The 121896-nt window shown below is 44.1% G+C and overlaps 6 protein-coding genes across 6 annotated transcripts; 5 read left to right on the top strand and 1 right to left on the bottom strand.

Moving 5' to 3' along the window:
- Positions 1-11967: 11967 nt before the first annotated feature.
- Positions 11968-14322, top strand: sec22bb (SEC22 homolog B, vesicle trafficking protein b). Its single transcript, XM_080833518.1, has 5 exons — positions 11968-12158; positions 12786-12895; positions 13048-13208; positions 13342-13488; positions 14072-14322. The coding sequence occupies exons 1-5, from the start codon at positions 12084-12086 to the stop codon at positions 14224-14226; spliced, it is 648 nt and encodes a 215-aa protein (XP_080689644.1). The 5' UTR covers positions 11968-12083; the 3' UTR covers positions 14227-14322.
- Positions 14323-22622: 8300 nt separating this feature from the next.
- notch2 (notch receptor 2) lies at positions 22623-69128 on the top strand. Its single transcript, XM_080832359.1, has 34 exons — positions 22623-22933; positions 31897-31978; positions 43647-43912; positions 44381-44734; positions 45301-45423; positions 45568-45801; positions 46983-47138; positions 47460-47645; positions 48518-48631; positions 48921-49034; positions 49293-49526; positions 50335-50445; positions 50617-50809; positions 52130-52275; positions 52987-53100; positions 53466-53585; positions 53988-54140; positions 54493-54721; positions 55065-55266; positions 55518-55671; positions 55790-55974; positions 56114-56246; positions 56611-56853; positions 57177-57289; positions 58032-58573; positions 59408-59758; positions 59887-60029; positions 60220-60424; positions 60856-60946; positions 61057-61219; positions 63621-63937; positions 64431-64578; positions 64699-64796; positions 65231-69128. The coding sequence occupies exons 1-34, from the start codon at positions 22861-22863 to the stop codon at positions 66659-66661; spliced, it is 7521 nt and encodes a 2506-aa protein (XP_080688485.1). The 5' UTR covers positions 22623-22860; the 3' UTR covers positions 66662-69128.
- Positions 69129-71494: 2366 nt separating this feature from the next.
- On the top strand, positions 71495-82525 carry slc35a3a (solute carrier family 35 member A3a). The gene is made up of 8 exons (XM_080860692.1): positions 71495-71915; positions 72714-72925; positions 75482-75636; positions 77972-78094; positions 78411-78585; positions 79663-79781; positions 81305-81438; positions 81569-82525. Exons 2-8 carry the CDS (start codon positions 72736-72738, stop codon positions 81657-81659), a joined length of 987 nt encoding a protein of 328 aa, XP_080716818.1. The 5' UTR covers positions 71495-71915; positions 72714-72735; the 3' UTR covers positions 81660-82525.
- Positions 82526-83762: 1237 nt separating this feature from the next.
- fam78bb (family with sequence similarity 78 member Bb) lies at positions 83763-86226 on the bottom strand (the record flags this gene model as incomplete). The annotated part of the gene is made up of 2 exons (XM_080831876.1): positions 83763-84285; positions 85895-86226. 2 exons carry the CDS (start codon positions 86224-86226, stop codon positions 83763-83765), a joined length of 855 nt encoding a protein of 284 aa, XP_080688002.1.
- Positions 86227-97750: 11524 nt separating this feature from the next.
- Positions 97751-99016, top strand: foxe3 (forkhead box E3; the record flags this gene model as incomplete). The annotated part of the gene is made up of 1 exon (XM_080860675.1): positions 97751-99016. The coding sequence occupies one exon, from the start codon at positions 97751-97753 to the stop codon at positions 99014-99016; it is 1266 nt and encodes a 421-aa protein (XP_080716801.1).
- A 4411-nt stretch (positions 99017-103427) lies between these two features.
- On the top strand, positions 103428-105719 carry foxd2 (forkhead box D2). The gene has a single exon (XM_080831807.1). The coding sequence runs from the start codon at positions 103850-103852 to the stop codon at positions 104957-104959; it is 1110 nt and encodes a 369-aa protein (XP_080687933.1). The 5' UTR covers positions 103428-103849; the 3' UTR covers positions 104960-105719.
- The last annotated feature ends 16177 nt before the right edge of the window (positions 105720-121896 follow it).

The raw sequence follows: 121896 nt of genomic DNA, 5'->3' as shown, positions 1-121896 counted from the left end.
TTTAATATACCGGTAGCCTACATTTTAGGTACCCCACCTAAGACATTTGACATTTTTAATTTAAATCAGTCTTCTCAGCCAAAATGTCTGTGTTGCCAAAGCTGATCTTGCTCTTATTTGTTCACAATGGACCTCATTCTCGACAGCAGTTGAGAAGACTTTAAGAAGGACTTTCTTCTGAACTCCACTTCGGTGGATTTAGGAAAACATTTGCCATTCTCGATAGTTTTCTCATCTGGGATTTCTTCTGACCTTCAGATGACTTTCAGAACGCGAAATAGCAGTCGTAACTCTGCCGGAATCTTCTCAAATGCGATTCCTCAAATAACCACAAGATGGCCGACAGGTGGTTATTTGAGGAATCGCATTTTAAAAAACTGGGTTAATGGCTGAATTTGTGAGAAACCGTTGGTGATTGCGTTCACGTCAACTCTACAGACATCCTCGGATTAAAATAATTATAATAATAACAAATACGAGAATATTTGTATCATTAACAATAATGTTTCACATTTATATTCATGATTCTACGAGGCATCGTGATGTCATTAAATAAATAAAAGGACTACACCATGCTAATCCAGACTTTTCTTATATCCACGTTGGTGGAATGAACTTCCTGGCTAGCACTACCAGAGCAGGCGTGTCCCTCTCTACCTTTAAGACGCTTTTGAAGACCCAACTCTTCAGAGAGCACCTCCCTTCCTAACTGACACTTTGATTAGTGCTTCACTTGCACTTACAGCAGTTGCATTCCTGCACTTCTTTTTTCTTTTCTACCTCTTTTTTTCTATTTCTTATGTAAAGTAGTAGGCTATGTGTTGTACACTAGGGGCCCTATCTTGCACCCAGCGCAATTGACATTGTCACCCACGCATGTATCATTCCTATCTTGCACCCGGCGCACAGCGCGATTTTCCCTCCAGAGGCGCGCTTCGAAATGAACTTGCGTCGACATGGGCGGGGGCGGAACAGAGAAGGCGTTTCTCTGGCGCAAGTGGTATTTTGCAGTTTCAAAACAACGCCGTGCGCCGTGCGCCATTGACCAAAAAAAAGCTGGTCTAATGTGAGGCGCAATGTCTAAAGTCTGTAACGCGTATTCAGAACGCTATTTTAAGGGCGCATGTGCTTGCCCGCACAGTATAGGACCTGTAGGCTACACTTTACTTCTGTCGTCTTCACGAGAGATTTACACCAATTGTTTGGCAAGCCATATACAAACAAGGAAAATAAAGTATTTACCACATGAGGAAATCATTGTGATATCCGTATCCAAGACATTTAAAAACTAGGCATACATCTAGCGTACACAATTGACCCAAATGATTCAGGTTAATTGAAGCTGCGTGACATTTGATTTATTGTATGGCTTTGTTGCATTTATTTAATGCCAGTATTATTATAAATCTTGTAAACTCATCTCTGTGTATGTGGACTTTATGTATGTACCTTGGGTTTGGTCAGCTGGTGCACTGGCTTGGGTGCCGATTTCCATGCCCCCAAATCCCTGCACGCTCTCAGGCGTGAGGGTAGACGTGGCGAGGTCCTCTGCTGCCGTCAGATCCTGGGTCGAGGCAGATCCACCTCCCGTGAAGGCACGAGAACGTGTGTTACCTTCCAGCTTGGATGTCCCACGTCTCCGGACGTCATTATAGCGTTTTCGGCAACGTTTTCGGGTGCCCCGTTGCAGAAACAATCACGGCAATATCTTGACATGCTTGCTTGACTTTGCTTACTTTTGGAGGGTTTCTCGCATCCCCATATATATCTATCTCCCGGCTTTTTACAAAGCCATACAATAAATCAAATGTCACGCAGCTTCAATTAACCTGAATCATTTGGGTCAATGTGTAGGCTACATGTATGCTTATTTTTAAAATATCTTGGATATGGATTTCACAATGATTTCCTCAAGTGGTAAATACTTTATTTTCCTTGTAATTATATATGGCTTGCCAAAAAATTGGTGTAAATCTCACGTCGGTCTCCTCGGCTGTGAACTTCTCCGGTCTTCCACCAGGTAATTCCGCCATCAAAATAACAAGCCGCTATGGGAATGTGAAATGACGCTCCGATTGGTTTATTGCATATTACGCCCAAACCACACCTATGGCTGAGTAACCTCCTTTGGACCAACCCTTTTGTTTGCGCTGGACGCAAGTGTGTTTTTTCCGCCGTTAAAATAGCAATTGCGCCATAGAGCCGCCCACACAGCTACTTGCGCTTGGCGCCGTCCTACTTGCGTTTCTGATCGGCAAGATAGGGCCCTAGGTCTCTATTGCTCGTAGCTTGACTGTTCTCTCCCTTGTACGTCGTTTGGACAAAGTCGTCTGCTAAATGACTGAATGTGAATGTAAATGTAAGTGAATAAATAAATAAACACTAACCCAAATTGCGTTAAAATAGCCATAGTGGAATAGAATGGACATATAACGTCCTGCAGTACCTCCATGTCTGCACCGGTTAAGTTAAATCTGCGTTTTTCGCTCGCTTTCCGCTTATTTTCCGCTTCATTTTTCAGACATGACTCGCCTTACGAGGTGCTTTCGTGTGCATTCGGGAGATTCCGACAGCACAGGTTTCTACGGTTGCGTGCCCTAATAAGGAGCTGGCGGGGTGTGTATGTATGCAAATCCACTTTCACGAGAACGCGCATCAATTTACAGTATTTCTCTGTTCCTAAAACACATTTTTTCAAAACATGCCTCGGATTCTCTGAACACTAAACCCAAGTGCCAACTCCCTAAACCAATTCTGCTAAACTTTAAGCACAATTCTCTGCTTTAAACACAGATTTCAATTGTTAACCGCACTTTCTTCAAACCACAACACACAATTCTCTGCTTTAGACACAGTTTTCAATTGTTAACCACATTTTCTTCAAAACACTAAACACCATCCTCTCTACTTTGCATGCTTCGTCAATGCCAAAACGTCATTGTGTTCAAACAGAAAACACTGCTAATCAAATGACAAAACTTCCATTTCCAAAGCTGTTGTGCAATTTTAAATCAAAACTTTAGCTCCTAGTTTGGAGAACAATTTATGGCAACATTGAAGTGAGTGGTGATCAGAGGGGCAGAGGAGTGAGAGTAAGAGGAGGAGGAGGAGGAAAATGATGAAGAGGAAGAGCAAGACGGAGAGCCATTACTGTATCTCTGATGAGATTCAGGCCAATGTGTTCAACCATGTGGTCAACATGGGTTTGACCATGCAGGAGGCTGGCAAGGCTGGCCAGAGGGTTCAACCAAACATAAGCCGCTTCTCAGTTGCACCGATTCTCCGGACATTCAGAAGAGAGAATGGGTAAGAAACACTACTACAGTATGACAGTAAAACACTAGTTTGAATGCCTTACTGTATCAGGAGCATAGTATTCTTGTATTTTACTGGAGAATATTTTACATTGTACTGTATTTGTAAAATTACAGTATACGTAAACAAATACAAAGTGCAACCATTGATGACCAAGACATATTCCTAAACATCAATACAAAGAGCCTAGCCACAGTGGACCATGTTCTAAGGCAGAACATCTCGAGAATGAAGCAGGTGTACAGGGTGCCTTTTGACAAAAACTCTGATAGAGTCAAACAATTACAGTAAGATATGACTATGTGCAAGTAAGTCATATACGTTTCCACAACTGATTACGTCCTATCAGCACAGAAACATTACTGTACTGTATTGTAATCCAATCAAATGTTCGAATCAAACTGTATTTTCAGATGTTTCACAACACAACAATTGTCGATATTGTCTTGAGCAAGAACAGGATGCAGTCTAGTTTTTTTGTCCTTTTATTATTTTACATTTTTCTTTCATTTTTGAGTTAAAACATTATACAGTTACAATATTTTACAACAGAAGAAAGCGTACAGTAACACTGGAGATGAAAAGGCATAATACTCCTGATAAGGCCTTCATACTAGTGTTTTCCCATTTCATAGTAGTGTTTTCCATTGAGCACATCAGTGTTCAATCAATGCTTAGAATGTCTACTCAAATAATGGTCTGTGTTTGTTGTTTGAAAACAAAATGCCCTTTTGAGGTGATATAATAGTGTTTTGAAACCAAAGTGTCATTTTGCAAGAGATATAAAGGGTTTTGCATTTTGTGTGAGTGGTTTTGGGATTTGTGTTTAGAGCTAAGAGAAACCGAGGCATGCTTTGAAAAAATGTGTTTTAGGAACAGAGAAATACTGTAAGAAACTAATCCGGGGGAACACAGCTGAGAAGACTTTGGCTGCTTATGAACGCATTTTCAAGTGTGCAGGAATGTGGCGGAAGTGTTTCCCTTACGTTGTTTTTACGAAGTCGTGTAAGACACATTTCAGAAGAATTTCAGAAAATGATCGAGAATGAGGCCCAATGTCTTTTGTCTCAAGCTTCTTTGGTTTTTGCTGCAAAATTCAGACCAGAAACTGATGCAGAGACGACCATTCTAAACCATTTTTATAACACATTTCCTGTTGGATTAAGTATACGCCACAACGTATACAAAGTCTGATAGGAGCCATAAACTGACATTTGACTGTATAAGGTTTTAATAATAATAATAATAATAATAATTCAATTTTCTATAGCGCTTTTCTAAATACTCAAAGACGCTTAAAGAAATGCTTCAATTTATATGCTCTAGAACAGTGTGAGTAGGTGAAATCCCTCCCTAAGGGGGAAGAAGGACTGGACTCCCCTCCTAAATGGTCGGCTCCGGGTTCCCCCACCCCTCTGGAGGGGTCCAATTAACTTTTATTGGACCAATTTAGCCCAATGGCGGCCTTACTCAAGGTGCACCTCATGGCGTGGACACGGTACTACACAAAACCTGTAAGCACGGAGTGGTATCTTGTCTGGTATAGGGCTTTAGTTTGTCTGGGTTTAATTGTTTTGGGCTTTGAATTACCCTGTTATGTAAATAGATATAGCTATTTTTAAGGAAGCCACTGTCTCCTGAGCCATGTGTTCCTACCAGCAACCCCATTCCACCAGTCTACATCCCACATCATGAGATGGCTGGCTAGGGCCATTCTCACAAACAGCTAATGAATAATTCGCTAGCCCTTTCAAAACAGCCTCATCTTCAAATTCCTATGCTGTTGCTGAAAACGTGTTGAGACAATACAAATTTAATTAAATGTAGCTGAAATATCAGCTTCATTTTCTGTTACTCCTCCCTGTCATTTATCAACAAGCAAGCTAACTTGTGAATCAATCAGAGAGCAAAGAAGAACACATATTTATCTTAACCTAAAGAACATGAAAATAAGACAAATGCTTTTACGGTATGAAATGTGCTGCCCCATTAAACTAAGACAAAGGTCATTTCTAGAGAGTTCAAAGAATGTGTTGAAAACTAGAAAATGCATTTCCTGAAGGAAATACCAGTACATGAAATGCAAAAGTTAAGAAAGAACGAATAAAAGAAAAGTGAAAGAAGGAAGGAAGAAAGGAAAGAACAGTAAAAGAAGGAAAGAAGAGTTGAAGAAGGAAAGAAGAGTGAAGAAAGTAAGAAGAGTGGAAGAAGGGAAGAAGAAAGGAAAGAAGAGTGAAGAAAGGAAGAAGAGTGGAAGAAGGAAAGAAGAGTGGAAGAAGGAAAGAAGAAAAGAAAAAGGTAAGAAGAGTGGAAGAAGGGAAGAAGAAAGGAAAGAAGAGTGGAAGAAGGAAAGAAGAAAGTAAAGAAGAGTAGAAAGAAGGAAAGAAGAAAGGAAAGAAGAGTGAACAAGAGTGGCTCTGGATAAAGACAGTAAAGAGAGAGTGAAAATATTGAAAGAAGTAGAAAAAAAGAGTGAAGCAGAGAGATGGAGTGTGAGAGAAAGTAGATTGAGAGTGATAGAGAGAAAAAAAGTAGAGTATGGAAGGTGTCTATTAATATTCCTAGTTATACAGTTGAATGGAGAGGTACAGAGAGAAGAGGACCCTTGGAGGCTTGCCGCAGCTGTCAGTGAAGCACAGGTGCAAGCCAGTTTAATTACCCTATTATGATGTCATAATGGCCCAATGTAAGTCAATGGGAAAATTTAGATTCGTTTTTCTTTAATAACTTAAAAAGTATAAAGTTTAGAAAAGTGAAAAAAATACATAGCATAAGTGTCCTTCACAAGACCTACGCGACAAAGTTTGAATGAAGTTTCTACGTTAAGCGGTTCGGGCTGAATTAATTGCAGAAAAAGGTAACAAGAACTAGAAAATGCATTTCCTGAAGGAAATATCAGTGCATGAAATGCAAAAGTTAAGAAAGGAAGAAGAAAAGAAAGAAGAGTGAAGAAAGGGAAGAAGAGTGAAGAAAGGAAAGAAGGAAAGAATAGTTGAAGAAGGAAAGAAGAAAAGAAAGAAGCGTGAAAGAAGGAAAGAAGAAAGGAAAGAATAGTGAAAGAAGGAAAGAAGAAAGGAGAGTGGAAGAAGGAAAGAAGAGTGAACAAGAGTGGCTCTGGATAAAGAGAAAAAGAGAGTGAAAATATTGAAAAAAGGAGATAAAAATGGAGTGAAGAAGAGAGATTGAGTGTGAGAGAAAGTAGACTGAGAGGGATAGAGAGAAAGATGGAGAGATGGAGAGAAAAAAAAGTAGAGAATGGAAGGTGTCTTAATGTTTCTAGTTACAGTTAAATTGAGAGGGACAGAGAAGAGGTTCCTTTGATTTGGCGCAGGTGTCAGTGAAGCACAGGTGCAAGCCAGTTTAAAGACCCTATTATGATGTCATAATGGCCAAATGTAAGTCAATGGGAAAATTTTGATTCGTTTTTATTTAATATCTTAAAAAGTATAAAGTTTAGAAAAGTGAAAAATACATAGCATAAGTGTCCTTTACAAGACCTACGCGACAAAGTTTGAATGAAGTTTCTACGTTAAGCGGTTTGGGCTGAATTAATCGCAGAAAAAGGTAACAAGAACTAGAAAATGCATTTCCTGAAGGAAATACCAGTGCATGAAATGCAAAAGTTAAGAAAGAACGAATAAAAGAAAAGAAAAGTGAAAGAAAAGAAGGGAAAGAAGAGTGGAAGAAGGAAAGAAGAAAGAAAAGAAGAGTGGAAGAAAGAAAGAAGAGTGGAAGAAGGGAAGAAGAAAGGAAAGAAGGGTGAAGAAAGGAAATTAGAGTGGAAGAAGGAAAGAAGAAAGGAAAGAAGAGTGGAAGAAGGAAAGAAGAGTGGAAGAAGGAAAGAAAAGTGGAAGAAGGAAAGAAGAGTGAAGAAAGAGAAGAAGAGTGGAAGAGTGGAAGAAGGGAAGAAGAGCTGAAGAAGGAAAGAAGAAAAGAAAGAAGAGTGAAAGAAGGAAAGAAGAAAAGAAAAAGGTAAGAAGAGTGGAAGAAGAAAGGAAAGAAGAGTGGAAGAAGGAAAGAAGAAAGTAGAGTAGAAAGAAGGACAGAAGAAAGGAAAGAAGAGAGGAAGAAACAAAGTAAGGAAAGTGAACAAGAGTGGCTCTGGATAAAGACAGCAAAGAGAGAGTGAAAATATTGAAAGAAGGAGAAAAAAAGAGTGAAGCAGAGAGATGGAGTGTGAGAGAAAGTAGAGTGAGAGTGATGGAGAGAGAGAAAAAAAGTAGAGTATGGAAGGTGTCTATTAATATTCCTAGTTATACAGTTGAATGGAGAGGTACAGAGAGAAGAGGACCCTTGGTGGCTTGCCGCAGGTGTCAGTGAAGCACAGGTGCAAGCCAGTTTAATTACCCTATTATGATGTCATAATGGCCCAATGTAAGTCAATGGGAACATTTAGATTCGTTTTTCTTTAATAACTTAAAAAATATAAAGTTTTGAAAAGTGAAAAATACATAGCATAAGTGTCCTTTACAAGACCTACGCGACAAAGTTTGAACGAAGTTTCTAAGTTAAGCGGTTCGAGCTGAATTAATCGCAGAAAAAGGTAAGAAGAATAAGAAGAAAATGCCTAGGAATAACAATACAGGGCATTTCAATAACTTTCTTCCTGTTTGTAACAAAAATTATATACTAGAAAATGCATTTCCTGAAGGAAATACCAGTGCATGAAATGCAAAGGTTAAGAAAGGAAGAAGAAAAGAAAGAAGAGTGAAAGAAGGAAAGACAAAAGGAAAGAAGAGTGAAGAAAGGAGAGAAGAGTGGAAGAAGGAAAGAAGAAAGGAGAGAAGAGTGAAAGAAGGAAAGAAGAAAAGAAAGAAGAGTGAAGAAAGGAAAGAAGAGTGTAAGAAGGAAAGAAGAAAAGAAAGAAGAGTGAAATAATGAAAGAAGAAAGGAAAGAAGAGTGTAGAGAAGAGAAATTGAGTGTGAGAGAAAGTAAACTGAAAGAGAAAGATGGAGAGATGGAGAGAAAAAAAATAGAGAATGGATGGTGTCTTAATGTTCCTAGTTACAGTTAAATTGAGAGGGACAGAGAGGAGAGATTCCTTGGATTTGGCGCAGGTGTCAGTGAAGCACAGGTGCAAGCCAGTTTAAAGACCCTATTATGATGTCATAATGGCCCAATGTAAGTCAATGGGAGAAATTTATATTCGTTTTTCTTTAATATCTTAAAAAGTATAAAGTTTAGAAAAGTGAAAAATACATAGCATAAGTGTCCTTTACAAGACCTACGCGACAAAGTTTGAATGAAGTTTCTACGTTAAGCGGTTCGGGCTGAATTAATCGCAGAAAAAGGTAACAAGAAGAAGAAGAAGAAGAAGAAGCCTAGGAATAACAATACAGGGCATTTCATGCACTGTAACTAGAAAATCAATGCATTTCCTGAAGGAAATACCAGTGCATGAAATGCAAAAGTTAAGAAAGGAAGAAGAAAAGAAAGACGAGTGAAAAAAGGGAAGAAGAGCGAAAGAAGGAAAGAATAGTTGAAGAAGGAAAGAAGAAAAGAAAGAAGCGTGAAAGAAGGAAAGAATAGTTGAAGAAGGAAAGAAGAAAAGAAAGAAGCGTGAAAGAAGGAAAGAAGAAAGGAAAGAAGAGTGAAAGAAGGAAAGAAGAAAGGAGAGTGAAGAAAGGAAAGAAAAGTGAAAGAAGGAAAGAAGAGTGGAAGAAGAAAGGAAAGAAGAGTGGAAGAAGGAAAGAAGTGTGAACAAGAGTGGCTCTGGATAAAGAGAAAAAGAGAGTGAAAATATTGAAAAAAGGAGATAAAAATGGAGTGAAGAAGAGAGATTGAGTGTGAGAGAAAGTAGACTGAGAGGGATAGAGAGAAAGATGGAGAGATGGAGAGAGAAAAAAGTAGAGAATGGAAGGTGTCTTAATGTTCCTAGTTACAGTTAAATTGAGAGGGACAGAGAAAAGGTTCCTTGGATTTGGCGCAGGTGTCAGTGGAGCACAGGTGCAAGCCAGTTTAAAGACCCTATTATGATGTCATAATGGCCCAATGGGAACATTTAGATTCGTTTTTATTTAATATCTTAAAAAGTATAAAGTTTAGAAAAGTGAAAAATACATAGCATAAGTGTCCTTTACAAGACCTACGCGACAAAGTTTGAATTAAGTTTCTACGTTAAGCGGTTCGGGCTGAATTAATCGCAGAAAAAGGTAAGAAGAATAACTAGAAAATGCATTTCCTGAAGGAAATACCAGTGCATGAAATGCAAAAGTTAGGAAAGGAAGAAGAAAAGAAAGAAGAGTGAAAGAAGGAAATAAGAAAGGAAAGAAGAGTGGGAGAAGGAAAGAAGAAAGGAAAGAAGAGTGAAGAAAGGAGAGAAGAGAGGATGAAGGAAAGAAGAGTGAAAGAAGGAAAGAAGAAAAGAAAGAAGAGTGAAGAAAGGAAAGAAGAGTGGAAGAAGAAAAGAAACAAGAGTGAAGAAAGGAAAGAAGAGTGAAAGAAGGAAATAATAGTTGAAGAAGGAAAGAAGAAAGGAAAGAAGAGTGAAAGAAGGAAAGAAGAAAGGAAAGAAAAGTGAAAGAAGGAAAGAAGAGTGGAAGAAGGAAAGAAGAAAGGAAAGAAGAGTGGAAGAAGGAAAGAAGAGTGGAAGAGAAAAAGAGAGTGAAAATATTGAAAAAAGGAGATAAAAATGGAGTGAAGAAGAGAGATTGAGTGTGAGAGAAAGTAGACTGAGAGGGATAGAGAGAAATATGGAGAGATGGAGAGAAAAAAAAGTAGAGAATGGAAGGTGTCTTAATGTTCCTAGTTACAGTTAAATTGAGAGGGACAGAGAAGAGGTTCCTTTGATTTGGTGCAGCTGTCAGTGAAGCACAGGTGCAAGCCAGTTTAAAGACCCTATTATGATGTCATAATGGCCCAATGTAAGTCAATGGGAAAATTTAGATTAGTTTTTATTTAATATCTTAAAAAGTATAAAGTTTTGAATGAAGTTTCTACGTTAAGCGGTTCGGGCTGAATTAATCGCAGAAAAAGGTAACAAGAATAAGAAGAAGAAGAAGAAGAAGAATAAGAAGCCTAGGAATAACAATACAGGGCATTTCATGCACTGTAATAAGAAGAAGAAAATGCCTAGGAATAACAATACAGGGCATTTCATGCACTGTAATAATAATAAGAAGAAGAAGCCTAGGAATAACAATACAGGGCATTTCATGCACTGTAATAATAATAAGAAGAAGCCTAGGAATAACAATACAGGGCATTTCATGCACTGTAATTAAAAGACTCCTTCACCACAACTCTTTCAGTTTGGGCATTGGGCTTACACTACACCGATCACAGTGTGTCATGACTTCCTGATGCTAGGGAAGGTGTGTGCTCAGCATATCACATATATATCATGTTAAATGTTTATTACAGTGCATGAAATGCCCTGTATTGTTATTCCTAGGCTTCTTCTTCTTCTTCTTCTTCTTCTTCTTCTTCTTCTTCTTCTTATTCTTATTCTTGTTACCTTTTTCTGCGATTAATTCAGCCCGAACCGCTTAGCGTAGAAACTTCATTCAAACTTTGTTGCGTAGGTCTTGTAAACGACACTTATGCTATGTATTTTTCCCATTGACTTACATTGGGCCATTATGACATCATAATAGGGTCTTTAAACTGGCTTGCACCTGTGCTTCACTGACAGCTGCGCCAAATCAAAGGAGCCTCTTCTCTGTCCCTCTCAATTTAACTGTAACTAGGAACATTAAGACACCTTCCATTCTCTACTTTTTTTCTCTCCATCTTTCTCTCTATCCCTCTCGGTCTACTTTCTCTCACACTCAATCTCTCTTCTTCACTCCATTTTTATCTCCTTTTTTCAATATTTTCACTCTCTTTTTCTCTTTCACTCTTCTTTCCTTCTTCCACTCATCTTTCCTTCTTCCACTCTTCTTTCCTTCTTTCACTTTTCTTTCCTTTCTTCACTCTCCTTTCTTCTTTCCTTCTTTCACTCTTCTTTCCTTTCTTCACTCTTCTTTCTTTCCTTCTTTCACTCTTCTTTCCTTTCTTCACTCTTCTTTCTTTTCTTCTTTCCTTCTTTCACTCTTCTTTCCTTCATCCTCTCTTCTCTCCTTTCTTCACTCTTCTATCCTTTTTTCTTTCCTTCTTCCACTCTTCTTTCCTTCTTTCACTCTTCTTTCTTTTCTTCTTCCTTTCCTAACTTTTGCATTTCATGCACTGGTATTTCCTTCAGGAAATGCATTTTCTAGTTTAAGTTATAGTTAAGGTATAGTTGGTGGAGACCAACCTTACGAAATCTATTCGAGGTATTAGATGACGATTCATAGAAATACCTTATAAGTTACGAATGGTGTGGCGTAAAGAAGGCCTAGGAAACCCACCTTAAAACTTCTGACAAAGTAGATGCCTAACCCTAAAGCATTTCGATGTTTCACAGCAAAAACGCTTAAGCTAATGGATCTTAGGGTGTAACTTAATTTATAAAGTTGCATCTGAGAAAAGGCTGCATATATCCTGCATTTTTAATGTTGAGAGAATATGCCTGCATACCCAAATAGATTTCTTATAACTGAAAAAGCTCTTACTTCATCACTCAGTAACGTTGCTTTATAAGAAGGTGGGAACTAATTGAACAGGTTGCATGAAGATGACTATGCCATCCGGGCAGTTTTCAGCAGTACACCAAATACAGTCCATGTATTTCCGGCCAGCTCAGCGCGCCGAGTGTTGTCAGATAGGTTGTAATCTTCCAGCAGTCACTGCTGTGAATTGTACTACTGACAGCTAGCTAGGTTTAAGTGAGGACATCAGCCTAAAGATGGTGTTGCTTACTATGATTGCTCGTTTGGCAGATGGCCTCCCGCTTGCTGCCTCCATGCAAGAAGACGAACAGGTATTACAGCTGTGTTTCACTTTTCGCAACCCTGCCTCTAATTAGAAAAACGTCAGCTGTCTGTCAGTGCTAGTAGCTAGCCGGCCGAACACGCTAACCCGTAAAGACTCGTCATTCCAATTCTGCGTTTCATGAGTAGTTAAAATGCTATGGAATGTCTTTATAAGCTGTATCGTGTTGAGTGTAGGTGTAATGTTACCCAACGCCAAAAAGACATTCGACACAGTTCGATTAAACTATTAGCCAAGTCATACCTGTGATAGGGTGTCACTGTAAATCTATCTAGAAAGCCAACTGATAGTTTTGCCTCTAAGTGTTGTTATGGTCGATTATACTTACGCCACAAATGTTGTAGGTCGAGTAATTATAGCCTCAGAGTCATATTACCCATTTAATGATTAACAAGCTCAACATCCAAGGATCTAATATGTTTTTGTTTTCTTGCTTCCCTAACCGCTTCCAATTAGGGGAGTGAAAAGGTTGGTGAACGTCTAGCTTTCACTGTTGACCAAGTCCAACTTGCTAAATAGTGACCTCATGTGATTATGCTTTCCGTTAGGTGTCTACTGTCTGTCTAAATTAGTCCACCATAAGCTAACGGGTTTCCCCCTAATTTCTTGTGTGTAGCTTGGAAGAGACCTGCAGCAGTACCAAGCCCAGGCTAAACAGTTGTTTCGGAAACTCAATGAACAGAGTCCAAATCGCTGCACTTTGGAGGCAGGTTCTATGTCCTTCCAGTGAGTCCAAATGCTATTTTTATACTATATTACACAATTCATCATTGTGTCTTTTCTCTTTTGGATAATGCAACACATTTTAACATTATAACACATTTTAAGATTTTTTTCACAATTTAATTTGGCTGTCTCTAATTTCTTATTTCTTGTAGCTATGCTATAGAGCAGGGGGTGATCTATCTGGTGCTCTGTGAGGCAGCATTCCCTAAAAAGCTTGCCTTCGCATATTTGGAGGACCTGCAGGCTGAGTTCCACGAGCAGCATGGGAAGAAAGTCACCACCGTGTCCCGACCGTACTCCTTTATTGAATTTGGTGAGAACTGCCAAGGGGGACAACACACACTGTTCAAATTGCAAAGTGTGACACTCATCAATGGAATAACCACAATCAATGGAATGGTGTTTCTCATGGTCCTATCCTCTCTGTGTTGTGATGCCGTTCTCAGACACCTACATCCAGAAGACCAAGAAGTCGTACATTGACAGCCGAGCCCGCAGGAACCTGGGGAGCATAAACACGGAGCTTCAGGATGTGCAGAGGATCATGGTGGCAAACATAGAGGAGGTGCTCCAGAGAGGAGAGGCCTTATCCGGTAATATTCAAACCTGTGTCAACAGGCATTGGGTATCGCCAATCACCCTACAATTCACTACATGTTATGATAAAGATATCATGTTACACTACATTATAATACGTCACAATATCACAGATATTCTCAATGCTCACAATAGTATTGCTGGAAGTAATTCATCACCTCATATTTAGGAAAAACAAAAGTGTATTAATCTTTTAGGAGAACAATTGGTACCTTTGGCACCTAAGGCACCTTTAGTATAATCACCCTTATAATACAAAAGTGGGTAGTGTGTTAGTATAAGTAAATCTATACGTAAAAAAATAATTCATTGATGATACAAGAAGTCAAAGTTCCAATATAGTATTGTGAAGAATAGTTTCATAATTCAACAATAAATAGTCCGTATTGTGACCGCTCTAGTGCCAAATGGTTTGGTATGTCATCCTCAGTGATTTTTTCACCCTTTGATTTACTGAAAATAACATATAGTTACAATGTTCCAGATTCCCTGACAGTATTATGATATGCCCTTCTCACAACATATATTTGGAGACAACTGATAAACAATTTCCTATTCTTTTTTTTCTGTACTCTGCAGCTTTAGATTCAAAGGCCAGCAATTTGTCCAGCTTGTCAAAGAAGTACCGCAGCGACGCCAAGTACCTGAACACTCGCTCCACGTATGCCAAGCTGGCTGCTGGTGGTGTTTTCTTCATCATGCTCATAGTTTACGTCCGTTTCTGGTGGCTCTGAAGGAAGCCAAGGGAGGACGAAAGATGTTTGGGAGGAGCATGACTCGACTGAAAGAGAAAGCAGTGACCACATCCATCCAGACTGTTTGAAAAGAAAGTTCCCTTTTGTCTCTCAAAAGGAAGAAAAGAGACTGACCTACACACTATCCCTTACTGTGCAACATAGATTTTTTTTGTAATGTAATCAGTACGGTAATAGAGTTTTATTAACAAAGCAGAAATACCCTTTGTTCTGGCCTGAAGTAATGCACATGTGTGTGTGTGTGTGTGTGTGTGTGTGTGTGTGTGTGTGTGTGTGTGTGTGTGTGTGTGTGTGTGTGTGTGTGTGTGTGTGTGTGTGTGTGTGTGTGTGTGTGTGTGTTGGGGAGAGAGTGAGTTTGCTGCAGAGGAAATGTGCTGTGCTTTTCCTGTGCTATGTTTATCAAGTAATTGTCTGACCGCATCTCTTCTCAACCTTATTGTAACGTACTGCAGGACTCTAAAACATTCTTTATCATATTCGCCCTAAGATGACCTGAGGGAAATAGTTGGTTCTTAATTCTGTGATTATTGTCCAATCCTGCCCCAGTTGGCAGCCCAGACAAGAATGGCTTAGATGAACAAATTGACTAATATAGTTCAAAGGTCATTCTGTCACACCATCAGGCTGTGGTTGAGTCGATCAGCTGACTGTACTCCTGATTTCTGCATAGCGTTGTTCCATCAGATTGTTAACACAACTGAAAACTCCATGTACAAAATACAGATTTGGTCCAGGTTTTGCACATCAGCTGGTTAAGGTTTGAGGCTGTGGAAGTCCTTACTTAACAAGTCCAGCTGAAATAAAGTTTTCTGTCGGCCCAAATGTCTGCTGTTTTTCATTGAAGGATACACAATTTTTAGGCTTACTCGCGGAGTTAGAGATATACTCTATCTAATTTGCTTAACCCTGTAATGCACACCAATGTGTGCTCTTCTGTGGACTTTAAACTAAGTGAAAGGTCACAGTAATCCTTATTATGAGAGCAAAAATGCTGTCATTGTAATTCATTATTTGCTGGTGGGCTAAACCTTCAGAGGTCTGAGAGGAATGGTTTGGATTGTACATTTAATTTAAAAAAAAAGAAAACCCACGCGAAGCCGTTTTTACAGCAAAATATCATTCACTGCAAAATGACCGGTTACCCGTTTTCAGCCAGAATAATCGCGTTGAAGATTCCGTAGTTAACACGTACGCCTGTTTATTATGATGAAGGCCTATAACCTGCAGAGGGAGCCCTTTTCCAACATTACCAAGGAATACGTGTTGTGCCATTCCGTTGGTGTGTTAAGTTTAAGATTTCCATCCAAATTACTTAGCTTCACATCAATGGAACGGCCCTATGCTGTTAACATATTTCCGCGTGCATCGCGGCTTGAATGAGCTTTTGTTGAAGAAGGAAAACTTTAAGAAAAAGTGTGGTTCCTTTATTCCACCAGTTTTTGTGTGTGATTTTGCTCAAGAGGTGGGTACAGAAGAAACGAGAAGCAGCCGAGCATAGCGTGCGACGCTTACCACAGGGCACAGAGTAGACTCAACTTTTCACCTCTCGGTTTCGTCTGGCTTCAAAGGAAGTCCGTACACTCAGCCCTGGTGCAGAGAAGACTGGTACTTTTAACCTGGTTTCTATCTGGAGGTACGGATGCTGAGGCATTTAAAGAGCAGCAAAACGAGTACATGTTTTACTGAGAGAAAACAAAAGCACATTTGACTCAGTGAATTATCGTACACATCCGGGGCTCTTTTGCTAGCCCTTGTTCCTTGTTAACATGCTTTCTGGGAAGCTTAGTAGCATGGAAAGTAAGACACACATATCACTTTCACCCACAAATGTGCTCAGCCCTCGGTATGAATAAACAACAAGGCCATTTTACGTTCAGAAAAAATCACCTGAATCAATCCATTGTTCACTGTCCTTTTAAATCTATTGGTGTTGGTTTGGTAGTCCAGTGGACTCCCACATCCCTGAATGTACTCTATATTTTTTGCAAGCCTTATCTTTTTTTTTCTTCTACTTAAAATTCTGAATCCTTTCCTAGCACTAAGAGCTCCTGTCCTTTCTCATCTAGCCACAAAAAAAAAATACATTAACCTGTCAAATGCATGACCAAGGGCAAGAGAATCAGTAAGTTGTGTGTGTATGTCATAGGAGCTGTTTATAGCATGTTTATATGAGCCCTGCAAACATGTCTGCAGCAGAAAAAGAGGAAGAGAAGGTGGTTCTCTTGAAATGAAGTTAGAGGCACAGTCCAAAAGACAAAACGGGAAGGCACTTTGGTTAACAAAAAAAAAGCATGGGCCTACTACAGGACTCATTTTGATACGAGCTGCTTGAAAGACGTGTTGCTTGCTAGCCTTTTCTCTTTCCCTTCTGGGTTTCCATGGCAGCAGGGACTGCGTGACAGTCATGTGAAAAGGAAGCTGATTGGATTAAAATACTTTGTGTGATCAGGGGTCAGGCATACAGCACACACACTAAACACACCATAAACTGATTATACATACACGCAGACACACACACACACAGCACTGTATGCCAGACAGACAGACCTCACGCATCGCAGAGAACACAAGTAATAACTAACAAATATAGCATATAGTGGTCTGTTTATACACACAGTGACACACTGTCACACACGCACTCTTATCTCCAAAGCTTGCTCAAAATAACAGGCACTGTAGTAGCACCTTGAAATGAAACATGTACTTTGCTTTAGAGGAGACTACAGTGACTCAGACAGTGCTGTTGGCCATAGGGTGCAGGGACTGGTACAAACTAGGGATTAGAAGCCGTGTGCTCAGCCTGAATCATAATGAACTGGCACTGCATGTCGACTAGACTCTGCCAACAGACTGGGAGACGGAGACATTTTTATTTTAATCCGCCGTTCCACTATTGTGCTCAGAGCAAATTCTGACTCACTACAAATGATGTGTTGCTAACCAAAACGTTGTGGCCAGAATTATACCCTATGCGTAAGATGTATGTATTTGTATCCTTACATACTTACAGATCTGTAAATGTTTGTGTCTGTGTGGTATGTTAATTTGCCATGTGTTTTACTAGACACAAAATTGTGAAACGCTTCACTGAACTCTGAACTGCAATTGTTTTTCATCATCTTTTAGAATAGGCACATCACCACAAGGAAAGCAGCTTTTCTGCACAGCTTCACAACCTGTTGTCATTATTTACGTTATGCCTGATGTGATCTTAAGCTAAGTTTGGCTCTGAGATGAATGGTCAGTCCTTCAGTCATCTCAGGAGCAATAAGAATTCAGCCCACTCTTCAGAGCATGTAAGTGTCTTTTGCGGGCTGTTATTTAAATATTTATTCAGCCATCCTCATATTTAAACAGCCATCATCTCTTATAACAGTGTCACAGTGTATTAGTGCTTTGCTAAATGGGGGCTTCCCCTTTCCCTTCTGTTCCACTTGGCAATGGGCTGTGCCAAGGCTGATGATCTTTTATCATCTCACAGCTTCCCTGATGCCCCCCGGCACCCCCTTGTTCCTCATCTCTCACGCCTCTCATCTCCCAAACAGAGAGTGGCAGCTGTATGGCAGTGGACAGGGGTCGTAAAAAAAGCAGTGTATTAAAGAGGAAGTTGGGGGGGGGAGTTATTGCCCCCCAGCGCACACATCGGGGCCTGGGAACTGTCCTCTACTCACACAGGGTGCTGGACCAAGTCTGCGAGATGGATGTCGCTGGTCTCATCACCTGAGGGTGTAAAGTGTAGGGTCTCCGCCTCACCTATGCCCAACCGAAAGTAGTGATGACACACCACACAAAGGTCACTCATGTACAGCTGACAACACAACACCCGGAAGATATATCTGCAACCACAACAACATACTGGTGTCCTGTAGTCATCTCCTGCTACATGTTTCACGCATAGTATGCAAAACTACTTGAAAGGGATGAAAGGGTCAGACCATGAAATGTGGTGATTTCACACTTAAGTCGAGTTGAGAAATCAGGGAATTCACCTTTGAGTGGCCCGACTGACTATCAGGTGAGATGGTGCTGCTTCCACAGGTTTATTAACAGTGTCCTATCTGAAGCTGTGTGCTCCTCCGTCTGAGACTGTGTGTGTGGGAGCGGGAGAGCTGTGAGGTGTGAATACCAGTCATGCCTGTCCTCTGGCAGCTCATGAATTTATGACACAATTAACCCCCTGCGCTGGAGAAATGCCATGCACACTCACTTTGCACTTTCCCTCCATCTCAAACTCAACACACAACCCTTGAGGCACACACTTACATACAGAGGTACACAAATAGTCAAAGAACACGTCAACTCAACACGTATAGACAACAAGGATGAAGTTACACATTAACAATAAGCCAGCACTGGGATAAACTCTGAAATCAGTGGCCCATACTGTATGTCAATGTATATGTTTGCAGGCATGCTGTATAGACCTTGAAAAACAAGAGAGGAGTTTCCCTCATTTTTGGCCTTCTTTCCGGGTTTCGTCCTCCCTTCTCCCAGCCCTCTCCCACCCAGTTTGGGACTTGCTGAGGTAGGAGGTCACAGAGCATGGTATATTAGTTTGACCCTTGTGTACTGTTGGGGGCCAAAGGGATGGGACACTGAGATCCAGTTGAAGAGGGGAGGAGGGAAGGTCACAGCGAACTTCAACTCCAAGTGATATACCATACCACGAGACTGATACACACAAATGTTATTGCTGTGTGTTTTTACAGCGTCCAGCCTCTGACCCCCATTGGTCCACACGTTGTTGCTCGTCGCTCGCTCGTCTCAAAAACATTAATTCTGTACTTCACAAACAGACCTTGACCCCCAAGAGTCGGTAATCCAGGCCTGCTGGTCATGTCTGGTTCCATGCTTTACGTCTTCAGGGTGCTCGGTCATAAATATGCCTTAGGAAATAAACCCTGCCGGTTGGTCCCCGGCTCGATCCTGTCGGGGGCTGCTCTTTTCCCACAGAGCAGTATAAATAGCCCCGGTGTGGTGTGGCATTCAGGGCAGATAGGGCAGGATCCCACATACAACAGCACATTCCACCCACCTGTCCCTGCCAACCCCCCAGGTCACCTTTCAGGACATACAACCTCTGCCCCCCCACAACACTGCTCCTCCGCATCTCTCTGGGGTGACCTAGCTCGCCCCTGTGAACATCCCTCTCGTGCCATGCGTCTTCATCTGATTGACCCTCAGCCGTGACCACTGTGGAACTCCATTACACGACACATTTGCCATGGCAAGTCCAGAGAAGCCATGCACACCAACAGTGTGAGTGTTACTCAATGAAAACCAGCTTTAGGCCACAATGCCGTTGTCCCCTGAGGAAGTTGCAGTGTTGCTGAAAATACACTAACCCACAGCCCTCTAACCCAGCCAGCCATGACATGACATAATATGATACTGCAGATAAGATGTTTTTGTGTGTTTGTATGTCTTGTTGAGGTGTATTAGGTCACCAGAGCCATAAGGTCAGTGATTGGCGTGGCAATGCCCTACTGTAGGTCACATGTTGCAGCATGATACTACTTGGTCATCATCTAAGCTTCTCTATTTACAAAACACCCACCAACGTCCACGCCAGTACAAACTGAATAACCACAGTGTGCAACAATCAGTGGGCCTACGGTCTGTATATGCAGTGTAGTAGATAAGAGTAATCTCACCATGCAGAAGATGTAACATAAATCCTTGGTAATCAGACTTGTTTCACTTTGGACTGATGTTTGCGCCTGCTCATGTTTCAGACTATATGATTAATAATGATTAGCTTTTGAGTTTGGCTTCGCATCTCAGTTACTGTATCTGTACCACATGCAGTGGACACACTTGTGGTAGCTTATCTGTACAGTGCAGTCATTTTTTCCCTTTCAATTCATTTTACATATCATGCTCAATTGAAAAGGGTAAAAAATGGCATCTGTTTCAGTGACTGCTTATTTCAGTGTGCATGCCTAAAGTGACTGTTTGTAATTGTGTTGTTATGTTGCTCAGCATTCGGGAAATAATCCGGTCCTGTCAAAATCATGTCAAGTGTCTCCCTTACCACAAGCATACTGTACAGACCCCTTGTGCTTTTTCTGGCATGATATGTGGTCTGCATTTCTAGCAAAAGTGTGAAGAGGTCAAAGAGGTAAAGAGATAATCTGCCCTAAATATACCCTCTTCCTTCCTGTTGCCCCTCTCCCCTTTCAGTTTAAGGAGCAATAGATAGGTGCTACATCCGGCATGGCATGCAAGTGTGTCATTACTTGAGAGGGCAGATGAAGTGGTATCAGTGCTCACATACGTAAAGCCGACTGGCCCGAGTCCACGTCTGATGATATGGAGGAACCCAGTGGTCAAGGCAGCCTCAAGGGCGCTCTTACTAGGCAAATGTGGTCTGGTTCTCTGATGGAAAGAAGAAGAAAAAAGAGAGAGGTTAGGCCTAATCGCACCCTCTTCATGTTGTTCTTTCAATTTTTATCATTAACCATTTACCTTCACATCACCTCCCACACACCCGTCCAACACCAAACTGCTGCTGGCCTATCCAGATCAGCAAACCTTTTTACTTCCTGCTAGGATGACAGGGCAGTGATTTGGTAAGTCAAGTTTCCCACGCTTACAGACGGAAAGGAGGACATGGTGAGTGCTGGTGGGGGTGGGGATGAGGAATGAGGATGAGGGGGGGCAGGTAACCAGTGTTTTAGCAATCACTCTTCTCTTGCCTCCCTGGGACTAGTATATCATCCCTTTATCTGCCTTGTGACATACATGTCCAGTGCTTTAAATCTTTTGCTCGCTGACAGCTGACTCAGTTCTCGTCAATCATGGATTTGGCTCAGATCCTTTCTAATCAAAAGAAACAGATGTACACTCGACTGTTTGTTTGTTTTTGAGTACCCCAAGTCCATAATCAGCGCTTATCGCTTCAACAATTTCATTTCACAAACTTGCATTCCTTTTTTCTTGACTTGTTCCGTGTACCTTACTCTAATAGATTAATGAACTGACAAGATTTACCAGTGAAAACTTTTTTTCAGAAGTTTGTGAATAGGTGTTCAGGTCTGAAAAGTCCTGTAAAGATGCCGGGTCTCTGTGAGGTGGTGCCTGAAACATTAAAAAACGGACGTTGTGGCATTTGCAATAACAGGAGAAAAGCACCAAACAGATGGTGTCTTAACTGCTATGTAGAAATATATATGATTTTAAAAAAAAATGTTTTTACAGTACTTTGGGAAACAAATATCTCAGCTGCTAAAGTAACAGAATATCAAAAGGGGAGACGTTTCTCTCCATGATTTTGTGTATTTATCCACGTTTGCTGGTTAGAGTACCTATAAACATGACACCGATATGGTGTCATACCCTTTCACAGATCCATGCAGTGGATAGATAAAGTGTGAACAAATTGAAATGTCTTTGCGGGACAGCATTAGAGGACAAAGAGATGTCTCTGATGGGTGTAAATTAGCCTTATTCAGTGCAATATGGGTCTCCTGAAAACACAGGGTCCTGAACAATGGAGAGGGGTTGGTTTGTTTACTCTCTCCTCTGTAGGGGGTCCTTGATGTTGAATTCACACTCTCAGACTAACAAATGTCCATGCCACTGGATAGTCTACTTAATGATGCAGAATTCAAGCAGTAATTTATCTAGGAATACACATAAGCCTAATGAAACATGGGCTCCAGTTGTGACAAAAACTAAACAGAAAATAATGGAATGAAACGTTTTGTCCTAGAGCTAATGGTTATCCAAGATAAGATATTTTAAACATTAGCCCTTTTTTAATTCGAATAAATATATTACCATAACAAGAGCTTTAAAACTGGTGACACGATCTTTAAAATTGGCCTGGTCAATATCCTTACGTTATGCACACAGAGTAGCCTAGTATTTGATACAATGTTACAACATTAATTAGCCTGAATTATTATATTAAGTAGCCAAAAATGTACATGTTTAAAAGAGTTTTGAATGAAGTCAATATTGTGCAGCCATTTAGGTTTTAGTCATTGCAAAAAGGGCAAGTGCGTCGGTGTGGTATTTCAAAGAAATGGTACGTTTCGCATCACGTAAAATCCACGAATGGGTTAAATTTGAGTCATCGAACCGAAGCTTTGAGAAGTTGAAAATAAGTGAAAATTCCTCCGCCATGGCAAAAGCACTTTTTTTAAAAAAAAAGAGCGATGTATAAAGACAGCGATACAATGCCAAAACATACTTAAATCAATCATCGTTTTCTTATAACAGTCAGAGGGTAGGTGGGACAACATTGTCCAGATAAATATAGAGCGATCACACGTAGAAGGCCAACTCCTCTCACATTAGATAGACCCTCCTAACTTCAGCGGAAGCATAAGCGTCCGATGACTTCTGCGACTGGGCGAGAGGGTAGAAGTTTGGTAATTTAGCTAAGTTTCACGTTGCTATTAAGAGAAGTAGCGTCACCAAAGAAAGGGATTTAACGCAGTTTCGTGGGCTCAAACCTAATGTTTGAAATACATAGGAGTATTCGTTTTTGGTTTACGACTAAGTTGTAAACTAGAATATCTGTAAAAGTCATTGAAGTTGAATTACTCCAACCTGAGACGGAGCTCAGCCTCGCGCTGGTGACTCTATGTGGATTTTACAGAAAATATGGGTCAATTCCCCGGTATCTCTACGGGCAAAGTTGTTTTCCTTCTAATTTGCTACATCCAGTTGTCATTCGGTAAGTGTCTCGTGGTATTGATTGTTTACTTCTTGTTACTGTTCTGCTTTGTAGTTGCCGAATGAAAACCTGGCATCTGTAATGTTAACGTGAATGTAACGTTACCCTACGAGACCCCAAAGCATCTTTGCACCCGCTCCGGGAGCTGGATTGATTTTGAGTCAAATGTATGGTTTAAAACAAACTTTTTTGTCTCACCAGATACCTGTTAGTTTTAATATGTACAGTCGTAGTTGTTTATTGTTAAACCCAAAACAACCCACCTGCTGTAAATGTTTCTAGCATTTTTCTATTAGAGTATACTGGGGGCTAGCAACCTAGCTTTCTCAACTGCATGGTTGTTAAAAGTCAAAGAAGTTTCCACTGGACGGAGTTGAAGAATTTAAGGTTTTTACGTCTTATTTAAGTGGTGTAGAATAGTGAGGAGCTCTGTGAGTTGTTATAAACTGAAATCAACTGAATACTCGTGTGTTTTTTGGAAGGATGTGTCGAGTGTTGTGTTTTGTTAGCGAGCAAGTTACACAAGCTGCTACTCGAAGTCAGCACCGCTGTCCAGATGTGGACATTAGCTAGCCAGCCAGCGCAGCTCGGCTGTAGTTATTATAGGAGTGAATAGGACTCAAAATGGACTCAAAAATTGTCCAATGTACTTTTGTAAAAAGTATGGAAGGTTTGTGTCGCTGTCCAACTTTGCTATTTATAAAGTTTAATTTGATGTAACCTTCTTCATTCAGTGTCCTACTGTCGACACGGTGAACTAATATGTTAATCTGAACTTCAAATAATACAAAAGAAGTATTTAGAGTTTTTGGTCGTTGACTACTTTTGTGTTGTGGACTCAACACATGACATAATTCACATAACAAAATCAGTAACGTTAATCGGGTCGATCTAAGTGCACTATAGCCATACTCCTTGTATCCATTTACTGATGCTCTTCGCATAATCATGGTGGTGTGTGCAGACACCAAAATACGGCATAGGCATCCCACATCAAGGCACTTCTTTCTTAGCAGAATGGGTATTTTGTGCCGGTCAATGAAGATGCATCTGATTTAAGATTTTTTCACATTTTACTAAAGCCTGGTGATTTTGGAATCACACAAAGGAAAACAAGACAATGTAGAATTGCTGCAGGCAGTGGAAGAAGCGGGTGGAATGTTGCTGTTGGTGTTTCACATTCCTCTCTCTCTGCCCTTCTCAGCGCTTGCTCTCACACACTCATGTTCACACTCTTTCATGCACACACACACACACACACACACACACACACACACACACACACACACACACACACACACACACACACACACACACACATGTACAACACAGTCTCTGAAATGTTTCAGAATAACACCATGCTGCAGTGCACCTATTGTGTGAACCAGATGATGTTGTTTTTTGGTTTTGAGAGTATTACATTTCATCCTGTGGCTCATCTATTTTTCTCCAGCTTCTTTTTTTTCCATGGCACACGACTTTGCATGGCCTCTGTTGCGTGGGTCACCGCCGGCCGCATGTATTTACCCAGTTCAGTGTGTGTGTGTGTGTGTACTTGCTGAAAAAGCTCAGTGATGGAGAGTGTGACTGAGTGATCCTCTTGTTTGTTGCCCGGGCCCAGCGCTGCCGCCTGGTGTGAAATGTGATTTATCGGCAACGCAGCTCCCACCACACTGCAGTTGCACACTGAGCAGCATCTGTCTGCAGACGGGCCCCAGCCTACGGTCCTGCATTACTGCCTGCTGACGCAGCTTCCCACTGACGGCTGAGCGCACGGCTGACACCACCGTCTTCGCTATTGTTCATCTGGGCCAGCAGACGCTCGGCAGACAATGACAAGATTGCCCTGCCCTGCCTCACTGTGCTGCTCCTCTGTATGTGTGAATGTGTGTGTGTGTGTGCGCACATTCTTGACTCTTGGCCACCCTCCTTGTTCGCTGTTTATGAGTGTGTATATACGTGCGTGTGTACTGCGTTGCCTGTGCAGGCCATAAATAATGGCCGCGGTGGAGGAGGGCGGCTGTGGGAGCGCACATGCAGACAGGAACTTTATGGGAACGGAGGATCCAGATGTGGTTTCAATAAGAGCCCCCATCCACTCCACTGATGGGGGGGGGGGGGGGGGGAAGTGTCGCGGCATAGCAGAGGAATCAGGCTGAGGCTGCTGGATGAGCTGGGATAAACACATTCTATCTCTGTGGTGTTTGTGGATAACAATCTGGGAGAAATATTATTTTAGTATTCTAACAATATTTTGCGAAACTTGCCATAACTTAACTTGTTTTGGTTAGAAAATATGCAGTCGTCGTAGTCCTGACATAATTTTGTGCTGTGAAGTTGCCAGGGTAAGCTCATGGAAAAAGTGTTGTGCTGTAAATGAGGAAAGTGAAGGAGAGAGAGGGAGAGAGGGAAATGGGGGAGCTTAACTGTGAGCATTGGCGGGGATTAAGGGAGCGTTGTGTCTGCACTGTAGAACAGGTTAGCAAATTAACAGGGAATTAAGATGTCCAGCATTCCTGCTACGGCACAGCGCAGTAATCCTGGCACCAGACAGGGTAGTGGGGTGGGCTATAGTGCCAGTCTTCAGGAAGATGTCTCCCCTGAACCCAGGGGTGAGCCACTGGAGCTCCGGTCTCCCTTACGTACGCCATGTTAGAACTAAAGTTTTGAGACTGGCATTCGATTGGTGTTATGCTTTTGCGGTTTTGTCTTTAATTTGATATGAACTAGAGATTAAGGAAATAGCCCAACCCTCAGCATGACTTTTCTAGCGATAAGGCATGAGAAGGGTAGCCTGGCCATTACCAGCCTGTGACTCCATTTCATTCCGTCTTTCAGTCTGGGCCAACCCAATGCATTTTGGTTTCCGAGATGGGCGGGTGCTTATCTTGAGGTTTAAAATCATTGGAGTTCCCTTAACCAATCAGCAACGTTTAGTAAGCATTCGGTAGATTAAACTCTTCCCAAAGCCAGTTGGGAGAAGAGCTACGACGTCCTTTCCAATCATAAAACTTACAAGAAAATACTCTTGTTCTCCTTTTAATTTTCTGATGTTCTCGAGAGTTGAGACAACTTTTCCGATAGCTTTTCGTGTCTTTTCCTCCAAGGCGAGTTTTGCGTCACAGCTCTGAACTGTTCGCTGATTGGTCCTGCAAAATTTTGAGTTCTGGAGACGATTGTCAATGGGGTTGGGCCAGACTGAGTATGAGCTTGAAATCAATTCAGGCGGAAATACGTAGGCTGGTGTCACCAGGCTATGAGAAGGGTGCATAGTCATTCTTTTCATTAAGGAGGAAGGTGATACTGAGTTTTCACCACCATTGTCTAATTTGGTCTTTTTGGATTCCACTGTTTCCACGGCAACGTGTTTGCAAGGACATAGAGAGAGAGCGAGCAGCTTGATGCATTTTGAGCGGTGCCAGGAAGCGAGGTTACTTCCCCACTCGGCGTGAACAACTTCCCCTCTCCCATCCTGTGTGGACCGTGGCCAGAGCCCAGGGACTGCGAAAGCGTGTGCGCGCCGTTTGTCTGAGCTCTACCTAATTACTTCCCCATATCATTCACTGACTATTAGCCCTCCTTGAAAAGCCTCGTCTGTCACTCGCATGCCTCTCGTATGCCCCCTCTGCCCTGCCCCAACCCCCCAGCACTCACATTAAGCACAAATGGACTGGAGCAGAAATTTCCCTTGGGTGCCTAGACTCGCATCCTTCACCGCTATGTTTTTACACAAGTAAAGCGCACTAGCTTAACTAATAGCGAACTGTCTGCAATCAAGCTCAAATTAAAGCTGTCTGTGTAGTGTAACTGTCAAACCAGTCCCTTTCCTACCCCCCAGAGGTACCTGCAGACCGTGAGTCACAGCAGCAGCAGCAGAGGAAGGAGGTCAGAGGACAAGAGAAATTACTGATAGTGACTGATGTCTGTGTTCTTTATTCTTTCAGAACTTTACTCAGTATTTTCATGTCAGGAGTATGATTTAGTTTATATAGTATAAACATGACTGTTGTGTTTTATATTATGTAAATATTCAATTCTAATCCTGTTCTGAAATTCTAAATAAATATAATAAAAGCTATTATTTAGTGATGAAAAAGAACCGTTAAGAGTCTTATCGATACAGAACCCAACCGATAAGGAGTATCGATGAGACTAGTAGTGTAGATACAACGCTAACCACACCCATCCCTAATGAAGCCACTGGCAGTGATGAGATTTGTAGTTTCACGTTGGTGGAAGCAACTGCTTAGCACTACCAGAGCAGGGGCGTCCCTCTCTACCTTCAAGAAGCTTTTGAAGACCCAACTCTTCAGAGAGCACCTCCCTTCCTAACTGGCACATTGACTAGTGCTAAGCTTGCACTTGCATGAGTAACATTTCTGCACTTTTTTTCTATTTCTTATGTAAAGTAGTATTTATTTATTTATTTATTTTGTATTGCTCTTAGCTTGACTGTTCTCTCCCTTGTACGGGGCTTTGGACAAAAGCGTCTGCTAAATGACTAAATGTAAATGTAGAGAGGAGTGCCTGCAGCTGAGGAGGAGCTGAAGGCCGACGATGAGAGGAGGCCCATGCCTGTGTGTTTGTTGCCCTTCGCTGCTCTGGTCAGCCGGTTGGGCGGATGGTAGGCTGGAAATCTGCTCAATGTGCAGCCCATTATGAGCTATTATGTGTGTCAATTTACAAATGAGCTAACCACCGAATGGCGCCAATTTCTCAGGCCTGTGTCTGTTCTGATTCGAACCGATGTGTTTACCAGCTTGTCTGAAGGAGGTCTGTAGACAGAAGAGTAGGGATTTTGATTATGGAATTGTATGCAATGTAGCCTATGCAAACTGTGTTTTCCATAGGTTGAATTATGCCAGATATTTTAAATTTCCACCATGGAATTTCACTTTATTGATAAAGGTGACTTGAAGTTTTAACACAAAAAATGCAATGTTTTATGGAAATGCACATTTTACTCCAGGCATGCTAGAAATGGCACATTTTATTGGTTTAAACTCCCTCGGCTGTCGTCTGATTGTTCTTTTTTGTCTGTAAACACAGCCAGCCATTCTTCTACTAGCAATTTAAGCACCGAGCATTAAAATAGTTCAGATATATGCGGCGGCGGACAACTTTTGACCACAGAATGAGTCTCTCTCTTTCTCGCTCTCTCTCTCTCTCTCTCTCTCTCTCTCATGTGGTTACTTATCCTCCTCGAGCTTGTTCCCCCCGGCACAGGCACACACACGTGTCTGCCCTCTTAACATTTGGCCACATCACGGCCGGCTGCCGGGCTCTGCTCTCTCATGCCTGCGCGAGTGGGAGCGGGAACAAAGGCAGAGACACTCGAGTGTGAGGGTAAGGTCAGGCAGAGCCGAACAAGAACTAGAAAGAGGGAAAAGACGCTCAAGACTCTAATTAGGGGAATTGGGACAAAGAAAGAGTGGGAGAGAGTGGTAGAAAGAGAGGGGGAGAGAGGGATAGAAAGAGTGAGAGAGATGGTGGGAGGCACTGAAAGAAAAGGGTGGTGAGGAAGAGCTCAGGCCCTTGGCTCGAGTCGCAGCTCCCCCGCTGCCTCTGCTTCACATTAGTGCCAAACACCTTCACGCTCACATCAGCGGGGATCAGAGGCTGCTTCCACCCCGGCACAGTAAATCTCATCCGTGCAGCCTTTCCTCTCCTTCCCTCATCACTTCATTCTTGCCTTCTCTCTCTCTTACTCTCTTATTTTTCCCCTCAGTCTCGCCGCTCCCTCCGTCTCAAAGGAAGAGTGGACAAGGCCAGGGAAGGCAAGCGAACCTCTTGCAAGCCTGAAGAATCTGTGCTGTGTGTACACTGGGTGTTAGGTTGGTTGAGGTTTTGTCTGTGGTGTGTTAAATGAGCCTTTTGTGATCATGGACCTTTATTTGACTTTCCTCAGCCCCCTTCTCTCGCCTCTCTTGCTCTCTCAACAACAGTCAAATCCCCCATGCTGTTTTCTGCGCAGGAGAGCTGTAAGACCCATTTGCCTTGTAGTGAGATTCAGAAACCCAACCCAACAAAAGGCTTCTCTCTTTCTCTCTCTCTCTTTCTCTCTATCTCCCACTCTCGGTCTCTGCTTCGAGTACGAGAAGATGGGCTTCCTCACCTCCAGACTTTGGTGTTTTGTGTGGGCTAGATGACTTTGTTGTGGTTGTTGTTGTTTACTGGTGACTCAAACCAATGGTAAACAGACGCTGGCTGTCAGCCACATCCCCAGTGAACTGGAGAGTAGCGGAGTGTAGTGCAGAGAAGTGGAGCGGAGAGAAAGCCAGCCCAGCGTCGGTGGCCGCGAGGCTAAGCTGGCGCTGCTTGTGGGCTGCTCTGCAGTGGAAGTACAGTAATTGGTGGCAAACCGTCCCAAATCCTGTGCGATCATCTCATCTGGCACGCTGACAGTGTGGATGTGGAGCTCGTCAGACCAGTCAGGACCAATCCAGCGCTCTCTTTCTCTTTCTCTCTTTCCCTCTTTCTCTCTTATTCAGTTCCTCCTATCCCCCTCCCTTCCTCACTTTCTTTCTACCTCTCTATCTCACTCTTACCCTCTCTCTGCACCCCTCCCATCTCTCGTTCATTCCCTCACACTCTCTTTCTGCCTCCCCCATCTACTCCTTTAATGGCTTTTCAACTCCCTTCTTTTTTTCCCCCTGGCCTCCGTCTGTTTCTTTCTTTTCTCAAACCTCCCTCCATTTCCCTTTCTCACACAGCTCCCCAAGTCTTTTTTTTTTTTTCCTTTGCTCTGGACTTCATGTCTGCACTTCAGTTTTGTAGTCTCTTTTTCTCTCAGAGCAGTATTGTCGCTGGGGTGCAGTTAACAATAATAACAACAAAAAGACTTAAGTGCTTTCAAATAAGGTGCATATAGGCATGTTAGAGACTAACTGCCACTGCATTGTTTTCAATAAGTCACATTTCAATGTGTGTACTGTATTTCTCTTCCTCGTACTCTCAAAGTACCTCTCAAGAGTCAAAGATAGTATTTTGGACCAAATGCTACAACGGCTACACATATCAGCAATATCTGCTGAGAGTTCTATGGTGTGCTTGAGCAGTTGCTCCAGATAAGAAAAAAGTATTTGCATGAAATACCACAAATCCAGCCCAGACAGTCACCCTTTAACCCTAACCCTAACTCAAGCAAGAGCTATGGTCCTATCTGATGAGATGGTGGAGATTATGTAAGGATGTAACACAGTAAATATGACATGGCCTGATGGCTTCAAAAATGCATGCCCACTCAAGGTCAGGAAGAGGTGAGGTTAGCCATAACCACTTCCTTAAATAGCACTTTCTTTTTAAACAACATTATGATTGTAGTCACGTATGAAGTCACGTATCAAAAATTCACAGTGAAATGTTGAAATGATTTGCATGCCTAGTAAGAGATGAGGTAAGCCCTTGTGATTCGAGTGTCATGCCACCGAGGTTTCTAATTCCACAATTGAGCTTTTTATGAACTGGAAATCATTACAGCGTGTCCATTATCTATGCTGAAGCCTGGAATGCCATGGTGCATATTAATGGGCTTTATGGTCAATGGCAAGAGTATTAGATTTGGCAGACTTAGCCAGCATGGTGTGTAAAGGAGGAGGCCTTGTTTGACTCACATAGATGGCTTACATTGGGTCTAAAGCCTTTTGATTTTCACTTCTGTGAAAACCACGCGAATCAAGAAGTACTCATCTGTCCTCAGTCAGAACACAACTCATGCCGCAGGCTTAACTGTTGTCTTTACCAACCCCAAACTCAGCCCCGGTGTGTCTAATCTAGTGCATTCGTCAGGGTATTTCCTGCCTACCTCTCTGGCATATGCGCGTCACGGTCAGCACACAGGAAGAGCACTACTATTAGAGCTGAGTGCACTTCCTGTGAGTGTGTTTGTTGCCGTTGCTGTGAAGTCATCTGACTTGTCCTCAGGCCTCGCAGTGGAAGGCCTGTTCCCCAGCCCTTAGCTCTTTTACCCAATCAAACAATTATCTGTTTTCCAGGAGTAGTGTTAGTTTTTGAAATGTGTGTGGGGGGGTTGGGTTTCAGAACATTCTTTTTTTTCTCTGTAGTCAAAGAGACTCTGGTTAAAGGATGTGGCTGAGAAGAGAACAGCTCTTATCTAACATTTCTGTGTTATGCCATCTGTTATGCCAACTTGCGACCCTCTTGTTAATCCTTATATTCCATCTTTTAACTGATATAATTCATATTTCATTACTGTTTTAAATGTGAGGAATGTGAATGTTAACTTTCTCAGTTACTTTTGCACAATTTTGCATCTGTGCTGTAATTTGTCCATTATTTAATTTGAAGATACTTTCCTGACATCGTCCTTGTGATATGCTTTCCTGTTATGTCAGATCAGTTGATCTTTACCAGGACAATATCTTCACCCCCGTGTTGGGTTATGTGTTAACCAAACAGTAAACGAAAGCAGCTGAAATAGCAATGATATTGCCGTGCTTTGTGGTCTTGTAGCCTGGGCTGTCTCTGGCTGTCTGACATATCTGTCTGGCTTCCTTTGCAATCACTTACCTGTCTGTCTGTCTGTCTGTCTGACTGTCTGTCTGTCTGTCTGTCTGTGTGTGTGTGGCTCAGTGTCTGCATTCTATTGGTTTACATGTCTGTTCTGCTTTTGCTTGAGTTTTGTCTGTGTAGTATGTGGTTTTAAGTTTTTTTTCTCAGACTTTTCTTTTGATTTGGTTCTTTTTTTGTGTGCAATTTTTAAAGAAAGAGAAATGAGAGGCACATCTTTATGTGAGTGTGAGTGTGTGAGTGTCTATATGTGTGAGTGTGTCTATGTGTGTGAGAGTGTCTGTCTGTGTGTGTGTTTGCGTGTGTGAGCGTGTCTGTTGTCTCACCACGTTCCAAGTTTATAAGAAAAACGGTAGCGCGGTTCCAAGTATGTGTTTTGTTAGCGTGGACTTTGTGAGTCTGATTAATGATGTTTGTCTTGTTTTCTGCTGCAGCGCTGCAGTGTGTGGATTCCAGCAAGCCATGTGTGAACAACGCCACATGCCACAGGTTCACCAACGCCACCGGATACTGCAGGTAAGGAAGACCCCAAGCCCTACCTGTCTCCGACAACCATGAAGCGGGGCGTAAATCGCAAGTCCTAACTCTGGTTATGTTGCTTGTGTTGGACGTTTTGTTGCACATAGATAACATTAGGCTTTGACACTGCATGTTAAATGGAGATTGACACACGCTGAGCATAGCGTTTGTTTGAGTACATAAGCATAGTTTTTTTTTTTTTTATTCATGTTGTTCAGAATCAAATCCAGACTAGGGGGTTGACCGGTATCAATCTTTGGCACAGAAAGGCTATCCTCTGCTGTCAGATATGGTGTGTAATCATTCGTCTGTGGGCGGTGCTATTTTGGTTAGCCATGATCTATGCCTGTGCTTTTTTCGGGGTAACATGTCCTGGGTTGTAATTATGCCGTAACTTAAAAGTGCCCCGACAACTCTCCAGAACATATCACCAAAATGAATGGCCTGCCACTGAACCTATCACGTTGCATTTAATGGGTTGTGAAGCAGTCGCTCAGCTCTTTCCCAGCATTGGCATCTCGGAAGCTGATCAGCAGCTCTGCCAGTCAAGCGCATCTCACCAGGGCAGTGGCATCTTTCAGCAACTGGCTTCCTCATTGGGTTGACCTTCGAGTGGACGGATTTCTGAGCATGGTGTCTATGAGGTTTTTTTTTAAGCATCCGTGACATTGAGGATTGAGGATTCGTAGCACTGATTCTTTGAGGCCTAGTAGTTGTTGCCTTGGAAGAGAGAAGTGTTCTAGGTGACCTTTAAGTCTGAGCTGTAGCAGCAGACTGCAATACCCCATACCACATTAGACCCAACTCAGCGCCCCCCCCCCCCCCCCCCCCCTTCCCCCACTCTGCATACCATAGAAAAGAGTCATTGTGAGAAAATCTCATTATGTGTTTTTTAGTTTCATCATATTAAAGGCAAGTGCTGAAACACTAACAGCACGCTTTCCGAGTGTAATTATGGGCACACACACACACACACACACACACACACACACACACACAAAGATAGATACACACTCTTCCCTCACAAAAGCTCAGCTAGTTAATAAAGGCAGCCAGTGTGTTGCTGACACACTGTCTGAGGCTGCTGAAGTCCTGGAGAGTTCAGGACTGAAAATGGCTGCCAGCTTGTGTGTGAGTGTGTGTGTGTGTGGGGGGGGGTCTGTGGGTATGTGTGTGTGTGGTTGTAAACCCATAGTGGAAGTTTCCCCAAACCAGGGCAACTCCGGCAGAATTAGTAAGACTTTCTGAACAGGAGGACATCTTTTTTTGGTTCTTTTTTCCTATTGTCTGCAGGTTTCGTAGACACACAGAAGATGTGTTCACATGCCAGTAGTTGGCTAAGATGGGTGTGTTTTTTAAGCAGATAGACCGGTGGAGCAGCAAGCCTCCAGCCAGGGTGTGAGAAACCGTATGTGTCACCTGGGTGTGTGCTTGTGTGTGTGTGTCGCACATGTGCTGAATGGACACATCACACTCACACACACACACACCCTACAGCATAACTACACTTTAACAGGTTAAATGAGTTCCAGAACAAGAGCAGGAGCCAATTCCATGTTCAAGTCTGCCATGCTGTTCACCTTAAGATGGCCATGTAATATGTGAAGAACCAGTTACAGAAGGCAAAACAACCGCATCTTCTATCAGCATGGTACCATCAGTTGGAATGAAATGTTAATTTTGTTTCACTCCTCTATTCATAGCTGTAGCTCTTCCTGCTGTGGTGCAGAGATGTGGAGGGTTAATACCTGAGCTTAGTGCCTCTCAGGCAGGAACCCATTTTTTCCCCCTCAGATGAACAAGATCTCTTTGTCTTGCACTGAGGCCGCAGCCGTGCAAACTTATTAATTCTGTGTTCTCTTACTCCTGCTCAGCCTCCCTCCTCTCCTCTCCTCACCCCCCCCCCCCCTCTCTCTCTCTCTCTCTCTCTCTCTCTCTCTCTCTCTCTCTCTCTCTCTGTATAAGACAAACTCTCATACACATATTTGATATCTCTCCTTCTCTGTCTCTCTCTCTTGTTCTCTCTCTCCGGAAGAAAAAGACGGTGTGTTGTGTGGTGTGTCTAAGTTTGTGTGAGTGTGTGTGTGTGTGTGTGTGTGTGTGTGTGTGTGTGTGTGTGTGTGTGTGTGTGTGTGTGTGTTTGTTTGATCTGACAGGTAGAATTTGCCCTAGGGTAAGGGGAAGAAGAGAGGGGGTAAAGAAAGGAGGATGTCTTTTAGCAGCGGAGGAGCCGTAACTTGAGAAGGTACACTGCTAAAACAGATAGAGAGAGAGAGGGGGAGAGAGAGAAAGAGAGTGAGACATGGATACAGAGAGAGAGGAAGGGAAAGAGAGACAGAGAGAGGAGGAAAGAGTGGGGAGAGAGTGAGACCGAGAGAGAGAGGAAAAGAGAGACAGAGAGGGAGGGAGGGAGAGAGAGAGACGGAGAGAGAGAGGGAAAGAGACAGACAGACAGAGAGAGAGAAAGAGACAGAGAGATAGAGGAGGAAAGAGTGGGGAGAGAGAGGGAGAGAGAGAGAGGGAGAGGGAGAGAGAGTGGGGAAAGATGTACAGAGAGAGAGTGAGAGAGAGAGGGAGAGAAAGAGTGGGGAAAGAGGGGAGTAGGGGTGGTTTGATTTGATTTGAGAGAGAGTGAGCAAGAGAGAGGGAGGGAGGGAGGGAGGGAGAGAGAGAGGGAGGGAGGGAGGGAAAGAGGAGGCGAAATGGATGAGGAGGGGGCAGGTGAGGAGAAAGGACAGAAATTACTCTGTCACTGCCTCTCCGTCATCACTGCTACTCACACACACTCCCACCAGCCCCTCCTCCCTCCCAGTGCTGTTGTGACTGCCTGTGAGATGCCCCAGGACAGCACTCACCTGGCCTCTTAATCCCCTCCCTTTACATTTTCTCTCTCCCTTTCTCTTGATATCTTTTTATCTATCCATCTTTCTCTCTCTCAGTAGCTTTTCCTCGACATCTCTTGTTGTCTTTTTTCCCTCCCTCATCCTTACATTTCTGCTTGTATGTTCTGTCACACTCCGTCTCTCTGTTTGCCTGGGGGCCTTGGGGCAGGAAGGCCTTGGTTTCACACCCAAAACTCACCCTGATGTTCTGACTGAAAGGTTGCAAACCAGAATGTCTACCAGAAGGGAATGAGGGAGAGAGGGAGGGAGGGACAGAGGGGGAGAGAGAGAGAGAGCGAGTGAGTGAGTAAGTAAGTGAAAGGGAATGAGAAAAGGATTGAGAGTGCAGGTCACACAAGTCATACTTTTTTTCTGAAAACCAGTCGGTCTGCAGATCGTTCGTGGAGCACGCTGTGTGCCACAGCCCAGTCAGCCTGCCTCTCCATCTGCAGCTTAAGTCAACAGCATAGCTGTGTGAAAGTGTGTGTGCGCGTGTGTGTGTTTGTGCGCGTATGTGTTTGTGTATGTGCGCGTGTGTGTGTTTGTGCGCGTATGTGTTTGTGTATGTGTGTGTGGGTGCGTGGGTGCGTGTGTGCGTGCGTGTGCGTGTGTGTGTGCGTGTGTGTGTGTCAGGGGGCATATGCTGTGATTTACCTTAGTGGCAGAGTCCACAAAGTACACAAACTCACACTCACACTCACACTCACACTCACACTCACACTCACACTCACACTCACACTCACACTCACACTCACACTCACACTCACACTCACACTCACAAACTCACACAGACTGTTTCTTTCTCAAACACACACACACACATACTTACACATGCACACACCCACAGAGGCAAGTGAGGTGCGCTGATAATGTGGAAGCAGACTGATAAGGCATGTGGGGCACCTTGAGCGCCAGGATCAGAGAGCCTGCTGTAGAGGCAGGGGGCACACTGAAGCGCTCACAGCAGGTGTGTGGGGGATGAGAGATAGGGCTGCTGGGCCTGGGATTGGAGATGAGAAGGAGAGTTAAGGCTGGCTTTATCCTGTGTGTGTGCCTGTGTGTGTGTGTGTGTCTGTGTCTGTGTCTGTGTCTGTGTCTGTGTCTGTGTCTGTGTCTGTGTCTGTGTGTGTGTGTGTGTGTGTGTGTGTGTGTGTGTTTTCATGTGTGTGTCTTTGCACATGCGGCTGTTGAAGGGAAGAGGAGACGAGCACTATTTATCATTTCCAATGCCACTAGGCAGATAGGGGATTCTCAACATGATCAAGGGGAGCTGTCTCTTTGAAGGGAGATCTGAACAGTGACACAGGCACACACACACACACACACATACACATACACACACACACACACACACACACACACACACACACACACACACCACACAGACCCTTATACGGGGAGGCGTCGCAGAGCGGTGGGGAATGTGGCGACCAGCTTCTAAACCCGCGGGACACCCCGCCGACAAGTGGTGCTCTGTGACAGAGAGCCGTGGTGATAATGAGCTGAGCGATAAGCGGAAACGCGCTCCATAATCGGCCCAGTGTCTTCCTCCACCACGCGCTGCATGCATCACAAGCAAGAATTCCACTAGAGTCTTTCTCTGCAATAAAGGAGCGATCAGACACCACACCACTGTCAGAGTAGGACTGGGAGAGGTCATTGTGGTAACACCCAGGGCAGAGAGAGAGACACACAGACAGACACAGACAGACACAGACAGACACAGACAGACAGACACAGACAGACACAGACAGACACAGACAGACACAGACAGACACAGACAGACACAGACAGACACAGACAGACACAGACAGACAGACAGACACAGACAGACAGACACAGACAGACAGACACAGACAGACACAGACAGACAGACAGACAGACAGACAGACACAGACAGACAGACAGACAGACACAGACAGACAGACAGACAGACAGACAGACACAGACAGACAGACAGACACAGACAGACAGACAGACACAGACAGACAGACAGACACAGACAGACAGACAGACAGACAGACACAGACAGACAGACACAGACAGACAGACACAGACAGACACAGACAGACAGACAGACAGACAGACAGACAGACACAGACAGACAGACAGACACAGACAGACAGACAGACACAGACAGACAGACACAGACAGACAGACAGACACACACAGACAGACACACACAGACACACACCCCTTTTGACAGACTGTCCTGAGACAGCTCTTCTGCGTCTCCTGACTGTAGAGGGACAAGACGGGCAGTGGCACACTCCTCCCTCTTCTCTTCCTCCTAGGGATGCAAATGATTAATCGACTTTAGATTAATTGTCGAATAAGAGGTTGCTCGATCAAAATGTATTAATCACGATTAATCGCTAGAGGGCGCTAGCGCGAGAGACCGGTTGAAAACAAAATGAAGCGAGCGAAAAGAAGTGCGGTGTGGGACCACTTCAACATTGTTAATTCAGGCAAAGAAGTCAAATGTTCTCTGTGTAATGCGGTATTGAAATACAATAGTTCCACTAGCTCACTCAGTTATCATTTGAACACCGTGCATGCTGCTGTCCTGCATGACACCACCAGTTCACCTGGTCAACCTAAAATCACAGCTACACTGTATTATACCTTCTCTCGCTTACTGCCGCGAGTTAAGGCTAGTCTTAAAACTCAGGTTAGCTATTATTTCGTTAGCGGGCTAGCTCACTGAGACTTCATAGAGTTAGCTACCTAGCTCGTTAGCGGGCTAGCTCACCTTGCTATGAATATGAATATCTCTGTCTACTCCCGCGCTAACGTGTGCCCGCGAGTTTGGCTCATGATAGTTAGTAAGTAAGTAAGTAAGAGTTGAGTTGGCTATTTAGCTTGATAGCGGACTAGCTCACTCAGGCTTATGATGATATTATATACCTAGCTCGTTAGCGGGCTAGCTTACCTTTGCCTGATGGCTTGCCATTAAGAATGTAACTACTCTATCCCTCACTACCGTGAGCGCGAGTTAAACTTCAGAGAGTTGTGTTGGCTATTTAGCTTGTAATAGCCTAGATGCAGTTTCTTCATAATCTATAGGCTCAATAATATTCTGTTTGGCTCTCTATTTAATTTCTTCTATTCTTTTTTTTTATGTCTGTTTCAAATGCAAGAACTGAGCCAGTCCATAATTTATTTCTTTGTTTTAAATTAAAGAATGTATTTTGTTATACCATAAAAAAACTTTTCTGCTTTCTTTTCCTAATGCATAATTACTTGAGGAATGTATAATAGAATATAATTATCATAATGTAATGTAATATAATAACTCAACTATTTAGCTGATATTTGTAAAGGCCCTATTGAAGCACTGAAACTCAGGTGAAAAACGCTGCTTATCAATTAATCGAAAGTCGATCGATAAGATTATCAACTAATGATTAATGAATTAATCGATAATTTGCATCCCTACTTCCTCCTCCTCCTTTTTGCTGCTCTCCCACTCCTTCCTTTAGTCAGTGCTTCCAGACATCCCTCTCTCAGTAATTCACCCCTCCTCCTTCCTCTCCTTAGCTATTAATTTCTTTCCTTTTTCTGCACGATCCCCCACCCCCACCCCACTTCACCCTCTCTCTGTCATGTGTGTTGTTTTTGTGGTCTCTTTCTTCTCCGCGGGAACATTTTGCTGAAGCTGGAGTAAGATGGGAGGAATAAGGACAAAAAAAGAAGAGTGAGTGAGGGAGGAAGGGAGGCAGTGACTGCCATCTAAAAATAATGCCTGCCATTTCATGTTCGTTTTGGAACGAAAAACAGACGGTAGTGACAGAGATGGAGACGGAGGGAGTGGTCAAACAGCAGAGAGAGAGCAAGAAAGATAGAAAGGGAGTGAATGAAGGAGAGAGACAGAAAGAGAGAGAGAGACACGTGGCTTCTAATCTTCTCAGTGGTCTCTGTCAGGGCAAGCAGAGAGGAAGAGAGAGCTGCTGTGTGTTTGTGTGAGAAAAAGAGTAAAACTAGAGAGATTTAGGGGTGGGGTGGGTTAGAGCCTGGAGCTGAGAGTCAATAAAACCCAACCCACTAGCGCTCCACTCCTTTCCCCTCTCTCTCCTCTCCCCTCATTCCTCTCTCCTCTCCACTCCTCTCCACTCCTCTCCACTCCTCTCCCCTCCTCTCCTCTCCGCTCTTCCACTCAGACACTCTGAGGGTGAGTCAGCTGGAGAACTGTGCCAAAAGTGAAGGGGAATTTTATGCACTCCCCTCAACAACACACTCCAACCCAGGCCCTCCACACCAGCAGAGTAGAGTTAATACAAATCGCAGCCCTGGCATTTGCATGCATGCTGGTGTGTGTGTGTGTGTGTGTGTGTGTGTGTGTGTGTGTGAGAGAGTGAGTGAGTCAGTCAGTGAGTCAGTGTGTGTGTGTGAGTTGAGGGGGTGTGCAAGTGACTGTGTAATGTAATGTGGGGGAGTGTGTGTGTGTTTGTGTGTCTGTGGGTGGGGGCAGGACCAGGACCTCCTGTGCTTGACGGAGCGTCCAGTAATAATAAAAGTGAAGGAGGGCCCCTGTGGACAGGACAGGGAGAGGTCAGGCAGGGGAGGGGAGGGGAGGGGAGGGGAGAGGGCCTGAGGTAGAGCTGCATTGCGGCGGCCCAGAGAAGGAGGGCAGGGGAGGGGGGAGCTAATGGGAACCAGCTGTAGAAACCTGACACCCAGAGAGAGAGGGAGAGAGGGAATAAGAAAGACAGGGAAGGTGGGAGGGAGGGAGAGCGAGAGAGATGTCAGGATATATAGGAAGATACCGAAAAGAAAGAGAGAGGGGGAATTGAGAGAGATAGGGAGAGAGAAAGAGAGAGAGAGAGAGTGAGGGGTGGTTGGGTATAGAGAGCTACAGGGGAGAGAGAGTAAGAGTGAGAGAGGGAAAGCAAAAGAAAGAAGGAGGAAGGAAAGGGAGGAAAAGCATAGGAAAAGAAGGGGGAAATCCATGTGGTGGATAACAAAGAATTCTATAGATGGGTTTCTGCTTGTGGTTGTGCTGTGGTTAAGAGCCGAGTGGAGTTAACTGTGCCTAACACTGTGTGTACACACACACCCACACACATACACACACACACACACACACACACACACACACACAAACACACACACGTGCACACATATTTTCCTCCTCCCCCACTCTTTCTGTTTGTGAGAACAGCACCTTGGATGTGTGTTTGTCTAGTTTATGCCTATGTAATTTGTGAAAAAGGCACACACACACACACACACACACACACACACACAAGCAGACACACAGACACTGCACTCTAAGCGTGTGACCCATTCAACAAACTGGAACTTGGTGTTATTGCTGAGATTAATAGCAAAACTGAGTTACATAAAGGCCCAAGTCCAGCAGTGGTGGGGGGACAGACTCCAAAACACTCTCTCCATTCCAGTGCTCTCACCTCCATTCAGTTCAGTAGGCAGCAGTTTAATTTCCTTCAGCTTGTTTTGAAGTGTTCTTAGGTGGGCATTCTCTCACACATTCCCGTCATTCAGCAGCAACCGGCTCTCAGCTTTCTTATCATTGTGTAAATGACGCTAATGCAAAAGCCAATATTGAGCGGCCCCACTTGAAAATGAGTGTGAGAGTGAAAATGTGTGTGTGTGTGTGTGTGTGTGTGTGTGTGTGTGTGTGTGTGTGTGTGTGTGTGTGTGTGTGTGTGTGTGTGTGTGTGTGTGTGTGTGTGTGTGTGTGTGTGTGTGTGTGTGTGTGTGTGTGTGCGTGTGTGTAAAGCTGGGGCTTAGATGGATCCGTGAGAGCGGAGCAAGCGCGAGGGTAGCAGGGAGGTGTTTGTTGTTCCTGGGGTGCCCGTGATTCTGTGATCTCACAACCCCAGGGGCTGCGAGATGTGCTGGAGCCAAGGGGGTGTAACCTGACACCTCAGGGTGGGGGTGGGGGTGAGGGTGGGAGTCAGGAGCTGGAACGAGACGAGACGCAAGCGCACTCACGCGTCAACCTTCACACAAATGCAATTGGATGTCATTCACAGGCACACTGACTCAAATGCACAGCACAGCACAGCACAGCACACACACACACACACACACACACATACACACACACACACACAGAGTAAGCACAGAGGTTAGAATCCCTTCATTCTCGTCAGTGACAAGATTCTCTGTCACAACTTTTTGAGCCTCTGTGACGGATGCATTTGTGTAGGCGAGCCCTGACGTGTTGTGGGAATGGTGCGCTTTACATCAGCTTCTGCTTAGGGGCTTTTGCTCAGGGGTGGAGGTGGTGGGGTTGTTATTTTGAGTGAATTCAAATCTGCAAGGAAAGCTCAGGACTAGGAGCTTGCCGATCAGGTCTCTTTTGGCCTAGAGCACACTCTGATTTCACAAGCGCTTTCAACTTCCCATGCTATACTTTTTTCTTTTTTGCTTGACTGTGCTAATGCTTTCAAGCTGCGTTTGGGTGGAGTGGAGGAATAAATCTTGTTTTAATGTGTGAAGCTGCAGCGAGCAGCCGTGGAGTTGCTGTAATCAGTGCAACCTCAGCCCTGGTTGCTCTACATGCACAGCACAGCACAGCACAGCACAGCACAGCACAGCACAGCACAGCACAGCACAGCACAGCACAGCACAGCACAGCACAGCACAGCACAGCACAGCACAGCACAGCACAGCACAGCACAGCACATGTATGCCCGGTGTTCAGCACAGCTGGCCCAGTGTCCATGTTTGGACAGTGTAAGGAGATCCACACAGCTACGAGGCAGATAGAGGCATGATTTTGGGAACTACAGTACTCACACCAACACACCCACAGAAGACCAAAAAGGCACACACAGACACTGAAGCAAACACCAATTGAGCACTGGGAGACACACACACACAAGAACACACACACACACACACACACACACACACACACACACACACACACACACACACACACACACACACACACACAAGCACGTGCACCCCTGCCCTCACAATGGCTGTGGCTCCTTTTGTGCAGTCCTGGCGGGTCACCCGAGCCTCCGCAGGGACAGCGCTGTGCAGAACTGCACCTGCGTGGCAGACGCCAGCAGTGTCACAGCACCTCCCCAGACGGGGGGCTGGCATGCTGCCAGACACACAGACACAGACACACACACACACACACACACGCACACAACCACTCACACACACTCAAACTCACAGAAACACTCACACACACACACTCACACTCACGGAAGCACGCACACTCTCAAATGAACATGCACACTAACATAAATACACACTCGTGCACACATTCACATAAACATGCACACATTCACATAAATACACACACATAATCACACAATGAGTCAAATAAACACATACACACTTACACTCGCACACACTCGCACAAACACAAATGCTCATAGAACGTTAAGAGACTGTTGTCATACATGCACACTGGCTCACTCTATTCACAGAATAACACTTGAGACCACACATACACACACCACTCATAGACAACCCAGTTTACTAACACACAGTTTTAAGATTAGTGAATTTTTCCTCCTTTCCTTTGCCAGCAACAGCACCATTTTCTAACAGCAGCCCCGCAGGAAATGGGTTTATATCATTTCTTCAGCTCTCCAGTCATCTCATTGCCCCAGTGCAGTTATGGGCCAGGGCTCAGAGAAAGAAAGCAGATTTGAGATAACAAGAATTTAGGGAATATTTTATATTTCACATTGTTAAGCAATGCTATAATTTCCTCTTTATTTTGACATTGTCATTGTCATTGGTTTTACTTATTTTTAAAGGAGTTTCTTTATTGTTCGGTGATTTCCTCTGGGTTGCTGAAGGGGGTTGCTGATTAAGACTGCAATGCGGAGTCATACCCAATCAGTCTTGTGACCCAAGAAATACACATGCACCCTTTAAAAAAAACAAGCAATAAATAGGCCTAATTCTTTTCAAGTTAACTGTAGGCCCTATTTGGTTACATTTTGAATAGTTGAACAGTTAATGCAAACTAAAAATATATAAAATACATGATTTTTTCTTTGTACAAACCAGAGGGGGGTAAATCCCCCCCAACAAATCGAACAAACACATGTACACACACACACACACACATACACACATACACACAAATACCATACTGGTGGTTCCGTTCTCTTTTTTCCTCCGGTGAGCATGACTTTGAACTTATTTGTGTTACCCTTTCTGATGCTATCATGGAAAGCAAAAGAGGAATTGGCCACTGCCTCCATCAGTGCGCTTCTGTGGCGGCGAGGGCCACACGTTGAGTGTGTTAGTTTCAACACGAGTTCTGCTTCTTTCCACGATGGCTGGCTTATTGGTGAACTCTTATCCTTTCACTTCACGTCTCCTACAACCATGTCCACCTTTTTCCCTCTTTCTTTTCATGTTTTGGTGTTTTGTGGGACTCGGTTTGCTAGTGTGTGCTTTGGTTGTGTGTGGTATGGTGTGGTTTGGCGTGGTGTGGTTGCTAATGTGTCACACAGCCAGCTGTAGAGGTGGGACAAAAAAAAAATCGATATAGTGTTGTGTGCTTTAATCAGATTGCTTCATCTCCTGCAGTTTTGGAATGAGTTTGTTATGGTATCCTGTTGTCTTTTATGTCGCTCATGTGTAAGGAGGGCTTATGTTTAGGTGTGTGCTTTCAAAATTGTACATCTATTCCTTCTGTGGTGCAGCGTTTTTTTGTTGGAGTTTACGCATGTGTTTTTGTAGTGCGTATTAAGTATGTAAAGTGTAGTATATGGAACTACGGATCTAATGTATGTATGATGGCACCCTGCCATCTCCTCTCTTTGTTTGTGCAGGTGTAACCCTGGCTACTTAGGTGAGTACTGCCAGCACAAGGACCCATGCCACCCTGGCTTCTGCAAGAATGGCGGTAACTGCACCGTTAGCGTGCACGGCGTGCCCGGGAGCCCCACATGCTCGTGCCCGCTGGGCTTTGCCGGCCAGTTCTGCCAGACGCCCCAGAACACCACCTGCTACCCCAAGAACCCTTGCAAGAACCAGGGCACCTGCAGTCTGCTGGCGCTGGACAAGTACAAGTGCCAATGTGCCCACGGCTGGACAGGTCAGACTCACCACGCTGCTTCCCATGAGCTCGCAAGAACTGATCACAGCCCTCGTAGCCTTTATCAGCTGTTTCTTTCTCTTGCAAGGAGATTTATTAGTGCTCACAGTAAAAAGTTGATTTTTTGTATTAAACATATTGATTTACTTTTATGATTATGAAGTTTATGGTTTCATAATTTTCCCCCTAAAAGAATTTCCCCCTTGAAGATGTAGATCACTTAAAATATTTTTCTTCTGAAGTATATATATATCTCAAATAGAAAACTATAGCGTAAGAGCGCTGTTATATAACGCGTGTTGTACCATGAATGCAATTTACTATTAGTGAAGCCAGTCAGCTTTATTAATCGAGCAATTGTTAAACAGTTGTTAAGCAAATGATAAGCATTAGCAGTTATTTGGTAGATTGATGTGATGTTTATGGGCCTGTGATGTTTCTGACCGCTGTGCCCGCTCTGCCCCACAGGCCATGACTGTGAGCAGGTGGACAGCTGTGTCTCCAACCCGTGTGCTAACGGAGGCGCCTGCGCGGTCCAGTCCAGCGGTGCGTACTCGTGCACGTGCCTGCCCGGCTGGGAGGGCTCCCACTGCCAGAACGACACAGACGAGTGCCATGCCGCCGCTGCCTCCTCGACGCCGGTCTGCCTTAACAAGGGCCAGTGCATCAACACGCTGGGCTCCTACCAGTGCAGCTGCCCACAGGGCTTCACCGGCCGCCACTGCGAGACCCCCTACCAGCCATGCTCACCGTCACCCTGCCTCAACGGAGGAACCTGCCGCTCACCTAACGACATCAGTTATCAATGCGTCTGCCTACCAGGTAGGAGAGAGGGAGAGAAACTGAGAATTGGGGCAGAAATCTAGAGGGGAAAAAGAGAGGAATGTACAGTGACATACAGAAACGACTGATATATGGAGAGACAAGAAAAGAGAGAAAGATGTACAAGATTAGATCCATCTGCAGGAAGGATATGTAATAGCCAACCATACAGACAGCTGTAACCACAATAGACAGTGGCAGAAATGAGGGATAGAAATAGAAAAAAATTAGAAAAGAGAGAGCGATTGTAATATACACAGGTGTGGAGCTTCCATTCCTGTTGCCCTCATCCGCCTCCCTGCCTGTCTGTCTGCTGTTTCTAATTAAAATACTCGAGTTGCAACAGTTGGCATTGTTCTGTGTGAGCTGCTTGCTGTGCGGGCGGACATGCCTGCACAAGCACGAACACACACACACCCTCAGGCAAAGCTAATGAGTCACGGGAGGCTTCTCACTGTGTGTGTGAGTGTGTATGTGTGCACAGACGGTCTGTCTAGGTAGTTCAGTATTACATTTTGTTTTGTAAATGTCATAATTTTTTGCCAATTGTCCGGCAATGTCACTAGGATTCAATGGAACAAACTGTGAGATCAACATCGATGACTGCCCCTCCCATGACTGCCAGAACGGCGGAACCTGTATGGATGGAGTCAACACCTACAACTGCCAGTGTCCACCTGAATGGACAGGTAATGAATATACCTCAGTATAACTGTACATTTTCATCTATCTTTCTTTGTCTACCTCTCTTTCTGTGTGACTTGTGCTCTGACATTCTCTTTCGTTCAGTCTTTCTCTCTGTGCTCATCCTCCCGTCCTTCTCCCCGCTCCAGGCCAGTACTGCACAGACGACGTGGACGAATGCCACCTGCAGCCCAATACCTGCCAGAATGGCGGCACGTGCAACAACGTGCCGGGTGGCTACAACTGCGTGTGCGTGAACGGCTGGAGCGGCCTGGACTGCTCGGAGAACATCGACGACTGCGCCACGGCCGCCTGCAGCGAGGGCTCCACCTGCGTGGACCGCGTGGCCTCCTTCATCTGCCAGTGCCCCTACGGGAGGACAGGTAGACTGCTGGCCCTATGAATTCATTTGCTGACGTGTATTTGCCAACATAAGCTTTATGAAGAAATAGAAACAGCGTGTCCGACACCTTTGAAGTTCCAAGTTGGTTGAGGCTTGTTAGGACATACGGACTGAAAACAATAGAATGTATCTGAGTTATTTATTTTGGCTTGCTCGCTTCGGATGCTGTTGGGACACAGTGTACAGTAGAAGCATTGCTAAGAGGCTAGCATTTTGGTGTTTGATAAACAGTGAACTGCCCTTCTACGTAGGGGCTGCATGAACAAACAGAAGCATAAGGTTAAGGCCTGGAGAAAAATGTACAGATGCGATTCTGCATAGAGGAAAGTGGGAGTGGCTGTTGTCATTTTCTATGTGGTGGATTAGCATTTGTTCTAAAAAGAAAATCCCTATGAGAGAATTAATGGGGTTTTGGAAAATCAACAACATAACACCCATGGCAGTTAAATAACTGTTTGAGAGACCCCACATTCGTTTATGTTCATTAACATGCACGTGTAAGCTGTCTCTGTATGGACAGTGGACCCATTATATCTCGATAAGGGATCACAAGTGTTTTCACAATAACCACAAAGTTATCTTAAGTAAACACATCAATTCCTGATGTGACTTGAACTGTCACGTTGAATTTCAAGAGAAACTGCAGGGTGTGAGTTATCTGTAACCATGAGTCCCTCATTTTGCCTGAGGCAAGTGACACGATGCAGTCCATTCTTTTTTTTTATTAACGTATCGGTAGCAGCATCTTTTCTTTACAGGACGAGACAACAGTTCATTTCAAAAGGCCGATTAATAGCTACGTTTAAACTCACCAAATAATTTGCCTAGGTTTTGTAACACCGTTGCTTCGCAGATTTTTCGAAAACCCATTCATTTTTTCTTTGGAACCATGAAGAATTAAAATACAAACACCAAAAACTACAAACGTCCAGTCGTCTTTCATACTCTTGTCTTTGCATTAGACTTTGCTCTCGCTCTCTCTCTCATGCTGTGAACTACCATGTTATTAAGTGCACAACTATGATTAATGTGAACCGATACTCTCCGCCCGTGGCCAGTGCCGTTTGTACACAAGTTCTGATGTGTTCAAAAACGTCTTTTCTCTCTGTGAACCCCATTTGTGTGCCAGCCGCAAACCGTGATGTGATGCTGTTTCCTCAGGCTTGCTGTGCCACATATCCGACGCCTGCATGAGCAATCCCTGCCGGGGGGGCTCGCAGTGTGACACCAACCCCATCAACGGCATGTACAACTGCAACTGCCAGTCGGGATACAGGGGCAGCACCTGCTACGAGGACATCGATGAGTGCAGCATCGGTGAGTGCTGCAACAACAACAACAACAACAACAAAAAGCTGAGAGTGCCAAGGCGCTCTGATTTAGGGCATACTTATCAGGCAGGGCTTTTTGGCATCTTCTTACTGTGTATATACTCTTCTCTGAAGTATTCACATCTATTGGTTGGTCCTTTTGAGAGCTACTGTATGGTTGCAGTTTAAAGAATGAGCTAAATGGCGTATTTATACATCATCTGAATCTTCATTGTGCCTTTGCTGGTTAGGGTGGAACACACCACCATGGTGGTTGTTTGTGCAGTTGAGCCAGATCACTTGAGCAGTGTTGTTTTCCTCGCCCCAGGTGCGAACCCTTGCGAGCACAACGGGCTGTGCATGAACACAGAGGGCTCGTTCACCTGTAACTGCCTCCAGGGATACATGGGGCCGCGCTGTGAGCAGGACGTCAACGAGTGCCTGTCCAATCCCTGCAAGAATGATGCCACCTGCCTAGACCAGATTGGAAAATACACCTGCATCTGCATGCCAGGTACACACACACTCACTCACACACACTCACACACACTCACACACACTCACACACACTCACACACACTCACACACACTCACACACACTCACACACACTCACACACACACACACACGCACACACACATGCGTACACACACACACACACACACTCACACACACTCACACACACTAACACACACACACACACACACACATGCATACACACACACACACACACACACACACGCAGGCACATGCGTACACACACACACACACACACACACACACACACACACACACACACACACACACACACACAAACCGATACATGCACCTCTGAAGTAGCCATGATGGTTAACATGTGATGGTGTGAGAAACGGCATTAAAGGATGGATCCCTATTAGCAATTAGGTTGCCATATGTAATAATAATCTCATAATTGTACATCTTGAACTGCCTTGTCTTGTTCTCAGATCCAAGCATGCCTGCTTAACCTTAACTTGATGACAGATTTTGTAATGATGATATCTTTCTCATTGAACCTATCTTGAAAGCCTTCATTGATTCATTCTGTGCAATGCAGTAAAAATACGTGATGGCTGGATTTCTACCTATTTTCTAATAGAAGTAAATTGAAACCTTCCCCAGCCTACTAGTTTTTAACTAGCAAGAATGCTGCCAGACGGAAACAAAACTACACACTAATTTCCATGTAAACACACATTTACATACTCCCACACATACTCGTATACAAACACATTTTAACAAATCTATAAAAAACAGACACTCAGACTCCCACTCACTAGTTTGAATTTTGCCTTGTGTAACCACCGGATTATCTCCTCTCACTCACTCTCTCTCGGTCTCTCTCTGTCTCTCTCTTCTTTGTCAGGCTTCGAGGGGGAACACTGTGAATATGACATTGACGAGTGCAACAGCTCTCCTTGCCTGAACAGCGGGAAGTGCAAAGACGAAGTCAGCCGCTTTGTCTGTGAATGTCCACAAGGTCTGCACTTTCAACTCCTCATCCCTCTGTCTCTGTCTCCCTGTCCCCTGATGTTCCCAGATGTTACCTGTTTTTTCTCCCTTCTTGTTACCATCACCTCAATCAAATGTCAATAGAACCCTCTTGACCCTTAACCTGTTGCGTTTTACACGACACTCAGACACATCGCTCTGCTGCAGCTCGTTCTCAGGGGTTAAGGAGTTGTAAACTCTTATCTGGGTGTCTGTGCGATTTTGTGAGTTCTGTGGGTGGGTGTAACATGAGAATAATGCCGAACCTTCGCCTGCAGGATTCACTGGTGAGACGTGTCAGGTTGACATTGACGAGTGTGCCAGCACCCCCTGCCTCAATGGTGCCAAGTGTTGGGATCGGCCCAATGGCTACGACTGTGAATGTGCTGAAGGTAAGAGCATTTTTTCAAAGAAATCCCTGTAAACTCCATTTTAGAGACTCACCAAGGGTTTGGGTCCTTAGATATCTCCCCTGAAGGATGGTCTGGTCTTGTTATATTGAGATACAAGTCTGCATAGCAGTGTAACATTAAAATGTGTATTGTCCTATAATATCGGGGTTGGCTGTTCTAAATAGCTGGTCATATGACTGTGACTTAAAGGGACACGATCAGAAACATAATGGCTTTGCCTGCATTAACCTGTGGTAGGATACTCTGGGCCTCTGTGCGCGGAAAACATCGACGACTGCAACCCCAAGCCCTGCCACCATGGAATCTGCAAAGACGGCATAGCCAGCTACAGGTGCGAGTGTGACCCGGGCTACACAGGTGCCATATGCAACGTCCAGATCCAGGAGTGCCACAGCAACCCCTGCCAGAATGGAGGCCGCTGCGTCGACTTGGTCAACCAGTACCAGTGCGTCTGCCCGACAGGAACCTCTGGTGAGACAAACAACTCTGCTCATCCCAGCTGTCCCATGCCATCTGTCTTGTTTTTACTCGCTCTCCGTTTCATTGATACAACAGCCAATAAAATATTCCATTCATAATGGCCAGCAGTGCTAATTGCCTTCACAACTTTGGAATGTTTCATTTGCGACTCTTCCAACATGTGTCACTCTAGGGTTAAGAGTTCTTCGTTCGGAACACTAACTGCATTGATTGCTAAAAATAATCCAGTATGTTTTGCCTAAATCGGTTAGCATTGCTAGATTGGGCGAATTAATCCTCTCAGACATTCATTATACACACGCCCTTGCACAGATGCAGTGAGAGCTGCCCTCTGCCACAGGGATACATGGCTCGGGTGTGCCTTTTGTGGCCCTAAAGATCAGTGTGCCTGTAGGCCAAGCGGATCCCACAGCCGCAGTTCCGCAGTGTGTTTCTTGCCACCCGTGGATTAGTTTGCCAGGCCCTGGTTGAAAAGGACACATGCAAATACGCACCCCTGCACACACAGTCAGTTCAGGGCATCCTCTTTCTAACTATGAGCTACAACTCCCAGCACTACCACGCAGTCTGTGCTCCACTGTTCTCCGCACTCCCTCTTCTGGGCCAAGACTGAACTGCAGCTTCCTGTCCTTATAGTGATACTAGGAAACTATGTGTGAAACTAAAACTAAAAGGAATGATCATCATTAGTGTATTACTTACATTTTCGTTGAGTTTATTACTATCAGATCCTTTTGTTCTTATAGGTGTTCATTCTAGAAGATTTGGTGCTTAACTTGGCCCTTTCACTTTGTTTCAGGTGACAACTGTGAAAACAACTACAACGACTGTGCCAGTAACCCTTGTGTGTATGGAGAGTGTCAAGATGGAATCAATGAATACTCATGTATCTGTGATCCAGGTTACACAGGTACAGTAGTCTCTTAGGTGACACAGAGGTTTACTCCCCTTTGTCTTATTTTTTCACCAAGTGAGAGAAGTTATAGCCCTGACTTGTTTCTATTGCCTCTCTATCTCTCTGTGCATGTACAATTTGATCTGCTATGCATTCCTTGACCTGCCATACGCCTACACGTTACAGGGAAGAAGTGCGATGTGAACATTGACGAGTGCAGCTCCAACCCTTGCCTCAGCGGTGGCACATGTGAGGACAAAGTGAATGGCTTCCAGTGCTTCTGCCCGCTTGGCACCCACGGTCCCCTCTGCCACTCCGGGGCGGACCACTGCGCCCCTCAGCCCTGCGTCCATGGAGACTGTGTGGAGCAACAGGACGGGTAAAGGAGCTGACCCTTGACCTTTTCAGGGGTTTTCCTCTGTTTGCTCTCTACCAATGTTGCCTCTTCTTCACATTCAAGTTTAGAAGTTGCTTTTTAGCATGACTGTTACACAGTATTGACAGAACTAGTAATTACAACTGGGTACTGGCACAGATGCTCAGATTTGATTCAATTACGATTCACAAGCCAATGATCCGCTTTCGATTCAATATCGATGAATTAAATATTTTATAGCCGCTTTCCATATTTGGAGAGATGATTGGAGAGTCCTATATATAAAAAAGAATCACTGAAAAAAAGTTGAGAAAACCACTAAAGAAAAGACCAAGGGCTTTTCTTTTTATTTGTGGCATCGTGGGAGTGGTTGTTTAAAAAAATAAATAAATAATAAATAAATTGTATCTTCTAATGCCCAAAAAATACTACCCAAATATTTCGCTAATAAAGTATTCCTGAAAAGAAAAATTGGTCAAGTCAAAGGAATGTGCCAAACATCAAAACATCAAATTACATCTTAAATGTAACATGGGGTCCATTTACATTGCATGAAAATGGCTGTAACTAAAAACCAGGGAAAAAGCATAGTAGCCTAAAGGTTTTATCCATTTGCACTCCTGTAACATATACGTATATAATACAACACTATAGCAATATACAAAATATAGGTTCTTGTAGATAGTTATTTCTCCATTCAGTCTGTAGTTGTTACACACCCATATAAAAGCTGTCTTGATTATGCCCCTGCATGAATGATATCTTAATGGTCTCAAGCATATCTTAATGATGACATTGTTAAGTGCAGAAACATAAACAGACCCTGTGACAAAAGACCCGTCAGACAGTTGACTAGCCTGGTTGGTAGAGATAGCTGGCTTTCAATTCCTGGAAAATTTAGTGTATTTGGTAACGTTAGAGCTAACCTGTCACTTACGTCTGACAGTTACTGTGAAAATACATAATTTGTATTAATCTGTTTTGAATCTGCAAACTTCTAGAGACCGACCTGGATGACATTTATACTCAGCATACTATGCAGCAATTAGTCTTGTAAGAAATTTGAAAGAAATGCTAATGTCACCTACAGCTCCTGTGGGTTATACATAATATGCATGAAAGGGTAACACACACACACACACACACACACACACACACACACACACACACACACACACACACACACACACACACACACACACACACACACACACACACATGCCTGTGTCCCTAGGATGTCCCTACAGTCATTACTTTATCCTCTTAGCTAATTCCTGTGATTGACAGGCTCTTGACCCCTTGTGACCTCTTGACCCTACACAGGTACAGATGCGAGTGTAAACCTGGCTGGATGGGGCAACACTGCGAACAGGACAAGGACGAGTGCCAGTCTAACCCCTGCCAGAACGGAGCCACCTGCACCGACAGGCCAAACTCCTACACCTGCAGATGCAACCCTGGCTACACAGGTGTGGGTGCCTTTCCCTTAGACAGAGAGAACATGTTTGACCTTAGCCTCCTGGGGGGGGGGGGGGAATTGTGAGCTAGAAACACGTTCAAAATTAACACTAACAATGCTTGCGACTACCACTTCCTCTAAAAAATGCTTTGGAAAAGTCCGAATTTTTTTTATTTTGATGTATGTAGGTCTAATTATGTAATTGTACTCTTCCATGGATAATGTTGTGTTCTGCAGTGAATTGTGTGAATTTCTCCAGTGTGATAAGAGTTTACACTTGCATTTCCATATCCCTATTAGCCTATTAGAAAAGGAGTGGAAAAGTTTGTTTCATTTTTATTCAATACATAGGCCCAACTAGTGGAGTAAATAACCCAATTTTGCGTACTTGTATGTTGTGAAATGTCATGGAAATTCCATTAAGGATCCTTGGAAAGTTTTGAAATGTTGTTAATGGGGGAACCCTGCAGCATGTGTAGTTTTAGAGGATCCATTCCCCTTAGAGCCCTACTTTCAAGAGGTGTAAAGCTCAGTTAAGCTACCATTGATGCTGTAATCCGTACCAGCCCACTGTTAGCCCACGTGTCACCACTGTTGTGTTTCCAGACATGTGCATTCACCTACGTCTGACTCCATTAGACCATAACTCACAGGGCAAAAATGACCATCCTCGATGGGGTCAAAGTGTTAGTGAGTGAGCTGTCATATATCCCTTCATCAGGTATGAACTGCCAGATCAACGTGGACGAGTGCGATTCCAGCCCCTGCCTTAACCAGGGCAACTGCGTGGACTCTGTCAACGGCTACACCTGCGACTGCCCACTGCCCTACACAGGTGAGGGAGGCTGTAGTGACGCATGTTGTATTTTAGCTGGAGTACTCATAACACAGATGACGTGACCCTTACCCTTTCTTTTGTGATTTTAGTGATGAATGTGCAGATTCCTAACTGTTAGTTGTAGAAGTTCAATTTCAAGTGTCTAATTTGTCATATACAACAAATGTAGTCAAATGTGAAAGGGTCTATGCTCCACACTGTGCAAAAATAAATACATTAAATTAAAATTAAATTTAAAATAAATAAATTAAAATAAGGAAGTACTTCATATAAAGGTGTTAATATAGGGTATTACCCTGTTGGTCTTTCCATTGTGTTTTTTTTTGTCCACCTGACTCTGTAACTCTGTCTGTAACCAATAGGTGAACACTGTGAGACAGAGTTGGCCCCCTGTGAGTCTATGCCCTGCCAGAGAGGAGGAGAGTGCCAGCCCTCCCTCGACTACACCTCCTACACCTGCCGATGTCCCAAAGAATGGCAAGGTGTGTGTGTTAGCTAGTTTGCATACATGCATGTGTATGTTTGTGTGTGTGTGTGTATGTGTGTTTGTGTGCTTGTGTGTGTGTGTGTGTGTGTGTGTGTGTGTGTGTGTGTGTGTGTGTGTGTGTGTGTTAGCTAGTTTGCATGCAAGCGTGTGTGTGTGTTTGTGTTAGTTAGCTAGTTTACGTGTGTGTGTGTGTGTGTGTGTGTGTGTGTGTGTGTGTGTGTGTGTGTGTGTGTGCGTGTGCGTGCATGCTCTGGACAAACAGCCAATGTGACTCTCTGTGTGGGTTCATGCATTACACATACATACCCAGACAAAATAACAGCACTAGATGAATCAGTTGTCTACATTGTGTTCTGTGATGATGTGTTTTCTAATGTATTGGGTTTCTGCTTGGCAGGTCCCCAGTGCACAGAGGATGTGGACGAGTGCCGTAAGAATCCATGTCAGAACCGTGGCCGCTGTCAGAACACTCCCGGCAACTATGCATGCAAGTGCCAGCCTGGCTACGGTGGCCTAAACTGCCAGAAAAACATTGACGATTGCAGTCCTAGTGAGTACAGCTACCTTCTGCCACTTCCTTTATGCATTCATCTATTTTATTATATTACCTCTCTTCCTCATTCAGGCCTTCCTTTATCAGCCTGCCTCTCTTTCATTCCCTGTGTGCCTGTGTGCCTGTGTTTCTGGCTTTCGTCTTTGTCTCCTTCACATGTGCTTCAACTGGCCTTACTTAAGATGTGTGACTTTGTTGATGTGATGAGTTTGTTCCGCAGAATTTCTTTTCATGAATACGTATTCTCTCATTCTTTCTGTCTCTCTCACTCTCTCTCTCTCTCTCTCTCTCTCTCTCTCTCTCTCTCTCTCTCTATCTCTCTGTCTCTATTTATTTTGGACTCTCTCAGATCCCTGCCTGAATGGAGGCACCTGCGTTGACAAAGTAGGCCGCTTCTCATGCGATTGCCTGTCCGGTTTTATTGGTGACCGTTGCGAGGAGGAGGTGGACGAGTGCTCCAGCTCCCCGTGCCGTCATGGCGGCAAATGCAAGGACCACGTCGATAGCTACGTGTGTGAGTGCCAGATGGGCTTCCATGGCCAGAACTGTGAGCACAGCATCCCACAGTGCTCTCCGAGGTAAAATATATCTCTCTCGCTCGCTCTTTCTCTCTCTCACTCTCTCTGTTACCCTCTTTGTGTCTGTTATCGTCTCTTCTCCTTTGGTGTCTGTCTCAAGGCTTTCTCAGGGGTGTATTTTCACTTTTTCTGCCCAGTTTTTTTTTTACTCTAAGGTCACAGTATACTTTAATAGGAAACAAACTTAAGAAATATGAGAACTTTAGAAATATGTGCATGGATTTTCTGGCAGTGCACTAGTGTCGCATTGTGATGAGTCAATAAGGCGGTCGACTGCCTGTTGTGTCCCTCTCTGTCTCACCTTACATGTCTCTACCTTTGTCTGCCTTGCTCTCTCTCTCAGCTCCTGCCTGAATAACGGCACCTGTGTGGACAATGTCAACTCCTACTACTGCCACTGCCGGTCGGGCTTCAATGGTCGCTACTGCGAGAAGGAGATCAACGAGTGCGAGAGCCTGCCCTGCAAAAATGGCGGCACCTGCACAGACAGACTGGGCGAATACCGCTGCACCTGCCCCGTGGAGTTCACCGGCACCAACTGCCAGGTATTGACAGCAAGAGAGGCTCAGAGCCCGATGAAGACAGCTGTGCCAAACCATACCACACATGGCTGGCCAAGCATTTCACACAACCTATCGAGTATGCTCAGAATTGGTCTGTACCACTAAGACTTTCTAATTTATATCGATAGTAGCCTCTTTCTTCTTCCTGGTCAGCTTCAGGTTTCTGTGTGAACTAGAAAGCAGCAACACCAAACCAGACCAACCTTGTGTTAACCTTTGTTCTTCTGCGGCAGTTCATGGCCGAGCTGTGCAAGCAGATCGTGTGCCAGCACGGCGGGATGTGCTCCCAGACGGGCACGACATGGCGTTGCAGCTGTTCTGAGGGCTGGTCGGGGGTCTACTGCGACGTGCCCAACATCTCGTGCCAGGCCATTGCTGCCCAGAGAGGTGACGCTGATTTCCCCCTTTGCTGCACAGTCGATGTTTTTTTTTGCTCTGTCAGCATGTTGTTGTAGGCACGCCTTAGAACAGGTGTCAATGGTGTTACTCTTGGTCCTTTTCACAGGAACCTCGGTGGATAAGGTGTGCCAGCACGCCGGGCGCTGCGAGGACACGGGTAAGACGCACCTCTGCCACTGCCAGGAGGGCTACATCGGCAGCTACTGCGAGAAAGAGGTGGACGAGTGCCTGTCCAACCCCTGCCGCAACGGTGCCACCTGCAGCGACTACCAGGGTGCTTACACGTGTGGGGTAAGGACATGCAAAGCATCGGATTCTAAACTCACGATTGGCCGCAGAGATGTTTTATGAAGTACCGAACAGACCGGGCATCTAAAAATTGGGAAGTTGTCATTTTAAAGGTTTAATGCCCGTTCTCCTGATATTTCAGTGCAAAGATGGCTTCCAGGGAGTGCACTGTGAGTACGATGTGAATGAGTGCCAGTCACACCCCTGCCACAATGGGGGCACCTGCCACAACCTGGTCAACCACTTCATATGCTCCTGCCCACCTGGCACACGAGGTGGGTATGCTCGTGGAGGGCTGTGTATTCTTAGTCTCCCTGTTTTGCAGAAAAATGGACTGATGGATCAGTATTGTGGTACCATTTTCATGGTACCTCCAGGCTTAGTGATTTAATAGTCTGTAATAAGTTCATGTTAATGTATTTGGGTAAGGTTAAGGTATTAGGCAGATGCTTTTAAAACAGAATATTAGTCAGAAATAAAGAATTAAACATTATATCATAACATATATCATAACACGCATATTATACAATGTAATAATGTATAACAATATTAAATTGATAGTAATATGTAAAAGTCTCTTCAAATGCCAGTGGTTTTCCTCTCTCACTTCTTTTCCCAACCTTGTTCGGTGTCTCACAGGAACGCGGTGTGAGGAGAACCTGGACGACTGTGCCTCAGACAAAGGCCCGCGCTGCAAGAACAACGGCCAATGTGTGGACGGCATTGGTCGCTACACGTGCTCGTGCCCACCTGGCTTCACCGGGGAGCACTGCGAAGGCGACATCAACGAGTGCCTGTCCCGACCATGCCACGCGCCCGGGAGCCTCGACTGCGTGCAGCTGGCTAATGACTACCAGTGCCGCTGCCGCCTGGGCTACACAGGTATATCAGGATCCTCACGCACCTCTGCCCACAACAGGGCTCACTGGGGCTATTGGTTATTACGCCAACTCTTGCACAGTTTTACAACATGGCCTCATTTAAATCAATTCATAAAAATGGAGGTAGAGGTGAATGTGAAAGTAAGTGTGAATGTGGGAAAAGCTTGTATTAATCAGAATTGGCATATATGGCAGCAGAAAGTCATTTCACTATAGGTCTTGAATACTGTACCTGCCCTGTCCAATAACCAAATCCATTGCTGCTGAGTGATGTCATCTGACCTCATGACCTCACCCGTCTCTCTGGGTTCCTTGCCCTAACAGGTCGGCACTGTGAGTCTGTGGTGGACCTGTGTCAGTCCAAACCGTGCCACAACCACGGCGTGTGCTCTATGAACATGAGCTCAGGCCACGGCTACACCTGTGCCTGTCAACCAGTGAGTTTGCCCTGCTACACACACACACACACACACACACACACACACACACACACACACACACACACACACACTGTCATTCCTCTCTCTCTCAATCACTCACTCACTCACACTCTTTCTCTCTCTCTCTCCCGCTCTCTCTCCCTCTCTCTCAGTCCTTCCCCCCCTCCCTCGCTTCTTTCGTTCCTCATGAGTCTTCTGCACATGCTCAGTCACGACTCCTCTATTTTCTGACTTAACTTGACCTTTTATTTGCTTTGCATAAATGTGTTCCAACATCCAGTGTGCTTTTATGGTTTTAACATCCAGTTTATAGTCTGCTCTATTTCTTAGCCTTGACAAGGGGGTTTCCAATTTGCTGCATGCTCACTAATGTTATTGTATGGATTTAGGGATTACTTATTTCTCTTGTGACTAAGTTTGTGTCCGTTTGTGTATGTGTGCATTCTCTGCTAACATTGTCACAATGTCAGAGGAACTATAACAACATGGTTGTTGAGACTTTTCTTACCGTCTTCTAACTGCTTCTTATTCTCCTCATGCTTGCATCAAAGAGCTTGAAACAACATAACTGAGGTATGCCTGCTTTGGAGGGATTTCTCTGTCCTTACTCTGGATTGAACTTAACCTAGAGACCTAGTGTTGTATTGCATTATGTCCCTCCTTGTGTTTGCATTTGAGTCAGTGAAAAAGGTAGGTTTCACCGCAGATGTTAGAGGAAGTCTTTTTTTTTGCTTCTCAGGGCTTCAGTGGCTTCAACTGTGGTGAATTCGAGGGCTACAGCTGTGCGAACCTGCGTTGCCAGAATGGCGGCACATGCCAGGCGTCCGGCGGCAACCCCCAGTGTCACTGCCTGCCTGGCTTTGGTGGCGGACGCTGCGAGATCGTCATGAATTGCCCCTGCCACAACGGCGGTTTGTGCGTGCCTGACCCACAGAACCGCTTTCAGGTGACCTGCCGCTGCCCCCCGCCCTTCCAGGGCAGGCACTGCGAGAGGCTGGCCAGCTTTCCCACCCCATCAGCCAGGCCCTCCTGCCCCTATGTGCAGTGTGAGCAGACGGCTGGGGACGGCGTGTGCGACCCGCAGTGCAAGAACCAGGAGTGCTCATGGGACGGAGGCGACTGCTCACTGCACTGGCCCAAGCCCTGGGAGAATTGCACGGCGAACGTCCACTGCTGGGACCTCTTTGGCAACGAGCGCTGCGACCCTGAGTGCGACAACGCAGGCTGCCTCTTTGACAACTTTGAGTGCCAGGGCACCTCACCCTCACCAGACCCGTGCAAGTAAGTGTGGTAGTGTGGTCCTCTATATCCTCGGCGTAAAGATGCACAATAAGTATACATACGTTATATTCAGGTTATATACAGTTGCATACAGTATACAAGCAGTAAGTAAGATGATGCACCCAAAATATTCTGGGGGCACAGATAGGGGTGGGAAAAAAAAGGATTCTTTGATTCATCTCGATTCTCGAGAACGATTCTGTCTCGATTCTTTAATAAAAAAAAAACACATAACACATTAATTTTGTGTTAAAATGCAAGCTCCATTGATCATTGCATTGTTCATAGAAAGTCATAATTGTGACAAGGAAAAGCTTTTTCTCTTATAAAAAAATAGAGAAGGTAATTCATCTGTTGATTTTCTTTAATTATCAAACACAAAGTAGGAAGTAATTTGAGACTATGAGTAATCAACTCAAATGTTTTAAAAATCGAGAAAAATAGATAATCGTTTGATCAGTTTAGAATTGATAATCGATAAACGGTTTAGAATCGATAATCGGTTTAGAAATTAATCGTTGACCTCTGAATCGGAATCGAATCGTGAGGTGCAAAGAGATTCCCACCACTAAGCACAGATGTCACTGTCGTAAGCCCTCAGAATTTATCATCATAAACAAGGCACTATACGATTCCTTGAATAAATGAAGCTACTCTAGATTATTCTCTTCTTTTCTCTCTCTCAAAACATGAGATCTAGAAAGGACATCATGGGTCAGCACATAGGATTCATCAATCTTTGCTAATCCTCCTCACCTCTCTATCTGTCCCTTTTCTTCTTCTCTTGTTCTCTCTTTTTCCTGATCACCTCTCTGACGTCCTGATTGCTCCCAGGTACGACAAATACTGCGCGGACCACTACGCCAACGGCCACTGCAACCAGGGCTGCAATACAGAGGCGTGCGGCTGGGACGGGCTGGACTGCTCGGGCGACGTCCCGGCCAAGATGGCGGACGGCTCGCTGGTTATCGTGGTTCTACTGCAGCCCAACGAGCTCAAGCGCGATCTGAAGGGCTTCCTGCGCACGCTCAGCACCCTGCTCCGCACCAACATACGCGTCCGTCTGGACGACCAGGAGAACCCCATGATCTTCCCCTACTACGGCGACGATAAGGACGATGGCGGCGGTGGGGAAGCCACCATGAAGCGGCGGGGCAAGAGGGAGGTGAAGAAGGATGCCATTGGGTAAGAGCGCCCCCCCCCCCCCCCCTCAGCACGTGCTAGCCCAGTAATTACTCAGTGGTGTGCCTGATGCTGCAGTTCTCTCGGTGTCATCGGAAAGCTAACCTGTCTGTCTGGTATTTTTCCTGCAGCTCTAAGGTGTACCTGGAGATCGACAACCGCCAGTGCGCGCTGAACTCCAAGGAGTGCTTCTCCAGCACGGACCTGGCTGCATCCTTCATCGCAGCAGAGTACCTGAAGTCCGGCCTGCCATACCCCATCTACTCCGTCAGCAGTAAGTTCCCTAGTCCTTAAATTGCTTTCAAAAACGTCCTCCAAGCCTCACACACAAGAGGACAGTTCTCCTCTCTTTTCCTTTCCTTTTTTTCTTTTCCCCCCCCACTTGTCATGTTGGCTGGTAAATGTGCTGAGTCTTGTTCCCTGTGTTCTGACTCGACTTGTCTCATCTTGTCTCGTCTCCCCAGGTGATCACACACCGTCGGCCCACCCGCCGCAGTGGCTGTACCTGTGTGCGGTGGCCGCGGCCATCATCCTGGTGATCCTGGTGCTGGGTGTCCTGGCGGCCAAGAGGAAGCGCAAGCACGGCATCCTGTGGCTCCCCGACGGCTTCTTGCCCAAGAACAACAGCAAGCGGCGCGAGCCCGTGGGCCAGGACGACTTCAGCCTCAAGTGAGTCTCTGTCATAAACGTACACCGCTCTATACACACTTACATACAGGTATGCAGGCAGACATGCATGTTCAGACAGGGGCATACACAGTTTAGATTTGGTGGGTGGGCTTTATTTTGTGATTTAGTTGGAGCACAAATGTTTATTTTATATTTATAATTTAGTCAATATACAAAATGTATAACACATAATACATACCATATAGTGGTATATAGTGCTGTAATATATTATATAGTGTTAAACCCCAAACCCAGACCTTTCAGACATTATTATCTGTCATGCTGTGATGGTCCTCCCCAGTCCACAAGGTTACAATAAAACAAACACACACACACACCCAGTAACAAACATGCACACACACAGTACTACCAGACTCACGTCTTTACTTTTGTAACTGCCTCTAACATCTCCTCCAACCTCCCCACCGCAGGAACATGCAGAAACCCCAGGATGGAGTCCTGATGGACGGCAACCAGGGTCAGCGCTGGCCAGAGGAGGAGCATCCACCCAAAAAGCCCAGGGTGTGTCCCTCAGGCCTGTCAACTAGGCCACGTCTACTCTAGCAAGCAGCCATGTGTACCCCAAGGTGGTCGCCTCCATGTCTGACCTCCCTCTCTATCCTCCTCCCTAGATGACTGCTCCTCAGATGGAGGACAAGCCCTTGTTGCCCATGGAGAGCGCTGTGGACAGACGAGAGTGGACGCTGCAGCACCGCAAAGCCGCAGACATCACCCTCACCCCCCCACAGGCCGACCTGGACATGGACTGCCTGGACGTCAACGTTAAAGGACCAGGTACTGTGATGTTCACGTACAGTTGTCAACTGTTGTAAAGGGGTTTTTCTTCACCAGAGAAATAATTCTTCTGTCATCGACAACAGCTGTTTTCCATGGTCCTCCGGGTCTTTTGGTGTTGCTGAGCTCACCAGTGTTCACTTTCTTATTAAGAATGTACAAAACAGTTGATTTGGCCACACCTAATGTTTGTGCTATCTCTCTGATGGGTTTGTTTCGATTTTTCAGCCTAATGATGGCCTGCTTCACTGATAGTGACAGCTCTTTGGACATCATATTGAGAGTTGACAGCAACGGATTCCAAACACAAATACCACACTTTAAATTAACTCTAGACCTTTTATCTGCTCCTTGTACAGCCTGGTAAATGAAAAAAACGAGCGAATAACACACACCTGGCCATGGAGTAGCAGAGCATCCAATTGTCCAATTACTTTTGGTCCCTCAAAAACATATAAAATGTGTTGTAATTCCTACACCGTTCACCTGATTTGGATGTTAATACTAGTGTTGCACCGATGCCATTTTTTGGCTCCGATACCGATACCGATACCTGGCTGTGCAGTATCGGCCGATACCGATACCATACCGATACCACTCTGTTTGAAATTAGATTTTTTTTTTTTTTTTTTATCAATGCTTTGGTCCCATGTATAATACTAGTGTAACAGTAAGAAAGTCAAATTACATTTCTTGACAGTTTCAGCACTTCAGACATAACTGAGGACTACTTAAGCAATAAGGTTCGAGAGGCAGTACGGTATCGTCAATAATGTACTTGTTCGAGGGAGTTGTTAGGCCCGACGCGCAGCGGAGGGCCGGCAAACCCTCGAACAAGTACATTATTGACGATACCGTACTGACTCGAGTACCTTATTGCTTTTATAACACGGTTGCCAGCGACTTTATAAATATTAAGTACAATTAAAGTAAACAGTAAGCTGCCTTTCAGCACAAAAAAAGTTGTAGACACCAAACGTTGTGTATCGCATTTCAGTAGCCAAGAGTAAATAGTCCCCCTTTGTGTGGCTGTTGCTATGCAACAGACAAATAGCATTGGAAACTTCACGTCTGTTAGACCTAGCACAAAAGCTACGTGTGTTTCAATGGGTTTTTGGTCTAGGCGCTAAAAGTCACCTACAAATAATATTCGAGACTTTCAGTAAAGACTTTCAATACTCTGCAACATTTGCGTAGCACAGAAACAACTAACCGAGTCAATTTAGACATATAAAAAGTCGTATAGATAGCTTAATTCACATGAAACATTCCCCACTACATTAGCCACAACACGCCGCCATCTTGGATAGATATTTCCTTTTGAGTGCGCACTGATATGGAACGCTCAGGTAGATGAAAACAGGTCGTACAGTTACTATACCGTTGAATATAGCACACCCCGGAACTAACTCTCAGAATGGTGGATTCCATCTACCCGTGTTATAATTCCATCTACACGTGTTATAATCCTCTATAATTGATGGTTTACCTTACTGAGCAGCACTGTGGCTTTTCTGATTTTTAACACAATAGAGTTAAAGTTTGGTCAGTTTTTTTTTTTTTTCTTTCCCTGTATTGTTTCTTTGTGTGTTTGTTTTGTTTGGGGACCAAACCATTGATAAAAAAAAAAAAAAAAAAGTATCTGCACTATTTGTTGATACCGATACCACCATTTTAGTGCTGTATCGGGGCCCTATCCGATACTGATATCGGTATCGGTGCAACACTAGTTAATACCCTCAAATCAAAGCTGAAAGTCTGCACTTAAAGCACATCTTGATTGTTTCATTTCAAATCCATTGTGGTGGTGTACAGAGCCAAAATTATGAAAATTGTGTCAATGTCCAAATATTTATGGACCGAACTGGATGTGTAAAAAAAACGATTATCAATTCTAACCGATAAAACGATTATCAATCCATTTCGACTTTTAAAACATTCGAGTTTGCTACTCAGAGTCTTTGCTACACTTCCTACTTTGTGTTTGATAATTAAATGAATTAGATGAATTACCTACTAATTTATCTATTTTTTATTAGAGAACAGCTTTTCCTTGTCACAATTTTGACTTTCTATGAACAATCCAATAATCGATGCAGCTTGCATTTCAACATAAAATGGATGTGTAAAAAAATAAATAAAAAGTTTTTATTTTTTTTATTACAAAATCGATTATGAACTTTTCTGAATCGAGAGAGAATCGTTTTAGAGAGAATCTAGAAAAATCGAATAATCGATTTCCCCCCCCAACCCTATTATTATACTATTATTACAATGTTTACTCATGATCAACTTGATCAACTGGATGAGGGATAAGTCTTTTGTACTGGAATAATTCTGCTTATTCAAAAGCAGTTTCACTCATGTGAGCTTCTTCTTTGTTCCTGTGCGTCACCTACAGACGGCTTTACCCCTCTGATGCTGGCATCGTTACGCACCAGCGGTATGGAATGCACCAGCGTCCTGGACGAGGAGGAGGAGAGCGGCGCTGACGACGGCGGCTCCAACGTCATCAACGACCTGATCACTCAGGGCGCCACACTCCTGGCGCAGACAGACCGCACCGGAGAGACGGCACTGCACCTGGCTGCCCGCTATGCCCGGGCCGATGCCGCCAAGAGGCTGCTGGACGCCGGTGCCGACCCCAATGCCCACGACAACATGGGCCGCACACCGCTGCATGCCTCTGTGGCAGCTGATGCACAGGGAGTCTTCCAGGTGCGGGCCACACCCCTCTTCCCTTTAGTGTGACTGTGTGATTACGATTAAGATAAAGATTATCGTCCCACATAGTAGTACATATGGTTTTGACTTCCACCCATGCTGTGTCCATACAAAAGCATACATTGGACAAAAGAACAAAAAAATTAATATTGCGTGCAGTTAGTATGTTACAGTAGTAATTCAATTACAGTATGTGTACCAAGCCCTCACTCAGCTCCCCTCTAGATGTGACCATCAGTACCAGTTATTCTGTCTGTATCTCTGCGTCTCTTTTTGACTGGACTGGATGGGCATGTAACTGAGAAGTGCAGCTTCATAGTGCCAGAAGCGTGTTAGGCTTTTCAGATGTACTCTGTTACTTGGATAGAAATGAACAGAGTTTGGGGAGGGAAAGGGGGGTTCAACCCGATGTTCTTTTGAAGTCCTCATGTTTAAAGTCCCAAATGTTTGAACTAGCTTATATGACTGGTGTATTTCCTTTCTCCAGATCCTGATCCGTAACCGTGCAACTGAGCTTGATGCACGCATGAACGATGGCACCACGCCCCTCATCCTGTCAGCGCGCCTTGCCGTTGAGGGCATGGTAGAGGAACTGGTGCACTGCCATGCCGACGTCAACGCCGTTGACGACCATGGTATGATATACTTTCCCTCTCTGTCTGTCTTTTTGCTTGGCTGTCTGTTTCTTTCTCTGGCTTTTATCAATGTCAGCACTCTGATGTCATATCTTGTCTTGTCCCCTGGTTTCCTTTCAGGCAAGTCTGCTCTGCACTGGGCAGCCGCAGTCAACAACGTCGAGGCTGTTCTGGTGTTGCTGAAGAACGGAGCCAACCGAGACATGCAGGACAACAAGGTGAGCTTCCAGGGTCCCAATAAGGCTTCAGCGTCACCTGCCTGCTGGTTCATTTTCTGATCATATCCCCATAGGCCTGAGATATATTTATGGTTTACAAAAATTGCTCAATGTCTTCCTCTGTAAAGAAAAAAATTCAGATTTTTCAGATTTATTTTTTTTAAACCTAGAGAAATTAAAACAGATGTTTTCCGAAGAGCTTGTTATGGAGTTAGAACCTGTCAGAATTTCTGAGGAGAAGAGTGCATTAATTGAAAAGCCTGTGCCTTCTAGTTGTTCACCCGGAGAAGGAGTCCATGTCCACACCCTTTTTTTAGACCCTTTCACAAACAGTTTGCCTGCAGGTGTTCCTGGGGTGAGCGTGAGCACTCATGTGTTTCTCTTATGTATCTCTCTCTCTCTCTCCTCTCTCTCCTGCTGTGTCCATCTCACAGGAGGAGACTCCTCTGTTCCTGGCGGCACGTGAAGGCAGCTTCGAGGCGGCCCAGGTGCTGCTGGACCACTACTCCAACCGCGACATCACAGACCACCTGGACCGGCTACCACGCGACACCGCCCAGGAGCGCATGCATCACGACATTGTGCGCCTGCTGGACCAGTACAACCTGGTACACAGCCCCCACGCTGGCCCCGCCCACCTGGGCGGCGGTAACGGGGGAGGCCACTCCTCCATGGTGTGCGGGGGTGCCGGCGGCTTCATGGGCATGCGGCCCGGGCCACAGGGCAAGAAGAACCGACGGGGAGCGGGCGCCAAGGTGGCTGGGGCTGGTGGAGGACCAGGTGGCGGACCCAAAGAGCTGAAAGACATGAAGGCCAAGCGCAGGAAGAAGCCGGCAGGAGGGGAGGGGCCCGCTGTAGGAGCAGCTGTGCCCGTAGGAGGAGGAGCCGGCGGGGGTAATGCTGCCGCCGCCAGCAATGCGAAAGGCCCCGGTCAGTCGGAGAGCTCGGTCACCATGTCGCCTGCGGATTCGTTGGAGTCGCCGCACTCATACGCCGGTGATGCCGCCGCGGCGTCAGGAGCTTCCACGTCACCTCCGATGATGAGCAGTCCCACGTCCCGTCAACTGCTGCCCCCCGTCAGCCACATGCTGGCCGGCCAGCAGCAGGGATGGGTGGGCCTGGCCAAGCACGGGGGCTACGGCGGGGGTCCCATGTTCGGCACCATGCCCCACCAGATGGGCGCCTCGCACCATGGCATGTCCCAGCACCACAGCCCGGGCATGCTCACGCCCATGAATATCACCATGAGCCGCGAGCAGCTGCCGCCCATCGTCACCTTCCAGATGATGCCGGGCGGAGGCCAGGCCCTGCTGAAGCAGCCCCAAATGCAAGGGCAGATGCAGGGCCAGGGTCAGAGCCACCCCCAGCAGGGCTCGGCCCGCCTGCACTGCACCCAGATGTACCCGATGTCTGACGTGGGGCTGTCGCATAACATGTCCCACACTCTGTCCCACCCCCACTCGCATAACCACATGGCCATGGGCATGGTGGAGGGCCAGGGCCGGCAGCTTCCCCCATACCAGCCGCTGCAGAGCCCCGTTGATAAGTACCCCACACCACCCTCGCAGCACAGCTATGCCACCAACGGCTCCGAGGGCACCACGCCCGGGCACCCTACGCAGCCCCCCAGCGAGCACCCTTACCTCACCCCGTCGCCAGAGTCCCCCGACCCCTGGTCCTCGTCCTCGCCCCACTCCAACTCGGACTGGTCGGATGTCACCACCAGCCCCACGCCGCTGGGGAACGCGCACGCGCTGGTCCCAGCCCGCCACACACACATTCCAGAGCAGGCGCAACTGCAGCCGCCTGCACAGCCGCCGACACCACAGGCCCAGCAGCCACAACGCAGCAGCATCTACGCTTGAGACTCCCGATTGCTTGCTGGTGGAAACTACAGTGTTTTCGATCGTTTTTATTAAAGAAGATTCCTTGTCTTAATCTTATATCCACTAGTTACTGCCTTTCCCATGTCTATTTTTTCAGTGCTTTTTTTTTTTTTGCTATGCACTTCAGTATTGGTAGTGTGTGTGTATGTGTGTATATATAGTTACTGAGTCTCTTTTAATACTGCCTTAATGTGCCCAAGTAAAAATTATCAAATGCATTTAGTACACCGGGTAGGATTACAATGTGTCGTCAGTTCAGTCAGATCCAATACGTACAGGACAGCAGAAACAATCATGGCAAAAAGGAGTGAAGATTGATAACGGCTAAAAACAACGGCTGGATGAATTAGGCTTGGAAATGTACACACCGTGACCATGATCGAAAGGCGATTGTGTCATCTAAGGACAGTCATATAACTGTGGCTGCCAAAACAAGGGACGCTTTCTAATGCCCTTGGTGGGCTGTATTTTTATTCTTTTTAAACTTGTGCTTTATACATTTTGAAGGATATTTGGTGAACAAAAGCTTTTCTTTCATCGTCGTTTTTGTAACGTCTATGTCAAATGTGCTAGTGTTTATTTGTGTGCCGGGTCTTTGTTAATTTAATGATTTTATGTATTTTTTTGTATGATGGGTCAACCTTCTTTTGGAGAGCTGTTATCTTGAAGCTTAAACTGCCTTTACTGTTTTCAACAGATAGAATCTGTATGGTGATATGTGGTTTTGTCAAGGGTGAAGTGAGATTTAGCTCAAAAGAGCGTCCACGAGGAAGAGGGTACACAAAAACTGCAGCATACAGGCACAGCTGTTGAAGGGGTGGTTCTAAGCTTAACTGTGGTGTAAATAGGTTGAACTTCATGTTTCCTGTATTTTATATGTACACATACACACACACGTATATATATATATATATATATATATATGTGTGTGTGTGTGTGTGTGTGTGTGTGTGTGTGTGTATTATACATCACTCAAAATGTTCTGGCATCTCTGTTACTGTGTATCTGTGTAGGCTGCATGTTCGTAAAGTGGGCATGGTCACCAGGACCTTAATACAAGTCCTGATGGAGAAATGAGTATCTTGTTTTGGCAGTGGTAATGCATCATGGGATTTGTAGTTGTGAATTGCTTTGTTGTTTGAGATTCTGAGTGTTCTAACAAGGTGGTCGGGCAAATAGCTTAAGAGAACCTAAGTTGTGGCAAACATGGTGCAGGTGTGAGTTGAGGTTTTTTTCTGGAGGCAGTGCTAAAATGTAAGTTATGACAACTGGAAGCAATGGCAGCCATCTTAGTATTGTCTCACAAGAGAGTCTATGCCAAAGGCACCGTGCCTTTTTACGAATACCATTATTGTAATTACTGTTACTGTACATGTATACCATCATGTTATTTCTCTCTTTATTTTCTTAATTTCTGAAATCATGGTTGTTCTCCCAAATCATTAAGTCCTTTCTCTGTTCACCCAGTATATTGTGCACCTATTTAACACACTTTCAATTTTTTTTGAAGATATTATTTTAAAAGATTTCGTTGTATTACGGGGAGTTCTACACTATTTGCGGTGTATCCTTTTTGGAGTTTGTCCTTGGGACACTTTACAATCAGTTTTTCTTCTTTGCACAGCACAGCACACCAGCAACCTGTAGACCAAATGGGCATAACAACCAAAATCCTGTCAATTCAACCCCAGAAAAGTGATTGTAGTACAAGTATTTTGTTTTTTCTCTTGTGGGTCAACGTTGATTTGAATGAACTGTGTAATGTTCTTTGTTTATTGTTTTGTTCTTTTGACAAACGAGAGGGTCAGTGTTAATATTTGAGCCCAAAGCTAACACACAAACACATATTTGTCAAGGCAGACTCATCACCATAGAGTAAATACATACATACGTTACACAGGGAACAGTCTTAACTCTGTCTGCCCCGCTTAGGAGAGGACAGCAGAGCAAAACAATGGGTAAAAAAAAGATAGCATTACATTTTTAGTCTTATCGTTTATACATTGCCTATTTCTGCCATTTTGCTTTCAGTAGGTCAAATGGTATGCCTTGAAAGGCATGTGTGTAAACGAATCTCAACTAACGCCTATACATCCTCTCTATGGCACTTATGCTTGGTTGCTTTAATGGTGTCAAAATGTGCTGACTTTTATCTCTGTGTGCCTTTAGGACTCCTGGTCCTCCAATCCCATGATTGAATCAGCAGGGCTCAAAGAGCATGGTGTTTTCACTTAAATATTATGCAAGGCTTTTGTTTTTTTTCATGCTGTAAATACACTTTTTAAAGATGTTCAGTAAACCTTGTACCTGTTAACCAAATATATTCGGTATATATATAAAGCTATATAAATGTGTATGTCTTATATGAAGTAGGTCTCTCTCGTTTGTTCGACAGTCTATGAACCTTGTGAATAATGAACAAGTCCAAAGTAACCAAGCAAGGAAATGATTCGTTTATGTCTGAATCAACCAATAAAGTTGTTAGGATCTACTCAAGAATCTCATCATCTTTTTGTGCATCTCTTTAGAACCCTCTGGGGACCACATCCCTGTGGGACCATATCCCTGTGGAGGGATTATTTGTTCTTGTTGTCATTATTCCTTTAAAGCTCCGTAAGTTTTTTTCCTAGAGTCATAAAAAGAACACCCCCAGAAACTTTTAATCTTCTACATATATGCCACTTGTGCATCAATGTTTTTAGTTAGAGGAAATATACAAAAACATCAAGGCATGTCAGACTACAAAAAAGGTCTAACAGTCCTCAGTCCCTGGTGAGTTGTTAACCTTGCATATACACATTGAGCAAATCAAATTCAAGTAAGTAAGCTAGTGACAGCTTTATGGATCTGGAGTTCATAAAGCGCCTCACGACGGTGCCTAAAATATATTGATAATAAATGTGGCTCTCTCAGAACTGAATGGGTTCTTCATGGCATCTATACAGCCTATTTTTACATATGGCACCCGCTTGCCTTTCAAACAGTGGGCTTTGGTGAATTCCTTAAAGCATCAGCTTCTGGGGTGACCTTATTTTTGCTGGTGAATTCATATATACCAAAATGACAAACTACATTTATAAAAAGTGCGACCAGAGCATGAAGCATGTATGCCGCAAAATCAAGGTTGCTTGACAATGACAGTGGATGGCATAACATCAAGTTTTTGCTCCTGCTGGACATGTATCCCTATACTGGTTGTTTAACTCTCGTGGGCTCACACTATATCTTAAGATAAGAACTAGGATTAATTTAATGTGCATGCCAATTATAGTTTGTATACATGAATGACAAGAAAGCATACATGAGATGACAGGCCTGATCTTTTAAAACCTTTCAGATTTGGTCTAACAGATAGGCCTGTAGCCTAAAAGGAAGACTGCAACTGTTATATATGTACGTAAGAACCTAAATAGACAAATATGGTTGGTAGGTTAAGCACTTTGACTGTGTTCTGGTCAAAAATGACCGCTTTGAAACTTCAGTCTTTAATAACATTTCCTTTCATATTCACTCACAAGGTATCATGACGTCCTTCACGACCTACGACCTACTTGAAGGGGAAAATAAATCATAGTAAGTTTCATACGGATTTGTTCAAATAACTTATATTGTCACATTTGTTGTGTCTCTGGTCTAAAATACCAGACCTTTAACATGAAAGTCCAAGACTTATACTTTGTGAAATGGTAAAGTTGTCAGATGTCAAATTAATGCAGTCGGTTTGGTGTTGAAAATGTGTTGCTATGTGTCATAAATGTGTGTCATTTTTGCATCAGTGGCTTGCTGCAAGAGTGTCTGAGGGAGAACGTTCTTCTCAGTTCCCTGGTGGCAGCCCTGGACAAGGCTGAGTGAGTGTAGTACATACTGCAGTCCCCCACCTCCCTGTCTGAGCAGCTATGGCTCGGCCAGCGAGACCAGGCAAGCTGTTGAGGACCTGTGCCAGTGCAGCTGCGAGGGGCTAGAGATGACCTAGAGAAGCCAGCTGCGTGAGCTCCTGGAGAAGTTCACAGCTTGGAGTGGCATCTTTGTGGCTCGAGACAAAGACTGCACACGCACCAGCCTGGTCCAGTATGACATTAACACTGGAGATGCCAGCCCCGTCCACCATCAACGCCATAATACAGACGTTTCATCCACAACTTTACTGCCGTAGCCAGACCGCTACTCCACCTGACCCTGAAGGGGCAACCGTTCCGGTGGGGTGAAGACTGTACAGCTGCCTCTGACTGGCTCTAGGCAGTGCTCACCAAGACTCTCGTGCTGGCCTTACTCTACCCACTGTGACCATTTATCCTCGACACAGACGCCGTGACGGTGTCCTACGAGGCAGAGCACAGTGAGCAGTAATTGCCTACTTCAGCCACTCACGACCAGAGAGAAACTATTGTGTCATCCATGAAGAGCTGCTGGATGTGATCCTGGGAATTTGCAAGTTCAAAGCTGAACTACATGGAAAACGGATCCTGCTGCTGCAAACTGATCATGCTTCTCTCACCTTCCTCTCTAACAATTGACTTAAAACTAGAAATGATGTGTAATTGTTAAAAAAAGGTGCCATAAGACAATTTAAGATAACGAGTTAAGATAACGTGCATGCACGTTACATTGTATACACAGCAGACAATGTGTAATAGAAAGACGGGCTCTGATACACAGGGCTTACATTTTATGACACATGAGAGTGAGACTCACAGTCGTTTTGCTACTTGTTTGAACGCCCGGACAGCAGTGGGCGGTAGCCGCACATCATTGTACTACTTATTCGTTTTGACTACGGCGCAATCGTTCGTGTACAGTGGGTAACATCAGGAAGTGCCACAGTTGGAGATTTGTGTGAAGTTCTGTATTTAAGGAGGGATGTGTGACATTAACGCATTGCAAAATCATTGAAATGGCTGTTACATGGGCTGAATTAGCGACAGAATTATGGAAGCCCGTTTGAGGGTTACAATAAAGAGGGCGTATTGATTGAATGTGGCTTGTAGTTGCCCTGCCGGCTAACTTGCCTAGCTACCTAGCTGAACATTTTGTGACACTTCAAGTCACTTGCAAAACCTGTTTTCAGTTCCAGACGAAGGTCTAGCTAGACCAACCTATTGCAGAAAAGGGCTTTGTAAGGACTGTGAGAATGAATGGACGGCTGTGTGTATGAACGATAGGTAGCTGACGTTAGCTAACTTTGTATGTTATAGTCATATCTTCCGGATCCCTGCACCAGTTTTCATCGACTTTGGTGAGTATTGTGCCCCTGGTCCAGGTGTACAAGCCAGCCAAATATAATAGTCAACTGTGATTTGATGGTAAAATAGAAGTAGAAGGGGTGTCTGTTAACAAGTATCGCTTGCAAGATACAATTGTTTGCGAGCACCATATGATGGCTAGAGACTTATTCTATAGCAGTTAAGTCTATCTGTCACTTTACTTTTTGGTCTTGCAGGTTGACTTTTTTGATAAAAAAATGTCAATGTTAGTTTGTGTGGAACTGCACCTGTTGACAGTTATGTTGCCAATTATCCAATCAGTTGATCAGCTATTGTCATTGCATTCACCTTAAAAGAGATCATGACGTGGTTAATTACTTACTTTGGGCAAGGTATCTAGGGTGATTTTATAGTCATTCCTGGAAAACCCACTCAAAGTTGCCACATCACCTCGTTGATTACTTTCATTTAGAAAAGTAAAAAAAAAAAAGCACCATTCCTAACACATCCTGCTTCGCCTACCTGACACTTCCTGATTCTCGGAAGTGTCAGGTAGGTGAAGCAGGATGTGTTAGGAATGGTGCTTTTTTTAGTTTTTTTTGCAAAACACACTAAGATTAGTTCTTGTATGTTTATTGATGTTTCTGTGTGATGTCTTATTATCATATTCCCCAATATCATCAGCCTTTCATGTTTACTAGCCTGTTGGCATGAAGATGTCCTTTGTCACTCAGTATTTATAGTCACACAGCCATTTTCCTCTGAGGAAGTGTATGAATTCATTAAAAAAAATGCCCTTTTAACTCTTTGTTCTCTGTCTTCTTCCGTAGTCAACCTACGTAACCAGATACAATGGCTTCCACCCACCTGAAGTACTTATCTCTTGGTGTGCTGGTGTTCCAGACCACATCTCTGGTGCTAACCATGCGCTACTCCCGCACTCTTCAAGGGGATGGGCCACGTTACCTGGCCTCCTCTGCGGTGGTGACTGCTGAACTGCTGAAGATCCTTGCTTGCATCATGTTGGTCCTCAAAGAACACAGTGAGTTTAGTGTTTTCAGTATGCTTATCTGTTACTGTCTGAATGTTGTTATTGTTACAATAGCACAACAAAGTTGCAGTGCTGCAGAATAATTGACATGTTACTTGGAAAATACCAATACACTCAAGGTAGTGTGTAGAGAAATGTGTGTCAGAAGAATCTGTGTACATGTTTGCAGAGATTCAGTTTTCATAGTTTGGGAGGGGACAATCCATGGAGGAATGTGTGAAGAATGTAGTGTTATGCAAATGTGTAGTGGTAGCAAGTCTAAGCTCTTGTTTGACAGGAGTAGGCAGTAATCTCTGACACATAATGGGTAAAGTGCAGATCTAGGCAGGGTATCTTTAGGTGTTCAAAGCAGGTTTTATGCCGTGCTGTCAGGTACCCAAAGTAGGTATGGTGATCTATTAAGGTTTGTTGTGTTATTAGCATAGCCATAGAACAGCAGGCTTTGCTGGCAGATTAAGTTTTATATTGCTGATGTGGAGCGTGTACAGAGGAAACTCAAGACGGAACGTCATACGAGAGTATGGAGCAGTCTGACATATACTATTATGTTCAAATGTATGTCTGTCTGAACTGGGATTGAAGTTGGAATAGTCAAATTGGTAGGTGGTTGTTTGTGATCTCTTGATAAACTCTGACACCATGCTTTCCTTCAGAGGCGAAAAAGTAAATGATAACTGCAATCCATTTAGTGGTGAGTGCATTCAGCAGTGATTTTCAAGTTAGGATGTAGACTTTACCTTTTTGGGGAATATCCATAATTACTACAAATTTTCAGTGCAACAAGTGCACAGACAGTCACTTGGTTTGAACCAATGGGGAATGCTGTCAGAAACTGCTTGAGCGTATTGAGGCAAAGTTTATGGGTTCTACTGCAATAGACAAAGCATCTTGGAGGGCAGAAGCTGTTTAGTAAAACTGGACAGCTGTGTGGTTTAAGATGGCAGGATGAGTGAGTGCCCTTCAGGCTTTTGTGAGAAGAGCCTGAACAGTGCTCAAGGTCCAGTATGTTGCCTCTGGTGTGTGTGGCCAAGAGGTCATAGCACTCCTGCAGGTTCCGTAAATCAACAGCAAAGACCCAGCAGACACAGTCAAGGTGAACGTTAAAGGACCAAACTACAGATGGCTGGGTATTTTATTTCAGATCTTTCTGAGATGGGGAAATTACATTATTACTGCGAGGCCCTCGGGGTATGTCATTGCATATTTAACTGTCATGGAATCTGTAGGAAAATACGGTAATCGACAAGGCCTAGCTTGGTTGGTGTGACATAGTTGTTAGGCTATCTCCAATGCTTAGTCAGGCTATCTCCAATGCTTAGTCAGACAGGATAAGTTTAATATTTGGCTGTGTAATTGTGAAGTTGATGACCTTTACGTTTCCTATCTGTTCATTTGGCAGACATTTATCCAGTGTAGCTCACAAGTGAGGCATAAGAACTCACAAACACAGATACTGGACAAGATATGAGCGCAAGATAGATTTTAAGTGCTGTGAGAATGAACACCATCATGCAATGAGCAGTGATCACATTCAGTCAATTATTAAAGGTGCAATATGCAACAATTATGCTTCAGGATTAGGGTTAGGATAAGCAGTTTAACCTTAAAATGACAGCTTAAAAAAAATTGGGGCACTACAATGACTTTTAATATGAAGAATTGCGTCCGTGCCAATGGCATAGCAGGGTCGATAGGCATATAACTGCGTTCTGTAGTTTTGCCTGCCGCAGCCCGCCGACCTGACTTTGATTACCTTCTGCCGATCTAGTAAGTAGCTTATTTGCCGTCTTGCTTAGTCTTGTGTTGCACTTGATTGATGTTTGACTGTGTAAGGACAGTCGTTGAATAACTAGTTTGTCATAATGTCAAAGTCAGCACATTTCAAGAGATTTCGTTAGTTTTAGCTGCTAGCATACCTTTAGCGAATAGCTATTAATCCTTAATGCACCTTTAACTTTTAGGTCTTTAGGAATAGGAGAGTGCTTAGTGACACCAGACACCCTTCATAGCATACAACATTTTTAAACAAAACAAAATGGCTGTTGCTACGATTTCCATAGCAATAAAATGGGCGCTTTTTGCAACAAATTCCGTAGCGATGAGATTGGCACTATAGCACTGGCACTACAACCCCCTGCTGTCCAAGTGGGTTTTGGTGGCACAGTGGTTAGCATGCCGCTCTTTCATTCAATCTCCCTGTAACCTTTATTGCCCCTATTGCCCCTACCTTGACTTAGTGCTGCACTAGGGTTCACCACGGCACAGGAGGCAACTATTCTTTTGACCCTCTCCACCATGTTCCTTGATGCTACAGAATGGAAATTGGCACAGAAAAAACATTCCAGACTGAAAATATTCAAACTATTGGTGCGGAATCTAGTTCCGTAGCAATAGTGTACTAACTGTATTTCCATTTCTGTATCTTTAGCTGGTGTTAAGAAATCCATAGATTCAGCTCTAGGCTAGTGTTGACATACGCACTAATCATCACATTACACTGCCTTGGCCTTCATATCAATCATAGCAAATGTTATCTCACTCTGTCAGGTTACAGTGTCCGTGCTCTAAACAGCGTGCTAAGGCAGGAGATTGTACACAAACCCGTGGAGACCTTGAAGCTAGCCATTCCCTCTGGAATCTACACGCTACAGAACAACCTGCTGTATGTCGCTCTCTCCAACCTGGATGCAGCCACCTATCAGGTAAGGCCCTCAGAGAAGGGGAGGAGAATCTACAGAACAGGCTGCTCAGCTTGAGAAGCATTGAAAGCTTTAAATGAAGGGGAACTGAAGTTTTTGTATTTAGTATTTAGAGAAACTCCTAGGCTGTTGTGCTCGGGCTGATGCGTGGGTGTGGGCTATTGGCATGAAATGTCTCCGTAATGTAGCACCTGAATTGCACCTGTTTATCCTTGCTGATCTCCACATGTGTAGACCTTGGAATAGTGCCTCCAGTGTAGTCTAAGGCCGCCATGTAACCTATGTAATGTATTTTTCTTTCCTTTTTTTAGTAAAGTTAACTTAAAGGCACAATATGCAACAATTATGCTTCAGGATTAGGGTTAGGATAAGCAGTTTAACCTTAAAATAACAGCTTAAAAAAAATTGGGGCGCTACAATGACTTTTAATATGGAGAATTGCGTCCGTGCCAATGGCATAGCAGGGTCGATAGGCATATAACTGCCTTCTGTAGTTTTGCCTGCCGATGCCCGCCGACCTGACTTTGATTACCTTCTGCCGATCTAGTAAGTAGCTTATTTGCCGTCTTGCTTAGTCTTGTGTTGCACATGATTGATGTTTGACTGTGTAAGGACAGTCGTTGAGTAATTAGTTTGTCATAATGTCAAAGTCAGCACATTTCAAGAGATTTCGTTAGTTTTAGCTGCTAGCATACCTTTAGCGAATAGCTATTAATCCTTAATGCACCTTTAAATGCCACTTACATACCAGGAGCAGTGGAAGTGGACCTCTGCATATGACCCATGCTCTGCATTTTGGCCTATCCAATATTAGGAGTAGGGAGCCCACACACACACTAGGAGCAGGGGCGGCGCGAGACCTTATTTACTGGGGCACGTGCCTTAGTAAAAGTCTCCAGTGCCCCAGTAAAATTATTGCTCTGTTCTCGCTGTCCAACGGCATTCATGAGCGCATCTCCCTGCCTGCTTTCTGTCCTGACCGACTCGAGCCTGACCCTTACCAGCCAATAAAAATACAAAGGCAAAAAGAAAGGGGCCATAATAGCCAATCAGAAAATACCAGATTTAACGCAACAACCAATGAAATCGTTCATGTGATTCTTCCGAGTGTTTCGTTCACACACTGGAAACTGCTGGAGCTCCTCACGTCACTTTGAGCACAGCGAAAGTAAGTCGTCCCCTGTTTTAATGTTACAACAAATTCACAACTTGTTGGACAGAAACAATGACAAGTTGATCGCTGTTAGAGAATGTTCCCCACATAATTAGCACCCGTTTTTCAATGACTAGCGCCTAAATTTAGCATCAGTTTTACCAGCTTGCGCTCTCTCCCTCACACACACACACACACACACTCACACCATGCCTAGGCTGCATGCACACATGCGGACAATTATGTATTTATAATTTATATGTGTAGACAGAGTCCTGTAAAAGTAGCCTATGCATTTTGGATGTTACCATCTTGTTAGAGTTTGTTAGCCTAATGATGCACACCAGCTTCTCCTGAGAAGGGAGCATCCTGCATAATACTGCCATTGCTTTTGTTTGTTAGTTACTTTGCTTTCCTGAACCACTTGTTTTTCTAATCTTAAATGGTTGCAGTAAGAGGATGCTGTTTGTAAATGTGCATATAAATATCATTATATTGTACTCATAAATATCCTTGTATCTTTACCAGTGGTTTAATATAGCCTACAGTATGACAGTGACAATAGTGATGTTGAAGCTTGTAGCAGTAGGCTAGCCATTTATTTCATATTGCGCACACATCTAAAAAAAATGTATTGGGAGTTGGGGGCCTGTGCCCCAGTAAAGCTCTAGGTCTAGAATCGCCCCTGACTAGGAGTATGGAGCCCACACAGTGAGCCCACACACACTAGGAGCCGGGGGGGGGTTTAAGTGCCTTGCTCAGCCTTGGATATTGAGAGAGGAGAAAAGGCACTATACATTCACTGCCTCATCCATATTGTTTCCTGCCAGTCCAGGGGATTTGTTGCCTATTCTCTGATGAGTCTGTGTAAACTTAGGTATATTTGTGTTCACTTCAGATTCTACAGCATTCTACACCTTTGTCTGGATAGAAATACTAGCTTAATTTTGTAAATTCAACAACTGAGTTATGGGAGTGTATTTTTTTGTCTGAGTGAGATACCTTTTGGCAGTGAGATACCTGAAAAATGACACAGAGGGATGAGTATGCCATATGATGTTCACCACTATGATGATTGGTGAATTGATCACAAAATTCATACTCATTCAGACGAATTCATAAGAAGCCCTATCACAACTCTGAGCTGAGTGTCTCTTTTCTTCTCTTCTCCTCTGCCCGGATCAGGTGACGTACCAGCTGAAGATCCTAACCACAGCCCTGTTCTCAGTGTCCATGCTGGGCAGGAAGCTGGGGGTGTACCAGTGGCTGTCTCTGCTCATCCTCATGGGCGGGGTGGCGCTCGTGCAGGTTAGTTCTCCTTTTGTTAGCCATGCGTAAAACCTTTTCCATGTAAAAAGTGAATCGATGCTATTATGCAGAGATTGCAGTAAGGGTGTTGATATGTAGGTACAAAAAAGTTTCTTCTCACAGGTTAAATTGCCATTTTGTGTGTGTGTGTGTGTGTGTGTGTGTGTGTGTGTGTGTGTGTGTGTGTGTGTGTGTGTGTGTGTGTGTGTGTGTGTGTGTGTGTGTGTGTGTGTGTGTGTGTGTGTGTGTGTGTGTGTGTGTGTGTGTGTGTGTGTCTTTTTATCTCCGTGTGTGTTTCTTTTCCATGCGGGCGCAGTGGCCTTCTGACTCCCCGTCCGCCCCAGAGAAGGAGGAGCAGAGCTCTGGCTCTCAGGTGGTGGGGCTGGTGGCCGTGCTGGTAGCCTGCTGCTCCAGCGGCTTCGCCGGGGTCTACTTTGAGAAGATCCTCAAGGAGAGCAAGCAGAGCGTCTGGGTTAGGAACATCCAGCTGGGTCAGTAGAATCTGTGTTAACTATATGAGTGCTCTTTTTGTAAAAGTGACATTATGTTGATGAGAGCACCCCTTTATAAAACAAGTCATAAAGGCTGAGCAAAAATTATGTTTTAAATACAAATAAATGGCAATTACTTATGTCATGCTTTCCCACTCACCCGGTTTCAAACGCCATCCTTTTGTTTTTTGTTCATTCATTTCCAACCATTTTCACTCTATTTAACATTTTGTTTATATTACCTTTTGTCTGGACTGCACTTCCCATACAAACACACCATCTCCTTGATCTTGACGGGCTGCATTCTAGTTTGCCTGGGCTACATGCCCTGTGTTGTCATGACGCAAATTATAGGCATATGATTTACCAACAATACAAAATAGATTAGCATATCCTCCTATTCATGCTCCACTTCTCCCAACCCCTCCACACGCGCTGCACAGTGATTCCATTATTTGAAACAATCTAGTAATGTTCTCTGAATAGCCTGTCAGCTTTCTTTGTGATCATCATTTGTCTAGCCCTGTCGGGGCATTGTCATTTAGGTTCTCGTGAGACTTCTCCAGTATCCAATAACATAGTCATATCGGCCAGCCCATGTAAGCCATTCTGATGGCTTATTTGCGACTGACTCCCATGTTAAATCACACTTCTGTGTTCTGTATGAATGCAGAAAAAAGCAGGAGAGGAGCTCTTTTATTCGGCACATCCTTTGCCAGGATGTATCTACATCTCGCGTTTATTTTTAAACCCCAACGTGTGAACTGCGATAATCCTACCATGATTCATTTCCGTGCTTGAACTAGAGTTGGGACTCTGGATGTGAGATATTCATTGAGAAACCAGCAAGAGCCCCATCTTCGGCCCCTCAATGTTGACTTTACAGCTATTTGAATTTCTTCCTGAGCTCCTGGCTTCTGGAATAATTCCCCTCGTATCATTGACTCAGTCACTGTTCACGTCCATTCACATACAGTTCAAAATCAGTCATACACAGTTCAAAGCTTCTATTGTGCCATTAGTCACTGCCATGCTAATGACACTTTGCCCATTAACGGCTGGTTTTGTCTCCTGTAGGGATGTTTGGCCTGGTGTTCGGTGTGATTGGCATGTTGATGTATGATGGGAATCGGGTGAGGGAGGATGGAATGTTCCAGGGCTACAACAGCCTCACCTGCATTGTGGTCGCTCTTCAGGTAACTGTGACTGTATTCCAGCTGTTCATTTGAATGTCAGGAGGTCATCTTTTCACCTCATTGATATCAGAGAATGGTGGCATAGCGTATTTGTGTTGCTAAACCAGTCAAGCATAATCCCATAGGAATGCCACCCTTTATACCTCCCTCATTTTGTAATCATGTTTTAATAGACTTATGAGCCTGTATTGTATGGTTGATGTTTGCTTCAGCCCAGAGTAGCTGGCTTGAAGGGTAAAAAATTGTTGTAACTTTGGTAACCAAACATAATTTGCAAGCGCCAGAGTTTCGAGTTGCAGTCCTGACCACCGGAGAGTGCTTGAGTGTAAATCTTCCACACTAGTGTAAACAGGTCAAGGGACCCTGCTGCTAAGGTCAAGCACTGGCTTCTGTGGGATCTATCAACAGCTGTGGTCATTAAATGTCAAATTCACTGATTGTTCTATTTGAGCATAAATGTACTCCAGTGTTCTTTACTATGCTTCAGCAGCTATGTGTATTCTCTCTGGTTTCTACATGGAAGATGAATTTTCATATACAAGTATTGTGAGTTTAAGGCTGGTGCTTGACTGTGTTTGTCTACGCAACTCTGATGCCATGACTGAGATTGGGATAGATATTTTAGGGGGGTGAGTGTAACGGTAGCCAGCAGGTACAGTGCTGTGCAGTGAATAAACCTCACTCCACGACAGATGCTAGCACCCATGGGTTTTAGCCTCCTTGCTAGCATGACCGCCTCCCATGTCCAAGGTCACATATTCCAGTCTGGTGCGGGACTGTGCTTGTCTACACAGCGCAGGTTACGTATGGTGCCGTGACCCTACTGATATAAACACATCCCTGTTCTCACCCAAGGGCCAGGTTCAGGTATTTCAAGTTGACACTAATGCAAACTTAAATGATAGTAAATCATCGTAAACGACAGTAAAGCAAACCATAACCACGGACGGGCTCCAGATGGTGACTAAAATGGTTGCTAATGTGCCTACATTTTAAGTTTTATGACTGTTTCTTTCCCCATCCAAGCCAGTGGTGAACGTCCCTGAGGAGAACATATTTCATGACGTGACACGATTCTACATTAGCGCTAGTCTGATTGCCAAGGTTATAACACAACTTGCCTGAAAGACAAGTGCACTTAGGGTACAGTGTTGCAAAACTTCCTGTATTTTTATTGCCATTTGTTTTCAGCTAGCATACTTTACCTTTTTTTATTACTCTGCTACTTGAAAATATATGACCACAAAGTGCCTCAATCGACCAGACAGAATTTTGTATTCCAGAGGTCTGTATAATAATGGAAGAATAGCACACTCAGAGAGAATGTTTGCCCAGTGGAAAATGCCCAATGGTAAACTATATAATTTCTGTTTGCCAGGCAAAGTATTGATCACACTTTCAAAGGATCAACATCATGTTATTGGTCCATTAAACTTTTAGAATGCAAAGTAGAGCATTTTGCTGCCGTTGGCATAGACTTTGTTTCTCTGGTTTTTAAATGTCTAACTCCTTTCTATATTAAGGCTCTTGGTGGACTCGTAATAGCTGCTGTAATCAAATATGCGGACAACATCCTGAAGGGCTTCGCCACATCACTCTCCATAATCCTTTCCACACTTATCTCCTACTTCTGGCTCGAAGATTTTGTGCCCACCAGGTGCTATACCACACACACACACACACACACACACACACACACACACACACACACACACACACACACAACCAAACTTATTCAAACCTTTCAGTGAAACTGGCACTTACATCTTGTTATTGTTCTTTTCTAGTGTCTTCTTCATGGGAGCAATGCTAGTCATAGTAGCCACCTTCCTCTATGGCTATGAGGGCAAGCCCTCCACAAACCCGAGTCGAGCGTGAGGGCGAAACCAAAGGACAAGCTCCAGAGGCGCTGATTTAAAGGAGTGTGAGCGAAAGGAAAAAGGGATTTTGGGAAGCAGGACTATATCAAACGAGGCATATCTGCAGCATATCACCACACACTAGACCGTTTCGTGGCCTTGTGTAGAGACGGTCAACCACACAACTCCCCTTTGCGGAAGTCCAAGTTACTGAAGTTGGTGTCAAACACTATCCAAAGGTCACTGAAGATGGTCAGCCTGGCTCTCATCATTCAAGTCGTGCTCTCAACCCACCCAACACGTTCCAGGGAAGCCATGACCCAATGATGTTTCTCTGAGAGATTCTCCAGATTTACTTAAAACCACCTCTCACACATATCTAAACTGCACAGGGAGAAAACGCCATAATCAGATGCCAAATTTAATGTGGTCAAAATTATTTGTTTGTTTGTTTTTTAGGGCTAGGGGGTGTACAATGTTTTATTGAGAAATGTAATTGAAGATAATCAGTGCTTGGGAGGGGAGCAACGCAAATATTGATTTGAAGGGATTTTCAGATTTTTTGGGGGGCCAGATTATGTCCACTTCAGCCTATTAAGAATCATAGTAGGCTTCTCCACATGCAAAAAAAATAGAAGCGACAGCCAGGATGAGAAAAGAAGTGTGTGGATAAAAAAGATCTACCCTCAAAATACCACGGTCAAACTCAGAAAGACTGTCATCTTTCACACTCAATGCAGAAGGCACCTAGTTGCTAGGCTAGCGTACGGGCAGGTCAGGTTCTGTATGTCGCGGTTACTGTTTTTTTATGTTAATTGGAAATGGAATGTACATACTGTAAATCAAGGCAGACAAATATATTTGTACAGTGTTCACAGAGGCACTTGCAATAATGACAACACTTGTGTCACTTTGTCCTTTTATTACCTCAAAAACACTGCATGCATGCAAAAAAAAGTAGAAGATCTTGATACCATTCTTTCAGATTGATGCCCTAGGATGGGTCTAGTTGAGTTCTCCACACTTTGTTCTGACTTTCTTCACTACCAGTATCTGGACACATGTTTTGCAGCTACCTTAAACAGTGGGGCATCTGTATGGAGTTCCTCTGCATAAACGTGGCACCAACTTTGCAAGAACACCAATTATCAATACATCCATTGTCAAAGGAGATTTGAATGGCCTGAAATTGTTGTCAGATATTCAAGTTAACAGTTAACAGTAGTGTCTGTACACTTAAAATCACTCATTCATTGTGTGTAAATCACCAACGGTACAGGAATGGCTGATCCATACATTTGCCCCTTGTTTTTAATGTGCAGGTTGTTTTTGGGTGTAATTTGGGTGGTTCTATTGATGGCTTTGTCGTGTGTGTGTATGTCTGTGTGTATGTCTGTGTTTCCATGTGTATGTTTGGCTGGTCTGCAGCTCACTAATGAGGAGCAGGGGGACTTTTCACATTCTCTCTAAGCACCTTGCTTCCCCTTCCTCTGCCATGTCACCCTCCCAGCTATAGGGAAGCGTCCTACTAGCTGCCATCCACTGGTAAAACTGTGGACTTCAAATCCTAAAACATTTTTCTCATACATGTACCATTTTGAGAAGATATGTTCAGGGATAAAAATGCCTCTTCTGGGTGCCTTTTGCATACTTCAAGTATGTATTTGACCCAGAGGCAAAGGCAGTCTGATTTAAACCTAGTCCATCCCCTAATGATATAACGATCATCAAAGTTAATAGCAGGAGGCCATAAGGCAGACTTTACTTTGTGTTGCCATCCACAAAGTATTCTTCATCCCAATCAAACTTTGCTTGCCAGTCATTCTCTGTGTGCTGACTGGCTTTTCATGTTGGCCTAGTTGATTGGAATGCTATGCCACATTTGTGCAAGGCAGTTTATTGTGATGTCCACTCACAATCTGTGTGTGCAGTTCAAGAGCACTTGGGCTCCCAGGAACATATTAAGGCAGTGGTCCTATTTTTGAGTGTCACTAGTACCCAGGTGGCCGATAAGGTTTGAAGGCAGTGGTGTGGATTTAAGGCAGTTGCCCTCTCTGTCGCCTTCCAAGTAGAAGAGGTCTCCTTTCACGGCTGTTCCTGGTTTTGCCCCGCATCCCGCGGGTCATTTGGATGGTATCACCACCAGCGGCGCCCCTCTCTTGGGCCTCCACATGAGCACCTGAGCATCATTTGCATTAGGCCGCCCCATGGCGTTGGGCGGGATGGGCTCCATCCGGGTTAAGACCCGTGGTTGGTCCTGATGTGGCCGGCCTATCAGGTGCGCCCGGGAGCCCAGGAATTTGCAGGGCTCAACAGCGATGTCCACTCTCATACGCCACTTGATCGTCTGCAGCAGGATTTTCTCACAGGTACCGGCATTGAGCGCAACCAGCCATGTGGTGAAGCTCTGGTCCCGCTTGATGTGAGTAAGCAGCGGCACGTTGCTGTCGCTCACCGGCACGGCCCAGGTCACGCTGGGGTAGAAGTTGTCATTCATGCTGACGGTGAAGCGCGATGGTTTGGCCGTGGGACCGGCTAGCGTCACCGTCTCTGTGGTATTGCCATACCATGGGTAGCTGACGCCGTCTGAGTCGCTGATGGCTCGCACCAGACCTTCACGCAGCTCAGGAAGCTCCCAGCTTGACCTTTGAGGAGGGGAGACACTGTTTAAAGTTTGCCTATTTCTATTTCCATGTCTCTTGACACAATCATTTAAAGACACCAAAGACAACATATTACATGTAATAAACTACCGGATTCCTACCATGTCTTCAAGAACATTGCAATAAAATCTGGTCACAGTGGGCATAATTTAAGCTATGGTAGGTAACCTGCATATGTGTACCCAAAGCTTCTCTGCTAGACTTACCTGTAGGCTACATCACAGTATAGATAGTTTTTGTGAAGTTTCTCAGCGAACCCAGCCCTTAACAGGTCTGGGAAATACACATAGTCCTTTTAAAACAATGCAGGCTATTCTAATAAGACAATATACCCCAACAACGTCCATGTACAGTATGTTGATATTGAGTTCAGATGTTTGTTTTCATTTGTTTATACCACATATTTTCATCGTGTTTTGTTGATTGATTAATGGATATTTTGACAAGAACTACATATTGCACCTTTAACTAGAGCAGTTTAAAAGTCAGGGATTGCCATTCCAGTCAGTCAGTCAAACACAATGACCAGGTGATGGGCTAAACAGATCTAATCTGACATTCCTTTTCAAATTTCTGACTGTCCATGTTTAGGTAAAGAATTTATTTTAAGAATATATATATATATGTATTTTTATTTATTTTGTAAAGTAGTATTTATTGTTACACCAGGGTTCCAATGCTCGTAGCTTGACTGTTCTGTCCCTTCTACGTCGCTTTGGACGAAAGCGTCTGCTAAATGACTAAATGTAAATGTAAATATTGTGACTTTGATCAGCACAATACAAATGTTATTTCCCTCTAAAGTTGCTATGGCCCAAACATGATCTCAGCAGATCTTTGGGCTTCATCAGTGCTGTAAGAGATCAGTGTGCATCCTCAACTGTGACCCCGGTGGTTGAGAGGACTTTATCTGCACCATCTGTCCCCTGGGCCTCTCGGTCCTCCAGACCGTTCACCCACAACCTAGATTGGATTAAACACCCCCATGCATATGTCTCCACCTCCAGAACAGCCACCCCTGAGGCACCGTCAGAGCAGCTTGCGCTTAACCGCTTTCGTCAGAGTGTGTGATTTTCTTCTATCTATATTCCTCCCCCCTTCCCCAAGCTGCCTGACGTTGGAGCTTAGGAGCACGTCAATGTGTTCCTTGGCTCCCTTTTCTTAATCAATGAGGCAAAGACGGCCAAAAGCACCCAAGTGTTCATCCCTGTCATCAGTCCTTCTTTAAAGTAATGGTCAGGGTGTCATTTTGTGGGTGTTTGGAAGAACAGGACAGCACAGTGAGTGATGAGGGCAAAACCACTTAGGCCCACTTGCTGTCAGTAATGCATACATGCATGTACGCTCGTTAGCAAATACACACACCTCTGCAAACTCATCCTCTGTTCTGCTAAAGTCAATTTCATTGGCTACATATCAGTATCCATGTCCCTTTCCATAATAACCACACAAGTGAGGCTACATGTCTGAGATCAACCATGGTTCTGCTGTTGGGATGCATGCCAGTAACATTTGACAGTTAGAAGCTGAGAAAGTCTGAATTTTAAGTAACTTAAGGGCTACTGAGTGAATGACCGTGATGGACACTTACATGCCAATGTCCCCATAAGTGTTGTAAAATTCCATCTGTGTGCACGCTTGAATCCAACCAACAACCCAGGTCTCGTTCCTGGGGATCGGAGGCATCACAACCCGAGCCGAGGCCTTGAAATAAGGTGTTTTGTAGCGCAGCACTATGGGCGAGTTCTCTTCAATCACTGTCGGAGTGTGGTCTATGGTTGCCAACACATCATAGACAACTATGTTCTCGCGTTTGATACGCGACTTGCAGGCGATGCTTTGGATGCAGCCCATGGCTACAAGCGAGAGAGCCAAGGGAACAGACCAGGACTGAACAGCTTTCGAGTTTGGCAAAATACACATCAATCCTGATCACTTTCCATGCAACTGACAACACAAGTTCATTCATCCAATGGAATTTGCTTATTAACTGCTCAGTTTATGCGCTTATACGATTTCTTTTTTGCATTTGCTCAGTGTTATGAGGTGCGAACAGGGTAGTGAAGAGAAATAGGGTATGTAGACTTGTGCGCTGATTCTTTCATTGAAATGTGAGAGATAGTTGAACAGGTTTTTGTGGTTGACAAAACGCTATTCTCAGATGCCAACCGATGTCTCCACGCCTGTGGTGCACTGCGCTCTCTGATAGCCTCTCGCTGCAGCAGACGGTTCCTCGGACTCGAATTTCCTTGTTCACTTGGTTACCCTTCTCAAAACATTTGCGTGTCCTTTTGCAGATCTCTTCCCGCTCTATCCTCTTCTTTTTGGCGCGTGCTGTCATGTCACTATCTTGGCGGGGAATCAGGCGAGTCAGGTGTGGCGGGTCGCTTCCTTCGACTTGCGACGGCCGTGATGCTTGTTGATTCGGCGCAGGAGGTTAGGCTAGTATTTCCACGGCTCAGAACCGAAAACTGACTATCTTGCTATAGCTTACGAGAGAAACAAAACAGAATGCGGTGCTGGCTATATCTGGACATAAATATGTTGGTAAACGAGCTCCTCTGCTCCTGTTTATCAAATGTTTTCCTGGAGCTCAGCGGCTTCACATAGTCGATACGTCCAGAAACGAATACGATGGAATATCCTCAGCGTGTGCTTCCAAGTTCTGAATCTGAAGACACGTTGCATGTTAACGTACCTTCGAAGGACAGTAGTTATTTGGCGCTTTTGGCCACAAATGTATAGCCTCGGTGCGCTGCCGCTCTCCTCCCTGATGACAATGCTGTCGCTGTTCAGTCTCTCATGGTGCTGATGATGCTCAATGAACTGAAGGGAGGGGGGAATGGAACGTGTGGGAGTGTGGGCTGTCAGTGATTTGTCCTCAGTTACAATTCGTCTAGAACTACTTATGTTATACACAACAGATTTAATTAGCAGTCTGTTTTATTAGAGAGCTTCCTTAATCACTTGGTCATGTTAAGAATGTGAATTTGTTTTACACGGACAAGAAGGCTTCATATTTAAAGGAAAGCGCGGAATCGTTCTTCACTATAGGCTACTGTAGTGTATGGAGAATCGAAATGTCCACAATTTTTCAATGCAGTTACAGAGCAGTGAATTGTTCTAACGGGGGGACTTTGGATCTTGAACAAATCACTTACACACGAAAAACTCGTAATCTGTTTTGTTTCCGGTGTTCATCAGCACGGAGATTTGCATTCAACAAACAGCACAAGGCGCCTTCAGTCGGCGTCTGCAGCTGTCCCTCATCTCGAATGCGTCCCTCTGGAACCTTTTAAACCATTGACACCCCTTCAATCAATCAGCAATGCAGACGCTATAAAAGAGCCATCATTTCCCCCAAGAGTTAATGAGGTTTCCCATCATGGAGGTGATGCAGTGGAAGTTGATTCTTGATGAAATCACAATCTTACGTAGTTATCTGCTAGCTTATTACTTGTCTGTGGCAAATTAGTTCAGTATGACACTCTGTTCCAACATGTGTTGAATGGAGAATTGTCCAGTAAGGGATATTTGAGCTCTGTTCATTAACCAAGATGCAGTACTACATGTGTCACCTTCAACACAGGTGAATGATTTAGCACTGCTGTAGCACTGACACTAATGGGGTCTGATAACAAGCTTCTAACACATAGGCTATATTTACACGGCTACCATTGCTGTGCAGTGGACCATATTTGATATTCGCTGCATGTACCTGCATTTCAACAGACATAAACAACGGGGGCAGTCAAACCACCAGTATCACTTTTAACCATGCTCTTCCCTTAGAACATTGTTAGGCCCTGCCTTTGCTCTTGTGATCACAAAATACTGCCTCCTGCCATCATGTTGGCAGAAACACCTTAGCTTTTTCAGGCGTTAGGCTATCATTTGTCAATGACAAACATGTTTGATTTGCCAAATTCAGGCTCTAAATTTGGCAGACCTACTGATGTCTGGATCACAGATGGAAGAATTGTCACCTCAGCCATATTAGCTTGCTCCCCCATGAACATTTTGGTTTGGCCTTTGATGGGTAGACTGGCCATTTGTCATTCGTCTAATGGCTGTTGGAGAACACATTCCCGCACACACAGATAGCCTTGGATGAATCCACACTCTCTGTGCTGTTGCTAGGCAATGAGACCATGCAGATGGACCAGGAGAAATTTTGCTCCTTAATTGATGGTTTATCATGTAACCAAGACAACCTTTTGGGGATGGACTTGTGTTGGCAGATGTCACATTTGTCCTCCTCCCTGACTGCAGTGCTGATGGAGACGATGATGCGAGCAGTTCACAACATGAGAGCACTGGGATCCCTCAAGCTTAACATTCTTCTGTTCTGCTGACAGATCTCCATGTACTTCAGTGAATGTACTTGATAATTGTACTCAGCAGAGGATTATGAAGGATATTGTGATAACTTCACAGAATGTGGTTATCTAATTTATGATAAGCTTTGTAGATTAATATGGTTTTGAAGACACATTTTCAGATTCATTAGAAATATTAAAAACCTGATCTTGTTCATTTCTCTGTTTTCACAAACATGTTTTACATTAGTCTGTGGATGTGCTGCCAATATCGGTTTGTGTAGAGAGGTAATAAGATCAGTGGCCACACAGCGTTTGATGGGAAACTTTGAGAATAGGTGACCTCTTCATCTATGTCTGTGATTGATCCTTATTCTGTCTACTTGTGAGAGTGAATGATAGCATCACCAGGTTTGTACATTCAAAATGTATTCTCTTGTCCTTTTGGATCTTTGGTGTCTTATAATAATCCAAGGCAACCATCTTTACCAATTTCAGCGCCAACTGTTGGTGCAATTAGATGCCAATTTCATTCAGATTCCCGAACTGCCACTGTAGAATATACGTAGGTCTAAAAGGGGCACCTTGATCGTTATATTAGGTATTTCAGGTCCCAGGAACCTGAAGGGATATTTTTTTAAATTGTAAATTCAATTAAATTACATCATCACACGAAACCAAAAAATCAGTGCATTTCCATTTAATACCAGAACAGGATGATGCATTAGAAATAAAATAATGTTGAAAAAATAATGTCGTTAATGACTTAAGAATATATTATCTCCATCAAATGTGATGTCATGAGGCTGAAATATCACTGGATTCTGAGACTGGGCAGCAACAGTAACATTTTTGACTGCATTTGCCAACTGTGTCCAGTAGGTGGTGGTCAAGTTGTTAAATGTTGTTAAATGTGTCCTGATCCATAGCAGTCACAATCCAAAAGTCAAGCTTTGCCTTGTGAAGACACAGAAAAAAACAGGTTATAAAGACTGACATAAATGGCTTACTCAAATGCAAATATAATCAGCTGTCACTGTCAGATATTAAAATAGCTGTCACAATGGGTCAAATTGAATTTCAATAACAAGTTATGTGAAAGACACATTTTTTTATTAAACATATAAACATATAACTCTAAATAATTTCCTTGTGAAATTGATGCCATAACACTTATCATGGCCAGTGGTACTTAAGCATGGAGCAGTGGGCTGAACCCTCAGAATGGCAATAGACTTTGAGACTGCTCGCTGTTATCCTGGGTAATCAGGAGATCCGGGCCTCTGTGTGCGGTGTGGGCGTCTGCTCTTTCAAAAAGAGGACTTTGGCGTGTGGTCTGCTGTCCATTTGTGTGCCTTGGACTTCAGGGACATAATGCCAGCTGATCCCACCTGTCTGAGCCGGGCTGGGCCTGAACAGGACAATGGAGAGAGAGGCAGAGAGTGGGGGGAAGGAGGCCTAGCTAGAGACCTTCCCTGTGGACTGAGAGAGAGAATAAGGGGGGGGGGTGGGGGTGCAACATGGGCCCCCATTTGTCTTGGGCAGCAGTTAATGGGTTGGTTAAATTACATGTTAATCCCAGTGAGGACAGGACCATTAGTAGCTACAGCCTCCACTCGCCACCTCCTCTGCCTTCCAGCATTCCTGACAGGGCTGCAGGAATGCCACTGGGCTACTGCGGGTTACATGCTTTTCAGAGAAATAATGCTTGAGCCATTTGCTGTGTGTAAAATAATCTAACAAATATATACAGGCATATATTGTACAAATACATATACTGTACGTATAGATGGAAATGCACACAGGTGATGTTAAAAATGTATATATAGTAAACAACAGTTTATAAAGGGTGTACTGGTGTAAGGGGAAATTACACAATTTCAGTCATTAAGGTACACGGTTTAGCTTTAATAAAATTATTAAAATGGAAAATATTTTGTGTCATCCTTTCTTTGGTTCAAGCTTTAGTAATTATTTGAGGAAAAAGTCAGTATGGTGGCAAACATTTGGTTTTTATAAAGTTTGTGTTGACATCTGTTTCCATATGGTGTATGTGTAAAATAAAGCTTATACATTTTAATATATTAATTTCGTTGAGAAGTCTATTGCTCTAAGATGTTTTTATTGGGTCAACCAGAACTATTGTCTGAGGGGTGTAGAGTGTAACACTCATCTAGTTCAAAAACACATTTTCTTTTGACCTTTTCTGCTTTAATGAAACTTCAGAGAGATAAAGGCTGAATGGCTGAGCTTGGCCCTCCACCACATCATAGGAGTGTGCCAGTATTTCTGCGTGTGTGTGTGTGTGTGTGTGCGTGTGCGTGTGCGTGTGCGTGTGCGTGTGCGTGTACGTGTGCGTGTGAGTGTGTGTGTGTGTGTGCGTGTGTGTGTGTATTTGTGTGTGTGTGTGTATTTGTGTGTGTGTGTGTGTGTGTGTGTGTGTATTTGTGTGCGTGTGTCCGTGTGTGTGTGTGTATGCTGTGCAGAAGTTTGTGTGTGCATATGTATGACATGCTGTCAGTTCATGATGTCACATTAATTCCTCTAGGAATGTGTGGTATACATATACCTGTGCACACACCACTATACCCTCTGTATCTATGCGAAGAGGCCGTGTCTTATTGCGGCCCCTCTCTGTGTAATAAAGAATTGGAAGCCGCTGCTTGTCTGGGTGTCTTTCAACGCCATCCAATGCCAGAGGTGATCAGGGAAGCCCTCTGACAAATAATCACCACGCAAGTGATAACCTACCAGCCTGATTAACACATTTTGGCAAGGACTCAGTCTATCGGGTTCCATAATCTCATGAACACAGAAGAAGGTTCTGCAGTGAAATTAGCAGTTCATTAAACAGAAGCACTCTGGGTTTCTATGACGCAGCTGTCAGTCATAGTACCAAAGGTTAAAATTCAACTTTCAGATAGATTTGGAACATCAACCACAAATGTGTCATGTAAAGGACTGGCCTAATGTAACATTGAAACTTTGCATTTAGATTTTGAATTGTATTTATCAATGCATTATAATATCATATTTCCAAAATCACCTTGTGACAATTCTTTTCACCTAAAGTGAGTAACAAAATGCCCAATGCCTATGCCTATGCATGTGTTTCGCGCTTCAGTTAATCACTTCAGTGCCTAATGTCACTTTACAGTGGATGCTTTAATAAAGCGTGTCACTGAAGTTGGATACCGTAATAAGAACATCACAGACCCACAGAGGCCCAGAGTAATGAGTGGAAGACTGAAGAGCAAAGAGGGGAGAGAGACGGGCAGAAGTGCCTGTTGACAGACAGCACTCCAAAGAAAGATGAGGAACAGAGAGTGAAAGAAGCCCCTTGTCTTCTTGCGCTGTTACTTCTGTCGCGCCGCAGTTTTCTGAAACTCTGACGTCCAACGTCGGCCCCCGTCTGCGTCACTCCATCACCCGGTCGGGCAAGTATGATAGGAGAGAGAGCAAACCAGAGTTTAATGTGTGATGAAAGTTGTCCGATTTAGTTTGACCCTCCAACGACACCCCACACACACACACACACCCGCCATAACTCCATCTGCACACCACCACCAGCCCCCCACCCCCTACCTTTCCACCCCAAAATCCCGGACACAAGTTCTTAGTCACTGTGTAGTCTGGGCCACACAACTCTCTAGGAATCTCCCTCTGTACACAAGACCATTTCCCTCCATTACTCACAGCCTTTTCACCAGTGTCCTAAACCAACAGGAATCTGCAGTACAGCACACTAAGTGACCTTGGACAGATAGGCTGAAAACAGCTTGTCTCTTGTGTGCTCGCTTTTACATTTACGAGAGCGTGTTGCCAATAAGTGAGAACAGATTGCCTGGGCTGCTCAATAAGAAGTTAACATGACCAGGGGAATCTGAGAGGCTTGTTTTGGGACCAGAGGGGGCATAGGACAGCCCTAAATTGACTAAAGATTGTGTCATAGTTCCCTGGTTAGTGAACATGATGTTTACTGAACATCCTCTCTCAGTGTTGCAGTTTTAGCAAAGAATGGATTATGCTAATAAATGCAGGCCCAAAACCACAGTTAGTAACAGTTAGGTTTTTAAGAATTTATATTTGTATCCTTTTCTAAAAAAAATTATCTATGTGGAGTTGAATGATGTGTGGTAAACTTTTTTTGCCATCTTTAATTTTCCTGTGGATTTGAACTTTTCACATGTTGGGCTGCCAATGAAGACTCGTAGAGAACAGTAAGGGTTTACATTACAGTATTACTGGGTGAAAGGACTTTTACATTATTTTAAAATCAAATATCAATTGCAATATTTTTACATTGATGAACCAAATTATCCCTTCGCAACACCAGCTGAGTTCTGGTCACCTAGTCGGCCCAAACTGTATTTATGTCTCAGTCAACAACCACACCACTTTCCCAACTCAGATTGGATATCTTATTCTGAGTTGTGAAATAAATGGGAAATGGATTATTACCGTTTCTCTGTGGAAACAAATTGCAACACACACTCACACACACACAGTGTTTGTTCAGGTTACACTGTGGTCTTGAAAGACAATGTTGTCTCACTGATTGAAATGTAAGGGAGTCTCTCAGGGGGTAAAAGCTCTTCTCTCAGCCATCCATGACCTCAGGCCTGGAGGGGTAGAGGTGCTCATACCTGTCACCGGGGGTTTCCTCAAGGACACTAGAAGAGATCTGGGGCTGACACAGCAGACGCCACCATGGGGACTAGATTAAAGGGTCACAGACACACACACGCACACACGCACACACTTTCACACGCACACACACACTCACAAACACACACACACTCACACACACACACACACACACACACGGACATTTACACACACATCAGCACAAGTTCTAGGTGCAACTTTAGTTCATGAACATTGTAACTCAAAACACTATTATCTAGCAAAGCAAGTGGAAGGCCCAAAGAGGAACACTGGAACAAATTAGCTGGGTGCTTGGAAAGTAAAAGTTGGTGCACTTCAGTTTTTCCCTCAACCAAGGCATATAGCTAAAATAAAGATGACACTAGCGCCAACCAATGTTCAGGTTCCGTTTGCATGATCACTTGCACTAGGTAAACAGGACTATGATGACATTGTTTATACAACACAATTGTAACAGTGAGCAGCTTGAGCTGAAACATGAAATATGGAAGCAAAGCATGTTCTTGCAGTTAACTAGTTCTGAGCTTTGGTTGAGGTAGAGAACCTATGTGGCGGTGTGTGTCCATGTGAGTGATAGAGATTGAATGTGTGATTCATTTTATGTGTGTGTGTGTTTGTGTGTGAATGAGAAAGAAAAGATGTTTGTGTGTCTCATTGTATGTATAGGTGTGTATGTGTGTGTGTGTGTGTGTGTGTGTGTGGGGGGGTGTGTGTGTGTGTGTGTGTGTGTGTGTGTATGTGGGTGTGTATGTGAACAAGGGAGAGAGATAGAGAGTGTGTGTGTGTGTGTGTGTGTGTGTGTGTGTGTGTGTGTGTGTGTGTGTGTGTGTGTGTGTGTGTGTGTGTGTGTGTGTGTGTGTGTGAGAACCATGTAGAAGTGCTTTAGCGGGGCAGTGTAGCGTGCGGTACAGGAGAGAGCCGGGCAGAGCCAACCTGAGAGCCCCTGCTCTGGGCTAATCCCTGTGTTTTCAGGAGCCCTGGCCCGTACTTGATGAGCTTGGGCAAGAAAAGGGGCTAGCGCTCTCTCTCGCTCGCTTTGCTCTCTTGCTGTCCCCCTCACTCTTTCATGCTCTCTCATTTTTCTCATGCTCCCCCCCAACTCTGCTCACACACGCACACACACACACACACGCACACACACACACACACACACACACACACACACACACACACACACACACACACACACACACACACACACACACACACACACACACACACACACACACACACACACACACATACACACACACACACAGAGAGAGCCCCCTCAACCTCCCCATAACCCACCCTGGAGCCGCAGTGCGAATGAATGAGTCCCAAGTGTTTGGTCAGCAACTCTCTCTGTTTCTTTCTATACCTACCTCTCTCTATATGAGTTGCCTTCTTTTGTTTTTTTCTCTCTCCCTGTTTGCCATGAGAGAGTAGAAGAAACTGTTTTTGGAGGGGGAAAGATGGATTTTCACTGGACGGGTAAGCTGCTGGCCAGCTCCCTCAGCTTAATTCAGGAGCAGACACCTGTGGCGTGTTGGCTGGGAGTGAAACAGGGCTCCACCGGGGCTTAACCTCCAGTGTGCAGGGTCTGAGGGACTTCAAATAGTACAATAACTAAACAAAATGTTTGTTAATGCCTCTTAATGCCTAATGAGAGCACAGTCCTAAAAGACAAATTGCCCTGTTTGCGGTCCATACCATTTTTCCATACCAATGTGCCTTATATTTTCATAGGTTACTTCTACGTATAGACAAACAGCATTAATCTTTCTGTCCAAATATAATGTCTTTAAAGTTTCAAGTAGTTGTTGAAATAAGTTTAAAACCCTGGACATCACTATTGACAAATGTTTTGCCCTAAAATGAATTCGTCATGGTCATTAGCATTTATCATTGCAATATACCAGACTGGAAAATTGTTATATCTGGGTGGAATAAAAAAAACTGGAACATATCACAATTGAAAATTAAATAATCTACAACCTCTGACACCTCATTTATTAGCAAAAGAAACTGCAGTAGAAGTTTTGTGGAGACATGGCGACTGGCGTTGCATTGACTGCATCTTGAAAGACCTGGTGTGAGATTTATCTGATTTGATCCACATTCCTTTGACACTGTCTGCAGTGCCACCGAAACAAAAGTAAGTTCAGTAATACAAATGTACCAGTGTCTGTGCCTGTACAGAGCAGTCCACCAGTGTGGGGATGCTCCTGTTGATTGAGACAGCATTATTATGAAAGAGGACCATGTGAGGAGGGAGGGAGGGATGTGTATAAGTGGGTGGGTGATGGTGGTGGTGGTGGTGGGGACATGGGGGATTACTATGAGGCCACAGGCCCTGGGGCGGAGGGGCTGTTTCCTGGCCGCAGCCCCTGTTTGTCCTGCCTGACCTGGCAGCACTGGGGGCAGATCCTGCTTGGATACACCCCCGATCCCACGCCTGTCTGAAGCTGTTAGCCAGCGAGTGTGAGCGGCTAGCTGGGCTTAGTGTGTCTGGGCTGGGGGGGGGCAGGGGGGTGATGGGGGGGGGGGGGGGGGGAGCGCAAGGGTGGGGGCTGCTGCACTCTTTGTGTCGGGGTGGCAGAGCAGGGGCAGGAGAGTGGGCGATTGGTGGGCGCACAGTGGTTTACGGTTTATGACTTTAGCTTGATGCATCGCACCATTTCTTTCATATCAGTCTGCGGGAGAGGGGCGCTGAATGAGCCTTGTTTGCTTAACCTCTGCTTTGAACGTGTACAGCATTCACGGCCCTGACTCCACTCTGCCCACTCACTTTCACTCACACACATTGTATCCATATTCAAAGACCATAATGGAAAAGTATTACTCATTATTTGATTATTTGAAGTTGATGCAACCGGTGAGAGTTTTCATACTCACAAATTAATTGTGCTCAAACTTGAATGTGTGAATGGAAATGGATGTCTGCCACTTCATGTTGGTCAAATTTATCAAGAGATGACCTATTGACCACAAAACATCACACAAAAATAAATCTGCAGGTATTTTCATAGTTTTGAAATAATGTTGTGTTTCTGTAGTGTGGTAGTGAGTGACTTAAGAGTGACAAGATTTGGCACCGTCACTGAAATGTATTTTTGCCAATACCCAAAATCCTGACAACCATTTGAAATTGTCTGGGTATATCAACACCTTTCCCAAACTGAGTTTATCACACACTGAAGCTTTGGTTTTACTTCATTCCTTTTCTGCATGGTTGCTATCTGTATTGGACCAACCAACTGCTGGTTTTCTGTTTCCTTTCCAAAAATGAAAATGAAATTTGGCGATATTTACTTTTCTTCCCCTGAAGCTTTCACAGCTCAATTGCTTGTTTTGAAAAGTCTGTTATTATTTTTCAATTGCTGGATTGAGTGTTGGTTTGAGAAGCCCGTAGCTGACTCCCTTGGTGTTATTTCTGGCCTGGATATACACTGAAGTCTGAGCAAACTGAGGGAGGGAGTGATAGAGAGAGAGGGAGAGAGGGAGACAGACAGAATGAGAGAGAGTCATAAAGAGAAGGATGGGGAATTACTTTTCGTTGATTGATTAGCCAGTTTAATCGCCCTGTTGTGATGAAATATATTTATAGGTGACCTTACCTGATCAATCTTGGATTGTAGAGGGATGTGACACTGGGCATTCACTTGTTTACTGCTGTTCAAATGGTACATAGCCCTTCTCAAAGAGGAACAGGAGCCATGGCTGTGGAGGGGTGTGCCATTGGATTGTGTCACCTTGTCGCTTCATAAACTAGATAATCCCTTAACTGCTAAACCCTCTTTTCTGCTCTTAGACCTAAGCCCTAAATTGTTACATGAGATCATTCGGGAAATTGGCCTTATCTTAAGTCTTATCTACAAATGTTTATTCCAGATAACTGGTATCCTGCAGACACATCAAATGTTTGAGATTATGTAAAAAAAAAAATAAAAAAAAAAAGTCTTCTTTTAAATTAAAATGAGCCTCCTACCTGAATGTGACTATATTTAACTATTTCAAAAGCTCCGTTTTGTCTTAAATTCACCGTTCCATTCAAACTCTTTTTTGAGGAAGATAGGTGCACATCTGGTTTCCTCATTGGTGATATTAAAGAAATGAATTTGCTTGACTGAAATGTTGTCGTGTTTTGGCATTTGGGAACCTCTGAACACGCACCCCTTGTCAGTGGGGAGAGACCTAGCCCATTCTGATCGTCAGGGGGCAGTCAGTGTCGTCACTCAGTCACTGGCTTATAAAACTGTCTGCCTCTCACTCGCACACCTGGCAAGAGGACTACCCATAGACAGAGGAGAGAGAGAGAGAGAGAGAGAGAGAGAGAGATACAATCACACCATCAGTACAAGTTCAGTGGACTCAAGGCGCCCGTTTAACCAAACCATCGCCCGCCATATGGTGTCTAATTTTTTCAGGTGGCGTTGGGACTGCGGCTTTACAACCCCATCCAAATCCTCGTTACTTTTATGAATCTTGCTAACTTTTCTTACTTCTCGGGCATGTGCAACATGACGGCGGAGTCGCAGCACTCGCCAGCCGAGGCTGCCAGTCCAGTGGTGGTATCACCCAATGTTAGCCTGGACTCGCCCATACCTCAATCTCTGCTGCATCAGGCTCGAACCAAAGATGGGGTTCTCATCAAGTCGGAACCGCGGGGGAGCAGTCCCAACACTGACAGGGAGGAGGGAGTGTCTTTGGGTCAAACCGAGGAGCATCTGCCGCCAAGTGGGAGTCGACGTAGGAAAAGGCCGGTACAGCGGGGAAAGCCTCCATATAGTTACATTGCCTTAATTGCCATGGCCATAGCCAACTCCCCTGAGAGAAAACTCACGTTGGGTGGTATCTATAAATTCATCATGGAACGCTTTCCCTTTTACCGTGAGAATTCCAAGAAGTGGCAAAACTCAATACGCCATAACTTAACTTTAAATGACTGCTTTGTAAAGATTCCAAGAGAGCCCGGGAGGCCCGGTAAAGGCAACTACTGGACATTAGACCCTGCAGCTGAAGACATGTTTGACAACGGTAGTTTTCTACGGAGGAGAAAGAGGTTCAAGCGAACTGACGTGAGTACGTATCCCGGCTACATGCAGAGCTCCAGCGCCTTTACGCCAGCACCAATGGGTAGACCGACATACCCTAACACGCTGTATCCTGGAATGGCATCCAGCTACGGCTCACAGCTGGCAGGGTCTCCTCACCCAGCCATGCTTCATCATTACCAGGCATCGGCCGGGGTCGCTCAAGGACAGCCGAGGATGTTCAGCATCGACAACATCATTAGTCAGCAATCGGTCATGCAGAGCGGGCCTGGAGGAGAGCTCAACCCTCAAGCGATGGGGTTGGGCAGTGGCGACCTGGGGGCCATGTCGGCCAGCTGTTCAGTCACCGGCACTGACTCCACATGCTTTCAGACGCAATCTATGAACCCCACAGCAAACATGCTCAGTAGGAACAGTGGCGGCCTTACATCAAATCTCACGTCAGGGTACCCTTACAACACATCGGCCTCACCTCCTCACTTACCTGCAGTCTCACAGTCCGGTTTCTCACCGGGTAGCTCACAGGTGTACTGCACTGGCAACCGAATCTCGCTACCTCCTGTGCGCTCTGGATCTTGTGCCGAACACACAGAACAGCTCCTTGGACTATCTGGCCCTGCAATGAACTCGTATAACAACTCTTACATGAGACAGACCAACTTTGCGTCAGGCCTTGAGCGGTATATGTAAGAGAGAGACATGCAAATACTCAGAGACTGCCAGTACAGCCAGTACGGCCAGTACATTCCAGATACCAGATACAATCCAATACGTTGGTGTTGTTTTAGATACGTTTCGTTTATTATCTTTCTATATGGAAATGTTGGACATTTGAATAGCTTTTTTTAAAAAAACCTGTTGATATCAAACTAAAAGAGTAGGCTTTGTATTCAGAGTTAATTTGGTGTGTGTGTCTCAAGTCTTGAAATGTTTTCGATTAGGCTACTATCATATTTAAACGACCGTAACCACACCACTGAAATAAAGTTGGCCAGATGTTTTTCTAAATGTATAATTTTCATGTGAGTTGTTGTAGATGTCTTTAAATGATATTTTCTGTATAGTAGGCTATAAATTGAAATATTAGCAAATAAATGTGGTATATCCAAAATCTTGCGACTGGCTGTGTTTTACAAATCATTTTTGCCATGCCACTCTCGTCTTAATTCATGGTGTTATGTATATGTTTTCAGTTCTTACAGGGCATGAATACCCTCTCAGTAAAGCCATTATTTAGTTGCTCCACTCTATGTGCGCACTAGTTCATGTCAATACATCAACTCCATATAGGGGAATACAGAACATCATTTAGGGAGGTCTATCAAAGTGTCATCCATCTAAATCTTTATTCCATCTTCATGCTACATTTATAGCTTTTGCTGGTTATGTTTAACAGTGGGACTACATTTTGAGGCAGTTGCCTTACATGTTTTATGGTCTTGACTTCACCCAAAGTAGGCCCACCCTAACGCAAATAGACTGATGTATTCACGTCCCAACAGGCTAATGTCAAACAAACACAAAATAGCACTAGATATTATTTTGATATCAACAATATCCAGATCTTGGGAATGGATACCGAAGCCGCCGAGGTATAAGCAATCCGTTTAGATCTAAGGAACTAAGAATGACCGAATCTTTGTTAATTCAAAGTCTAGGAAAGTCCAGTAGGGGTCTTTCTTGACTCCATAAGCCCATGCTATCCAAAATCAGACTCCTGAGAAGACACAATACACACTACAATGGCAACAAAAGTGAAGGATTTTGTTTTTTTCGAGATAATATTCTTTTTCAGTTTACTACTAGCCAACTTCACATAGCCTACTGAAAACATCCTCGAACATTAGGCCTACTCCTCAAGTTTGTAATGATTATATGACTGATCTTACAACAAGTAAACATAACATTGCATTATATTGCTGGTGACAAGAGCCTTCTCCTCAGGCGATCTCAACCGCAACGGTTGGCTTCATAGCAGTGTATTTTTCGACAACGACCACGGAGCGACATCTTGTGGTTTACATTTGCGTGGCTAGATTCTTGAAATCTGTCCACACGATCCCAACCCGACATCGTAAGTCTATGAGTGGCTGTAGCCAAGACATTTCCTTTTCACGGAAACTGAACGACTCAGAGTAAATGATAGGATTTAGGTCTGTACGCTCTGTAACACGTAGGCCTAGGCCTAAAACAATTCTACGAGAGGTTCATCACTTTATTTGGCCTCCATATTCAGTTTCTACGTGCCACATCAAATTGCACTTCTTTGTATGTATTTCATTATGTATTATTATGTGTTTTTTAACTTTAATATGAGATATCCAGTATCCTACCGAACTGGAAAATACTGGACAAGTTTTATGTGTGGTGTCAAATAGAAAGTATTCAGAAATAAACAGTAGACCCGGAGTGCTGATGACAGTGCCACACCCACAATTATCCGCTAGATGTCAGTGTCTTAACATGAACAGTACCGTTCTTAGAGTAGACTTCACGTTTGAATGAACTTGACAGAACTTAAATCTTTAAGATGCCAGATTATCTTGGTGTCCTGGAAACCACCTCGCGGGTAATCACCCTGAATCTAAATCTGTGGCCTTGACTTGACTGCATGTAATACGAATTAAGAAAATTAAAAATATATATATATGTATGTTGGCATGAAATACAAAGTAGCAGACCAGAGTCAAACATTTGCTGAATATTCGCAGTAGCCCAGTTGTAAGCCAGAAAGATAATTAATTCACAGAATATGTCGTCGTGGTGGCTTTTAACTTTCCTCTCCGGCATAAGGCACATTTCTCCGCATGAGGGATGCCTGAAAGCGCCGCTTCCATATTTCAGTTTGGGGAGAACTCTGAAATGACTATGGGTTTCGTTCTGTCCGTCTTTCATTTGGATAAACCCTTCTGCCAAACCCTTTTGTATTCAATTGAGTGGTGTTCCACTGATTAAATGCGATATTTATCCTACTCTTTCACAGTCTCTGTAAACTCAAGACATTCCAGTGAATATGTACACGAAAATATGCGAAAGGAGCCCCATTTGCTGACAGTTAATTGTATTTTATTTGTGTCAATACTAGCAAGCCTTTTGTGAGAACGGATGCAGTGCGTTGCTAATGACTAACACTGAAAGTAAGGCCATTTTCGATTATTCTGTTTTCCTTAGGAACATACAGAGAAATGTATAATCATTACTGAGTTTTGCAAGAGCTCATTATGGATCACTACTGTTGCTATTAATTTACAGTCCACTAAAACGAATGGACCGTGCCTTTGACTGGATGCCTCCAGACATAGAGACAGATGAGGTTTAGATGTACGTTAAGCGTAGTGAGTTTAAGTGCCTATAGCACCGCTGACTGGAATGCCAGTTGAAATCCTCAACTGTAGAATTATTATTGCACACTGCATACCTTGTCATCTGCTCTTAGTATGACGGTGACGAATTGAAGCAGGTTGCTGTGGAGTGCATGCATGTGTGTGTCCGTCTCTCATGTGTGTTGAAGTGTATGTGAGTTATGTGGAAAACGTGGATGGATGGTGTTATGATTTCTTGTCAAGCAAAACATAAAACCCGTGAGAAGTGATGCGGTATTATTAGCCAGAGGGGTCCACTTAAGGAGTGGGATGCGTAAAGCTTCCAAGTGTTTCCCGATCTGTTCAAATTTCTAAAGACAAATGGAATACTACCTAAATTGCCACATTTATTTTTTGTCTTTGTTGTGTGCGCATATGAGAGCTCGCACCGCGAGTGACCTATAGTTTTACATATGTTTATTTGCACAGTAAAGGGTCATGTAAAGAACGAGATGATACTTTTTAAGTCAAATGTAAATTCACGAGAAATAAAGTTTTTGAAAAAGCGAAAAATTGCAATTTAATAAAGCAAGGAAGAGAGAATTATACTAACAAGGAATTGTAGCCCATTTAATTGAATTAATACAATTGAAATGTGTTACCTACTGAGTATAAAGCATGATCAGGAAACATAAGGACAATGATAAAAGGTCTGACAAAAAGTTCTTACAAAGAATATTCTTAAAAAGTGAAATGTGTTGAGAGGTATGGACAGCAAGGATAGAAAACACACCCATGAAACTGCCTGTCAACTGCCTGCAAACAGGTTCAACATAACTAAATCCTTCTTTTTAATTTGGTAAATGACTTGCTGAATTAGCATTTATCAGAGTTGTAATGTATTATTGCTTTCATTATCATCAAGAACATATGTACATGTATTCAAAGTTAATTGCAATTGCAATATTTATTCAGAAATAATTCAGGCCTAAATTCATACCTGCGAAAACTATGAAGCTGTCGTCCACTGAAATAATGTGGTCAGCATGCAACTGTTGTCTCATACTTTAAACATAAAATTAGCTTTAGAAATTATTTTGTCTTGAATTATTTTAATCAATCACAATGTATAAGGATCCCAAATATATTTAGATAATGATGTGTCTGTTTTTATTTTTACTTTCTTAAATCATGGAATAATGTAGATTATAGGGCAATGTAGTCTATCATAGAAATGTGTCATGCTCATGCATTTTTGATCATCTCAATATTTTGTATCTCTTGACCTAAAAATCAGCCTGCATCGAACTTGAATTATTTTAGTGCTCCGAAAGATTGTTGTAAGCTACACATTCCGATAACTTATAATGTATTATCCAAATTAGATAACTGATGACCATGCTGATTCATATATTAGCCTTCCCCAATACATTTTAGTGGATATGTCCTCGAAAATATGCGAAAGGAGCCTTATTTGCGGACAGATGTAGAATTAAAATTGTACTTATGTAAATTTCAGCAAGCGTTTTGTGAGAATGGGTGCAGTGTGTTACCAATGACCTACGGTAAATGTAAGGCAATTTTCGACATATATACCTGATAAGGATGGATATATGCCATCATGTTCCAAATTCAGGCGTAGGTGCTGTGCACATTGCCTTCAAGATTCCCACTACGCCTGACCTGTCCTCGACCGTTTCCTTTAGTTCCTGGTAGTATGACATAGTGGTCATGTGATCCACCCAGTCAAATAAATACTTTTTGAGAGCCGCAAGAGAGTAGAGTCTGTTGCTCACGCTGAGAGCAAAAGACGTGCCCGTGCGTCAAAATACTTTCATAAACTCAAATACACTTGGGTGGGTACATTCGAATGCAATCCAAATCGATATCTTTTATTTTTTTTGTGGCTTGACGAAGAGGCTGTTTGTGTCATCTGGAATATGATCTCGCTGAGTTATATTTAGTCTGTAAGCTTTATCGACTCATTTGCACCTCCAGTGACGAGTTTGAATCAGTGATACAGATAGGTATCGTAGTGCTTTCGTTCAGATTGTTCAATAACAGGGCCGTTTCCCATGCAACTGAAGAGGGAAATTAAAGCGTGTTTGAATTTTTGAGGAGCGGGAGTTCTTCAGGAGTGTTCAACTCACTGATTGGCGAAAGAGACCGAGAGATCTGCGAGGCGGAACGGTGGAAAGGAGAACAAGAATACGCGTCCAATATGACCCTGGGTACGGATATGTCCGACAGCTCGGCATTGTCAGATGATGTGGATATAGATGTGGTTGGCGGAGACATAGCTGTTGTCAAAGACGGAAAATATCTACACCACCACAATTTCCACTTGGACAATGACTCGGACGATAATCTGTCTCAGAATGCAGGCGAAGGCGCTTCCTCTCCTGGTCACAACAACTTGGACAGTCCACAAGACCGAGTAGGAGTCGGGGGAGATGTCAGCACGGGAGACATGACAACAGAAAAGTCTAGTAAGAATACACTTGTTAAGCCCCCGTACTCGTATATTGCCCTAATCACAATGTCTATTCTACAGAGTCCGAAGAAACGTTTAACTCTCAGCGAGATCTGTGAGTTTATCAGCAACAGGTTTCCGTACTACCGGGAAAAATTTCCCGCTTGGCAAAACTCTATTCGTCACAATCTCTCCTTAAATGACTGCTTTGTGAAAATTCCCCGAGAGCCCGGCAATCCTGGTAAGGGTAATTACTGGACCCTCGACCCGGATTCAGCCGACATGTTCGACAATGGGAGTTTTCTGCGAAGGAGAAAACGCTTCAAGCGTCACCAAAACAATGAGATTCTCAGGGACGCCGGGGGTTTCTTGCCAGGGTTCGGCTATGGCCCATATGGCTATAATTATGGTCTTCAACTGCAGAATTTCCACGCTCACCATCCATATCATCCACACCACCCTGGAGGCGCTTTCCCTTTTCAAAATGCACCTTGTGCTCTCCCTTCCCCTGCCTCCATATTCTCCACGCCACACTCTCTTCCCTCGCTTCTGGGGGCTGAACTAAGAAAGCCATTTTACCCCCAGCTAAGCCCGACACTTCCCGGGCTCCCACCGCTCAAGACAGATAGCACTCCCAGCCGGCCGTCTTTCTCTATAGACAATATCATTGGTGCAGCCAACCCCACGGCCTCGCCATACAGCGCGCAGCAAGGCAGCCAAACGCAGATCCTGGCTATGCTGACCCCTTCGCTCGTATCGGCTTCAAACCACTTGAATCTCGCACAGGAAAGTGTGCTACAGCCGACTGCACAGACTTTCACAAGCAAAACTACAGCTATGAACAATTGCCATTTCTAAACTGGGGTCAGGCCCCCAAAGCACAGAGTTCCTTTTATTCCATTCTGGTATTGTCGTCATTTGTTAAGGTAGGATAAATATTCTTTGCGTAACTAAGATTTTTATTCTGCACTCCCCTAAAATAATATAAGAGAAAGCAAATGAACACGGTAGGCTACTTATATTTATGAATTGTAAATATGTAAATAGCATAAAATTGATGAATAGGAGAAACTTATTTAGACGAATATATGAAGAATCGAAAAAGTAAATGTGGAACAGTCTCACCTCCGTCGGCCTGTGGACTGATGCTTCAACTTTAAACGGAAGACCAGCTGTTTGACTATAGAAAAAATAGCCAACACGTCTTTCTGCTCAGATGCGATACATTGTCTTGCTGGCTGACATAATTTGAGATTTTTTTCATTGATATGTCATTGTTTTATATGTTATGTGAGTTTGTGAAAAGCACTGTTAATACCGAGACTGAATACTCAGGTTTTAATTGTTTTTGAAGCACATTGCTGGAGACGGTAGGGGCTGTAAATAGATCACAGGCTAACATTTCCCACTCGCCCCTTTGTTTTTCACATAGTGGTGTTTAGGTGAATCTATAATTATATTATTGTATTTTGTCAATAGGCAATTATGTGGTTTGGTGTAAATCGCATTACCTCTCCTGTTTGACTGTTGTGCATACGTTCCCTAGTCTATTTCATTGAAAGTAATCTGTGAAAAGTTATGTGTAAAGAAAGACAAAACACTTAATGTCCATGGGTCATTTTTGTTGTAACGACAAAAAATAAATGTTTGTGAAATTTTACATATGTTTTTCTAAACTTTTTTGTTTACTTAATGAGCTCTTTCTTGACCCGTCCATCACAAGCAGCCTAAGTTCTATCACAGTATAGGCCTAGTTTTAAGACCTCAAGCATGCCTTTTAGAAATACTTAAAGTACACGACTAATATTGTTGCGATTATAAACACTGAGTACATGGTGTAGTCTTTACCATGCATGCACTATGCTAATAGGCTCACTGTTTTTATTTGCTAGTGGGACATATAATACGTCATGCATATTAGTATATATACATTCAACAGGTGTAAAGTTCCTAACAACTTAAGGCAGATGTAGATTGTATTTCTTGCAATTTCAGTAATTAACTTGCTGTGACGTTTTGTACCCCAATTCCAATTATCCATGCCCTGTCGATATAGAAAATTAACATCGGTGTGTATCTTTTATCAGTGAAAAAACAATGGTTATTTCACGGAGGCTGCCAGTGATGCCTCACGCTAAAAAATAAGCAAAATTCAAAATATTCCTCTTGTGTGGCTCTTGGGGGCAACGATAATGGAGTACTATTTGGCGAGTAACAAAGCGGCAAATGAATGGGGACATCATGGGCTTGAAAGCCTGTAATTGAATGTGAGAGTTCTACATGGATACCCACGATCTCTTGGGGATTCGTTGCTAATTTGTAGTAGCATTTTCCCCCCGTTTGGACTCTAATCCACATTAATGCGCCTTCTTGCCAGTTTGTTGATGTTGTGCTGAAGACGTGCTCCCTTGGGTCTGAATGAACACCCAGCAAGCGGTCTCCTGGGGCAAGCCACACACATTTACCTCTGAAAAGCGATCTTCTTAAAAGACGCTCGCTTAACGCTTTCAAGTCATCTGTCCTGTTACGGAACACGTACAAAGGAGACAGCAGGGATCTCCAAGTATAAAAAAACCTGATTATTTTTGAGTCGACTGAGCACATGGACATGGTCTTATGTCCAGGGAGGTATAAAGCCTCTTTTATTTACCAGCTCTGTGTGCAATTTGTTAAATTCACCTCGTGGGTTGCTTCTGACAGCTGAATATTAGAGCGATGGGTGGGGGAGGCCTGACACCCTTAACACACTCAACCAAACTCCTGGTTCCGAGGGAACTCTAGTGCATAAGATGAGTTGTTATACTTCTTCAATCTATACCATACCAATTTTGCTAAATGCGCAGACATTGATCGACAGAGCTGTGATGACTGGTCAAGGATATAGCCAATATAACAAAACACATTAATGTGGATACATTGACCTGTGATAAAGTAAGAACAGATCTACTATTAAGAGGTGCAGTCTTAAAAGTAAAAAAGCCAACTTTATAATTAACCAACCAAGAGATCAAAAGGTTCGACCAAAGTATTTGGTGGGGCCGACTGGGATGTCAATCTGATACAATTCTCCTCGGATGTGTAGGGTTGACAGTAGCCGAGCATTTCATTATAAGAGATGAGAATTCAGAGCTATGCTAATACTCGCCTATAGCATATGGAGCCTATTTGAAGACACCGGGTTGTTGTGTTAATTCTAACCTGTCTGTTTACTTCTTAAAAGAATGAATAAGTGTGAACTGACGATTCAGAGGGAAAGTAATTGGGTGTGAGTTCTTACAAAAATAAAATAAAGGCCGTTAACTTGGTCGGCAAGACTATAGGGACCATTTAGAAAATGCTTGCGATCACTGAGGAGCTGTAGACACAACTAGAGGGCATTGATAAAGATAAGTAGTCTTACGGCGCATCCATTAATAAGTGCAATTAGAAGAAGTCTACAAACATTCATATCGGCCAAACTATAATATGACTATTAAAAGGTAAATAAGTTGTGTTTGTGTCATTCGAATCTGTTATTGACAACAACACTATCACGAAAAAAAATCACTTATTGGAAACACACACACACACAACACACACACCAGGGGAGCGACTTTTTTAAACTAGAATTATTATTATATTAAATTAGGCTATAAGCAATAGCCTACATGTATCTTTCCAATAGAAGGGCATTTATGTAAGGCGACCTAAATAGTATATATGTTATGTGGTGCTTAAATGTCGTGCTAGAATATCTAAGTTATTTATATAGAGTCATTTTCAATGGTAAACTTTTGCATTTACTGATTTGTCAATTGACCGCCTAGAATATTCATACGCAGGTGACAGGTTGGTGTTTCAGAATAGAGCCTGCTGTTGCAGATAGGCCAACCCTGTGTCGCTGCACTCTCGGTAAGAAATCATAGCTCCTATAATCCAATCGAACGTGTAAATCGTGGGTCTTAAGGCGGCTCTCTAAAGTCTTTACTCTTTATAATTGCTGTCTCGATTTTTTTCCCTTTTTGCTTGCAACGCAAGATGCAGGACCACCCACAGCCTTTGCATGCAACACATTTTTTCTTGTCACTCGAACTATGTTTTTTAGAAAACAGATTAGTGGTTGTTTTTGTGTTTTGATCTTTTAAAAACGGACTGCTACATGCTAGCGTTTCGCAACGAGAGAGGAAGGGCCTCCAGTGCCGATTTAATGACTGGCCGATCTGCTTCTCTCCCTACTTCTTCTCCGCCACACGCTTTTTGATCAGAGCGCGCTTCGCCAACGAGGTTTCACTGCGGCCTGTATTTTATCCTTGTGTCGTGTTAGGCACACTGACCGCACAACACAAGGCCTTCTGAAAGCCAGCTATGAATAAAAGACGGTGTTGATAAACACTGCGTTATGGGTGATATTGGTTTCAGGTTAAGTTTAATGTATTGCCCCTGGTGTGAGGTGCCAAAAATATTTAGATGGCAAAACATTCTATGATTTGCCCTCAATGACTATGGATGATGTGTTATTGTACTGCCTAAACTTACTTATTTAATATGAATGTGGAACTATTTAGTTATTTAGTCGCTACAGAGTAGGATAGCTTGCTGAAATCGCCCAAGGATCAAGGGTTTTAACAAGGGGTTTTCTCTGCTCCACTTGTACTCCTCTCCTGCGAGTAGTAGGCTAGCAGCACAACAAGTGCAACATTAACCGTAAATAATGTGTATTAGAAATCATCTAAGCCTAGTGGAAATGGCTGTTATCCTGAGTCCAAAAAGAGTAAACAAATACATAAAAGAAAATAATACTAAAACGCAGAAGAGGTATTCTACCCATGGACATTCCTTTAATTTGCATTAGTTGCAAATTTGGGTTTTGTTTCACTTACTTTTTAGAATAACCTCAATGTAATTGTAATTACAAGAACGTTGATGTATTTGTAAAATGGCGTAATCCTACATTTATTTTAGAAATTGGGATTGTATAGCCAATATATTCTATATTGTTTGTATTATTATTATTATTATTATTATTAGTAGTAGTAGTAGTAGTAGTAGTAGTACTCGTAGGCCTAGTAGTAGTAGTAGTATGTCACCTATGAAGTGTAGAAACCCAAATTTGCTATTTATAAAGAGACAACATAATACACAAAAAAAATTCACTTTCAATATCTAACAGGCGAAGAATTAATCTAATTGTATTACTGAGTGCAATGTTTTAAGGTTATGTTAGAATGTTCTCGTATATAATCTGTCATTACAGAATAGTTATTCTGAGATTAGACTGCACTCTGTATTAACTGCGCCAACTCATAACTCATCACATCATTCCGACTCAGTTAGCTTGGTATAATTAGAAAGTGATGGTATCCCTGTGTCTATATTAATTCGGGATGAGGGTATCACATAGCATCTTCAAGGAACTACTTGAGGGGCACCTGCTTCAGGGCTAGCTGTCATGATGCCCTCAATGGCCTGAGACTATCTCTGTCACTGCCTGCGACTTCACATCCTTCACGGGAGGGTTCCTTAATAATTTAGACACAAAGGCCCAACCATTCATCTGGTGAATCTGGAAGTGATAATAGGCCGTGTGTAAACATCACACAAACAACAAAGACTTTAATGTGTGCTGTGTGCTATCAATCAAATGTTAATTCCATAATTTTATTGGGTAATTTTAATGTCACGTTTTATTCGTTATGGCAGAACGAATTCAAGGTTTTATTTCAGGCAAGTCTATTTAAAGGTGAAAACCAAAATAGCAGACGGCACCATTTAATGTAATTTAATACACGAATCATTAGAATTAGGGTAATTTAACAGGGAGAACTGGCTTTAATGCTGTTTGAAACAATTTATGTATGCAATTAAACTGATTAGCAGGGCGATTTGGATAATCGCCTTCGATTATCGCTGTGGGAGTGAGTAACAGTTTCAACGGAGATTTTATAACTGGGCTGTCCCGTAGAGGAGAATACTGGCATGCACGATCTGCTCTCAGTCCTAGATCCCGCAGTTTTTCCTCGTCTCCACGCCCGTCTCATGTAATGGGCCGAAATAAACAGACAAGAGAAGCTTGCGCTCACATACTGCAGGAATGCCGGCGGACAGGGTCCCCAGGCACCGCTGCTTGGAGGAGAGGAGCTGTTGGGCCACAATAAATTAGAGCAGCTTCACTTCACCTCCTCCATGTTTTTCCAACGGACAGAGGAATCCTCTGCTTAATTAATTTAGAATGTGTAAATAAAGCGAAGATACAGAGCTCCCCTCTTCCCTAGAAACAAAATATTAACTTTGGAAGTGCGCGCCCCATCGACTTTGACACGCTGACACACTGACGGAAACCTGCTGCTTCCCGACATCCCACACACCGAGAACACATAATGGATATTCATGCGGATGCCATAGGCTATATGGAGGATTTGGCTTGGAATAACACCATGCCAGCGAGAACAGGTGATGGGCTAGACAGTGGGTTGCGGCGACGTCCCCAACTCTTTCTTCTTCTACTCTCGTTCAGCTGGCACAAACATGGTGTGATGCATGGTATTTAAACATAATTAGATGATCTGACTACGTACCCATTCCAAGCCATGTATTCCAACTCGTGCAGAAGTATCGTAGTCTAACTACGACGTGACGCTTATTGTGGTAGAGGCTGCACACAGCCTCCCTGGGGCACACAAAATTGGGGTTCAACTCACCACCGTTAGCTCATAATGGAGAGAGGCACAGCTCTATCTGCATATAACTCTGGTAACATTAAACATGCATGTCCAATATATGCAGCGGATTGTTTACTCTATTTGTTGTCCAGGGTGCTGTTGTGCTTTTGTGTGTGAGCAGAATTGGCATTTATCTTTATTTAGCATCCTTATTTCGCAAAAAAATAACAACAGTTCAACTAATACATTCTGCAAACCTGGCATACATTGATCATTCGTGATGCAATGATGAATACAGTGACTAATGACGATTTTAACATTCAACAGCGCAGTTTTAATCTTTAAATGAAAATGTATTCGCTTTATAAAGTTAACCTCACACTGTTTTCAAACCGATAATGTTTAGAATGACTTTCGATTGGTGAAATATACAGGGCCTCCAGTATGGATTGCCTAATAAAACAAATGTACTCCGATTTAATAGGTCTACTTTCCACGGACAGTCCCTAGCCAGGTGAAAGAGAAACTTTGTCAAAGTCGACGTTATATCTATGTAAATCTGACTCTGTTTTCGGAAAGAATGGGAAAGTCCCGCGATAAAAATGAAGTTTACCATCCAGAGTGAAATGTGATCACACCAAGGTCGAGGGGCCAAACTTTTTAAGACTAATGTTTATTTAGAGAAGTGAGCGCTGTCTATGTGACTCCCTGCTTTCCTCGTAGGCCAGGGTAATGTCTTTACCAGAGCTGACCAGACCACCACCCGAGCAGCCCACCGCTTGTACAAGGCTTTCCCCGCTACTGACACCTTGACGCCCCCTGAGGACACCGCGGCAGTGTCCAAAATAAAAAGAGTTAGGCGAATCTAAACAGACTAATCGTAAATTACAGTCATGCTCCACATGGTTGCAATTCATTATTTTGAGTGACCTAAGGGGATGATTTATTGAAGCATCTGATCATCCCATTTTTTTTTTTCATCCCTATTTTTAAATTGTAACATTTATTTTTTGTCTGTGTGAGCATAGGCTATTTGTATGTGTGTGTGTGTGTGTGTGTGTGTGTGTGTGTGTGTGTGTGTGAGAGAGAGTGTGAGAGAGACAGAGCAAGAGCGAGACTCAAACGTCATGCTATGTGCATGCATGCTTCGCAGGGACTTATGTTTTCTTACAGTTTGTGAAATTGAATTAGTTTCGGCTCGGAATCTGACCCCGTAGCGGACCCATGCATTTTTCCAACTCCCTGGTCCGTGGTGTTGCTGGGTGTTTTTGTTTGCTCAGCTGGAATGAGCATCACACAGCCTGTCCATGTCGTCTGTGTCTATCTTCCTCTATCTCCCTTGTTCCTCCCGTCTGCCATCTCTCCCAAACGCTTCGCTCTCCTCTCAAGCTCTCCCCCGGCCGCTCCTTGCCACCGACATGGATCTGAAGGAGGATAAATGGCTGTGGAAGAACACCCACCGACACGCACACGCAAACACACCCGCGGGAGCACACACACATTATGCTTCCTCACCCTAACACACACACACACACACACACACACACAAAAGAGGGAAAACAACTGCATCCCTCAAGTATTTAGCAAAGCATCAAAAAACACAGATTAGTGTTTCGAGTAGAATGATGGATCTTGAAGCATTTTCTAGTTTGCACGACTTACTTCCGAAAAATGCAATCTCAAAAAAAAAAAAATTTCAGCTTGACCGTGCAAATAAAAGCCTATACAAACTGCGTTCCTATCGCAACCTCAAAAACTGAATTTGACAGAAATAGCGCTGTATGGTGCCAAGTCAGATAACGCCCATGGTAACGGTCGCCGAGGCGGGAAGGCACATATCCCACCAAAGAGCGCACTCGTGTGAAGAGGCGGCGGGACGAGAGTATACGGTCTGAGGGTTGTTCTCTCCCCTCCCTGCCCACTCAGCGTTGCCTGAAAGCCACCCGCATGGCAAGGGATAGATATAGGAGACAGGCGGCACAATGGCGACTCCTGAGTTCTCAGGGCGACTAGAGACTCTTAATATTCCACCACCCTCGAGATCCTTTCCCTCTCTCCCTCTCAAACCCGAACTCATTCGGAGGCAGGCGGGTGAAGAGACAAGAAAAGAGAAAGGGGAAGAGGGGGAAGGGTTAGAGAGAGAGAGAGAGAGAGAATGAGTCCCTCATTGATATGTCAATAACACATAATCCGCTCTGCATAGCACCTTCCTGACAAGGTCTGATTTTAAAGTTGTGCTAAAGAACAGGTGAAGTAGGTTGGAGGTCCAAAACACCCAACTTCTTTTTGTAGAAATGCAAATTGAGCCAACTTGAACTCTCTAGATAGCAGAGGGACAGAAATGTCCCAATCTCCATGAAGGCCTTTACCAGGTCCTCAGGTGTTCACACAGGACCAACACAATCATTAAAGGAAAATGGTAAACATCACCAAACTGTTTTACTATTTTGTGATAAGTGTCATCTCCCTTTTTTCACAATGAATGTGCATACAGATGATGTTTTTGACAAAGAATGCCTATTAAACAGACTGAATGTGTGTGTGTCCTACAGTGACAGGAGTGATATCTGCCATTGTGGTGAGACAATATCGTGAGAGACCAGATATGTAGAATGGTTGATACAGGATAAGAGTAGTAAGGGCCAGGCAACACTCACACACACACACACACACACACACACACACACACACGCATTCACACACACACACAAACACACACACACGCATAATAACACACACACACACACACACACACACACACACACACACACACACACACACACACACACACACACACACACACACACACACACACACTCACACACACACACACACACACACCGAATCAGGTGCATGAGATGGCTCGCAAACAAATGGGTCGTACCCTCTAACTCTGAGTTTAAGCATTGCCATGGTGAGAACAGATGAGTCTTAAGTGGTCTCTCCCTCTGTCTACTGCGCTTTCTCTTTGACAAACAGGTCTAGAGGTTCTGAAATGGGAGGTGGTTTTCAGCTCCAAGTTCAAAGCTGAGGAGTATGAAAAATGGGATGAGAAGGAAAAATAAAGAGAAAGAAAGAATGAAAGAATGAGATGATGAGGTCTGTCTAATGCGCCGAGCATGAAATGTTAGAGGTAAAAGAAATAAAAGCCGGGGGCAGAAACAATGGCTGCCCACCCTGAGTGGCTGAAACTGAGCTGAAGTGGGCTGAGATTGCGGGGCAAGAGCCCGGAGGAACAGAGGGGCATCTGGACGCACCGGCGGTGCAGAAGCAAAGGACTGCTCACAATGTGCCTTTACGATTAATGTCCCTGAGTCATCTTTTTTGTTCTTTTTTTTTTACCCCTCCCCTCCTCTTTTTCTCCTTTTTCTACCTCTTTTTTGATGGATGGGGTTGTGAAAGGATGCGAGAGGGCAAAGAGAGCGAGAGAGACTGGGGGTGGGGTGGGGTGAGGTGAGTGGATGTGTGTGCGTGTGTGTGTGAGAGAGAGAGGAAAAGTAGATGAAGTGAGGTTAATTGGTGGGGTTTAGATGTAACAGATGCTAAGTGGCAAGGCCATGAAAAAAATATCACAGGGGAAGTTTTTCAGTGATGAAAGGACTGACTGCCAGATAAATGATATAATTGTGTTAAAACATCCTTTTTCCCATCGACAGACAAGCCATACTATAGCTGACCATCAAGAAGCCTGAGGGACTGTGATAAGAGTGTCATAAGAGTGTCTCCACCCCTCACTCTAATTTCTCAGTGACGATTCTTCTGCTGTTTTGAAAATATTTTTATGGTGTAAACACAATGTTTTGGGACGAAATTTTCCGCGTCTGCTTTCAGTGTTTGTCTCCCCATCGGACTTGTTTGTAAACCATCCCCGGCTGCCCAGAGGGCTCAGGCAGTTTGAGTCCACAAACACGTCCCCACAACATTCTGCACATGCATGGAATCCCCTCGCACCCCACCACTCGTCCACTCCAGCCTCTCAAAGCCACTAATCTGACCCAGACTTATCATGGTGTATGAATGATTCTGATATACGTATGCTTAGTATGGAAGGGCTGGTGAATGCTGTAATCAGAAATGCAGAACACTGCTAGCATGAAGTTTACGAGACGTGTTTGTGTCCATCCTGACCCCCCCCCCCCCCCCCCTGCTTTTCTTTACTGTCTTTTCTTTTTGTCTGTCCAGCCCACCACTTCACCCCTCCCTTGGTCCTCCACCTGTTTATTCTGTTTTTATACCAGCCTAGTTGTTGCTCTTCTCTTTTTTTTTTTTGCATATGTTTCTAGCATTTTTTTTTTGGGCTGCACTCAGGAAGTTTTTCCTGGGCATTTGTATGCCCAGAGGATGTGGGTGACGTGTGTGTGTGTGTGTGTGTGTGTGTGTGTGTGTGTGTGTGTGTGTGTTTGTGTGTGTGTGTGTGTGTGTGTGTGTGTGTTTGTGCATGTGTGTGTGTGTGTGTTTGTGTGTGTATGTGGAGGTGTGTGTGTGTGTGTGTGTGTGTGTGAGGAGGTGTGTGTGTGTGTGTGTGTGTGTGTGTGTGTGTGTGTGTGTGTGTGTGTGTGTGTGTGTGTGTGTGTGTGTGAGGGAGAGAAGTGACAGCTTGGGGAGGGGTTGAGAGTTAGTGGGAGAGGAGGAAGAGGAAGTGGGCTGTGTGTCTGTGACTGTTTGTCTTCCCTGCGTTCCTGCCCAGCCTCTGTCACAGCCCATTGTGGCGTGCCCAGATTGATGACGAGCAGAAGCAGGAAGCTCGGGGGCTGGGAGCGGCTGGCACAGGCAGGTAGACGCTGATATGCCCCTCCATCCTCCCCTCTCACACATCTCTCTGTGACAGACTCTTGTTTCACTTAGCGTACTATGATTGATGGAATAAGCTTAAGCACTTCATCCGCATCACTGCTCATAGTATAAACATAATCTATAAAGCACTGTGCTGGTGGCTGGTGGCTTGGTTAAAATATTTTGGAAAAACATGCCATTTCATAATGCTAGAATTCATATGTAATATAATTCATATGAGAGATGCACATCAAAATTGAATAGTCAGTAGTGATGACATTTACAGCTGTCAATTTCATGTCAGTTTGGTGGTTTTCTCATATACAGTAAGTGTTCTTGTCCTGACCAGTGACTGGCCCAGTCGTGTATCAACAGCCAATTGAATCCCACCCACTCTTTGTGACACTTATTTTGATCTGAAGCATCTGGATGAAATAATGAGACATCCTAATAAAGCTGATATGATCTGAGCTACGCTTTGGAACCTCCAAACTGTTGGAACGCTGAATTTATTTCCATTTGTATGAGAGCCACTGTGTATTTTGATTCAGAGGCTTCCAAGATTGAGTCTTGTCCACGTGTCTGTGTGGCCTCCGTCTCAGCCTCTCACCTGCTCTCCCAGTTATCTCTCTATCAGTCCTCCGGTGAGGCATCTGGGCTCGTCTTTTGTCTTCCGGCTCCTGGAGAATGTTTGATATGTCGGGGAGGAAATCTGTGATCTTTGAGAGGTATGGTAACACCCCTCCTCTCCCTCACTCTGCCTCGCTGCCAGATCTGATGCTTTTCTCTCTTAATTCAATTCAATGTGCTTTTCTTGGCATGGAGAGCTCTCCTTCTCTTAGTCTCTCTCTTTTATGCTTTCTCTCTCTCTTTCTCTCTCTCTGTTCCTTTCTCTGTTTTTCTCCAAGACTGTCTCCCTCTTTGTATGTCTCTCTGTCACACTCTCTCTCTCTCTCTCTCTTTCTCTCTCTCTCCTGTTCTGCACGTCTCTCTCCTACATTTTTAGTGGTGCTGCTGATTTGCAGCTCCTGGATGTTCTCCATCTCTCTGCTGCTTGCTGTGGAGCCTCTCTGGGAGCTGCCTGTGCAGGCTGCGAGGGGTCAGTCCTGGGTGAGTGATATCACTGCTCTGCACCATACCTGCCTCTCTCTCTCTCTCTTTCGCTGACACTCCCTCTCTTTCCCTTTCTCTCTCTCTCACTCCCTCTCTCATCAAGCTCTCTCTTATTCCCTTTTCTAACTCCCTCTCCTCTTCCTCTCTCTCCAACTCTCCCTCCCTCCTTCCCTTTTTCTCTCTCTTTTCTTGCTCTCTATTGCTCTTCTTACTCCATCTCTCTCTCTCCGCCTCTCTTCCTCGCTCTGACTGCATGCTCTCATATACTCATTTACCCAACTTCATGGGATGGCATCCTGACTCAGAGCTTGTCTGCTGAGTGAAAGGGTTTGTTTTGTATGATAATTATTAGGATAGCTTTTTTGATGAAGCGATGTCCTGATTATTCATAGTTTCCTGATTAATTCTTCAAAAAGCTGCTCTGAATATAATTCAAATCACAGGACTTTTAGGAGGGTGGATGCACAGGACACAATAGTAGATCATATACACAATACCCAAATGTACAGTATTTATGTGTGGGGTCAAGCATTTGTGTGTATGTGTGTGTGTGCGTGTGTGTGTGTGTGTGTGTGTGTGTGTGTGTGTGTGTGTTTTGGCCTTTTGTGTTGACACAGCGGTGATTTAAAGAGCAAAAACCTGTAAGTGAATGAATGAGTGAGTGTGTGTGTACGTGTGAAGGGGATCCTGTTGAGAGGGTTTGTGTACACAGATGCAGATCAGGGGGAGAGAGAGGGAGAGAGAGACTGGCCGATGTGTTAGTGTGGGGGGCAATTGAGGGGATCGTCTTCCCCCCACTGCCCCTCCCTGGCCCCAGCCAGGGGCCTCCAGGGGTCTCTTGGTTCCTTAGGAAAAACATCTCAGCCCCCGTCACCTCTGAACCCGGCACTGGGCTGTTTACCTTGGCAGGGCTGCCTGACAGCTTTACTGATGTTACATACAGGCACGCTGGGACTGAGAGAGCGAGGGAGCGAGAGAGGAGGAGAAGAGAGCAGGAGGAGGAGGGAGGGAGAACGAGGAGGGAAGAGAGAGAGAGAGAGGGAGGGAAGGAGTGTGAGAGTTACTTTACACTCAGACAACACATTTGGAGCCATTTGGATAAGATCCTTTATGTTTGTGTGTCAGGGGAGAATGACAAAGACAGACACACACACACACACACACACACACACACAGGGGGGTGGATTGAGAGAGAGAGAGGAGTGGGGGGTGGTATGGTCCCTACAGTTTGCCTCTGTGCATGCTGTTATCCATGCCAGGGTGACAGTAGCTCAGGAACTATATGGGAGGGCTTACACTGAATAATGCCTCTCCCACTTCCTAGTGAAACACTTAAGTGATGTGATGTGAAGCTGTTTCAAGTTTGGTTTTGACCCATCACAAAACAATTATATAATTAATTATGTGTATCAAAATGATAGTTCAATGCTTAAGTTAAGCGAAAAACAACAATCTTTCTCTGATGACAAAGTTTAAGACATCATCATTAGCTGATTAGTAAGCCATGTCTTTTTATTAAAGAACAATTTAATTATGTTCTTGATGTTGCTTATGTTTCATCCACAAACAGATACTGTCCAACCCGGTTTATAAGAATCTGGCTCGCTCACTGTCTGTGTCTGTGTTTGTCAGTGTGTTTCTCTGTACTCAGGCAGCTGTTCAGAACAGTGTGTGTATGTGTGTGTTTTGTTTTGGGAGGGGGGTGGTGCTAGTGGTGCTGGTGGTGCTGGTGGTGCTGGTGGTGGTGTTGCTGTGTTTTCCCTCTCTGAGTTGTGAGGTTTGTTTGTCTGTTCCAAGCAGCTGGAGAACCTGTAATAACACAAACAGGTCTTTGAAAAGCGGTGTGTGTTGTGTGGGCCCAGATCAGGTTTCCCTCCGCTCCGGTCCGCCACGCTGAGCCAGGTCTGCAAAGGGGCCTGGTCATTCATCACGGCCAGATCACCGCCCTTGATGTGATTACTGCCTCATTGCCACCATGATTGATCAGAAGCACTGTTTTGTTTGTCTGGCGGCCCACTGTTTGCTTATCCTATCAGTTAGGCGAGATAACTCATTATGGAGTCCTGGTGGCCATTTGTATTCATTGTAATGGAGAATTTAGTTCCATCATTGAATCCTGAAGAAGGCCCACAATGTATGTTATTTATGTTAGTTTTAAGCTTTTGTATTAGGGGCATTAAAATCATTGTTTTGCCATCACGGGGTATGGTGCCGTCAAAGTACTTCCTCTGCCTTGATTTATGGCATGGTGACACATTGCTTAGAGCCGACAGGTAGAGAGACTCCTTTAGCTTTGAGGCGGCAGGTAGAGAGACTCCTTTAGCTTTGAGCCGGCAGGTAGAGAGACTCCTTTAGCTTTGAGGCGGCAGGTAGAGAGACTCCTTTAGCTTTGAGGCGGCAGGTAGAGAGACTCCTTTAGCTTTGAGGCGGCAGGTAGAGAGACTCCTTTAGCTTTGAGGCGGCAGGTAGAGAGACTCCTTTAGCTTGATGCAGACATTTGGTTCCAGTCATTTTCCTTAGAAACATCCTTAAAGAGTGGCACGCACAGCTGCCAATCTCTTCAGAGTTATAATAATCTTTTGTCTACTTGGTTGTTCTTATTCCGAATATGATAGTCATAAAACAACATGCTAATAAACATCAGATCATCCGGCAACGTCAGGTCCAGCGTCTCTCCAGCTGCTATCTGAGACATGCAGGACAGGATTAACTCCCTGTGATTCCCCCGTGGCTGCTGGTCCACCTGCGAGGCCGTCCGGTGATTGGCAGGGATCCGGAGAGAGCCGCAGTGGGCAGAGACAGACGTCTTCTTCAGCCTGCCACAGGTTACGCAGAGTTGAACATCTGGCGCTGAAGCGGAGATATAGAGTTCCCCATCCTCAGGGAGTTAAAGGGAGAGAGAGAGAGTAAAAGAGAGAGATGGAGTGAAAGAGACAGGGGGGAGATAGAAAAAGAACTTAAGAGAGAGAGAGAGAGAGAGAGAAAGAGAGAGAGAGAGAGAGAGAGAGAGAGGGAGAGAAAGAGGGTTCAGTGTTTTAATGCTTTCAGTCTCCTCTGTTTGACCTTTGACCTCCCTGCCCTCCACTCATCCCTGTCCTGGACACTGACTGTGAGAGGAATGCCACTCCACCTCCTCCTCTACCTCCTCCTCCTCCTCCTCCACTCCTCTCCACTCCGCTCCCTCCCTTTCTCCCGCTGGGCGTCCCGCATCAAAGCCCTCCCAGTAACTCCTGGCGCTCAGACCAGCCAGGGGTCACCTGTTTCTGTGGATCAGCACGTGGTGGCTGAGTTCACCAGAGCGAACGCAGCCACTCATCCAAGCAACATAAATACTGGACTCTTCAGTGATTAAGGTTGGAACGTGTCACAATTTTGGCTCTGTTTCTCTCTCTCTCAGGCACACACACACACACAAACACAAACACCCAAAGAGGAAGAGGAGGAGAAGGAGGATAGAAAGAGAGACAGGGAAATGGAGAGAGAGAAGGAGGGAAAGAGAGAGACTAGATGTAAATCATCCTCATCTGTGTGTGGCAGCTCCCTTTTCTGCATGGTTCCCCCTCCTACTGTGTCCGTTGCTTACATAACATTTGTTTTTCCACTGGCCTTAAATAAGGTTTATGTATTCTTCTGGAAGTTTCTGAACACATTTACCTCCGTGGCAAACATAGTACTGTAAAGGACATGCGTTTCAGCAGTAATTCAGAAGGAAAATATGATGCTGTAACTAATATTGATGGCTGCGTAGAGGCAGTGATGTGGTATATGTCACATGTCTGGGTTAGAGCTGGTCCCGCAAAATATTTATGGGAATTTAAAAAGCCAAAAAGCCAATTGAGTAGAATGACAGCGACTTTGAAAAAGGCATAGAAAAAAATGTTGAGCAGTTAAAAGGAATCATCATTTACATCAAGTTCACATTTAAACGACCTTTGAGCTGCACGTCTTACTCTAAACCTCATCATTCGTCGGTCCGAACACACATTATATTTCTGAAGTTATGTATGTTAAGAGCAGAACACGAGGATGGTTGCCATGCAACCACATTGACATGATATAATTCAGGTCTGACTTCTCCTTTCTTTTACTACTATCCTGTCTTCTAAGACTCCCTTTGCTATGTTACATAGTACTGTGCTATAGCATGCTGAGCTGTGTTGTTCAATGCTAGCATATGTTGTATTGCATCTCTCTATGCTATCCTATGCTATGCTATTCTGTGCTACACTATCCTGTGCTCTCCTTTGCTGTGCTTCTTTTTTCAGCGCTGTGCTGTGATTCACCGTGGAGTGCTGGGGTGGTGAAGTGTGTCAGAGTGACAGAGCGCCAGGCCCTCCCAGTCTGCGGCCCCCCGTCTCCCCCTGGCCACCTGTGCTGTTTGTTTAGTGTTTGTCAAGTTTATGATAGCCATGGCTAATGTGGAATAATAACATGTGTGTTCCACATTAGGATGGGAGGGCAGTGACCCAAGAGTAAGAGAGGAAGTGGGAGAGAGAGAGAGAGAGAGAGAGAGGAGTAAACCCAGGGAGAGACGACTTAGGGTCAGGTCTGTCCCTGATACATGCCAGAGTGAACTGTAATCAGGGAAAGACAGACAGACAGACAGACAGACAGACAGACAGAGAGCGAGAGAGAGAGAGAGAGAGAGAGAGAGAGAGAGAGAGAGAGAGAGAGAGAGAGAGAGAGAGAGAGAGAGAGAGACAGAGGGAATTGACAGTTGGCATTTGACTGTTAATATTCCTTTTACTGGAACAATGATCTAATTAGAGAGAAAGAGAGAGAGTAAGATGGAGAGTGACTTTTGACTTTTGGAACCCCTTTATTGAATCAGTATATGGATCATGAACAACTAAAAAAAAACTACTATGTAGATAGCCAGATTGAGAGTGAGAGAGAGAGAAAGTGTTTGACATTTTTAGGGCAGAGGGGAAACCCGACGGATAGTTTCTTTTTCTGTTTTTAGAGCCCTCTTATTCTTCCTCCTCTTCTTCCAGTTTTTTTCTTTCCAGAGACATGCTGAGCGCAGACCCCCAGCGCCAAGACGCCAACTGGACTGGAAGTGACAGATGAGAGGAGGGAGTAGAGGGAGAAAGGAGAGGAGAGGAATGGAGAGGAGAGGAGAGGAGAGGAGAGGGAGAGGGAGGGAGGGGTGAATAAAGCAGGGGTGGTAGAGTGAAGGCGAGCGAAATAACTTCGCGAGGAACAAGGGAGGAAAGAAGAGGGAGTGCAAGGGCATTCCGAGGCCACCCTAGCCCCTCCGTCACAGAGACC

Source organism: Sprattus sprattus (assembly GCF_963457725.1).
Source record: "Sprattus sprattus genome assembly, chromosome: 2".
Taxonomy (NCBI): domain Eukaryota; kingdom Metazoa; phylum Chordata; class Actinopteri; order Clupeiformes; family Clupeidae; genus Sprattus; species Sprattus sprattus.
The sequence above is the reverse complement of the archived record's forward strand: the minus strand, read 5'-3'. Positions and strand labels throughout refer to the sequence as shown.

Bases quoted from the DNA above. Each gene is read 5' to 3' on its own strand.
- sec22bb (XM_080833518.1), top strand. From the start codon at position 12,084: ATGGTGTTGCTTACTATGATTGCTCGTTTGGCAGATGGCCTCCCGCTT. The intron at 13,209-13,341 runs GTGAGAACTGCC...TGCCGTTCTCAG, and splicing joins GTACTCCTTTATTGAATTTG to ACACCTACATCCAGAAGACC. The intron at 13,489-14,071 runs GTAATATTCAAA...TGTACTCTGCAG, and splicing joins GAGAGGAGAGGCCTTATCCG to CTTTAGATTCAAAGGCCAGC.
- notch2 (XM_080832359.1), top strand. From the start codon at position 22,861: ATGGGTCAATTCCCCGGTATCTCTACGGGCAAAGTTGTTTTCCTTCTA. The intron at 45,424-45,567 runs GTAATGAATATA...TCCCCGCTCCAG, and splicing joins GTGTCCACCTGAATGGACAG to GCCAGTACTGCACAGACGAC. The intron at 64,797-65,230 runs GTGAGCTTCCAG...TCCATCTCACAG, and splicing joins GAGACATGCAGGACAACAAG to GAGGAGACTCCTCTGTTCCT.
- slc35a3a (XM_080860692.1), top strand. From the start codon at position 72,736: ATGGCTTCCACCCACCTGAAGTACTTATCTCTTGGTGTGCTGGTGTTC. The intron at 78,095-78,410 runs GTTAGTTCTCCT...ATGCGGGCGCAG, and splicing joins GCGGGGTGGCGCTCGTGCAG to TGGCCTTCTGACTCCCCGTC. The intron at 79,782-81,304 runs GTAACTGTGACT...TTCTATATTAAG, and splicing joins GCATTGTGGTCGCTCTTCAG to GCTCTTGGTGGACTCGTAAT.
- foxd2 (XM_080831807.1), top strand. From the start codon at position 103,850: ATGACCCTGGGTACGGATATGTCCGACAGCTCGGCATTGTCAGATGAT.